Source organism: Pseudochaenichthys georgianus, chromosome 16, assembly GCF_902827115.2.
Source record: "Pseudochaenichthys georgianus chromosome 16, fPseGeo1.2, whole genome shotgun sequence".
In the NCBI taxonomy this organism is placed as follows: Eukaryota; Metazoa; Chordata; class Actinopteri; order Perciformes; family Channichthyidae; genus Pseudochaenichthys; species Pseudochaenichthys georgianus.
The window spans coordinates 40,481,543-40,625,721 of NC_047518.2; the positions used below are offsets into that span (position 1 = coordinate 40,481,543).

The 144,179-nt window shown below is 42.2% G+C and overlaps 8 protein-coding genes, 1 long non-coding RNA gene and 4 other non-coding genes across 22 annotated transcripts in view; 2 read left to right on the forward strand and 11 right to left on the reverse strand.

The window, feature by feature from the left end:
- ddr1 (discoidin domain receptor tyrosine kinase 1) overlaps positions 1-22,227 on the reverse strand; it is a 61,672-nt gene extending 39,445 nt beyond the window's left edge. Inside the window, exons 1-4 of the mRNA XM_071205970.1 lie at positions 21,889-22,227; positions 20,290-20,411; positions 7,559-7,710; positions 1,493-1,595 (exon numbers count right to left, since the gene is read on the reverse strand). Of these exons, the coding sequence (XP_071062071.1) occupies positions 1,493-1,595; positions 7,559-7,710; positions 20,290-20,291 (257 nt within the window). The 5' untranslated portion in view covers positions 20,292-20,411; positions 21,889-22,227. The remainder of the gene's footprint in view (positions 1-1,492; positions 1,596-7,558; positions 7,711-20,289; positions 20,412-21,888) is intronic.
- Positions 22,228-41,567: 19,340 nt separating this feature from the next.
- On the reverse strand, positions 41,568-68,665 carry gnl1 (guanine nucleotide binding protein-like 1). Its single transcript, XM_034101554.2, has 12 exons — positions 68,456-68,665; positions 67,543-67,687; positions 66,337-66,473; positions 66,055-66,206; positions 64,213-64,284; positions 58,100-58,292; positions 54,101-54,199; positions 48,769-48,951; positions 47,664-47,842; positions 45,929-46,115; positions 44,821-44,961; positions 41,568-43,894 (listed from the first exon to the last, which is right to left on the reverse strand). Exons 1-12 carry the CDS (start codon positions 68,526-68,528, stop codon positions 43,626-43,628), a joined length of 1,830 nt encoding a protein of 609 aa, XP_033957445.1. The 5' UTR covers positions 68,529-68,665; the 3' UTR covers positions 41,568-43,625.
- LOC139435516 (uncharacterized) lies at positions 58,774-63,820 on the reverse strand. 3 transcript variants are annotated; one of them, XR_011644766.1, is made up of 4 exons: positions 62,581-63,820; positions 61,833-61,911; positions 61,627-61,735; positions 58,774-59,897 (listed from the first exon to the last, which is right to left on the reverse strand). It is a non-coding gene; the product is annotated as an uncharacterized lncRNA (long non-coding RNA). The 3 variants fall into 3 exon arrangements; XR_011644765.1 differs by lacking the exon at positions 58,774-59,897 and having other exon boundaries at positions 61,171-61,738; positions 62,581-63,815; XR_011644764.1 differs by lacking the exon at positions 58,774-59,897 and having other exon boundaries at positions 61,171-61,735; positions 62,581-63,813.
- Positions 68,666-69,364: 699 nt separating the features above from the next.
- On the reverse strand, positions 69,365-79,797 carry znf384b (zinc finger protein 384 b). 8 transcript variants are annotated; one of them, XM_034101557.2, is made up of 12 exons: positions 79,546-79,797; positions 78,833-78,877; positions 77,833-77,900; positions 77,475-77,697; positions 75,832-75,945; positions 73,956-74,161; positions 73,790-73,881; positions 72,851-73,075; positions 71,716-71,883; positions 71,516-71,594; positions 71,272-71,430; positions 69,365-70,542 (listed from the first exon to the last, which is right to left on the reverse strand). In XM_034101557.2, the coding sequence occupies exons 3-12, from the start codon at positions 77,896-77,898 to the stop codon at positions 70,195-70,197; spliced, it is 1,680 nt and encodes a 559-aa protein (XP_033957448.1). In that variant the 5' UTR covers positions 77,899-77,900; positions 78,833-78,877; positions 79,546-79,797; the 3' UTR covers positions 69,365-70,194. The 8 variants fall into 8 exon arrangements, with proteins under 8 accessions (XP_033957448.1, XP_033957452.1, XP_033957446.1 ...); XM_034101561.2 differs by having other exon boundaries at positions 78,771-78,877; XM_034101555.2 differs by having other exon boundaries at positions 78,833-78,880.
- A 6,448-nt stretch (positions 79,798-86,245) lies between these two features.
- Positions 86,246-99,523, reverse strand: lpcat3 (lysophosphatidylcholine acyltransferase 3). Its single transcript, XM_034102892.2, has 10 exons — positions 99,304-99,523; positions 96,382-96,489; positions 95,095-95,201; positions 92,803-92,896; positions 92,568-92,605; positions 89,920-90,098; positions 89,675-89,783; positions 88,982-89,068; positions 88,555-88,718; positions 86,246-86,618 (listed from the first exon to the last, which is right to left on the reverse strand). The coding sequence occupies exons 1-10, from the start codon at positions 99,386-99,388 to the stop codon at positions 86,258-86,260; spliced, it is 1,332 nt and encodes a 443-aa protein (XP_033958783.1). The 5' UTR covers positions 99,389-99,523; the 3' UTR covers positions 86,246-86,257.
- A 777-nt stretch (positions 99,524-100,300) lies between these two features.
- Positions 100,301-100,358, reverse strand: LOC117461613 (U7 small nuclear RNA). The gene has a single exon (XR_004553728.1). It is a non-coding gene; the product is annotated as a U7 small nuclear RNA (small nuclear RNA).
- Positions 100,359-101,291: 933 nt separating this feature from the next.
- On the reverse strand, positions 101,292-101,349 carry LOC117461614 (U7 small nuclear RNA). Its single transcript, XR_004553729.1, has one exon. It is a non-coding gene; the product is annotated as a U7 small nuclear RNA (small nuclear RNA).
- A 674-nt stretch (positions 101,350-102,023) lies between these two features.
- On the reverse strand, positions 102,024-102,080 carry LOC117461615 (U7 small nuclear RNA). The gene has a single exon (XR_004553730.1). It is a non-coding gene; the product is annotated as a U7 small nuclear RNA (small nuclear RNA).
- Positions 102,081-102,745: 665 nt separating this feature from the next.
- LOC117461612 (U7 small nuclear RNA) lies at positions 102,746-102,802 on the reverse strand. Its single transcript, XR_004553727.1, has one exon. It is a non-coding gene; the product is annotated as a U7 small nuclear RNA (small nuclear RNA).
- Positions 102,803-106,983: 4,181 nt separating this feature from the next.
- On the forward strand, positions 106,984-111,461 carry tpi1b (triosephosphate isomerase 1b). The gene is made up of 7 exons (XM_034103120.2): positions 106,984-107,193; positions 109,427-109,550; positions 109,812-109,896; positions 110,199-110,331; positions 110,468-110,553; positions 110,641-110,728; positions 110,811-111,461. The coding sequence occupies exons 1-7, from the start codon at positions 107,085-107,087 to the stop codon at positions 110,927-110,929; spliced, it is 744 nt and encodes a 247-aa protein (XP_033959011.1). The 5' UTR covers positions 106,984-107,084; the 3' UTR covers positions 110,930-111,461.
- Positions 111,462-114,370: 2,909 nt separating this feature from the next.
- On the forward strand, positions 114,371-115,564 carry LOC117461372 (zinc finger protein 468-like). Its single transcript, XM_034103201.2, has 2 exons — positions 114,371-114,631; positions 114,723-115,564. The coding sequence occupies exons 1-2, from the start codon at positions 114,469-114,471 to the stop codon at positions 115,337-115,339; spliced, it is 780 nt and encodes a 259-aa protein (XP_033959092.1). The 5' UTR covers positions 114,371-114,468; the 3' UTR covers positions 115,340-115,564.
- A 9,108-nt stretch (positions 115,565-124,672) lies between these two features.
- Positions 124,673-138,920, reverse strand: atn1 (atrophin 1). Its single transcript, XM_034103067.2, is given in 11 exon segments — positions 124,673-125,338; positions 126,569-126,749; positions 126,929-127,096; positions 128,594-129,115; positions 129,118-130,147; positions 131,390-131,606; positions 132,179-134,880; positions 135,023-135,142; positions 135,915-136,016; positions 136,843-136,973; positions 138,685-138,920. Coding segments are annotated over 10 exon segments (5,103 nt in total). The 5' UTR covers positions 136,870-136,973; positions 138,685-138,920; the 3' UTR covers positions 124,673-125,304.
- Positions 138,921-141,314: 2,394 nt separating this feature from the next.
- Positions 141,315-144,179, reverse strand: part of LOC117461306 (gamma-enolase-like) — a 3,014-nt gene continuing 149 nt past the window's right edge. The window contains exons 2-5 of the mRNA XM_071206079.1: positions 143,466-143,601; positions 142,692-142,800; positions 142,020-142,078; positions 141,315-141,876 (exon numbers count right to left, since the gene is read on the reverse strand). Of these exons, the coding sequence (XP_071062180.1) occupies positions 141,807-141,876; positions 142,020-142,078; positions 142,692-142,800; positions 143,466-143,601 (374 nt within the window). The 3' untranslated portion in view covers positions 141,315-141,806. The remainder of the gene's footprint in view (positions 141,877-142,019; positions 142,079-142,691; positions 142,801-143,465; positions 143,602-144,179) is intronic.

Sequence of the window (144,179 nt, forward strand, 5' to 3'; positions counted from 1 at the left end):
CAGATAGAGCCATAAGAAATGACTCTGCAGATAGAGCCATAAGAAATGAATGCAACTGATTATTTAATGTTGTTTTTATAGGCAATCATGTAAGCTTTGTTAGTTCCAGGTTTAATATGTGCAATGAGTTCATTTCAATACGTTCTGCAATAAACATTGAACCAGTCCGGCCCTCCACTAGTACCCATTTTTTTTTTTTGGCCCACCGTGTATTTGAGTTTGACACCGGCTTAAAGGATACATGCCAGAGGAGGTTTTTGCTCACATATTTAAGTCAATTTACTAATAACAACAAACACTTTACAACACAGCTAATAACTTGAAGAGAACCTGAAAATTAGCATACGTCCTTTTTAACAAAACATGATTATTAGACGTTTTTATGTAGTTTAAAGCAACTGTTTTCCGAATGGTATTTCATCAATTATCCCTCTCTTGTAACTCACTGGAGTTGTGTAATCCATCACAGTAAGCATCACGTCTAAATGAGTTTATGTCTGTCATGCTATTGCATGTTTTATTGAAACTAATCTGAAAAGTCTGCACTGCATTATCTCACAACAAACAAATGACTGCCAGGAATACAACAATGCCATTTTCCTTTAAATAAAATAAATGGTTGAAAGCTGGGCTAGGCTGTCAGTGTTTGGCTTCACTTGGCAAATAATATTAACCTTTCAGCATATTGTCAAAGTCAAATGTTCTGGGAAACCTACACTGTCCAGCTCACCTTGGCTCTGAAGCCTGGGCTTCAGGAAATGCAGCCTGTGATGGGAAACGTTGGCCAATCACAGGTCAGAGAGGGCGTTCCTATTGGCTGCTGTACAAATCCAAAACACATTCCCTTCGTTGAAAACATGGTTTAACAAAAATATCCTACAAGAAAAGTTGCTATTACATCGTCACCCAACCACCACCTTCACTGGAAAGCAACCCAGAACAGGAGTCCAGACGCCACATGGAGTCTGGCAATAAGCATACCGTCTATGTGTTAGGACTGTAACCACACCAGAGAGATATCGCGCGCGTGTGGTTACACACACAGACAGATATTGGAAGAGGCCATTCAGTATTTTCCCATCAGAGTAACACATGATAACAAAGGTATCCCAACTGTAGCCGAGTACATGACAGGATGCTTGATTGCCTAGAAGAGCATCAGGACTGTTTGAGGCAGATGATAGCTCTGTGATTAACATGATGATTCAGCCTCTATGGAGATAGACATATGACAAGCATGCTCATTTCTGACGTGGAGCTAATCTGAAGTAAACTGTGAAGACTGCTTTCTACTCCTCCATCTTGTGACTGTGTAACTCCCTCTCTTGGATATCAGCATGTGAAGGACACTGCTCAGGAACTAGCTGATGCTCTGTATGTGACGACTCCTTCCATTCTGGAGAGGATCACAGACACATGGATCCTGATGTTGAAGCTCAAGCCGGTGACGAGTGAGAACACACACACAAACAGACACACACACACTTCCTACCTTCCGTGTTTGGCCTCCGTGGAGTCGGACCAGGCGCTGGAGGCGGTGATGTCAGAGTCTGGGATGGTGCCATCCTCCATCCCCAGGGCGTAACGGCACTGAGCTGCAGGGGGAGATCGGGGAGAAGCGAGATTCAGATAAAGTGCGAGAGAGACATGGAGCACATGTCCGAGAGACACTTAATATTTCCATCAGAGTGTCAGCAGCCATCATTGGTCACGGAGCATAATGTTGTTATGTCATCTCTGGGAAAACTTCCGGACTTCATGCTTCATAACTCAGAGAGAGAGCGAGGAGAAACTCTGCAGATAATTGTTCCTGCCCACTCCGATTTCTTTTACAGGATCTCTGGAGGTACAGCCCGTGCTACAGCCCGTGCTACAGCCCGTGCTACAGCCCGTGCTACAGCCCGTGCTACAGCCCGTGCTACAGCCCGTGCTACAGCCCGTGCTAATGAGGGTGTGCGTTACGTAATCGCAGGGTTTGGCATCACTTATTCCTGAGCTTTGCTCGGTCAAAAAGGACAACATGATTCAAATGGATCTGAAAACGTAGTGTACCAAGTGCCCTTAGGAGTCAGACATTCTTAAAATGGACTCACAGCGTGTATCTAAAATGATCCAAAGTTGTGATTTTCTTTACTTTCTCTTGAAAATATGGACGGTAAAAGAAAAGATCTGTTGCTTCGCAGGAAGGACAGAGGTCTTTATCAATGGGACCCAGTCCATCAACACATTCTTCTTCTATTGGAAACACTTCTTCACAGGTAATTATGCAAATAGAAAAATACAAGGCAAGGCAAGTTCATTTATTTAGCACCTTTCAACACAAGGCAGTTCAAAGTGCTTTACAAACCATGAAAGACATTAAGAAAATGGTATTTAAAACCAGTCATTAAAAATAAAAGATAATAAAATAAACATTAAAAGAAAAAATATATGAATAGTTCAATTAAAGGCAGCGACAAAAAGAAAAGTCTTCAGCCTGGATTTAAAAGTAGTCAGAGTTGGAGCGGACCTGCAGGTTTCTGGGAGTATTCTGATTCTGACTGTGATGCTAACGAGGCTAACATCAATCAAACATCATCACTTCACAATCTGTATTTACCGCAAGTTAAATGACAGCGAATGTTTTCACCCAATAAGAGGCGCGGCAGTGACCTAAAGGGAAGTACCCGGATGGATTGCTCTCATCTATATTTCTATCTTGCACATAAGTATATATTGTCATCTTGTGCAACACCATAGCACATAAGCAATAGTGTTGCACAAGATATTCGTTACAGTCTGTTTTGCTTGTTGTTGTTGTTGTTTACCAGGGGCCGGGGTGGATGTTCAGTCTGACCGCCGCACGAGTCAGAATCAAGTTCACTGCCAGGTACGTTTACACATACAAGGACTTGGCTTTGGTATCTGGTGGTGCGAACATAAACAATCTAAAGAAATAAGTTCTAAAGACAAGTATTTACACCAACTTTAAATGTAACTATACAAATAATCTTAAAAGCTAAAGAAAACTAAAACACTGAGTATATACGGCAAACTACACTGTATTATATGGACCTGCAGTATCTCCACAGTAAACACCTTTCCTGTCTTTTCTTGTGTGTCTCGTCTCGTCTTTCTCGCCCTCTGTCCCACACAAAGCCCAGCGTTCCTGCCCCCGTTCCAGTTACCGCAGCCCAGGGATTTTCAGCAGGAGAACAAAAGGCCGAGAGAAACCGCAGAGCGACTGAAAGAACGCAGACGGGTCTCAGATCTCTGCCACCACTGCAGTCCAGCATTATCAAATGATCCAGATAGTGCGGTCCGGGCAGGGATTACCCAACGCCACAGCTATCTGCTGTGAAGTCAGTCAAGAGGAGGGGATGGGGGAGAGGGGGGAGGCTGAGGGAGGGTTTGGGGAGTGATAAAGTGGAAAGGGGTCCTGACAGGGATACGGAGGAGAGGCTGAGGGTGACAGAAAGAGGCGGGTGGGCTGGGCGTCTAGCTCACTTTCTGTCATCGAGTCAGTGGACAGGAATGCTGGGCTGAATGACAAACCCCTAAAACCCCAACGACACACACAGTTTATCCACGCCCTGTGAGCAGGTGCCCATTTTATTACATCATCATCATCATCATCATCATCATCATCATCATCACACATCGCCAGTCAACACCCCGCCATCTGTAATCTTCTCACCTCTCCGCCTCTCCCTCTGTGTCCTCTACTCTCACTTTCCTTTTTCGTCACACTTACTTAAACCTTCCCGCCCACGGTGGCTTTAGATGTATTCTTCTGGACAAACTGTTTGTCTGCGTTGTATCGTAGTCTGGTTATCCATCTCCAAATCTAGACTTTACTTCAATCTACTGTAGCTACAAATCCTAGACTCATTGTGTGCGGGCATAATTAGTTGATAATCCCATTATTTGTTCAGCATTGCCATCACAAGAGCTACGCTGTGTCTACACATGTGATTATCAAATGAGTGCAGATCAGACTTGTATCAATTAGATTTAATTAATTGATCAGAGATTGTGAAATAGTTTGTTCTCGTTAACAAGGAAAGGCATGAATAAAACACTAAACCTATGAACAGTAGAAGTAATACAGCTATAGAGTATATCTATCAAATACACACTATGCAGTATGCAGAAAAGTGTGACTAAACTATAACAAACCATGCTACAGCTAATTACTCCATATCGACTGATGGATTCAACTCTTATAAAAGCATTTAAAACGCGATATATCGAAAGAAACGATGGATTTCTCCAATGTGTTGAAAGACTAAGTGATGCATCAAAAAAACAACAAAATCATCACAACATTAAGATAATAAGCAATATGTTCAGACTCAGTCTCACTCCGGGTCCGCCTGCTGCAGTCTGAAGGTCGGCTCTGCTCTGGTTTCACCTGGTCGGCTCTCTAAGCCTCGTGCACTCCCTTCCCCGACATTCTGACTGACACTTTCAAGAGCTGCCTGTGCATTAGCGGGCTTGACGAGCCAGAGGAGGGTTGGAGGGTTGTCTCATTCTCTTATTACACTCGACTGGCTGGCAGACAGGGGGGACACAGGATAGCCTGTTGATAGCGGCCGGAGAATGAGCCTTACTGATCTGAGAATGTGAGGAGAATGTCGGAGCGGCAGGACGTACGATGGCCGACACAAAGAGGACAGCGAGGGCTTTAAAACGGGCAATCATGAGCTTGTGGGATTTCATTTAACTGCCACTGTTTTTTAAAGTGGCAGCTTTTTAGGACAGAAACACAAGAAAAAAGAAACAGAAATTGGGCGACAATTTATCCATCACTTGTCATCTCTTTTGTTTATTTGTATTGTCTCTAAATTCATTTCATGGCATGTTTTTTTTTTGTCTTAAATGTTTTTGTAAAGTCTCTGTAAGTAGATAGATGGATAAATACTTTATTACGCCCAATGTGGGAAGTTACTTTGTTACAGAAGAAGCACCAGTGTGTTCAGACGTAAAATACAAATACTTAAAATGTGGAATAGAGAATTAACAACTAAAATAAAATACACTAAGTACTAAGACATGTGCTTTATAAATTAAATGTGTGATGAATAGTAGTAGTAGTAGAAGTAGTAGTAGTAGTAGTAGTAGTAGTAGTAGTAGTAGTAGTAGTAGTAGTAGTAGTAGTAGTAGTAGTAGTAGTAGTAGTAGTGGTAGAAGTAGTAGTAGTAGTAGTAGAAGTAGTAGTAGTAGTAGTAGTAGTAGTAGTAGTAGTAGTAGTAGTTGTAGAAGTAGAAGTAGTAGTTGTAGAAGTAGTAGTAGTTGTAGTAGTAGTAGAAGTAGTAGTAGTAGTAGTAGTGGTAGTAGTAGTAGTTGTAGAAGTAGTAGTTGTAGTAGTTGTAGAAGTAGTAGTAGTAGTAGTAATAGTAGTAGAAGTAGTTGTAGAAGTAGTAGTAGTAGTGGTGTAGTGGTAGTAGTGGTAGTAGTAGTAGTAGTAGTAGTAGTAGTAGTTGAAGTAGTAATAGTATAGTAGTAGTAGTAGTAGTTGAAGTAGTAATAGTAATAGTAGTAGTAGTAGTAGAAGTTGTAATAGTAGTAGTAGTAGTAGTAGTAGTAGTAGTAGTAGTAGTAGTAGTAGTAGTAGTAGTAGTAGTAGTAGTAGTAGTAGTAGTAGTAGTTGTAGAAGTATTACGATCACTATGTTAGTGATAGCTGTTCTATATATTAATATGTTGTGATGCGAGACTAGATATCTACTGTATGTCTTCAAGGTATCTGGTTATATATATATATTAGGGCTGTCAAACGATTACAATTTTTAATCAGATTAATCACAGCTTAAAAATTAATTAATCATGATTAATCACCATTCGAACTATGTCCAAAATATGCCATTTATTTATGTATATTGTTGTGGGAATGGAAAGATAAATGAAAGAAGGCGGATATATCCATTTAACATACAGTATCTATGTTTATTATAAAAATGTTCTGCGTGTCAAAATGAAAGACAACCCACACACCTATCAATCATCAAACCGTAGGGTCTTAATTCATTACGTGTTGATTTCTATCAACGGGGGAGTACTTCAGGAAACTCGACAGAGGGGGGGGGGGGGCTAGTGGAGTACTTCATGACCAAAGAGTGTGAACGTTGTGATCAGCTGTTTTAGCGCAGTTCTCCAGAGAGGGGGGGAGTCTCCCTCCGCAGCCGGTTGGCGTAGTTTTGGCACAGTTCCGTCGTACAGACCGACGTTAACAGCAGCCTGTCTGTGCACACGGAGACCGACTCTGTCGTCCGGTGATCTAACCGCCTTCTGGAAAAGCTTCACAAGTACGTCGGTACGCAAATGCGCTGTGACACAAGTGACGGTACGCATTTCAGATTACGCACATAACCTGCGTACCAGTTATGTGCACCCCTGCCCTGTACCAGAGCCATATTATTACTATTATACGGCTCTGCCCTGTACTACAGCAAGAGTATTCTCCATTTCTCCGTCGGGACTTCCTGCAACAACACCACGCCGTTATCAAAGATGTTCTATTGAGAAGACGATCACTACGTGACAAAAGTTTTCAAAACCGTGGCTACTGAAATCAATCTTACTAACTGCTGTCTGTGCAATTTACTCCGCGCGAGTTGGCAGACTTTATTTTGCTTACTTTAACATCATTTTTCATGGTGGGGCTAAGCCATTTCTTGGTATGGGTGTAGCCTACCCCAGCGCTGCCACTGGTGGCACGTATGGGGCGGGCCATTCTGCACATGCGTTAAATATTTTAACGCAATTAATTCAAAAAATTAATTACCGCCGTTAACGCGATAATTTTGACAGCACTAATATATATATATATATATATATATATAGAACTTTATTTGTCATTGTACAAGTACAACGAAATGATAACAGACTCAAGGTGCCAACACGCAACAACAAGACAATATAAAAACAACAAGACACTTGTGGCATAGGTGTTGAGTTCTCCAGGGTTTTAAGCGCTGCATTGAAGAACTTGATGATGACCTTTACATGTTATTATTTGTCTTGACGCGAGTCATCATCAGGCTTGTGGAGTAAGGGAATACATGTAAAGGGATTACATTTAGGATACAAGAAAAGGTAACCAAGTAATCCCATAGTTAGATTATGATCAGAATACAGGTGGAGGGAATAAGTATTTGATCCCTTGCTGATTTTGTAAGTTTGCCCACTTACAAAGAAATTAACAGTCTTTATTTTTTTTATATTAAAAAAAAAAATTGATTTGCATTTAACTATGGGAAATAAGTATTTGATCCCCTTGCAACCAACACAATCTCTGGCTCCCACAGAGCGGTTACATAAATCCATTTCCTTTCAAATAAAGTACTCATAATATCAACTTTGTTCCCTGTATAAAAGACGCCTTTCCACAGAACCATGGGCAAGTCTAAAGAGCCGTCTAAAGACTTCAGAGACAAGATTGTAGACCTGCACGAGTGATCAAATACTTATTTCCTCCGCTGTAATGTCCCTTTTCAAATAAAGTGAACTACAAGCAGGGTTAAAATGTTACAATACGTTTTCAAATAACAAAATGAAGATTAAGAAATCCATCCTACCTGGGTTAAAGTGCCACTCATGGTCTCCTGAAGACGACACCAGCGCCACCAGGAGAGCGAACACAGCGACAGGAAGCAGCTGCAGGGTTGCCATGACAGCAGCAACACACCTGGTTACCTGTGAGGGGCCACACTGATGCCCACAGGCATACCTGTTGGAGAAAAAAAGAGATATTCAGATTTACATCGACTTTAGGATTATGCTTGTTGAAACTGCATTAACCAGAAATGATTGTATTAAACGCCCTTTTCACACATGCACATACAGCTCCATAAAGAGGCAGCAGAGCTCACGATCACCGTCCATTTCTCAACTCCCTCGATCAAAAAAAGCACGTTGCATGTCTCAGTTATTTGTCTCTCTACGCTTTGCATGCCGAGCTCAGAAATCGTCCAAATGCCAGAGGAGCGAGCTCAAAGCCATATAACAAAGGCCACTTTCACACACGACATTTGTTTTTCTCTCTGGCAGCAGAACGCAGAGGTACAATAATACTTCTCTGCCTGTAGAAAGGGTGCAAGCCTATTGGTAATTGAAGAATGTATAATTAGCCGGCCCAAGTATTCGCAAAACTGAATTCAAACCCACGTTCTCCGTAATAGGGGGGAGCTTAATTGGAGCTAACGGTCGGAGAAGTTTGGAGTAAATAACAAACCGATGAAGCTGTCACTTTTGGAGATGGGAAAAAATGAGAATAAATGCGTGAGAGAGAAGGTCAGATGTTAAAGTAATTTAAAATAATAGGGATCAAAACATGTCTGAGTTAGGTTAGTGCAAATGTAATGATATGCTCAAAACGCCCAACCACAGACATTAAGCATTTGTTGTTCTTAAAAGCTTAAAAATCACAATCAGGCCCACACTGAGCTGCAAGTTTAATAGGTCAGCTACACTTAGTGAAAACGAATGCAGTCTAATACAAAAGTGCTGCTATAAATCTCCCTTCGTGAAGGTTAAAATGTTCAGATGTTGGTGAGACTGTTGCCGGGAGGTGCTGATTAAAATGTATGATCCTTTTGGAGGCTGTAGTTCTGGTGTTGTGAGAGGTTTGTCCTATAGTAAGTTTATCCTCATTAATATTAATGGGGTGGACAAAATATTAGGATCGTTTCTAAATGATGAGTTATTCACAAGAAGCTTATGAGTATATCTCTGGTAGAAAAGACACTAAAAGCGGTGCTTGGGCGTGAAACTCTATCAACTAATCATTTAATGTGTGAACTGACTAAGAATGGATTTTCATATAGGTTTTAGTGCATGTAAATGGTCTGCAAAGCTAACATTTCTAAAGTTTTCTCTCCAACACTCACACAACAGGACCTTTAGCGTAAATGTTCAACTAACAGGGAGTCCCATTGACTTGCATAGAGCTCCCTGGTTAGTAATAGACGAGTTGGGATGGCGGAGAAATGCTCGCAGACCCGTTCTCACAGCGTTATAAACCTTTTGCTTACTCAATATTAAGCCACACTAATTGTTTTTACTTCGGCTGTGAGTGTTTGTGTGCTCAGGATGAGTTTCGCGCTGTCTCGCTGTATCGCCGGGGGGGGGGAGCTCCAACAAGCCGTTTAGGACAGAGAGTGAATACACATACTATACAGAGATGCTGTGAGAAACCAATGTGAGTTTGGAAAATTGCACAATATAAATATATTCTAGTAGAGCTGAACAATGGAATTATGATCAGAAGAAATGGCCATGACGTGGGACCTTCAAGGAGAAACTATCAACAAATCATTTAACGTGTGAACTGAGTATATCACATAAACTCATGGTCAGAATTGTACAAGTTTTAGTCAGTTAAGATTTCTAGGGGGAGACTTTTTTTGAGCCACAGTATGTTTTACCTACAGTAAAACACTGGCAACAAAGTGGAGATCTACAGTGTTTTCAAAATGTCAGAGTTAAAGTGAATCACACAAAGAAAACAAGCACATTTTATTGCTCCATCCCCCTCCAAGACTACTTTGGAGACATGTTTGGGAAAGATTTCCAGTGGTGATGCTAGAGAGAGGAAAGGAACTTCATGATATGTGGAAGTCCGAAGTGGGAGTGACAGCTGGGGGAGACAAGAGAGGGCGGGCTGTCTTCCCTGTAGACCTTCTGTGTTTCGGCTTCATCTAGACTAGACTGGGACAGGCCGACAGCTGACACACAGCTGTAGTGACAGAAGATCGGAGGGGAGGGGAGGAACGAGGGGGGGGGGGAATGTATGGAAACGGAGCGAATAGTGGAGTTAGCCGAGGCACAACAGGGCGGAGACGCTGAAACAAGAGCAGCGATGACATGGGTACATGTGTGTGTGTTTGGCAGGAGGGAGGCGGTGGAGAGAGGGTGACTTATGGCCTGCTGGTGTAAGTATGCACGGGTTTGTCGGGCGCGTATGTGGGCACAGAGGAGATTTCAGGGAGAGCCAGTCAGTGCAGCTGTCCGGAACGGGAGACACAACGCAACCGATACATGTGTGCCAAGTGGGGAGAGAAAGAAGGGCTGAACTATTTCATTTTCCCTTTGCAGAAAAACTGTGTGTGTGTGTGTGTGTGTGTGTGTGTGTGACTGTGTGTGTGTGTGTGTGTGTGTGTGTGTGTGTGTGTGTGTGTGTGTGTGTGTGTGTGTGTGTGTGTGTGTGCGTGTGTGTGTGTGTGTGTGTGTGTGTGTGTGTGTGTGTGTGTGTGTGTGTGTGTGTGTGTGTGTGTGTGTGTGTGTGTGTGTGTGTGTGTGGTGTGTGGTGTGTGTGTGTGTGTGTGTGTGTGTGTGTGTGTGTGTGTGTATGTGTGTGTGTGTGTGTGTGTGTGTGTGTGTGTGTGTGAGTGTGTGTGTGTGTGTGTGTGTGTGTGTGTGTGTGTGTGTGTGTGTGTGTGTGTGTGTGTGTGTGTGTGTGTGTGTGTGTGTGTGTGTGTGTGTGTGTGTGTGTGTGTGTGTGTGTGTGTCAGATGACAACATGCTGGTAAGGGGACTTAAAAGCAGAGCCTCTGAGGAATGGGGCCACAAATCTGTGGCACTCACCATAACAACGAACCATGGTGATCAACAAAACACTATCCTAGACAACGCATTTTTCAATGAAAGGAGGAAACTGCAACTTTTTTTATCCGACACACCACAGATAAATGAAGGGCTGAAGTATTTATGTTTTCCTTTGCAGAAAGACAAATATGTGTGTGTGAGTTCCAGATGACAACATGATGAAATGTGGGGCTTACGCGAGCTAAGAATCTGAGGAATGGGGCCACAAATCGGAGGCAATCTCCATAACTGTGAACCACGGTTACATCAACAAAACGCTATCCACGAAACAGTTTCATCACAGTTTGGCCCATGGACGGGGGAAAGATGTTATGAACAAGGGAAGAAAAGTCACTGTGACAAATGCTTTGGCGAGCAGGAACAAAAGTAGCCACAGCCACCGGAGAACATTGTTGTCAGAGAAGTCAAGTGGTGTTGAACAGCTGTGCGCTCAGCGGGAGGAGGCAGCGCAGAGTGGAGCCCAATCTACACCCTCACATTTTGTCTCAGCTAATCCATACGCAGGACTAATGAATACTTATGAGCAGCTGCTGGTTCTGAACACACAACTGACAAAAGAGACACACGAGTAGAGAGGCTCACACAGAGAAAAATGTACTTAGTTAGAAGTCCTTGCATCATTACAGATAGTTTCTATAATTAGATTACTGGCACGACTGCTTTGGCACTGGTTAGCGTCTTTTCTAGTGAGCCCCTCGAGCTGGAACCATAGCATTCGCTATTCTTTCCAGTTTTATAATGAAGCCGGTCCAAATGTCAGTGGCAACCTAAAGGATTGTTCAGGTTGTCTTGCATTGCTCATTACCTACCAGTCGTGTATGTTTTATCACTGCTGAGAATATCATAACCATCGGCTTTCTGTGATTAAGTACATTCGAGACGGCCGTAAGTTTAGGACTCGTGGGTACAGGGTAATACAAACTTTAAACATGAGGTAATCAATAACAGACATTAAAGCACAATCATTCTTTAGTCCACGTTTCTTTTTTTCGCAACATAATCAATAACTAAGACTCTGCTCAGCTGCTGAACAGTAATGCTGTTACAAGCCAAACAAATAGCCTATGCTTTTAACAATGATTAGTTTGGAAAGAATAATTTGAACGTTATGATTTGTAGCAGCAGGCGAACTGACTAATTGGCTAAGATTTGTTGGAAAATAAGCAGTCAACATCTTGTCCAGACTGAAATATCAACAATAGCCTCAACTATGATTATGTTTCAATAATCAGCATGTTAGCCTTGTGTGCTATCGATAGCATTTACCCTTTTACTGTACAGCCACTTACATCGTTAGTCTTGTTCAAACAAACCCTACTGTTTCACTGTAAATATTTGCAAGATTGCATCAAATGTTTCTAAATTGTAATTTATGATTTAGAAAATGGCCAGCAGTTATATAAAATGATTTGCAGTTAAAATGTTAAAAGTGTAAGCCTCGTCTCTTTACTGTAATGTCTTTCTTTTCCACACACAGACCAATCACAGCAAGACGGAGAAACACGCTGCCTCGGTTAGACATGACTAATGGCCGCTGGGAGACAGAGCAAAGTGAGCTTTTGTTTTGGGTTTTCCGACAGAGTGCGAGGACGCCGGTGAGGTCGAACGCAACACCCCCCTCTGAGTCCGGGATTGAAGGAAACACAAATGAATCTTCAAGCTTCACTTCACTTTGAAGGTTGAGAGGGGCACTGTGCAAGTCGCAGAAACAAGGTCACTGAATGGCTTTCCTGTAAATAGTTGTGTTTCTTTGAGACTCAGGGACGGTGTGAATGAATCCCTGCGGGGAAACGGCTTCCTTGTTTTTAAGGCAGGCCCATTCGGAGGGCACAAATATGTCCATGGAGTTATTTTGGAAGAATTACCTTCAGCTTACTTTGTTGAATATGAAAACACCAGCCAGTTCTTCACTTGAAGCAGGGACACAACACATCTGAGTCAGTGGGGGTGGAAACATTTGCTGTTAAAACTGAAAATACAGACGATGCACTTCTAATAATTACCTACACTGACATCAACAATATGTCTGAGGTTTGTCCTCCTATTGGTCATCGAATTGTCCAGTTATGTGTCATAATATTCCTCTATAGAAGGAAGTGCAAGTCATTGCTGGGAAATGTGGACTTCCTGAGTTTCGGCTGAGGAAGCAGCAGGGGTGAATGGATGAGTCACTTTAACAAGGTAATGAGAGCTGAAGGAGATGGCAGCAACGGTGGTCGAGTCATAAAAACAAATTAAGCAGCAGCAACAAGAAAAGAGAAAGTGAAGCGTTGCATTAGAGGATGAGTAAAGGAGGGGGTGAATCACCAAAGGAAGCATGGTAAGAGGATTGTAAAATAAAAACCAGCAGTTGAGATGTGCTGAACATCGGGTTACTCATTTAGACAGCTGAGCAACAACTCACCTCACATCCAAGTCTCAAACGAAACCCAGAATCAGTTTAGCCCGAGCGCTCATGACCCAAGTCTTGAGGCTAATGCGAACACAGTGACAAATGAATGTAATAAAGTCGGGTTCATGCGGCTACACACAGCTGATATCAATCATAATTAAAGAGGCACACTTCCATCTTGTCCGTTTCCACAGCCTGCTTTGTACTTGGACGCAGGTCCTCTTGGCCCCATGGCTGCAGAATATCAGCATGGTGGACAGAGACAAATGATGAGTGATTACCACAGGTTGTCTGGCAAATGAAGAATGCCTTCATCCACAGCAGCCGCACAAACCCATTTGTAAGTGAAGGGACAGAGCTTTATGACAAGCTAGCCAAGCGTGGCGTTTGTGTTTTGGATGCTTTTCTGTTGGGCGTTAAAATGGTCGAGAAACATTATGGAAGGAAGCTGATTCGTCTGACTGGCGTACGCACATCTAAACAACCTAAAACACAGCTAAAATCTACATAATATATATTGAAAATTCACATATATGCAAGACAACAATGCCTTCAAAAGCACGTGGTAGCAAAACACAAAGAAACGGTTTAAAAAGCTGGTTATTTAAGAGTCTGATTTGTCATATTGTACTGGTTTGTTGTAGACCATTCAATTGTTCCTGGTCGAGCTATTGCTGATATACAAGTAATACAGAAAAGGTGTGCCAAAGATGAGCTCTTAATAACTTAGACACCGTGTTTTCATTATCCAGATCATCAGAAAGGACTGACAACGTTTCTTTGTATTTTACTGTGATCACAAATATTTACCAGACGAGTACTGACCTACGCCGTTTCTGTAAGCGAAACGGAATGCGTGTATTCGGACTGTGATTCATTTCCCAAAAGGTCTAAGTTCTTCCAAAGCCCATGCTACCTACACCCTTTCAGTTTCAGGAAGTTCAAGGCAGTAGTTTTAACATTACCCTGATGAAAACACAACAACCTTGGCTTAATAATAAAGGCATATAAGAAAGGGATCTTAAAAATGTCTTTAGATGATGAAACTATTACAAACTACTGTCCAATCTGTTTTATGTAAAAATATATTTTTTTAGAACCTCTTCTGAAGTGTGTAAGTGTGTACTTGACATGGTTCTGAGGTGAAAGTAATGTTGCTTGTTTTTGTTCTGCTACCGTTCACTTTTATCAAATCGTGAGCAACACATCCGGGTAGATCCTCCATCTACACGCCTGCAGTACAAACAATAATTAGTCTGGATGAGGTTTCTTTTTAATTATAGCTACATCGTGCTCCGATAGTATTGCATCAGCAAAGGAAATAAGCTTGATCAGACAGATACCAAAGTAAGAAGGGGGGGGGGGGTGCCTTAACGAATGCACGAGTATAAATCAAAAGAAGATGTTCTGTGAAAGCTGAAATGTGACAAAGAACAGTGAGCGTGTCTCCACAAAGAAATCCCACCAATCAAAGTTCTGGTTAGCACCTCTGGCATCAGCGGGATCCACTGTTCATTAGCTGCATCGTGGGAATCAAAGAGAAGTCTCGTTTACACGCAAAGGAAAAACCTAAGAAGTTATTTTAAAAACTGGTTTCCAACTGACAGTAACTGGAACACTGTTTTCGTTCAGAGGGCTTGAAGCTTCATTCGTGTCGGTACATGTACTTTAGCAGTTCTCAGCTCTTGTTTCGCTGTATAATGCATCTGGAATGAAAGGAGAGGCATTTCACTGTTGCTCGTGAAAGGGACTTAATGAAAGCCCTTTCTCACCTCATATACTGAAGGTTAGAAGTTAGTTGCATGCTTCTGTATGAAAACAAGCCGTCACCGCTGCAGCTCGGGAGAATTAGTTCTGAGTTCGGCCTTAAAGTGTGGGTGTGAAAGGTATAATGAGAATCTAGCAGATATGTGGCATAGCATGTTAATTTGACAGCAGAGTGTATAGGGCTGGTTCTCATTTGACACCGAGGCTGTCACCGAGGTCGTTTTAGGGCTGAAGTGTGACGGCAAGCCGCAGTCCAATTCCCAAAATTGAATTTGCACAGTCTCTCTGCCACCTGTCAGAGAACAAGTGAGAAGCAGGAGGGAAGGAGAACGGAGAGGCATGTGACAGCAGAGTGCTACTCTCACATTGGGCCGAGAGAAAACGGCCTGCAGACGGAGATACAGGAAGACAGACAGACGAATGACATGGTGGAGTTAAAGTCCCTCCAGCAACCGACTGAAGAGTGTCTCATGACAGAGCAGGCGTGGGACAAAAGCAACTCTTTGCCCGCAGGAGGAAGGGAAGTATTCCTCCAGTGAGCAGCGATTGCAACATAAAGAGGGAACAGGAGAAGGGGGGAGGGATGGCCTGGAGAGAAACAGCAATGCAGAAGAAAGGGAAACTAGGTCTGACAGGAATGAGTTCAGCGAGACTCAGCATTCTGAGTCAAAGTGAGAAGAAACAGTCAGATTCAAACCCTGCCCTCCTCAACCACACCTTCTCATTTCTAATGAAGGACAGCTGAGGAGGGGAGAACATATTTCAGACGTCTCTTAGCTACTGCAGAGGGCACACACAAAATACCCCCAACTAAAAGTACTGTGACCTGATTCATAGAAAATCTGGGCTTTGCTAAGACTTCACACACACACAGGGATTTTGGGCCCCATGAAAAGATATCATATTGGTTACTTAAACATTTTTTTTCTTAATGTTCTAAAAACAGGCCCTTAGAATTCACACACACACACACACACACACACACACACACACACACACACACACACACACACACACACACACACACACACACACACACACACACACACACACACACACACACACACACACACACACACACACAATATCACTTCAGGGGACATTACATTGACTTATATGCATTTCCTGGAGACTTATCCTAACCTTAACACATGCCTAACCCTAACCAAGTCTTCACCCTAAAATGTATGATTCCCCTCATGACATGAGGACCTCCAATTTGTCCCCATAAGGGCGGCGAGTCCCCACACGTGACTATGTAAACAGATTTAGGTCCCCACAAGTATAGTAATACTAGGACACACACACACACCTGAGGCAGATAACTATCACACTGAAGTCCTCCTCCTCCTCCTCCCTTTCAGCAGCAAGGAGCTAAATTACACATCACACAACAGTTTCCCGATGCTAATATGCCCTGCAAGCCCCAGGGAGGGAAGCACAGATCAGTCGGCCCTACTCAGCGCGGACGTATTCAAATACCTCAGGCGAAAAAATATTCACCTTTGATGTTGAACACAATTTTCTCCTATGGGTTTCAAAAGCACTTACTTTGCCGGGAGCCATTAGTAATTACTAGTGAAAGACTGAGAGGCAGGGTGGGTGCTAGCAACCGGAGATGAAAACAGCACCACAGTGTGAGGATTTGAACAGAGATGAAGAAAAAAACGGAGAGAACAGAACTGGCTTTCAAGTTTGAAGGAGTTTCCATCTTCATAGGTCGAGTTAGTCGAGTTTTTCCAGAAGCGATAAACTCCGTTTGGGAGCGATTCACAGTTGGATTCAGCATCAGCAACCGTTACCCATTAGATCAGGGGTGCCCAACCAGTCGATCGCGATCGACCGGTCGATCGCGGGGAGATTCCCAGTCGATCGCGAGATGTGTCTAAAAATAGAACAACAATATTCTGTTTTATCGTTAATGTCCTATAACATAATCTTCCTGTGCCAGAATAATGCACTTGAACGCATCAAAGATTTGTGATTGGCCGGCGTGACCCCATGTGTCGGGGCGTGGCTGGTGGGCAGTGGGCAGTGCACTAGTTCGCTAACGTTGTCCGTGTCAACAGGAGTGACAGTCCGCACACACACAAGACCGCAATCATGGCAGAAGCAAACCATATATAATTTTCACTCCGAGTGGGAGGATGATTATTTGTGTATCTATTCCAATTCAAAGTCCATCTGTCTCATCTGCAATGCGAGCGTGGCTTTATCGAAGAAGGGTAATTTAGGAGCGGCATTTCAAAACAGTGCATAAACGCTACGAGACGGAATTCCCTCCTAATTCTGTCCTACGCTCCAAAAGGGGAGGGGCCTGAAAGGACAGCTAAATGCACAGCAGTCCATTTTCACCAGGCCAACAACAAGAGCAAGGCTGCTACCATAGCATCATATCGTGCCAGTCACGTTCTTGCGAAACACATGAAGTCTTTCAAAGACGGCGAAGTTGTGAAAGAAGCATTCCTGGAGGCTGCCGATGCGTAATAAAAATAACAGTTGCATTTCAACAGGTTTTTGATATAATAAAAACTCAAGTTAGATACCGTTATTAATCAGCTGTGAGTTTGAGTTTGTTTGAACTTATTCATTATAATTATTGTACAAAATTGTATAAGAATGCAAACTTAAATTGATTATAGTCTATTATCAATTCAGGTTATGAAACTAGTGTTGCTTGCATCCGATTTTAAAGGCATTTCTTTTTATAATCTACTAAAATGCTACAAAAAAAGGGTTTGATTCTATTAATTTTGTCTTTTTTATTACACTTTGGCAGCAGATTCCTGTGTAGCTTCAGATCTGAGTTGTCTTATTAGTAAGCCCAATTCATACTTTTGTAGCAACACTATTTTTATATAATGGCAAAGAAAGGGTTCAGAGTATTTTCTTTTTTTCCTGTGTCATATGTGGCAGCACTGTTCAATGTTTCTTGAAAACATTACCCACTGTAGTGACGTGTGAATACACTCCAACTCGGTATCAACAATACTGTTGTGTAAATTCAGTAAAATACTACTTATGTAGATTAGAAAGAGGTAAGATAAAGGATCTGCAGTATTTTATGAAGTAAATCGTACAAAGGTCAGTTGTATACAAGTAGAAGTGTGTATTTACCTGGTAGTAGGCTGTCAGTAATGGCTACGCCTCTCTATTTGGACTGGTAGATCTCGGCAGACTGGCAACTTTAAAAGTAGCTCTCGGTTCAAAAAAGGTTGGGCACCCCTGCATTAGATCATCAACTTGACATCATGTGATTTAAAGGGGAATTCCTCCAAATGTACACATCAAAGCTAGGGCTGCTCGATTATGGCAAAAATCATTATCTCGATTATTTGGGTCAATAATTGATATCACGATTATTAAAAATGATTATCCATTTACTTTGAAAACATCCATTTATTTAAAGAAATGTGAGCAGTATGTTTTTAACAGTTTATTACCCTGAACTTTAATATAATTCAACTTAAAAACCAATAAAAAAAAAAAATTAAATAATTGTTTTATTTCGGTTATGTTGTTTTCATAATCGTTGCAAGCCAAAATCATAATCGCGATTAAAATACGATTAATTGAGCAGCCCTAATCAAAGTGTGTCGACGGGTTCAGGACAAACCGCTCCAAGGGAACACTAATCCTCATCAATGCTTGAGGCCACATTCAGAGCTACTGGCTTAACACACCCAAATCTCTTGGCAAACCTTTCATGGTCTAGTTGCATTGTGGGTAATGTTGTTGCCTGGCAAATGCATGGTATTAAAAAGGACAATTTTTAGTGCTTCAATTTGTTTAAAAACTGTCTAAAAAGTATTAAGGGGGGCTGATGCTTAATGAGGAGCACTCTTACATTTACTATTTAGGAGTCTTAAAACATGTAATAAAGTTGAGAAATTGCCCGTTAGGGAGGTGTTACTTTGCAAGTTATACATTTGTTATACTTTAATCTTAATGAAATATATCATGCATTAGCACCTCCAACACAGCCCTCTTAAGGACATGCAGAGGAATTTCTGCGGGTTCCTGAGTGGTTAAAGGGCACCGTGCCAAGGTCTTCCTAAGACACATTGATAGGATAGTGACACTCTTTGAAGAAACCCCCTGAAGCCAAAACAGGCTATACCCCCAGTTTGCTTACATCTAAGAAGGACCAACATTGTTATCTTAGCAGGGCACCTTCGCCGAGCAGAGCAAACAGATCAATGAGCAGCATCACAGGGGCGACGGGAGAAGGGAGGCTGAGGGTGAGATGGATGAGCAGGGGGAGGGGGATACATGAAACATCTAGCGCTGCTTCAAAGGGAACGGAGAGATAGAAGTTGAAGAGGGAGAATGTGTGCTCCACGTTAGATGTAAAGAGAGACAGATTGCCTGAATGATCAATTACAGGATCAAAGGTATGGTGGAAGTCAGGGTGGGAGGGAGGTCTGCTCTGAGAGAAGGACTCTGGAGGTTCGATCGGGATTTGAGATTTTTACTGACAACTACTGAACACCCCGGATCTGGCTTTGAAGTGTCACCACTCCACTATTCAATGAATTGTTTCCCTGGCAGTCTTTGCTCTGCATGTGACCACACGTCCAGCAAAAGCAATTGAACAATCCAGCTGTCTAGACTTGAGGGAAATCAGGTTAGAGTGGACAGTTTGAGTCCTGCCTTCAATTGGTGACATGTCCCATTTGCAGGGGACTGCGGAGGCGAGAAACCGTGTCGGGAAATTAAATAAAATCTGTCACTGGCCTTCCTGTTAGGTCTGTCGGGAGACGATTACGAGCAAGCACAGAATCTCATGGAGCTCCTGCCTAATAAAACATGGCATGGGAAGAAGTGGCCTAAAAGGAAAAACACCATTATCATCATTGTTCGCTTTCATGTGGTTACAACATCGCCATTAAGATCAGACAACTGTGCAACACAAGCTATTCAGTTTTGAATGTGTATCCACCTACAACAACCAGAAACCAGAAACACAAACAATGGCTGTCAGCCAAACAATGAGGCAGATGACGGACAACAGACTGAGGTCAATGATCAACCAGACCCCACAAAGCAGGGCTCCCTCTGAGGAGAGAGAGAGAGAGAGAGAGAGAGAGAGAGAGAGAGAGAGAGAGAGAGAGAGAGAGAGAGAGAGAGAGAGAGAGAGAGAGAGAGAGAGAGAGAGAGAGAGAGAGAGAGAGAGAGAGAGAGAGAGAGAGAGAGAGGGTGTGTGTGTGTGTGTGTGTGTGTGTGTGTGTGTGTGTGTGTGTGTGTTCTTGCACAACGGCATGCATGTGGGCTGTTCTCAGTCACTGAACGGCAGCACTAATGCGAAACTAAAAGATACATCTTAGTAATTCGTCTTCTACATAAAAGCATCTTACTGACACTTTATAGTTGCAACGTCTTAAAACGTCTAAAGAAAATGTTCCCAAAGACAAATTACTTTTCTGCGTGCATAATTCCTCACAAATCACGTTGAGCAATTAACGTCATTTTCTCCTAAGCCAGCCAGGACAAATCAGTAAAAAGTAATGTTCCCCAAGTGAGTGCATGTACAATTATACTCACATAACAGGTATATCCAGCTACTTCATATATTCTCCTCTGCTGGACTGCACAGCTGATGGAAGGCAGCTCTGCTGGGGAGCCTCAGCAGCAGACGCCCATTAGACCGGCAGCAGCCCTGTTTACTGAGAGAGTGTACATGCTCAGAGCTCCGCCTCACTTTATGCCCTGCTTTCACAGAGGCAGAGAGGCAGAGAGGGAGGGATGGGGAGGAATTGCCTTGTATTGCCTCTATCTATTGGCAATAGCATGGGCTCCCAAACCTCCTCCTCCCAGTAGAGAAACAAAGCTACACCTCTTCTGCTGCATGCTCCTGGCCATCAAACTACCCACATGTGCAGATGTCACATGGTGGGAAAGGTGACGGCGCACACACTAAAGCCCATTGTAAGCCCTCCATCAGGCAGGCCACCTTCACCTCTCTGCAAACACTAAGGTAACAAGCCTTCAACAGAAACACGCCATTCCTCCCACATGTTCACCCGTCTCTTTCTGCCGAACACAAACAAATCGAGGCGGAAAATCTGCAGTTCCATGAGCATAACTTTTACTTGATGCTGCTCCAGCCATTTCACAGAGAAGATGGGAATCATTTATTTACCACATGATTGATTTACTCTCCCCAACGCTGTTTTCTGGCTCATAAAAAAACAAAATCTGTATTCAGTTCAAAGTCCAAACTTTTCTGGCAGCTCGTCTCAAGAAGTTGAAAATGGTGTTTCTGTATCAACACACTCTCCTCTGCAGCATCCAGCCATGGTTTCAGGTTTGGTTGTGCTGACTGATTAGCTCCCCACAGGAAAAGCATCAGGGCCAGAGGTGAGAGAAACCAGAGCAGATAGTCTAATTTGAGGTCACCTGCCGTGCTGAGAGGTCAAAGGGTTAATGATGGGTGTGATGATGACCACCACCTGGACGCATGGAGGTCCAAACATGACACATTTCACTGACCCATTCATCACGGCGGCTGCAGTTTTAAAGCCAAGGGGAACTACTTTTGTTTGACTTGTGAGGTTTCTGTGTGTGTTGGTGAATGAGGTGCAATGTAAAGAATGAGTTCAGCAGACTGGAAAGAAAAGCATGACTGGTGACAACTTAAGCAAACCCATATTATTGTGAAAGGCAGTGGGAACAAACTGGAATTGATGACAGGCAGGATGGAGGAAATAAAAGTCTATTTTGAAGATAAACGTGTGAAAGCAATAGCCTTGGCACAGACCAGGACTCTGAATGATGTCTTCCCTGCTGCCAAGAACCCACATTTAGCAAGATGTTTGAGCTGAGAGTAGATCATGATGTACACTGTGGCAGTATTTCAGCTACGCAGTCGGTTAATACCAATATGCATCTTCCACGAAAAAACGTGTGGAGACCGCGGGGCAAAACGTACACCTCATAGGCGCTTCCCAGCAGCCCGTGGCCGGCGTCCAGAGCTCCGTGCCCGCCTTGAACCGAGACTTTTAGACGCCAAGCCACACACGCACACACACACAGTACACACACAGGCAGGCAGACAGCTGGAAATATCCGCTACAATATTATTATAGCCGCTTATTATGGAGTAAAGTGCGCGTTTTTTTAAAGGAGTTTGTCACCACTTACCTAAAAAGACACGGAGAAGTGTGCGTTGACAGCAGTCCAAACTTTCAAATGAAGTCTTTGTTAGTGGTAGTAAAGCTGTGTTTTGTCCCGAACAACACACGTCCACTTAATAATCCACACGGAACAGTTGTTGCGCTCAGTGAACGACCTCTGTGTGGGAGGAAAACTCGGAAAACAAGAAAATATCCGAAAACTGCGACTGGAAATTAACACTGAGCTTGTCTGTTACTTCACGCTTTTGGAAAAAATGTTTTGAAAACTTGTCGACAATGAGGGAGAATCTAAAGAATGAAAGCGAGACACGGACCGGGGTTCCCTGCTCCTCTCGGCCGCCTTTCTGGATCTGATCCCCCGCAGCAGCAGCAGCCTCACCACCAGGTGCTCATTAACATAACTGCACCGGCTGTGTCCAATCACAGCGCAGAGCAAGGTGTCTGATTGAATATTCCAGCAGAGCCATCGTCCAATCAGAGTTCTCGGTGGGCGGGAGCTGTGACCCTAACAACACTGTATGAAGAAATCCAGCCTTCAGGGGCGAGGGGGGAGTCTTTGTTACTGTGATTTGGGGAATATGACATATGATACAGCAGCATGCGGACTGCTTTCACCTTGTTAACCCTTTACATGTTTGAAATAAGCCACTCAGATGTTTTAAAAGGGATTCTTTGATAATGTAAACTTGTAAACTGGCAGTTATGCCTCTCAGAATCTGGCCTAGGCCGTTTAATGTGGACCTGCAACACTCCTGCATTGGTATTTACCTCTAAAGGAAACTTTATTACAGAGTATTGGCGGTGTAACTGTATACCATTACTGCCCCGGGGCTATAATGACTCAGATTGAAGGGTTTGCAGTAAAGCACTGCAATGGAGCTGGAACCAGCAGAGTTGTTGATATGGGACCCGGAGGCAAAGCAGCCGGGAAATGGGAATTCATGTTTGAAAAGAGCCATATGTGTGTTAATGCTGACTGAGTTATATCAAAGTTGAGCAAGTCACACACACACACACACACACACACACACACACACACACACACACACACACACACACACACACACACACACACACACACACACGCACGCACACACACACACACACACACACACACACACACGCACGCACTGACACGTAAAGGCTGTGCAGGAGTTCTAGTATGCGTTGGTACTTGTCTTGCTGAGAGGAGGAAAACCTCTGAGAGGCAGTTCCGTCAGAAAGTTAAATATGCTTGACTGAAATAAAGTCAGCAAAGTGATTTATTTAATGATATGCCGTGGTGAAAAGACTATTGTGCTGCATTTCAGAGGAACGGGAACGTTTCACTGCTCGACATTTTACAACTGTAGGCAGCAGATATTCTGCACGCTGAGTTCTTGCACACGTTACCCTTTAAGTACGTGTGTTTGCTAACATTTCTGTAACTTTAACTTGAGTTTGATTTTGAATTCAGGACTTTTACTTGTAATGGAACATGTTGTTACTTTTAAGTCAATTATTTGAATACAACTTCCTCTACTGATTCCATGTGTTACATATAAGATGCTATTTAAACTACAGTTGTTTGTTCATTTGATGTGTGTTTTTATCCTATATTCACTGTAATGATATACAAGGGGTGTACTTAATTAGTCAGAAATAGTACTATAATAATACAAAATGTTACTGAGCTGCATGTACAGGCACACAAATATAATGCTAATGATCAATTTCTTCTTATTCTTCTTATTTCCACTCTAAATCTTGACTTTTTATACTATTTTCTGCTGTCGTCAGGCCACCCTTCCTCCCTCCTCACCCCTCCTCCCCCCTTCTCCCTCTTGTGTCTTTGTGTTTATAAAGACTGGACTTTCATCTGGCCTGGCCTCATTCTCTCTGCATATCATTACCATTCACAACTTTTCAATTCAGAGCTGCACCAAACCCGAGCGCTCTCTCTCTCTCTCTCTCTCTCTCTCTCTCTCTCTCTCTCTCTCTCTCTCTCTCTCTCTCTCTCTCTCTCTCGGGGTGTAATACTTAAGCTGCCTGCTTCAATCCTTTGCATAAAACTAATCTTGCAGGCAGAGTTTTTTCTGTTTAGCCGATTTGTTAATGTTTTCGGTTTCTCTGGAGTCCCTATTTTTTTTTTAAAGAATGTGATAAACAAGTAACTATCTATCTTAAAAAAATAAATAAACAGACGAAGAAGAAATCTTTATGGGTGTTGTGAGAGTTACTATCCAGGATGCTCATTCTGATTCCCAGAAATGATGTTGCTAATGACCGCTGTAATTCTCAGCTCTCTTTCTCCTTTCCCTTTTCTTTCCCAGCCTTTTCAGTCGAGCACATCGTCAAACAGGCTCTGCTTTTGTTCGTTGTCCGAGCAACTGCAAATCCCTTGGCAGAAATTATGACCTTTTTCATTATTATTACCAAACACTCTGCACCTCCTCGCTCCGAGTCCTTGTGTATCTCACTTACTCTCTGCCCAGAACTTTTTTTAACTTATCTTATCTTAAAATGTACCAGAATAGAGTTCTAGTTTCTTGTCTCTTCACCCCCTTTGTCAACCCCCTTCTCAACTCATTCTCCCTTTAAGTGAAAACCAGCGGAGCATAAAAGGCAGGTCTGATCCTGCGAGGAATTCACTCTGAGAGGCAGAGGGGGAAAAATAACTGAGAGGGAAAGAGAGAGAAGTTCAAGTTGTATAATGTTATGAGTCAGCAAGGACAAGAAAGCACTTGAGTTTCCAAAAACATCAATAGTCTGTCAAGTAGAAGAAATTAGCTTTTCGAAAGAGATAGAAGATTGTTAAAAGTTATAGAACGTCTTAGCTTAAAATAAGAAAAAAAAAAGTCATTGCATTCAGCAGAAAATTACCATTTTCATCTGCAGCTTCTATTCAAGAGGGATGACGGATGATTGAATGTATCACCTCTCTTACTTCACTTTAGTCACAAAAAACACAAACATCTGAATTGGAAATGGAAGTGTTCAACTCAAAGACATGTTTCAACACACACACACACACACACACACACACACACACACACACACACACACACACACACACACACACACACACACACACACACACACACACACACACACACACACACACACACACACACTGTCCACCCCCTGTCTGACAGCTGTGCGGGCTGCAGGGTTCAGACAACACAGATCAGTTGCAGAATGTGAAGCTTGCAGTACGTTGAACCGGCGTAAAACCACATACCAGGAATACTACTCTCTGAAACTTCTCCACCCGTGTCCTTTTCACTGGGAATACCCAAAAAACAATAAATGCCTCTGATTTGCGATGGTCAACGAAACCTCCACATGAAATACCTTCTTATTTCACGTGCATGTGTGACTTCAGGCTCGGGTTTGGTTTAAACATACATGCATTTATGTGTGAGAGTGTGCAGCTCATGCACCCTGTGTTCAGAGGTGGGAAGTAGTGGAGTACAAATACAATACTTTGTTAATGTACTTAAGTACATTTTTCTGGTATCAGTACTTTACTCCACTACTTATTTTTCTGAAAACTTTTTACTTTGACTTCTTACATTTTAAACTCAAATACCTGTACTTTCTACTTCTTACATGTTGAACTCAAATACCTGCACTTTCTACTTCTTACATGTTTAACACAAATACCTGTACTTTCTACTTCTTACATGTTGAACCCAAATACCTGTACTTTCTACTTCTTACATGTTGAACCCAAATACCTGTACTATTCTACTTCTTACATGTTGAACTCAAATACCTGCACTTTCTACTTCTTACATGTTTAACACAAATACCTGTACTTTCTACTTCTTACATGTTGAACCCAAATACCTGTACTTTTCTACTTCTTACATGTTGAACTCAAATACCTGTACTTTCTACTTCTTACATCTTGAACACAAATACCTGTACTTTCTACTTCTCACATGTTGAACCCAAATACCTGTACTTTCTACTTCTTACATGTTGAACACAAATACCTGCACTTTCTACTTCTTACATGTTGAACTCAAATACCTGTACTTTCTACTTCTTACATGTTGAACCCAAATACCTGTACTTTCTACTTCTCACATGTTGAACCAAATACCTGTACTTTCTACTTCTTACATGTTGAACTCAAATACCTGTACTTTCTACTTCTCACATGTTGAACCCAAATACCTGTACTTTCTACTTCTTACATGTTGAACTCAAATACCTGTACTTTCTACTTCTTACATCTTGAACACAAATACCTGTACTTTCTACTTCTCACATGTTGAACCCAAATACCTGTACTTTCTACTTCTTACATGTTGAACACAAATACCTGCACTTTCTACTTCTTACATGTTGAACTCAAATACCTGTACTTTCTACTTCTCACATGTTGAACCCAAATACCTGTACTTTCTACTTCTTACATGTTGAACTCAAATACCTGTACTTTCTACTTCTCACATGTTGAACCCAAATACCTGTACTTTCTACTTCTTACATGTTGAACTCAAATACCTGTACTTTCTACTTCTCACATGTTGAACCCAAATACCTGTACTTTCTACTTCTTACATGTTGATCTCAAATACCTGCACTTTCTACTTCTTACATGTTTAACACAAATACCTGTACTTTCTACTTCTTACATGTTGAACCCAAATACCTGTACTTTCTACTTCTTACATGTTGAACTCAAATACCTGTACTTTCTACTTCTTACATCTTGAACACAAATACCTGTACTTTCTACTTCTCACATGTTGAACCCAAATACCTGTACTTTCTACTTCTTACATGTTGAACTCAAATACCTGTACTTTCTACTTCTCACATGTTGAACCCAAATACCTGTACTTTCTACTTCTTACATGTTGAACTCAAATACCTGTACTTTCTACTTCTTACATGTTGAACCCAAATACCTGCACTTTCTACTTCTCACATGTTGAACCCAAATACCTGTACTTTCTACTTCTTACATGTTGAACTCAAATACCTGTACTTTCTACTTCTCACATGTTGAACCCAAATACCTGTACTTTCTACTTCTTACATGTTCAACTCAAATACCTGTACTTTCTACTTCTTACATGTTCAACTCAAATACCTGTACTTTCTACTTCTTACATGTTGAACTCAAATACCTGTACTTTCTACTTCTTACATCTTGAACACAAATACCTGTACTTTCTACTTCTCACATGTTGAACCCAAATACCTGTACTTTCTACTTCTTACATGTTGAACACAAATACCTGCACTTTCTACTTCTTACATGTTGAACTCAAATACCTGTACTTTCTACTTCTCACATGTTGAACCCAAATACCTGTACTTTCTACTTCTTACATGTTGAACTCAAATACCTGTACTTTCTACTTCTCACATGTTGAACCCAAATACCTGTACTTTCTACTTCTTACATGTTGAACTCAAATACCTGTACTTTCTACTTCTCACATGTTGAACCCAAATACCTGTACTTTCTACTTCTTACATGTTGAACTCAAATACCTGTACTTTCTACTTCTTACATCTTGAACACAAATACCTGTACTTTCTACTTCTCACATGTTGAACCCAAATACCTGTACTTTCTACTTCTTACATGTTGAACACAAATACCTGCACTTTCTACTTCTTACATGTTGAACTCAAATACCTGTACTTTCTACTTCTCACATGTTGAACCCAAATACCTGTACTTTCTACTTCTTACATGTTGAACTCAAATACCTGTACTTTCTACTTCTCACATGTTGAACCCAAATACCTGTACTTTCTACTTCTTACATGTTGAACTCAAATACCTGTACTTTCTACTTCTCACATGTTGAACCCAAATACCTGTACTTTCTACTTCTTACATGTTGAACACAAATACCTGCACTTTCTACCTCTCACATGTTGAACACAAATACCTGTACTTTCTACTTCTCACATGTTGAACACAAATACCTGTACTTTCTACTTCTTACATGTTGAACACAAATACCTGTACTTTCTACTTCTTACATGTTGAACCCAAATACCTGTACTTTCTACTTCTCACATGTTGAACTCAAATACCTGTACTTTCTACTTCTTACATGTTGAACTCAAATACCTGTACTTTCTACTTCTTACATGTTGAACACAAATACCTGTACTTTCTACTTCTTACATGATGAACTCAAATACCTGTACTTTCTACTTCTTACATGTTGAACTCAAATACCTGTACTTTCTACTTCTCACATGTCGAACTCAAATACCTGTCACTTTCTACTTCTCTCATTTCCCAAACAGCTGGTTCCTTTAGTCTGAATGTGTGTTTGGTGCGTGGTCATTATTCTTTAGAGTCATTGCGTGCCTATTGGTTGGATCACGATCCGTGTATCCATCACTTCCTGGTCTTCTCTAAAGAAGAGGGACCAATGGAAACGTTGTCATGTTGCCGTTGTTCAGCATGGAAACATTCATTAGCTAACAAAGACATTATTGTTCTATTAATATAAAGGGAGGTCGGGTACTCTTTAAAACAGCTGCTAGTTATGGGTACTTTTTACTGAAGTACACTTCAAAGCCTCTTTACTTTCACTTGAGTAAAGAAGTTTAGTCAGTACTTCTACTTTCACCAGAGTATTTTTAAACACGAGTATCTGTACTTCTACTTGAGTAAAGGATGTGTTTACTTTAGCCATCTCTGCCTGTGTTCCCCTCATGTCTGTTTACTGAGACTTGTCTCGGCTCCGTCAGTATCCGTGTCCCAGGCCCCGGGCAGGTTATATGTGATTGGCCCCCGGAGAGGATCTGTGAGCGGTGTAGGTGTCAGGGGTCACGGGGTCAGCGTCTTCCCCAGGCGGGAGGGTCCTGGGTGGGGGTCAGGGTCCTCTAGTTCTCTATTTAGGTGTTCGGAAAGAGGGAAACGGTCCTGTCGGCTCCTCTCACTTTCCACAGAGCTCTCTGACTTGTTCAGTCGTCTCCGTTTTCTTCCTGTTGTTGTTGTTCTATTTTTGGCTTGTTGATTTTTTTTGTACACAAGATTAAGAGTGTATGCTAGCAGCTGTGTGACGCATTTCTCTGGCACTGCTCTTCTTTGAGCCGAAAGTCTGGGGATCTGAAAAGTTATTAGGTTTCATCGTCTGGGAACCAAATGTTTGTCGAAAAACGTTGTGGCAACACGTGCACTCAACATTTATTTTGTTCTGGTAGTGCAGAGATGCTATCAAACATTAAGTCCTAAACAATTCCGTACTTGCCAGACGTTTCTCTTGCTAACTAGCCGTACTGCTGTCAAGCTACTAATTGCCTGTGGATGGAAAGCTCCTTATTCTCTCGATATACAAAGATGGCCTCCACACTTGCAAAACAAATGCTTCTTCTACTTCTGTTTTGTTCCATGGCCGTTTGTGACTTCTACTTTATGTGTGCTAGTAATCCAACCCTTAATTATAATCATTTTAACTTTGAATAATGATTGCCTTTTTTGGTCGCAAAGGCTTAAGGGATATGTGGCCCATTTAATAGATGTTTTCGAGTTTTAAAGTGTTGATTATTCAGACAAAAAGGGACCAATTAATACACAATTAGTGAGTATGTGTTTTTAATGATCCCGCCAGAGGAAATGACTTTATTTCCCAGCATTATCACCACTCTTTGGAACACAGGAAATAACTTCAACAGATTCACTTTACCGTGCACTCAAGGATACTCTGTCATCTCCTGAAATAAATAAAGTGTCCCTTGTGATCACGCAGCTGGTGAAGTGTGTGAAGTTTGTAATCCATTACAAACATATGCATTGCACACTTCATGTAAATAATATCCTACTTTTAAAATGTTCTTTTGGTCCTTCAACATGTATACATTTGACTTTTTGTTTATTTCCTACTCTTCTTATTTTCACATTATGTTCAATGCTTTGGCGAAAACATTTCCAAATGTGGGATCAATAAAGGGACCAATCATTGCTCGTACACGCAGCACATGTCTTTGAAACTCAACAGATTCATTTCACCATGCACACTCACTCAAGGAGACTCTGTTATCTCCTGAAATAAATCCGGTGAGTGTCCCGGTGACCACGCAGCTGGAAGGAGTGTGTGAAGTGCGATGAGCTCAGTGTTGTCAGGGGAATGTTGGGAGGTGGGAGGGAGGTAGAGGGGAGGTGGGAGATGTCGAGTGTAAGGGGGGGGGGTGGAGTATGAGATGACCCCTCACACAGTCTGGAGTCCCTGGAGACCCTCTCAGCTGTAGCAGCGCTTGTGTCTCCTCTTCCTCTGACTCATTTTAGGAGTCAGGTTTCCTGCCCCCCCCCCTCTCCAGAAACCCCCTCTGTACACATGGACACACACATCTGACAGAGGAGCGGAGGCATGGCATTTGGGAGGCTCCTCTCCAACTGTCGCTCTCGCTTCGCATGTGCCCCTCGAGCATTTTACTTCCCCTTTTCCCTCACCCCTTCCCTAACGTCCTGATCACCTATATCTCATTACATGTAATCCATTACAAACGTATGCATTGCACACTTCATGTAAATAATATCCTGTATTAGGTTAGTTGAAGACAATAATATTAAGTTGAACCTATTATGTTATTTATTTAAACTTGATATTATGCTTTCTTCTAACCTAATACAGTTATGTGAAATGTGTTGACACAATACATTTAATTAAAGTCAACGTTTCAGTTTGTTCAGTGCTCCCTCCACACCAGGCTTAGATAACATAAGATATACTTTATTGATCCTACATTTGGAGACATTTCACAGCAGCATACTAAAACGAGGCATTGCCCATATTGTGAAAATAAACAAACGAAGATCCATATATTTTATGTAGACTGCCTTGATTTTCTTTTTGGTTTCCATTTAGACCACTTTTATTCTTCTTTTCTTAAATGGAGTAGCTGGACACCCGAATTTGTAATTAATGTATTAAACTAAACCAGCATTTGTAAACTATACTACACACATACACACATATTGTTCTGCTGTCTTATATAATACACTTAAAGGTCACCTATCATGTTATTTTTAGGCAATAGCATAGGTCTCAGATATATACAAATATATTAAATACATGTCTATGAAGTGTTTTGCTCAAAATACCAAACAGATCATTCATTCTAGCCATACCTCATATCCCTCTATTTCAGTTCCTGTTTCAAAAGTGCTGATTTTGGGTATAAAGTTTAAAAAAAAAATTGAAAAAAAAGGAGGGGTCTGAGCTCATGCGGGACCCGGCAGCTACTGGCCGTTTCTCAATCTCGAGGATACTCGTTTCCAAGCCAATATTTCAAGGATGCTACGTCATCGAGTGCCGCCGAAGGACTGTTCCAATCTCCAGCATACTTGGAATTCCACTGAGGCCGCGTCCTTGGTTTGGGGGAAATTTCGAGGCTGCACATGGGTAGACTTCACATCCTTAAAATCCCCACAATGCTTTGCGCACGGACCAATTTCAAAAACCCTTGCGGAGAATGGCTGAACCGACGCAGCACACATTTAAATGTAAGTATGTAGTGGCGTAGAACATGTGTTGGTAAATATGTTGTTACATTTGTTTGTTATCACCAAAAATGTGTTCCGTGAAAGTAAAGCAAATTCATAATTAGATAGACATCGTGAGGTATTTATTTTCGGTACAGTTCATGTTGAAACCGTTAGAGAGTGGCACACTTGTTAGCCTATTCCATTCTTCTTCGTTTTTTTCGAAGCCGTGGCTTGGAAGTATACTTGCTTCGTTTCTGAAGGAAGTGACTTGGAAGTACGTGACTACCAAGCCAGCATCCTCGCGATTGAGAAACACCCACTGTCTAAACTAAATGCTGCCGTGATGAAACGCCATATCATGGATTATCAAGGATCTGAAACAGTCTGGAGCTCAAAGGCTTTCTCTCTTTTCGGTTATACCACAAGGTGAGTTCCTTTTTACTTCCTGCTTCTTCACACACATGCTCTCCAGTACAGGTTAGCTCTGAGTGTTAGCGATGCTAATGTAAACACCGACCATATTACGTCCAAAACAGTCGGGCATTGTTTCTGATAGCAACTTTTCTGATTGGGCCGTGGGTCCACATTTCAGATATGACGTCATATCGGACGCAAATCTGGATCAGCTCCGTTGTTCCCCGTTTTTAGAGATGTGGGTACGGAGGAAAAGAGAGAGGGTTTTATTTTCTGACACTGCGTGAGTTCCCCGACGCACCGGGGACACATATTTATAAAAGACATCAAAAAGTGCATTTTGCATGATAGGTCCCCTTTAAGTAAAAGCCATGTTGCCCTCCCATCCCTCTGCCCACTGCCTCCCTCTCTTCCTCAATCTCTCTGCGCTGCTAACAATAGAGCTTTGGGAGTTGTTCTCTGTAACTACCATCGGATGTGCTCTCTGATCTTTTGTCTGTTCCTCCACCCTACTGTCTTTACCAATTACACGTTTAGCCTCTCCACACCCGGGTCTTTAGTTCAGACAGCAGTTTAACTTCGCTCAGCAGAGCCATGACAATTTGCCAGAGTCTCTGGTGTGTGTGTGTGTGTGTGTGTGTGTGTGTGTGTGTGTGTGTGTGTGTGTGTGTGTGTGTGTGTGTGTGTGTGTGTGTGTGTGTGTGTGTGTGTGTGTGTGTGTGTGTGTGTGTGTGTGTGTGTGTGTGTGTGTGTGTGTGTGTGTGTGTGTGTGTGTGTGTGTGTGTGTGTCAAATGATCACTACCAAATACCAAAAAATAATCTGTTGCAAGTAAAAGTAAGTTCTGCATTCAAGTAAAAATAACAGAAGTGTTATCAGAACCAGAAATCCTTAATTCCTCTCACAAGGAGAAATGTAAATAGCAAATGTACAGTGCAGATAAAAGAGTACACTCATATATTTATATATTGTATTTTTTGTATAATTACATTTGCACAGATTCAGTTGGGGGTCTCTGAATCTGAATATATAAAAAATTAAAAATTACTGTACTACTTACATTTTACACTAACATATTAAATACAGAGGCAAGCACACAATAACATGTTGAGTACACATCCATGGTAAAAATAAGTAGCAGCACAATAAAAAAGCAAGTGAATACAAGAATTTAAGAAGTATCCAGTTATTATATTACCATAACATTATAGTTTAAGTACCAAAAGTACTTCTTAATCTAACTATTATTATTCAATTGCTGGATATTGATTATTAATGCTGCTGTATATCTTTTTCTATAATTACATTTCGATATGTTTATTTATGAGTTGCATTTCATTTGGGATTAGCTAATAATCTGAATCTAAGAATTAATTAATTGTCAAATAAATGTGAAAAGAGTAAAAAGTACAATAATGTCTCCTTAAATGTAGTCAAGTATACATTTAAAGTAGTATAAAATAAGAATACTAAAACGATACTAACGTACAGTACTTCATTACATTCCTCTGTTTATGTGTGTGTGTGTGTGTGTGTGTGTGTGTGTGTGTGTGTGTGTGTGTGTGTGTGTGTGTGTGTGTGTGTGTGTGTGTGTGTGTGTGTGTGTGTGTGTGTGTGTGTGTGTGTGTGTGTGTGTGTGTGTGTGTGTGTGTGTGTGTGTGTGTGTGTGTGTGTGTGTGTGTAGTAAGACACATAATTATAGCTATCCTTTAATTATTTTAATTAATATTTAAATTGGACAAAGTCCAGTGGGATAAACAAAACTCTGACGCTCACACACACTGGGGCGGTTCTGAGAGCTTTGCCCATGGGCCTTATCGCCATGGAAACACACAGAGTCTGATCTGCCCCCCCAAACCCTCCCTCGTCTCCACGTCTGGATCTCAAACTCCCTCGAAACCCTTTCAGGCGGAGGAGGAGACACTGTGGGGGGGGGGGGGTTAGAGTGCCATTGCAATCCAGTGAGAGGTGGCGCTAAAAATACCTGCTGACACATGGACTCCAACTCACAAACAGGTCACAGACAAACACAGGAGCACTGACCAAGAGCTCTCATTCATTCAGCTCACATACACACCAATGTAACAACTCCATGACACATACTGTATGATACGAAACCATACCATACCTAGTATAATACGATATAATACAACACGGTACGATGTGGTAAAATACTATACGGTAAAATACGATAAGGTAAAATATGATACGATATGTTACGAAGATAAAATACGGTAAGATACGATACGATAAGATACGGTGCGGTAAGACACGATACGGTAAGATAGGATAAGATAAGATAAGATACGAGACCAGACAGCAAGGTACGGTACTATACAATACCATACCAAACCATACGGTAACGATACAACTCGAAACGATGCGATATGACATGATATGATGACATACGATATGATACAGTAAGATACGATACGGTAAGATAGGAAAAGATACGATACGAGACGAGACAACAAGGTACGGTGCGATACCATACCATACAATACGATACGGTGCGATACGATACATTTCGGTACGGTACGGTGCAGTAGAATACGATACAATAATATCGACATGATACAAAGTTATTGTCAGATCAAGTCTGATTTTGTTCTTGCATCACGGCAGCTCTATTTGCAACAAGGACAGATATTAAAGGGGCCCTAATATGCTAATTTTCAGGTTTCATATTTGCATGTTGTGCCTCTACTTTGACATATTGATGACACATTATAATTATTTTCTAGAAATCAAATTCAAAAAGGAAAATAAATACATTTAAATATGTAAAGCTGACTCTATTAAGGGATAAGGTCAGTTTATTTATTTAGCACATTTAAAGGCAAACGCATTAACACACAGATCAATGAAACAAAATTAGAAAATCAAGTTTTGAAATACAGTACACTGTACAAGAACCGCACAATATATTAATTAAATGTCTATATATTACATCATAACTGAAGATTAAAATAGGAGTTAGTATTGGCCGTGCTTTGTGTTTTGGAGAGCTTTCACCAAACAGAGAGCGGCCCTTTCCCCCCTCTCAGCTCTGAACCAACAGACCCCGATGAGACTCTGCAGGAGGAAGCCGCTCCGTGTCCAACGCTCGCTGAGGAAAATATTGTTCCTCAGTTTATTGCACGATGCCATGCTGCTGGGAAGTGTCGATCATCTGCTTTTCTTCCTTGCCTAATTTACAAAGCCATTAGCACCAGATATGTGTGGTGTTCACCTGTGGAGACAACATCTCATCCGACAGAGACAGGTTTGACCTGAAAAGACCTTTGCCAACTCAACATGTTTTAGAGCCTGTGGCCTTGATCCATTAGCAGTGGTTGGAGAATAACTCAGATTGCTTTTTACTCAGGTAAACTAAGTAACAATAAAACAATCTTAATTTACACCATCACAAGTAATAAAAAAAAAAGCTGATCCGTCGTTCCACGACCAGGACGGAATCCGCATTGTTCCTCCTCAATCTGAGGTTCGACAATCGGCCTGACCCTCCTTTCGAGTACCTTGGAGTAAACTTTCCCGGGGAGGCTGAGTAGTGTGATGCCTCTGTAATTGGCACACACCCCCTGATCCCCCTTTTTGAAAAGGGGGACCACCACCCCGGTCTGCCACTCCTTCGGTACTGTTTCCGACTTCCACGCAACGTTGATGAGACGTGTCAACCATGACAGTCCCTCAACACCCAGAGCCTTCAGCATTTCCGGGCGGATCTCATCCACCCCCGGGGCGTTGCCACTGTGGAGTTGTTTGACGACCTCAGTGACCTCCCCCCGGGAGATTGGTGTTGATCCCCCGTCATACTCCAGCTCTGCCTCTAACATAGAGGGCGGAGTTGTCGGGTCCAGGAGTTCCTCAAAGTGTTCCTTCCAACGCCCGAACACTCCATCAGTTGAGGTCAACAACGTCCCATCCTTACTGTACACAGCTTGGATGGTTCCCTGCTTCCCCCTCCTGAGGTGTCGGACAGTTTTTCAGAACAACTTTGGTGCCGCCCGAAAGTCCTTCTCCATGTCTTCTCCGAACTTCTCCCACACCCGCTGCTTTGCCTCGGCCACGGCTGAGGCTGCTGCCCTTCGGGCCTGTCGGTACCTTGCAACTGCCTCGGGAGTCCCCCGGGATAACAAATCCCTGAAGGCCTCCTTCTTCAGTCGGACGGCTTCCCTGACCACCGGTGTCCACCAGGAGGTTCGAGGGTTACCGCCCCTTGAGGCACCTAAGACCTTGAGACCACAGCTCCCCGCCGCGGCTTCGGCAATAGAGGCTTTGAACACCGACCACTCTGGTTCAATGTCCCCAACCTCCACAGGAATGCCCGAAAAGCTCCGCCGGAGGTGTGAGTTGAAGGCCTCCTGAACTTGGGCCTCCTCCAGACGTTCCCAGTTCACCCGAACTACACGTTTGGGCTTACCAGGTCTATCCAGAGGCTTCCCCCGCCACTCGACCCAACTCACCACCAGATGATCAGTTGACAACTCCGCCCCTCTCTTTACCCGAGTGTCCAAAACATACGGCCTCAGGTCCGATGATACGATAACGAAATCAATCATGGACCTTCTGCCTAGGGTGCTCTGGTACCACGTACACTTATGAGCATCCTTATGCTCGAACATGGTGTTTGTTATGGCCAATCCATGACTAGCACAGAAGTCCAGTAACAAACCACCACTCCGGTTCAGATCAGGGGGGCCGTTCCTCCCAATCACGCCCCTCCAAGTGTCTCCATCATTGCCCACATGTGCGTTGAAGTCTCCCAGCAAGACTAAAGAGTCCCCTTCAGGAGCCCCATACAGGACTCTTTCCAGGGTCTCCAAGAAGGCCGTATACTCTGAACTGCTGTTGGGTGCATAAGCACACACAACAGTCAGAGTTTCCCCTCCCATAACCCGCAGGCGTAGGGAGGCGACCCTCTCGTCCACTGGGGTAAACTCCAACAACGAAGCACCTAACCGGGGACTTGTGAGTATCCCCACACCCGCCCGGCGCCTCACATCTTGAGCAACTCCGGAGAAGAATAGAGTCCAACCCCTATCCAGAAGTAAGGTTCCAGAGCCGACGCTGTGCGTAGAGGTGAGCCCAACCAGATCCAACTGGTACCGCTCCACCTCCCGCACAAGCTCCGGCTCCTTCCCCCCCAGAGAGGTGACGTTCCACGTCCCCAAAGCCAGCTTCTGACGCCCGGGTCTGGTCCGTGGAGACCCTCCGCTTTCACTGCCACCCTTCTGGCAGCGCACCCGACCCCATCGCTGTTTCCCGTAGGTGGTGGGCCCAAGAAATGATTTGGACTTTTCTGCAATCTTTTTATATCATGAAAATGATGGATCATTTTACCTCACTACGTATTTAGGCGACATATTAATATTTCCCAACCAGATTTATTTGTTGTTGAAGGAAGCCAAATGACTTTGAGAGACAGTTTAATCTTTTACAATTTGTCTTCTTTTATAAACTCGTGACACCTTAGGTGCAATCTTAATCTGAGAAGTAACATGTTAAGTATAAAGATAAGATACATATAAGGAATAAAATATATGTATTTCAGACTGAAATATATAGAAAATAAAGGAATTACAAGTCAAGTAAAAGTACTAATGTTTTGCACTTGAGGAAATGTATTTCGTTTCCACGGTTGCAGGTGATCAACATGAGAAGAAGCCGAGGAGGCAGGAAAGGCAACTGCCCAAGTTGTAAATCTGTGTGTGTGTGTGTGTGTGTGTGTGTGTGTGTGTGTGTGTGTGTGTGTGTGTGTGTGTGTGTGTGTGTGTGTGTGTGTGTGTGTGTGTGTGTGTGTGTGTGTGTGTGTGTGTGTGTGTGTGTGTGTGTGTGTGTGTGTGGTCAAAATTGAAAACTGATCCGTCATCTGTCAAAGCGACAGAAGGCCTGATCAGTGGTGGAAACTGACCGGGTATCGTAACTCAAACACAGAGACCACTACCACATAACTACACGTTTAGGGTATTTTTGACACTTCAAACTTCTGCCCCACTACATTTCAGAGGGAGATGTTGTACTTCTTAATCCAATAAATACAATATAATGTATTATTAAAGAATAAACCAACCATGTTAAACCAACCATGTTACTGCTGCTGCAACAATTAATCAATTCATTGACATTATTGAAAACATGTATTTTCTCTTTTTTTTAATTTACATTAAACCTTATATCTTTGGATTTTGGACTAACAACATAGGATATTTAAAAACGTTCCCTTGGATTTACAGATATAAGAAGGTCATCACACTATTTATGATAATTAATAGACCAAACGATTAATTAATATATCAAATAATTGTTAGTTGCAGCCCTTAAAATGTCTATAATCTGTCAGCAGTTCCACAAAAAGGGCGATTTAACTCTGAACGTCTCTAAATGTATATTGTGACTCTTTGGAGCGTTTCAACCCCTCGATGGGAACCACAGGACCTGCCTGTACATAACATTACATTACATGTTACTTGTTAGACGCTTTTATCCAAAGCGACTTACATACTCAATACTGTGGACAATCACCACAAGAGCAATTTGGGGTCTCAGGGACACACCGACATGCTGACAGCAGTGGGGTTTGAACCTGATCCGAATGACAACGCACAACCCACTGCGCCACACGCCTCCTGTACATAACGCAATGAGCTCCACCTCGTCCAGCTGCAACACTAAAATGCTGCGTATGCATCGTTACAGTAATGCTAACAATCCAATAATGAAATATGCAATAAGTCACAGGGGACATCTTAGCAACAAACGAGCCCTAGATGTATCTGATTACCCTGCTATTACTTTTCCTGGAGTAAAACATTTGAATACTTCATCCTCTGCTGACCCTCTGGATAATCTGTGACCCACCTTTACTGATGGTGATAAAAAGGAAGGTGCTATCAGGTAACACGTACTGCACATTCATTTTAATAACTCAATCAGCTGGGTGCACCTGACTATTAACTGCAGCACAGAGAGCCCAGGCTGGCTTTGATAGCCCTCTAGTGACCACAGAGGTGTAGCTGCCAGCTGAAGAGTGGAACTGTAACGTATTATAATGAGACTTTCTGCAGTCTGGTTGTTTTTGTAAAGCCAGCTGGGACGTTTCATTGTAGTTTTTCTCTTTAAAGGAAACACCAACACACCAGAGGCTGTTATTGCTCTTGACAATGATGTTTTCTACAAATTCCCACACACTCCCATACGTCACCTGCAGGTGTGTGTGTGTGTGTGTGTGTGTGTGTGTGTGTGTGTGTGTGTGTGTGTGTGTGTGTGTGTGTGTGTGTGTGTGTGTGTGTGTGTGGTGTGTGTGTGTGTGTGTGTGTGTGTGTGTGTGTGTGTGTGTGTGTGTGTGTGTGTGTGTGTGTGTGTGAAGCGCCAGGGGACCCTAATAAAGCAGAGTAATGATTTCGTCTGCTCTGCTTATGCTCAAACTCTCTTATAAAGCCAATTCCTTACACTTTGGTCTCGCCCAAATGTTAGCCGGGGTCAAATACGGAGCAAAAGCAGGGCAAATAAGAGTGTGTGGGGGGGAGGTCAGAGACCCCACAACAACACTACGTCATGTGAAAGCTTTCCCAAGAATGGAAATAAAACATTGGAACCACATGGGCATGTTAGGCGTGACCACTGCTGGCAGTTCATACATTTAACACAGCAGATTTTAATTAACACTTCTGAGATGTATGGTGTCGTGCTCTATTAAATCTGGGGTCTTTGTCTAGCTGTAATGACTGCCATGCAGGTTTGAGGGCAACAACATATAGTTCGAGCTCTAGCTGGGGAAATTAAGCAGCTCATGGCTCCGGCTGCAAAACAAAAAGGGAAATCATTCCAGATGATTCCTCTCTTCCCCCCTCGGAGTTTATCTAGTCAGCAAAACGCATCCGGGAGTATACAAGTTGGCATTGAATCCAAATGATGCGAGATAAAGCGGGGGATTTCCAACCACTTCCATCCAGTCAATAATGATTGTGGCAATCCTCAGTGGTGATTATCATCCCACTCGCTCATGCACGGTGCCCATTGGGTCACGATAAACATAATTGGATAATAGCTGCAGCCAGATTGACTCTGACAGGAGGATTGGAGAGGCGTCAGGAGTGTGAAGAACTTGACAGACGCTGTCAAAACATCATCCCGTATAGCGGCTTTATATGCAGACTTCTCACACGAGACGTAAATCACAGGGGTATGTTTCACATTTTTAACACATGACGATGGAAATCCTTCTATTAGTTGGAAGAGGTGATAATTTATTCCATATGTTTCAGGGAGTATATTATAAAAGCAGTTCTGTGTTTGAGCACATTTCTTCCTCTAATCCCCAATTTCCATTTGCTAATCCATCAAATGGAAATTGTAAGTGCTTTGATAAACAAAAGTTTTTAATTAAAGCAATCTCGTTTTTGTCCCACTGCAGCATCTTTTTCTCCTGTTTACTCGTCTTATAAAACATCATTTGAAATAACCATTTTCAACATGATGCACACTGGCCAGTAGTGGATGAAGTACTCAGTTCATATACTTCATTAATACGGCAATATGGCATGCTATGATCTGTTGTTCGAGCCAACACTTCAGAGACATGTTTGTATGAGAGCTAAAATATTATGTTGAAAATGAGTATAATAATGAACATGTAAGCTTTCTAATTAAATAAGTTATGATGATTTTGTGTGGGTACATTTTAATGTAGCTAACTGGTTAAAATATCACCCAACTGGAAATGTACCACGAAAAAAGGAAGAAAAAAAGACTTTAATAAGGTCTCAGTATGTTGCCGTATTATCAGCGGATCTCATCGCAGTAATTATCTGTCTTTAGAGAAAGGGAGTCTCTTTACTAATTACAAGACAGCACGAACATCTCTATGAGAATACATTCATTACTGTCTGATCGGCATTCAGGAAAACTGCAGTGAGTCAGTCTGACAAAGGTCCTCAAAACAAGCCGTGCACTTTGATCACAATCGCTCACATTTAGTCAAAACATTTACAGGGAACGTCGACAATGTCATATGTTGCCAGTTCAATTGTTCACATTTGATCAGAGGTGGGAAGTAACTAAATACAGATTACACAATACAATTTTGAGATACTTGTACTTTACTTGAGTATTTTTGTTTGCTATTTTGAACTTCTTCTCACATTTCAGAGGTTTAATCGTGTACTTTTACTCCACTACATATTTAATACCTTTAGTTACTTTGCAGATTTGGATGAATGATGTGAAATATAATCAGCTCTTAAATCAGACTTTAGTTCCACCTGGAGTAAATCCACCAGCTACCCTGCAGAATACAAAGTCATTCAAACCAGCTGCACCTTTACCAGCTTTGAGAACACTTTCATGATCTATCATTATAAAACATATCAGATATATTATTCTGAAATGGACCAGTCTGCACAACGACTACTTTTACTGTTGCTACTTTAACTATATTTGGATGATAATACTTTTCTACTTTTACTTGAGTAACATTTTGAATGCAGGACTTGTACTTGTAACAGAGTATTCCTACACTCTGGTGCTTCTACTTTTACTACAAGATCTGAGTACTTCTACTTTTACTCAAGTACAAGATCCGAGTACTTCTACTTTTATTAAGTACAAGATCTGACTACTTCTCCCACTTTTGAGTTGTTATATTGAGCGTCGTTTTTTTTTTAAATAACTCAATAAAGTAAGAAAGGGTTTGTCATTAAAAGATATTTCGCTAACATATTTAAAGATCTACCTGCATTATCTGACAAAATTCATGAGAAAATATCTTAAAAGATGTCTTCAAATCAAAGACAAAGACACTCAGACACGAGGGCGTAGAGGAATACTTCATTTATTGCAGAAAGCAGTCCAGTCATCAGGAATGAAATGAGGAATGCAGCAAACAGCCTGAAATCACCTCAAGCCTTCACACTACTCTCTAGACTCTTTCAGTTTTAATGTTTCAACAAAAAAACGAATTCACATCACCAAAAACAGTCTGCTGTCTTTCTGGATCAGCGTGGTAGTGCGGAGTATCTGCTTGACATTGTACCAAAGGCAGAATGACTGCTGCAGTGTGATGCATTACACAGTAACACAGCACGGCGCTGAAGAGCCCCCTCAGTGAAAGCATGGAGAGGAACCACAGCACGATATCATACAGCACTCAGGATTGTAGCGGGGTTATCACACGGGAGTAAGAGACAAAGACGAAAACAAAACGGTTTCAAGGGAAACAAGATGAAAACATGGCGTTGATGGACATTGAGAATTGTCTGCAGCAGCTTTAAAAGATCGGACTTTGAAATTGATCACGGCGTCATAGTTATAGTTCATAAAACAGATGGAGTGTGTGATATTTACAATGACGGACAGGTGGAAGCTAAGATGGTCGGACTGGCTTTCTGCTTTGTTTCTGCTTTCGTAGAGTTAGGTGAGAAGATCCATACAACTCTTACATCAGCACGGTCAATATGTAAGCAACAAAACAGACTTATTAACGCATGTCTTGTTTGTTTAATCCATACAAAGAAACACCACAACATTCGTGTTTCTTGGCCATAGGGGATGTTACTTCCTGGGGTCCTAAACCACATTTCACTTTGGTTTATGTACGGCTTAAAAAAACAAGATAATTAAGACATTAGTAGGGATTTTATTTTGTAGGGGTGAATAATTAATCAAAATGTGATCAAAACCACAAAATGGACTGGAAAGATATTTGTTAAATCGCCAAAAATGTCCCCAAACAATTTTTTTGTTCATTCAAATAACCCCCATGACCATTTTTTTTTCAATTAAATGACAATACAGATGTAAAAAGTATCATCCTCTCCAATGTCGGGAATCATATAGAAATCGCAAAATCAGTCCAAATAAAAACAATTACATATTTTTTTCCCAATCATTCAACCCAACGCGTCTCAAACTCAAGATACAAGAGAGGCATTCTTCTTCTCGCCTGACTCTCAGAAAGTACGTGAATATTTGCGTGTCGACCGGTTCCTGTGACAGACTGCTGAGCTTCTCTCCGTTGGATCCGACCCACTGTACTGCTATAATTAAATTAACTTGCTGAAGAAGTGTAGACAAAATCCCACACTTAACTCTGTAGATCTCCATCTAAGGATAATGTTTGTAGTAGTTAAAACACTACAAGCTAAATTCCTGAAACACCCCCCCCCCCCCCCCCAACCCCAAAACATTGTCTGTTTCCTGCTGACTGTGTGAAACCACACCAAATAAAATATCACTCGCAGATTCAGCATTTTCTAACCCTAGTTCAGAAAAATAAACTTCTAACGGAACCATCACTCTGGTAACTGTATGTAAAATGTTGGTTTTAGTCATTCCACTTTTATGGCCCCATATCTCCCCGACGCCCTTTAACCAACGCTTTGACGAACTACGGTCCATAAAGGAGATTTACAGTCGAGCTCTTAAATCTCCAGCTGCTCCAGTGAATGACCTCATATGGACATTTTGTTTTATCATCCTTTTGCTGAACTTTGGCATCTCAGCTGCAAAGTCACTTATCGATGAGGAGATTGAAAACCAGTTTGATTGATTATTCCAGACTGAGGGGAAATGACTTTGTTCATTTAGGCTTCTGAGAACTACATGCAAGAGACAAAAGGAAATATCAAACCAAACCCTAGAAGCAACACGAAGGAACATGTGTGTGTTTGTGGATGAAGAAGCAGAGGCACAGCATGAACACATGAATATGCTCTGTGTATTACAGGAAGGAACTCATCAGATTAGATCATGTTATCGTACAGAGAAGGATGCCATGAGGAGCGGAGCTGCAAAATAAAAAAGAGGGGAATGCAGATTTCGGAGGAGGGAAAAATACACAACGGGGAAAAGGAACCACTTCTGTCTTTTTGCTCATCACTCGCACTCATTTTCCCGCAGGACATTGAACATGTTGACCGTGAAGCCAGATGGCTTTTCTTCCTTGGGTTTTGGATGTGCAAACCCCTCGTCTTCATCATCCCCGTCCTCATCGTCATCGGCGTCCCGGTCCCTCTCGTCCTCCGGCTCCGTGCTGGACTCTCCGTCCTCTTCGTCATCTCTCTCGCCCATTCCCTCCTCCTTCGTGGTGGTCCTCCCCTGCAGAGCGATGATCTCCGGCAGGTCTGGGTGGCTCTCCCAGTGCTCTGTGGACCACAAATGACCAACATATTAATTCCACCCACCTGCTGTTTTCACCTTCCAAACACACTATACCGAATAGAGTCCCCATGATAACAAAGGTATCCCAACTGTAGCCGAGTACATGACAGGATGCTTGATTACCGAGAAGAGCATCAGGACTGTTTGAGGCACATGATAGCTATGTGATGAACATGATGCTTCAGCCTCTATGGAGATAGACATATGACAAGCATGCTCATTTCTGACGTGGAGCTAATCTGAACTAAACTGTGAAGACTGCTTTCTACTCCTCCATCTTGTGACTGTGTGACTCCCTCTCTTGGATATCAGCATGTGAAGGACACTGCTCAGGAACTGCTGATGCTCTGTATGTGATGACTCCTTCCATTCTGGAGAGGATCACAGATACATGGATCCTGATGTTGAAGCTCAAGCCGGTGACGAGGGATTATTAACATTTTTAAGTATTCAGAAAAGTCAGAATTTTGAGAAAAAGTCAGAATTTTGAAACAAAGTCAGAATTTTGAAAGAAAGTCAGAATTTTGAGGAAAAGTCAGTTTTTTTTTGATTTTGAGGAAACTTCAGAATTTGAGATTTTGAGAAAAAGTCAGGATTTGGAGAAAAAGTCCGGATTTTGAGGAAAAAGTCAAAAAAAAATTGAGAAAAAGTCAGAATTTTCAGATTTTCAGAAAAAAGGCAATATTTTGAGAGAAAAACTCAGTATTTCGTACATGGCAGGATGTATGACTCTTGTATGTGAAGGACACTGTTCAGGAACTAGTTGATGCTCTGTATGTGTTGACTACTTCCATTCTGGAGAGGATCACAAATACATGGATCCTGATATTGAAGCTCGAGCCGGGGACGAGGGATATTTTTCCAAACGAAGCTGAAAAGATGAGTCATGCGAGAGCTTTTGTATGTTTACCCCTCAGGCAGCTGTAGCCCGGAGGCCTCAGGCAGAGACACAACCTGCCGTCGATGGCTAACCGCAGGAGGCTGTTTGCTGCTCGATAAACATCCAGGCGAGCAGCTTTGGCCGTTTTATAGCCTCTCCTCTCTGCCCACGCTGGGAAATACAAAAGCAGATGGAAGGGGGACACATGATAGGGATTAGTGACAGTAAAAAAACATCTGGATATTCATAACATTGCAGATTGTTGTGCTTTTATTTATGTCTTAATGTGTCTGTTGATTGTATATATATATTTTTTTATAAATATTTTTTATATATATATTTGTATTTATGTATTCGGGATTGTGGGAAACGGTTTTTCGATCCGTCTGTCTGTACACACAAACTGAAAGATTGACAATAAAGTTGACTTTGACTAATGTAATGCCAAACCTTTCTAAGTGGTACGTACAGAACATATAGATATGTTCTACGTTCTGCCGTCCTGATATCAAGAGGGAGCTTGTTCCACCATTTTGTATCCTAAATAGCAAACAGTGGGTGTTTCTCAATGTCTAGGAAGGCTGCTCCAGAGCCACTATTTCAAGCATACTATGTCATCGAGTGCCGCCGAAGGACTGTTCCAATGTTCAGCATACTTGGAATTCTACCGAGTCCGGCGTACTTCGTTTGGAGAAATTTCGGGGCTGCACATGTGTAGACTCCGCAGTCTTAAAATCCCCACAATGCTTTGCGCACGGACCAATTTCCCCAAATCTGTGGCGGAAAATGTAAGGCGGGGCCTCTCATATGACGCACACCTGCTCGCCTGTTCCACTCTTCGTTTTCCGAATGCCAGGAAATATTCTTGCCTCGGAAGACATGTGCTACCAAGCAAGCGTACTCGCGATTGAGAAACACCCAGAGTGTTTTTGCCAAGAGGTACCCGAGTCCCACCGACAGTGACTCGCCCTAATTAAAGGAAGTCTTTTTTAGGTGTAAATGGTAATAATGATTCTGCTCTTGTTTTGATAATGCCTCTCAATATTTGTAATGATTGAGGCAGTGGTGAGGAGGCGTGTCGCTGTGCACATATGAGTCACAATCTCTTAGAAACGTCAACAAATACGACACGACTTACCCTCACACACATCCCAGGCGGTCCAGTTCATGTCCTCGGACCCCTGGATTCCAAGGTGGGGTTTGCTGTCCACCAGACTGGGATGTTTGAGCTTCAGCACCGAGTAGGTGGGAGTCCTTTCACACAGATAACCCACCGAGCTGTAGGGCTCCTGCAGCTGGGACACTGGGTAGATGCCCGCCAGAATCTACAGAGAATAAACAAGAAGGAGAAAGATCAATAAGACGAATCAAAGTGCTCCAAAACTCTTGAAACTGCCATCAAGATAGTTTCAAAAAGAAGTGAGCATTTGAAAGATAACAAGAAATGTATGAAATCAATAATACATTTTCCCAGAGGTGAGTGTGCTCTTTAACAGGATTACGTTTCTTTGAAGCCCAAAACTTTAAAGTAAACTCCCACTCAGAGGTCGCGTTATATCTGAAAGCTGTCCTTCATTTTGACGGATTAGAACAAACTCAGAACAGTGCCAGTTTCCCTGCAGCGAGGCTCCGGTGTTCTGCCGTGTTCTGCACGCCCGCCCAAAAGGAAATGATACCGTTTCCAAACGTTTCTTTGCCGAACGGATCGTTGAAATGTCTGTGAGTATTTGCTTTACGCTGTGCGCGCTCCCGCGAGGTGCAGTGGACATGCATAACACGGCGCTAACAGTCCCCTGTTGACAGTTCACGAGCGTGCTCTCTCCACCCCCCCCCCCCCCCCCCGGGCAGAGTTGTGTACAGGCCGACCGACGGGTAATAATGGATTTTGACGGAAATTTTACGATCCTGCCCTGCCCCTACTTTTTAACGCCATTTTATTTCTATTTCATAAATATTTTTGGACTGTTTATTTCTTGTGTCTTAATTTTAATGCTGTCAAAATTATCGCGTTAACGGCGGTAATTTTTTTTATTTATTAATTGCATTCAAATATTTAACGCATGCGCAGAATGGTCCGCCCCATACATCCCACCAGTGGCGGCGTCAGGGTATGGCTGGGGTAGGCTACAGCCATACCAAGAAATGGCTTGGCCCCACCATGAAAAATGATGTTAAAGTAAAATAAAAGTCCGCCAACTCGCCCGGAGTAAATTGCACAGACAGCAGTTAGTAAGATTGATTTCAGAAGCCACTTGTCTGGAAATGCCGAAGACTAGAAACGGTTTTGAAAACTTTTGTCACGTAGTGATCGTCTTCTCAATAGAACAACTTTCATAATGTCTTCTGGCCAATCAGAATCAAGATAACGGCGTGGTGTTGTTGCAGGAAGTCCCAATACATCGATACAACATTCCGTGTTGATAGAAATCAACACGTAATGAAATAAGACCCCACGGTTTGAAGATTGATAGCTGTGTGGGCTGTCTTTCATTTTGACACACAGAACAATGTTATATATACATACATATATTAACATACATAGGCTACTGTATGTTAAATGGATATATCCGCCTTCTTTCATTTATCTTTCCATTCCCACAACAATATACATAAAGTAATGGCATATTTTGGACATAGTTCGAATGGTGATTAATTAAGTTTTAAGCTGTGATTAATCTGATTAAAAATGTAATCGTTTTGACAGCCCTACTTAATTTCTCTTATGTACATTGCCTTGTTTTTAATGCTGCTGCAACGCAAACATTTCCCAAATTGGGATCAAGAAAGTACCCACCTACCCATCCATCCACCTACCTACCTACCTATCCATCAATCTATCATTTGGTTTCAAATACACAATAGTGAGGTTGTACCTGCAACTGTTTATCCACAATGGAGGGGAAAACCAGTCCGGGACAGTCGCAGAGCTTCACTGTGGGGGTGAGGTAGTACGTCTGGAAGTATTTGGTGTGGCCTGGGGTCCGGGACACGCTCACCACCTTCCTTGCCACCAGGCTGTTAATAACCGACGACTTGCCAACATTCGGAAAGCCTGTGAGGGGGGGGGGGGAAATGGGTTTAAGATTTATAATCTAGAAAGGACTTCCTTACTTTGGTTTGCTGATGCTAGCTTTGAGTTGTGCGGTGGATTGAAGAGAACTGTGTCGTGGCTTCCTTCCTTGCTTGCATTTCTTTCAAGCCACCAGACGCCTTAAACAGACATTTCTAACTCGTTTTCTTTACATTACTTACAGTTGAAGAGTTGCTTGGCCTCCGATGGTTAGATGATGTTATGCGATGTGTTTGTTCAAAACTCAAATAAAATAAAAACAACTTAGGTATGCTTTCTTTCTTGATAAGGCTTATATAGCTTCATAACTTAAAGGGTGACTGGACGGTTCAAAACTGTGTCTCGACGGCGTCTTTCTAGCAGGTCGCCCATCTGTCACTTTAGAGCAGGCGCCGTGGGAATTGTAGTCTTTTATAGTGTGTTGACTACAGACGGCACATTTAGGTGGCCTTTCTTTTAAAACAAAAATACTGGCTCTAACAAACAGTGTTTTGTTTTGTTTGACAAGGTAAGAAAAACAACAACTGGTAAGCTCTAAAAAAAAAATGCAAGTTGAGAACTTTCTTGGAAACTGCTTTTCGTTGCTAATCTCATTTAAAATGTTAGATTAGATATACTTTATAAATCCCATATAAGGAAATTGTTTTGTTACAGAAGCATGGGAATTAGGCAATGCAAAAGACCTATCCACAAATAATGTGAGTTTTGAGTGCTTTTTTGAATGTGGTGAGGGAGGAAGTGTCTCTGATGGGGTAGTGAAATAATAAGAAAATAAAGTGGTAAAAATACAAAGATACAATACACACACTAGGAGTTTCTCCAATAGGATGTCACGTTGCATGGCCCCATCTTTTGGCACCAAGAAACTCTGATTGGATCTGTCTGCATAGTTATACTTTTCAGTGTACCTATGCAGCCTATCGTGAGAACGCCGTCTTTGTACAGCTCCTGTGACGGGCTGTTCATCTCCATGGCGATGTCAGTTTGATGCTCCACCAACACCGTCTCTAATCCGTCATCGAGCCGCTCTCCGTCCATCTGCTCGGCGCCGGCATCTCGCCTGATCTTCTGCTCCCAGCTGGAGAGGTCAACTTTGGAAACAAGAGGTCAAAGGTCAACACAAATGTAAATATGCAATGAGTCAAGTTCAGAGTGAGGGACAGTTTCATCCCACTGGCCATAAGACTGCTAAACACCTGAACTTTTGGAAGAACATCCATAACATCCGTTTGCAACTTATATAATAATAATAATAATAATAATAATAATGCATTTTATTTATATAGCGCTTTTCACAACTCAAAGACGCTTCACAGTATGAGGGAGGGTAGACAAACATATATATATACCAATATTCCAATTACTGTATAGACCAGGGGTTTTCAAAGTGTGGGAAGGTGAGCCTTCCCCCCAGAGAACATAAGAACAGCCACACCCCCCCCCCTCCCCATTATTATTGCCATGCAGGGGCCTTCAATTGCATTTCAAAGCGGTCCAGTGAGAGAAAATGTCATTAAATGCTCCGTCTACCTTTCTCTTTTTTGAGCACGCCATTTGAAATGACTCCGACTGTTTCTCTCTTCTTGTCTCGTCTCTGTGTTTGGATCTATCGTGCTGACTCACTGACAGCACCGATTTCATTGGCTGAGTAGCGTCACCTCCTTAGAACATTAAATAATAACTTTTTTAAACCTTTTTATCTTTATGTTTTAAACTTCTTTTTTTAAACATTTTCAACATCGTGGATAAATCCTTATATGCTCCCGGCAACACACTGAACTTTGCCTCCTCCTTAAACTCACCCCTACTTTAGTGGGAACAATGAGTCTGCGTCTTTGATGCGCACAGGCGGATGATGCGGGATGACAGGAATAAACGCAGATCATCCTCTGGCTGCAGCCTTGACCGCTACTTGCTTTTGATCAAAGTCAATGTGGAAAACCCGCACTCCCACAGGTAGGTGGAGAGGCAGGGGCGGACTGGGAGTATAAATCAGCCCTGGAATCTCACCCAGCCCACACAAATTAGTAGAGCACGCTAGTGAACTGTCAACGGGGGGGGGGGGGGGGGGGGGGGGGGGGTGCAAGTGACACTTTACTCATCTCACGCTGCGCCTCCCCTGAAGCTCTCTGGCGCCCCCCAGGGAGGCACGCCTCACACTTTCAAAACCGCTGATATAGACTATTCTGCACTGTTTCTATTATATTCTATTTTATTTGATTTACCTGTACTATTTTATCTGTTTTATTGTGTTGCACTGTTGGAGGAGCCTGTGACCTAAGCATTTCACGGTCATAATTACACTGTAGCTATACACACATGACAATAAAAGCCTTGAACCTTGAAACCAGAGTGGACAAATGACTTTTTTTTTTGAGTATACAAGATTAGAAGATTTACATAAATAGTTATCACCGGAATAAACCGTATTTAATTGTGTCTTAACGTACATTATTTAAATGTCATATTCTGTTCTTGTACATATCATATTCTATTGACATGTATATAGACTTCTTGCACTATTTTTTAATGTTTATATTTTTATTATATATGTTGCATTGTTGGAGGAGCTCAGGTCAGAATAATTTCATTGCCATTTCTACACTGTACCTAATTATGCATATGACAATAACATCTTTGAATTGAATCGAAGTTTGGATTTTTTTTATTACTTTGGTACATGTTCATGTCCCCAGCTTAAAAAAACAAATAATCAGCACAAAAGAAAATCAATGTATTTCTGTGGACAGGGGCAGCATCAACACATAGTTCAGCCACCTTAAAAGAACAATACTGGTGCATGTGTTCTAGGGTGGTCCTTCAAATTGAAAGTCGGAAAGTCAAAGCTCCAACACCCAGAAGAGTTTTCTTGACTAATAGAATGAATTCTGGGGGTTGGAGCTTATGGCGCATTTCCACTGCAGCACGGTTTAAGCGTGCCGTGCCAAACCCGGCCCGTTTTTTGTTGCGTTTCCACTAGGGGTAGTTCCGGTTAACGGGTTTTTTTTCACAGTTTTTCTGGCTCTCCAAAATCCAGGTTCTTTCTGGGCAAACAACCGGACTGATGCTAAACTAGTGAGAGAATCGCTGGCAACTACAACAACATTAACATATTTGACCGTGATTTAATTGTAATACAGGTTTCAAAATGATGCCGAAGTAACAACAAACTGATACCGGTTAGTAAAAACCATGAATTAATGCTTTGACAAGTCTGCAGACAGACGGCAGAGAAACACCTTTTAAAATGCATGTTTTCTGAATGGAGATCGGCTAAGCTAACGCAGTATCTGCTCCGACCGTCCACACTCACAACAACGGCCTCCAGACATAAATAAACCAGCGACTGTATTCTCCATGACACAGGCAGTCTGTGGTTTGAACTTGTTTAACTTTTGTCTAGTTTCTGAACAGATTCTTTCACACACAGTGACGTCACGAGCTCCCCACAATGCAACACGCGGCATATATATATATTAGGGTTGCCAGAAACTGACCATGATCAAAATCGATTATTCGACCGACCCCCCCCCCCACGGGAGAGGGGGTCGAATAATAATAATATATATATATAATATATATATGCCGCGTGTTGCATTGTGGGGGAAACTAGACAAAAGTTAAACAAGTGCAAGCAAACCACAGACTGCCTGTGTACTGTAACATGTTTAACAGCACAAACAACAAACAAGCATGTCATCACAACGACGTGGCCTTGAAGTGAAGTTGGTAATGGCCGGCTGTGCTGCGTCTTTCTCTGTAACCTCTTTGGCGTGCTTCGCACTCAAATGCGAACGCATTGTTGAGGTTGAGCTGTGATAGACCAACGTCTTTTCACAGAGCTTGCATTTAACTTCCTTTGGACTTGTAAGTTCGAAGTAGTTCCACGAGGAACTCTTTTTACCTGCCGCTTTGTTCATCTTTAGTCGCACGTGTGAGGGAGAGGGGGGGAGCGGGCGGGGTCGGTGTGTAGCGTGCTGCAGCAGCAGTCTGCTCTGCACGCAGGCTTCCTCCAAGTTTACAGTAAAACAAACTGGTGGTGTGACCAATGGCCATTTACAATTATTAATACTATTACTATTATTAGCATATATATATTTTGGTTGAAACTAAGCCAGAAAAAAAAAAAAAACATAAAAAAACATATATATATATAAATAAAATCGATTTTTAAAAATAATATTCGATTATGGAGACTGTAGCGAATATTCGAATAATCGCTGGCATCCCTAATATATATATATATAAATACGCCATTTTCCTGGAGGTGCAAATATCCTGGAGGTGCTAATATAAACAGCTAGCTAACGTAGCCAGGCAGAGCGCACTAGGTTTTTTTTCTGAATTAACGAACGAAGAAATCGCTGCATGTCTTCGGATTACATCTCTGGACTTGAGGGGTGTGCTCGAGGTCGTTACCAGCGTAAACTAGAGCTGTGTGGGTTGTCGGATCGCCCTTACAGACGGCCTGCAGATGTATGGAAAAACGACCCTCGAAAGTGGCCTTCGTCGATTTTGGCTGCATCTACATCTAATTTCTGGAAACACCAGGTGAATACCCCACTTGTCACAATAATATTATCATGCCATACCATATGTGGTATTTTAGAGTTGACTAGATATTGATTAAGGCAATAGACTATGATATTCAGTACAGGAAGCTTAGCAACACCTAGACGGTGTACGGCTAAACCATCGGCCTGCTTGCACCTCGCGTAAAACGGCAGATACCGGAAGTACGGTGTCGCCCTCGGCCCAATACCCGTATGTGTGTGTGAAAGAATATGAGGAACTGTGAGCTCTGAGTGCTAACAGCTAACGGCTGATGTTGGTTTTGTGGTTCGCATAGAGTGGCGAAGTCACGCCCATCTACTTCCGGTCCATGGGACCTTATTTCGGAAAATCTTTCGATCCCGTTTGAATTGTGCCATGAATTACACATATGATGTTTGTCAATCTTAAACAATAATTTCCATGTCAAAAAAGTCACAGTTTGTCGTAAAACTGTTGAAATATAAGACTATGAAAAACTAAACTGTAATGGAAACGCAGCATAAAGTGAGCCTGCCCTACCAAGGCCTAACTATACCGTACTAAGCCGTGCGAGGCCCTGCAGTGGAAAAGCGCCCTTAACCTTTCCGACTTTCAATTTTAAGGACCACCCTACGTGAGGCTAAACTTCAAGGTTGATGAGGGAGGGGTAAATGTTGTTGGAATTTGAATAAAATTCACCAGGAGAGTTTTCTTGACTAGTATAACGAATTCCGGTTGGAGCTTAAGTTAAATGAATTAAAAAAATGTACCTCTCACGAAGAACCACCCTAATGTGTTCGCTATATTTAGAATATATTCACCTTGCAGTCAGACCTTCTCTGACAGGAACTGAAGCCGTTATCTGTGCTCTCTTTAAAGCCAGACTCAGAGCCTTTGAAGAGGGCACAGATAACCGCTTCTGTTCCTCGTCGTAAAGGGCGCTCTGACTGCATGATAAAGTGCTGAAAATATTCTAAATATAGCGTTCGCTTAAACTAGTATTGATTTTTTTTATGTAGCTAAAATAAATGATGCTGCTGCCCCTGTTCCAGTGCCCATACACCTCTTTGCTGCCATGTTCTGTAATGTAGGTAATACTATGGAACATCTGAAACCGTTTATTTGTCCCACAGCGGGGACAGTGCAAAGTCATCATTAAAAACTCACCTGTTCACCATGGCCTTTGACCCCTAACCCATCACAGTCCCCCTGCTTCCACTCCTACTGCTATTTATTAAATGTTTTACTTTATTATTTGCCCTTTTTGTTTGTTTGTTTGTTTGTGTGTTTGTTCACCATGTAAAGCGGCCTTGGGTCCCTTGAAAGGCGCTATACAAATTTCATCCATTATTATTATTATTATTAATAATAATTAAGACAAACTGAAAGAGATTAGCATGTTAAATACAGAGGCAAGCACACGTTAATTAAATACAAATCTAATAATTAGACATGGGTGAAGATAGGTAGCAGCCTAGTAAGTGAACATATGAAAAAGTCATAAAGTAACAGCCATTTATAGCAGTAGTAAATAGTTAGAAGTATATTTTTGCACGCTGTAAAATAGCTGCTCATAGTGCTAGGAGGGGTTAATGTACTGTATGTGTGTGTGGAGGGCTACTAAACACACAACGATGGATAATGAATAAGTACCTCATACATATACTTCAATACAAACTATCCCTTTTATGCAGGACAGACACCCACCTTTCCCCGCTGTGATCTCCTGGCAGGCCTTCAGGATATCTAAAGGTCCTCCAGCGTGACTCCAGTCAGCCTTCTTCCTCATCCGCTTCTTCTGGAGCACTACAGATCAGCAGACAGACGGGCAGACAGACTGTTATTTTAATCGCAACCAGAGCCGGTCGGGTTATTCTGGTGGCATTACACTCAAATTAAAAGTCCCTGAGTGGCAGGTTTATTTAAATTACAAAGCTCGCTGATGTTATCTTTTCATGTGTGTCCCTCAGTCCTCTTTCTATCCCGCCATGTTCTCCCCCTCCCCCTCCCCCCTCCTCCATAGCTTCTCTTGGACTTAACATCTCACTGTACATTTATACATTCAGTTTTGTAAGGGAAACTTCTGTGTAGCAGCAATGCAGCGGGAGTCACCGACTCAGGAAGGAGACACGGGAAGAGCAGGAGCTTTGATGTCAAACACTGATGGTTTATTTGGAGCTTCGCCCGGAGAATTCCCATCACAAGTCACACAGTCACGGTCTGACTGCACGGGAGAGTTGCCACGTCGATGTTGGAGCGCCTCTCTCTCGTTAGCCCATTTAACTGGTTTCACAGAGCAATCAACATATTTTGATAAGATAGCCTAAACAGTTGGGCACACCGAGTTACTTGCGTCTGACACTTATGGCCTCGAAGATTTCATACCCACAAACAACAAAGAAGGAAGTGTCCCAGTGCACCCACAACAACAGACCATCTGTGACCTAGGGTTGCCCGGTCACAGAATGGGAACAATAAAATTATGGCTGAAGCAGCCTATCTCCTTAAAGGAGATGGCAGACGTCAGGGTTGGTCCTGCACGTCATATCTAGGAGTCTAGGACAATTATTTCCCTAACAAGTTTCATATTTAATATTCCATCCCTCACATACTTATGTATACATAGCCGTGGGAACATGTTTCAAATGGGGGGTGCTGTGGGGATGACACCAGGGCCGGTTCTGACCAATTTGCTGCCCGAGGCAAGATTTGAGCTGGCAATGAAAAACCTCTACAAAAGACCAATACACTACAAACAGAGAAACGTATGGACATGGTGGACAGCTTATATAAAAAGGCTTCAAATGCATTCAGTGTTTTAATTGGGGGGTGGACGTCAACTCCTCTAGGGGGGTCTGTGGGTATGCCCCCCGGAAAGATATGTTGTAACATTTTAAAGTAAAATGCTTCAATCTGGTGCACTTACTAGAGACTAGAGATGGCAAATCCGGATCAGTCTTCTGAGTCAATCATTGAAGAGATCCGGATCATACGAGTCATTTGAGTCATTTGAGTCATATGAGTCAGCATGACCAAGACCGTAGAAATCCTACCGGTGAAACCGAAAAGTTGTTGCATTTAACCAGCATATTAAACTAACGTTACATTAACCTCCGCTACACAGTGTCTTTTGCTTTAATAAAACATGTGTGTGTGTGTGCCTTTTAAAAAATAAGTGTTTTGCATTATATGTATATAGTTATTTTAATATGTTCCTGTACTTAAGCTAATTTTGCACAATTGTGTTTTCATTTAATAATAATAATTGTATAATTACATTTTATATATTCTAACTGTTTTGAAATGTTCTATAATTTGTTTCTTTTTGTGTGCCATGTTCAAAATAAACGAGTTTCCAAGTAAGATCCGATTCCTTATTGGAAATGCAGCTATTATTACAGGAGAGTCTCCTGTAATAATAGCTGCATTTCCTGAGGAGACTGTTGCACAACATGACCATTTTGTTAGAAGTCTACACTGAAACTTAATTTAGAGCCGGAAAAATCGCGGGATCCGTGAATCCAGGTCAATGATCGAGAGAGACCAGTAGCCTACGAGGACTCAGAGCCGTAACATATAGCAGGCAGCAGATCCAGAGATCCAGCAGACTCGTCCCCATGCACGAATCTACAGCAGACTCAGCCCCTCCTCCGGCTCGCACGGCTCCCGCGAGTCCCACGGCTCCCTCGACGAGTCGCAGCAGACTCACTCACGGCTCACGGCTCACTCACGGCTCACTCACGGCTCCCGCGAGTCCCACGGCTCCCGCGAGTCCCAGCAGACTCAGAGATTTGCGGACTCACGGCTCACTCACGGCTCCCGCGAGTCCAACGACTCACGGCTCACGGGACTCTCGCGGGAGCCGGAGGAGGGGCTGAATTTGCTGTTGATTCGTGCATGGCGACGAGTCTGCTGGATCTCTGGATACAACAACGTTGTAATGTGATTGTACACGTTATAAAGAGAGTAAAGAGTGACGCAATTTATAGTTTTAATTGTTACGTCACATCAGGTGTAGGACTCAAAGGACTCGGGTTAATCGAGAGGGAGACTCGTCACGACCGGCTCATTACTAGGATCCGGGTTAATGATCCGGATGAATCATGACTCGCCCATCTCTACTAGAGACCTGATCTAAGGGGGTACAACTTTTAAACACCCATATGAAAAAGATCGGTTTGCATTTTATTAATCAAATAAGTATGTGAACATAACCAACAATCTACCATTGCCAATAACAAATGAATGTAACTTATTTTATTTTTGTTGTTCATTTATATCTTATTTTACCTCTTAAAGGTGGGGTAGGTAAGTTTCAGAAACCGGCTCGAGATACACTTGTTATATTCCATGGAATGCTCTGAACATCCCGATAGCAATGAATATCTGAAGTGCTTTGACAAAAAATACACAAAAATGTCATCAGTGGAAGCCGTGGCGCTGTAAAAAGCACGACCAATCATCTGAGCCAGCCCGGCTAAAGTAACTGGATGGCCTACCTGCCTGTCAGCCTTCCATCTGTGCACACACTTATCTCGTGCCCTCATTGGTCATGTGCGCGTTCGTGTGTGTTGGGGGAGGGGCTCTGTGAGGAAGTGGCAGATTTGTTCCGGCTGTGTATTTTCATATTCTAGCGCACTCGAGCTGGTTTCTCCAAAATTACCTACCCCACCTTTAACATTTATGCATATTTTTTAATCTCTCCAAGATAAAACGATATTTTTGGTTTACTGTCCTATAGCATACATTGGAATGATTTCAAACCTGTTGTTATTTATCCTAATAATTATAAAAGGTGTGCCTTGGAAATATTTGTTTACATATAAATTGTGATCAAACCGTTTGAGACCCACTGAGATAACTTGGAATAAAGTGAACTATCTGAACCCTCAGAGTCCTTTACCTCACTGAGCCTCTCAGTCTGACTGGAGAGGGCTCTCCTCCACATTATTTCTCTCTCTCTCAGCTGCGGGCGCCTGATAAGCCAACACCCCCCACTTTCACCACTTACAGCGCCCATCGTACAGGGCAAATTGAAAATGTAACCGGGGTGAAAAGGGCGCTACATTTACTTAATTATGAATGTTGTTACATCAAGGCTGAACATTCTTGTATTATATTTCCAATTAATCTTGTGGACGTGCAGATTCCCTGTCCTCCATCAGGTGGTGCTGCAGCACCCTCAGCACCCCTACTTCCCACGGCCATGTATGTATGTATGTATGTATGTATGTATGTATATATAATAACTAGCTTTATATTTGGTCTTTTTAATTTGTATTGTACAATGCCATGTCTTTTATGCTGCTGCCACACAAACATTTCCCAAATTGGGAGTACTATCTTATCTCGTTGCACTTTTGCTTGTACATGTGATGTTTTGGTGTCGTTTTGTTTATTTCCGTTAACTGTTAAGTGGGAACTAAGTCTTTTTTGTAGTAAGTTTTTGTGTTTCTCTTATTTTCCTACGATACCGTTATGATTGGCTGTGAATAAGAAAGTATGAAGGACAGACCATCTATTTCTATTTATTTAGTTTTTTTAGAAAGGGGCGGTAATATAAGATTATTTTCTTCTACCTGCTCCTTTTCGGTCAATGGTGTGTTTACAGAGACATGTTTTGTAAACAATTGTTATACATTAAGTTGTGCATACCACGAACGGAACACATACCAAACAAAATGAAGTCTTATCTTATCTCCTCACCTGTGCTGTAGGCCTCTCCTGGGTGGGAGGTGAAGCAGACGATCTGCAGGTGGGGGAACTGGGAGGTCATGTAGTGTTTCCAGGCGATGACCAGCGGGGGAGGACACAGGTCGGCTTTGTTCAGCACCAGGATCACCTGCTTCCCCAGCTCTCCTGTGATGTAGTTGTACAGGGACGGAGGGAACTGCAGCACCTGGATGGTTGAAGTAAGGATACCCATGATTAGAAAAGTAATTATGGCCTAGTCAACGAGTAAAGGACTAGATCTTATCCTTATTAAAAAGGGAGTAGACGAGTTGTGCTGTTTTTAACTTTACATTAATACTGGATGATGGCTGCCGTGTCTTTTGCCCCTCTCCAGCGCTGCCTTTTTATCGCTATATTTCAGTGTTTGTTTACTTGTTTCGTTGTGTGCTTTTAACTTTGTCTGCAAAATGTGAGATTTTGTATTTTAGTATACATGCTGCTCTGTTGGAGGAGCTCAGGTCGGAAGAATTTCATAGCCATTTCTACACAGTAAACTTTGTGCATATGACAATAAAACCTTTGAATCTAACTATATGTGATTTGAAAGTATACGTTTGTCGGCAGCAGATGTCTGATAATCAAGAATTTAATTTTAAAATAAAAGTACCTTAAAGAGCTTACGAAATGAAGGACAATACTGTTCTTATTACGATAATATATATACTATTATTAATGGGAAATCATGTCATTCATGACAATATGCCCGCAGTATTTATAAATCGTGGTTTATTACAACTTTCCATGCTCACTTCCGATGTTACACGACCGCTCAGAACAAAACAGCTTTCGCCGGTTAGTGACGTCACGCACGTCACGAGTAGAACACCTGTTGAATAATACACTACCTCTGTGGCTGATGTCGGACTCTGGAGACAGAATCGAGTGACAGACAAGACTCATTTGGCGGAGATCCGATGCGGCAACAGAACACAGACTGGTATACATTTGACTTTAATTCAGAGATTCTCAATAAATAGTAAATCAATAATAATACATCGTAATGTAGCAGGCAAACTTGGCTCAGGCAACAGAACAGAGACTGGTATATACATTTGACTAAAATTCAGAGATTCTCAAAAAATAGTAAATAAATAATAATGACTGCTGAAATAACCAGTTTAGATACATATAGCTGGTCAGGCTGTTGTAAATTGACCAGCCAGTATATATTAGGCTGGAATGGTTGGCTGGTTTCGAGGGGTTTTGGACACTTCAGCTGGCCAGGATGGCTGGTTTATCCATCTATCACCAGCTTATGTTTAATAATAGTATTGAATATACCCTGCTGGGAGCTTACCAGGATTCCAGGTGACCAGCATACATTAAATACTGGTATGATTATTTAAACAAGAGAACATAAATATATTACAAAGATTCACTGTGTCATGTATTCTGGTATCTACAAAATAAAGACATTGTATAGTGTTCATAATAGTATTTTAATTTAATAAATAGCTAGTTAATATAATAAAATACACAGTAACAATACAATAATTATACAAATAACAACCAACCTGCAAATCAACCTACACATCAAAATAAATATATTATCTAAAACCGGTGCATTTGATTTAAAATAAAAGTAATACATAGAATTCAATATTTAAATGGTAACAAAAACCGTAACACTATGTATGATAAGAACAAGGCAACAAAGAAAGTGTTTGTTGTTTTTCCTTGTTCATGTCTATAATGTTTCCCGTTGTGTAGCGTCCAGCCTTTCCCAATCTGGCCTGCACTTCTGTCTGTTGAAGCCACTTCTTGAAGCAAACTGAAAAGAAATGTACAGATATAAGTACATTGTAAAAAGAAAACTTAATATTTACGTTAACATTTGGGCTGCTGTGGTTGCCAGAACCGTTAAAGTATAATACATTACAAATTACAGTTGGTTGGCATAGAGTCTAGACGTTACAGTCAACAATTGCTTATGGTGAATTACAATGGCAAAAACAAAGAGCTAGTGTACACGGTGCAGCTGTATTATCTGGGAAATAGAATAATCGGATCAGGATTCGGTATTGGCAGACAATCAATATCAAATGAATCGGATCATTATTAGCATCTGATCACCTTTGTCGACTTGCAGCCTAAATACAAAGATAACTCCACTCCTCTCCTACCACTCTTACCTCTAATAAGCCTTGGTAGAACTAGTGTCCTCGGCAGTAAGTCGGACCCATTTCCGGTGAGGGTTGGCCTCCGCCAGGGCTGCGCTTTGTCACCAATCCTGTTTGTAATATACATGGATCGGATTTCGAGGCGTAGTCGTGGGGGGGGGGGGGGGTCTGCAGTTCGGTGGACTAAGGATTGCACCACTGCTTTTTGCAGATGATGTGGTTCTGATGGCTTCATCGGTCTGCGACCTTCAGCACTCACTGGATCGGTTCGCAACCGAGTGTGAAGCGGCTGGGATGAGGATCAGCACCTCCAAATCTGAGGCCATGGTTCTCAGCAGGAAACCGATGGACTGTTCACTCCAAGTAGGGAATGAGTCCTTACCCCAAGTGAAGGAGTTCAAGTATCTCGGGGTCTTGTTCTCGAGTGAGGGAACAATGGAGCGTGAGATGGGCCGGAGAATCGGAGCAGCGGGAGCGGTACTGCAGTCGCTTTACCGCACCGTTGTGACGAAAAGGGAGCTGAGCCAGAAGGCAAAGCTCTCTGTCTACCGGGTCATTTTCGTTCCTACCCTTACCTATGGTCATGAAGGATGGGTCATGACCGAAAGAACGAGATCGCGGATACAAGCGGCCGAGATGGGTTTCCTCCGCCGGGTGGCTGGTGTCTCCCTTAGAGATAAGGTGAGAAGTTCAGTCATCAGGGAGGGACTCGGAGTTGAGCCGCTCCTCCTTCGCGTCGAAAGAAGCCAGTTGAGGTGGTTCGGGCACCTAGTTAGGATGCCACCTGGGCGCCTCCCTAGGGAGGTGTTCCAGGCACGTCCAGCTGGGAAGAGACCAAGGGGTAGACCTAGGACCAGGTGGAGGGATTATATCTCTTCGCTGGCCTGGGAGCGCCTTGGGATCCCCCAGTCAGAGCTGGTTGATGTGGCCAGGGAAAAGAAAGTTTGGGGCTCTCTGCTGGAACTGCTACCCCCGCGACCCGACCACGGATAAGCGGGAGAAGATGGATGGATGGATGGATGAATGGAGAACTAGTGTCCGAGTCATAGGGTCCAGAGGCCTGTACTACGAAGCCGGTTCAACCTAACCTGGATATGTTTGAGTTAGCCGGTTGGCCTAATCCAAAACATACGTGCTCTCGCTAAACGGTCCTACGACGCGGGTTATCAAGTGGATCGCTCAAGCCAGCCGTGTCCTATCTAGTTAAGTGCGCGTTCACATGAAAGGGGTGGTATCTGGAGCATTCGACCAATCACAAACATGGAGAAGCGCACTGACAGTGCAGCGTCATACTTTCTGAATGAAAAGTTCGGAAAATGACCTTCCAAAGGCTAAATTCAAACTCAATACCATAAATAACTGGGTACCAAAGTGCTTTACCTGATAGAACACGCTCCACACGGAGCAGCAACCATCCGGCTCGGCCTTTTGCTGCATATCATCTCCTCCCTCTATCTCTCTCTCTCTGGTGTTAGGTTCCAGTAGATCTCTACTATCCAATAAAACAGAAATTCCCCAAAAAAATCATATTAAAAAAGTTAAAAACAATGACTGGCTGTTGGCATTGAAATGGATTAGAATCTCACCTTTTTCCTGGATGTCAGGAAGGCCATGGAGTCGTTCCCTTCAAGTCCGCAACCAGTCATAGGAGTTCAAATGCAAAGCCTGAATGATGACAAGAGCAAGAGACATACATTTTATAATTATATTTTTAATTCATACCAGAGCAGTGTGTACAGGCCCTGTACGACATGCAAAGAACAGATCAAATCCCCTGACAGACTCACACACTTTGGTGATGTCCTCATCTGATAATGTTTCATTTTTTAGCAGCATAGTAACATTACTCAAAGTATATCTCAGACCCAACTCATTTACAGTATGTTTTGCATCTCCTCAACAATGGTCTGTATAGTTGAGTAGAAAAAAACTGTCCCTACAATTTCAGGTAGATTAACACACATTTGTAAGAAAAGTTTACAATGAAGCACAAAATCCCTCTTTGTATTAAGCGAGCTGCCACAGAAAGTGCAGCTTAACATGCTAACCTTTGGTGAGCTACAGTAAAGCTAACTTCATGCTCAACACAAAACCTTTAACGTGCATTACATTGACGATTTTAAACACAACTTAACTTTCTCTACTTGTAAGATAACGTTTAGTTAACTTACCCTTAAATAACTACATCACGTTTTTCAGTGGAAACACAAACTGCAGAAAAAGTTAGCTGCTAACTGTTGTTAGCTAAGACAGCTAGCTCTTAAGGGAAGTAACATAGCCTCATGGCAAACGTAAGGTTGAGTTAACGTAACGTTGTAAGAAAGCAAAACGAACCTTCGAGAAAGCGTTTACTCTCTCTCCTTAGCGGGCATTGTTGATTGTTCGAAACACGATCTCTTGATGTGCTGCCCCACACATCGTCGGTTTCATCGACCCCGGGTTACCTGGTCTAGCAAACGTCCGCCTCGTACGACGCACTTGTTTTGTCCATATACGCACCATTTGATCATTTTTTGGCCACAAAAACATCCCATAACCAGATGTTGAGACGGCCCCACATCCCCATACAACATATCGCTTGCCAATTATTCTTGGCGTCTTATTGCTGTGCATCCTTTGTCGTAATAATTGGCCCTTCAATGCATTCAAACGGGACTGAGCTCAGCTGTGTTCCACTCATGACGTCACCGCCGGAAATGGCCGAAGTTGATGTTTCCGGCGCAACGAACGATTGTTACTAACTGACAACTTTTGTATGCTGTTATAATCGTGATTTATTAAAAATAGATCAATAATAAAAAAATCATATGGCACATTCCACAATACAAATGCAACCTCTATCATATACTAAGCCCACTAACAGGTGCTAACAGCATTTCGTAAGCTCTTTAAATGCAACTTCTTCCCCCCATTTCTTTTACAAAACTATTGTAAAATTGTAAAATTAAGATTTGACGAATACGGAAATAAATTGGTCAATGTGAAAAATTGGAAGACATTGATTAACTGAAATGCTGAACTCAGGGTCAAATTGATCCGAATACTGAACAGGACTATTGAATTAGTCATCAATCAATCAATCAATGGGGCCCAGAAACCTGAGTTTAATTAAAGACAATAGTAGACCTAGTATTATTATTAGTGTTTGTGAATTAGAAGTATCAGATGGGATAGTAAAATCATTTTCACTGCGTCCTAATCTTTATCTATGTTCATTTATAACTCATTAAATGTTTTCATCTTGTCAATATTAATTTGTTGTTGTTTGACCCTTTCCTGAATACAGCAATATACATGTATACAAATAAAAACATCTTGTGATTTGAAAGAATAATTAGAATGATGTGGTAAAACATAATGAACACCACGTCAGATCTTCAGATGGATGTTGACTGTGTCTCCATCTAGTGTGGAGACACAGATGTCTCCTCGTCACGCTGCCTCCCTGAAGGCTCCCACAGGATTGTAGCTGACATCCTCGTGGATTCATCTTCTTATTACAGACACATGCATTTCCTAACATTCGGTCTATATGCTGTCAAATGTATTATCTCTTCGATGTACACACGGCATCTACTGCACGTCTGTCCGTCCTGGGAGAGGGATCCCTCCTCTGCTGCTCTCCCTGAGGTTTCTCCCATGTTCCCTTTAAACTGTGGGTTTTCTCTGGAAGTTTTTCCTTGTACGATGTGAGGGTCTAAGGACAGAGGGTCTAAGGACAGAGGGTCTGAGGACAGAGGGTCTGAGGACAGAGGGTCTGAGGACAGAGGGTGTTGATTTTCTCATACTGATATTCTGAACAATCTGTGCTGTTGTATTTGCTGTAAAGTGTCTCTACTGTAGGCTATTGTTATTATATGTACAGCACTTTGGCTCCACCAGAAATCGTTTATAAATGTGCTCTATAAATAAAACTTGATTTGGTCAGATTATTTCCTACAGGCTGTCGTTTGAGAGATCACCTACCGGGTGCCTGATGTCCACGATTAGCAGGATGACGTCTGACATCTCCAACACTCGCCACAACTGCCTCCATGTCTGAAAGACAGAGAATAGAAGTGGGATGTAACAGGAGGTTTGATATTATTATCACATTTATGTTCCTATTTAGCATGATGGCTTATTAGGAAGGAGGTATATTAGGATTTTCTTATAAATACTTTGTTGTACTGTACTGCTCCCTTTTAGAAGTTTACAAATGATATCCAGTGAAACATAATTTTATTCCTCAGCTCCACTTAAAAATCCATCACCTCTAGATTACCGAGAGTCACTCATTACACCCCCAGCTGCTCAAGCTTCTGCCTCCTGAGCTCAGCCCACGCTCTGAAATTAAAATGATCGGCAGGATTTTTAACTCACAGCAAAACTGAGATATATCACACCAGTCAAGGTACAATGGGTCTCCTCGGGGAGTACAAGGGAATTAACAGGCATGTAACACACTTCCTACAGATCCCCACATGATCCCACTTTAGAACAATGACATATTAAACGTATGGTACGTCCTGCAGTTAAAAGCTGGAGAACAGCTTCAACAATTATGTCTCTTATGATGAAATTGGCAAAGCGAGTGTGCTGGGTAACGAGCAGTTCAAATTAAACACATTCATTTAAGTCTGAATGGCTTTTAACAGGATTCAGACATAACTTCGATCTCTCAGAGAACAGAAACAGTCAGAGCGTTCAAAACCTAGATCGAGATAGAAAATCAGGGAGCCGAGCTCGGCCCTTTATTGTGAGTGATTTAATACAAAGAATGGAGTGCATTTTGACCGTTTGGACGACATGAGAACTAGGTCCTTTAATTTATTCTAGTGTCTGTTAATTACTCTAACATTATATTGGTTATTGTTGTAATTTTGAGGCTTGCCCGCACAATGCTAATTATTTTTATTTTGCTTTAGACCCCATTTACACGGGAGCGCAAACGGACCGAATTCGTTATCAAAAAGTCTTCCGTTCACACGAGACCACTGGAGACGCTGAGGTACAGTGTTTCAAAGTGGGGGCGCCCGGGGGCTCACGCACAGTTTGAGGGAAACAGGATTTATTTTTATTTTTAAAGTTAAGTTAAGTTTTTTTAGATGTTATTAATAACTGCATATCTATCAATCTATGTGTTTTTGTTTTTGAATCACACGACTGCCCTTCAAGCCAATCAGAATCGAGCTGCCGCTACTGAGAGTGAAACGGAGTATCTGCTCAGCTTTTGGAGCAAGTGAGAGCGAGTGAATGTTTCGCTCTGCAGCTGGATGAGAGCACGGATGTAGCAAATGTCGCATAATTGTTTGCATACATCAGATTTATTTCAGAAGATAACTTTGTGGAGGAAATATTATTTTGCAAAGCACTGGAAGGTAGGACCACATGAAGAGACATTTTCCAAGTTTTAGATGAGTACATCATCTCAAATGGGCTTGACTGGTCTCGTTGTGTGGGTGTGTGTTCACACGGGGCAGTGGGCTATGACAGCATGCTCCATCGCGAGGCACTTGTACACATCATTTAAACAAAACAAACAGGGGGGTCCCCGCCAGAGGATAATGCTATATGGGGGTCCTTGGCATGGCAATGTTTGGGAACCCCTGCTGTAGTACATATGCCGGGCCTGTACGTGGCGCTGTACTTCCGCACGAGACCTCTCAAAACAAACTGTAGATACACTAATAAAGAACAGAAAATGAGTTTCTGGCACTTTGATGGACACAAAGGCTTCAACAGTGTGTCAGTAAGGTAAGAGAAGACGAGATAAGAAGTACTTTATTGATCCCAAGTTGGGAAATGTGTGTGTTGTGTGTAACTTACCTCCAGGTTGTGCTCAAAGTGGCTGAGAGAGCCCTCGGGGTTTCTGGAGTGCAAGTCATCCAGGTGCTCTCGGTACGACTTCTCCTCTCTCTTCAGCAGGTTCTCTCGTGTCATCTCATAACTCCAGGGCGGTCGTCGTGGGAAACCAAGACCTGGTAGTGAATAATTTAATTTCAGCGTGTCAAGCAGCAGTGACCCACTCCATTAACCTACTCTGCTTATCCGTCTGAGTTATTTTGAGACTGTCATGTGAAAAGCATAAAAAAAAAAAACAAGTCAGACCTTTCTCTGGAGGGAAGACGTCGTCGATGCTGATCTCATCCTCTTTCCCTAAGAGTGGCTTCAGCACCTTCTCCCTGGCCACCTTTTTCCTCTTTTCCACTTCTTCTTTACTCTCTTTCTCAAAGTGCAGTCGGAACCTGGAGAGAGGATGAGGGCGTCAAAAGGTTTGCCTAACATTGGGCTGATATATCCAGGAGTGCACATAATTGGTACGCAGGTACGCATGTGCGACAAAAATCTGAAATGCGTATCGCCACCTGTGTCACAAAGTGCATTTGCGTACCGACGACGTACTTGCGAAGCTTTTCCAGAAGGTGGTTAGATCACCGGACGACAGAGTTGGTCTCCGTGTGCACAGACGGGGCTGCTGTTAACGTCGGTCTGTACAACGGAATTGTGCCAAAACTACGCCAACCGGTTGCGGAGGGAGACTCCCCCCCCCCCCCCCCCCCCCCCGTCTGTGCTGGAGAACTGCGCAAAAACGTTCACGCTCTGTGGTCACGGAGTACACCAGCACTAGCTCCCCCTACCCCCCCCCATCTACGTCGACGTTCGCGATACTTTGAGTGGAGCCAGAAGAACCAACCACTGACTCCAGGTACTCATCGGAGTACCTCACTGAGAACGTTATGTGCACCCCTGGGTATATCTACATTTTAAATCACACAAACTTGAGAAAAAGATGTCTCAGTTAGTTGAAGAAACTGACATCCTATATTCCTCGAGCCATCAGACTGCACAAGTGGCAGCTTAATCAGAACAGGTCTCTTAGCTATTTTACTTATTCATTGCTCAATGTTGTGATCTTGTTGTGTCTGTTTATCTAATGTTTTTACTGAAGACTCAACACTGCCACAGTCCTAATTTCTGGACATACATTAAAAGACCTCTCAATTGTACATGAACACAGGAAACAATTATAAGATCAATCAAATACAAATCAAATATCAAATAAAGTACCTAAAATATGTTTAATATACCTCATGCAATCTTTGATATATAGCTCCGGTAATTATGCGATCACTTAGTTACCAATTAAAACATCCTACTGCTGTTCGCACCGATGCATTTTAGGTACGAGCAGCTATGAAGAAAAACAAGACGCCTTTGTGTATTAATCCCAGCAGGATCTTTAAAGGGAAAGAATACCATTCTTCTATGAAAGTTAAAGGGATTGTTAGTATGGATACTGTCGCTACAAATCACCTGTTGGGGTCATATCTGCCTTCCCTGGCGAAGGGCTGCTGATTTATTTTCCTCACATCAGTGGTTTCGCTGTCCGAGGTGTCTGACTGTCGCTCTCCTCGCTCCAGACTGGCATTGCGGCTGCTCGGCCCTGAACCTGTGTCACCTGGAAGTCAAAGATCAGGGACCACAGTTAAGCACAGACATACATCCAATACCAACTATATATAATGTTGACACTCATGCTAGCTGTCATGGATGCCCTGTGACAATTAATTCACGCTTTTCTTCCTTGATTCAAAAGCCAAAACTGCTTTTATAAAATCCTCTGTCATCAATGGAAATATTTGGTTTCATTGCAATTGATTTTAAATGTATTAATATCTTCCTCACAAGTGTTGGAATATGCAAACTCAGGAAAACCAGACATTTTCAAAGTGTGTGTATGCTATAATATTGTTTCATGTTTCAAAAAAAGGTCAGAAATTCCACAGCTTTGACAGTCACAAATGATGTCCTTTTCTTGAATATATAAAGCACATGGGAATATATGAGCCAACATGCGGTTACTGTAAAGGGCTGTTTTGAAATTGCTCTCTACACTACCACATGACCTTTACCAATGTAGTCATATTTTGGGTTAATGAGCTCATAGAATGTAATGATTGACACATTTTAACACCTCTTTTACAATACTACTTACACTGGTCAAGGTAAGTTACTAATGTCACATTGCTTGTTATTGCGGCTAGCATTAGCCTACAGAAGACATATTTGTTATCTAGGCTAAATTATAGTTTAAGGCTCTAATTGAAAATAGTCAACCCAACAAAGACACACAGACACACATTTTGCTGCTTAATCACAATAATCTGTGGAGTCAGAACCGTTAGGTAGCAGCTAACGCTAGCATTGCTATGCTAACGGCACATACCTCTCTTTCTCTCCCGTTTGCCTTGTAGCTGTTTCTTCTTCTGTTTGGTGCTAAATGGCTTTTTCCGGGGCATATTTATAAAGTAAGCTGGTAAATAAATAAGGCTATGTACTGCGAATTGCTATCTACAGCGTGTCACACAGCTTTCTTCTTGACGTTATTTACATGGATGAAGTTTCTCGACTCCTACACTTTTCAGTGACGCCATATCCACTGCAGACCGCAGAGGATTTTGGACGAGACCACATTTCAGCGTTTCAAAACTGCCCGAGTTTTGATCATTTTTTAGATTGTACTATTTAGATGTAACTTAACGCCGAGTATATAGGTTCATTCCGTGTACCATTACACACAGGTACTACGTGTGTGGTGCCTTAGCTGACATTAAACCACCCTGCTATGTAATGGTACAGTCCACTTTTGTAAACACCTCACACATTCCATAGGAGCAGAAATGCTTAGAACAATATACTTGGATGCACAGTAGCATCTATTAATACTTTTATGCATAACACATGAAGCATAGTGTTTGCCTCTCTGTTTATCAGGTTTTAAATGTTTCCTATATCATGGCAATAGTTTCTTGACAAAAACAAAAACAACTATTCAATTTGTCAATTCAATAGTTAGCCTACTCAATCTACAACAAAGTATCCAATTTAAAATCCAATTAATTTGTCTAATCCAGAAGATCTTTGTAGCCTCTTAAATGTTATTGCGTTTTTGAATTGCAATCTAAAAGGAAAACTTTACCTTCATAAAATTGTTTCAGTCTTTTCTGATGTTGGTTAGACCAAAAGAAAGACAAATTAACTGAGAGAATATTTACATTATTTTAGGAGTGGCCCTAAATCAATACCCTTGCATATAAACACTTTAGCACATAAGGGAATAATGCCAATAATGAGAAACATTTCAGAGGGTTTATTGAATTTTTAAGCCTGAAAAAAAGAGACAAAATTCAGATGTGTCAGTATATCTAAAAGGAAGTATTATAAACATTGTTATCAGGGAAGTGTAACAGCAAGAACATATTTGGATAACAATAATTTTAGGACACACACAAATAAGTACAATAGGATTACATGAAACGGCTCATCACTTCCTCAAAGGTTATGTGACAGCCTACGAATGGGACTAAATAGGTTATATGGATTATCACAGCCTTTAAACACACAATCATACTTTATAAACTGGTAGTATATATATATATCTATATATACTTGATCATTTCTCTTTCCTGAAAAGGAAATAACCTCTCGTCCCTTTTCAGGTAAAAAAAGTAAAACACAGTAGAGTGATGTAAAAACTGTCAGTCCCTGTATGAAAGTATAAAAAATTACCTTCTCAGTCAACTATCAGCTTCATCTACAGAGACCATACATTGCTATGGCCAGAACTGTATGTGTATGGAAGCGCAGGAGGTGATAAAACAATGATGAGTAGAATCACATCCTATCATAAAGCCATCACTGTGATGGACTGAAACATACTTTATTGCAGCCTTTACATGCAGCTTCCAGTCAGACAGATAAACAACAGAAACAACAGACCAAACAGGGCAGAGAGAAAAACAAGAGAGACAAACTAATACAAAAATAAAACTAAATTAGTCTTCAGTATACTTTCACCCATATAGTTTGTCCCGTCTGTTTCAAACAAAAGTTCAGGCACAGTCTTGTTCCAAAGTTCGTCGTAGTATTGCTTGTATCCTCCATCTTCACGTTCACCTCTCTCCTCTAAGAGTTGAGGTGCTCCACTCGGATGGTGGATGCCGACACAGTGAGGCAGAGGTCTTTGTGGGAAGTGAGGTCCGCTACGGTGACTGGTTTGTACTGGATGTCACTGGCGGACACAGTCTTATACTGGTGCAGGTCAAAGGGACAGGACATGGCGTCTGTCTGGTAGCTGCTCTGTCCCTGCTGTCCTCCGTCTGCTCGGCTCGATCCTCCGTCTGCTCCGTCGTCTCGGCTCTGAGCGGACACCTGGCTTTGGTTCTGGTTCTGGTTCTGTTGTCTCGCCTGATCTGCGTTTGCGTTCAGCTGCTCGGGGTTGTGTTTCTCCATGTGTTTCACCAGATACGTCTCCTGAGATGAGGGGAAACAGTGGACACATGACTACACTGCTAAAAAAAAAAGCTGCCCGGTGGCAGTGAGGCGATTCACAGCGTTTCACGTAGAAGTGATTTTCAGAAAAAGCCAAGTAATACCTTTTAAATGTACAACCTTTGAAGTGTATAGTATGCACGTTCGATAGCTGAAACCAGACCCTCGCACATATAAAAACATGGATTTATTTTACCTTTTTGTACCTTGGAAATATCCCTAAAAGTCATAATTAGTGTTAAATACCTTTTGAGCAATAGAATACTAAATTAATTAACTATTATTATACTCCAAAAAGATACATATGGGGAAAACTTGGATTGTTATAAACTTCAAGGATGTTAAAAATGTCTTATTTTTGGTCTGACCTTGTTCACACACACACACACACACACACACACACACACACACACACACACACACACACACACACACACACACACACACACACACACACACACACACACACACACACACACACACACACACACACACACACCACACACACACACACACACACACACACACACACACACACACACACACACACACACACACACACACGTTTATATGGTTGGTACATATAAACCATTATTTTGGAGTGGACAATACTCCCCTATTTCATGTGTTATTTCGTTTAATCTTGTACTTGAATATTATTCGCACACATATGATATAGGAGGTAAAGGAAGGAAATATGAGTTGACTCACTGAGGTATAAGTGCGGTTGCAGAGCCCACAGGAGTAGATCCTGGCGTGCTTCACGGTGTGTGTGGACATGTGCACCTCCAGGCTCGCTGCGTCTACGTATCCTTTGTTGCAGTTGCTGCACTTGTACGGCTTGTCCTTGTTGTGTTGGCGCCGGTGAGACTGTCGGGGGGGAAACGGTTATTGACACTGGTAAAACACACATTTTATGCACTCACTTTTGGAGAGGCACTCAATGCTTTCTCACCTGTAGATTTGAGAGTTGCGTGAAGGATTTCTCACAGCCTGGATGGATACACTTGTACGGCCGATCTCCGGTGTGAATCCTGAATACAAACCCAAAAGCACACAAGGTGTCTTACACGGACTGCGATCACTTTCGTGGTGATCGACCCAAAGAAAGACACTTATGCAGAGGAGACACCTGACACTAAGGGACTCTCTTACCTGTTGTGCTGCTGGAGGTGGCTGAGCTGTCTGAAGCTCTTTTGGCAGAAGGGGCAGGAGTAGGGTTTCACTCCGGTGTGGATGCGGACATGTTGGGCCAGGTAGCTGGAGTTGGCAAATGACTTGGTGCAATGTGGACACTTGTGAGGCTTTGACTCTGTGTGGTTCCTGACGGGGGGGGAAGAGAAGGGGGTTTTAAAAAAGGTAGATTCGAGGAAAAAACTGTGATTGACACATACTGAAAAATGAAAAGTAGTATCATTCTTAATTTAATGGCTCAATGGATGTTAGCTGTGTATTGCTTTATTTTAAATTGTGTTTATACAAGCATTGCATCATTATTTCTGACTATATCATTTTTACACATATCCGTCTGCCAGTGTTCTACATATAACACTGACAACGCCTTCATTCAGATTGACGGTCCTCTATAAATGACATGTAAAGTGATTCAATGACAGCCGAAAACATTCAAATTAAGCTGAGAAACAGAAAGCAGGGCACGACAGCAAAGGATTTCTATCGCACGTCACACTGTTCAATGGATAATGTATGGATGGGTTACATGGGGAAGCATAATGGAAGTAAGTCTGTCTTTAAATCTTCATTCCAACATGTGTCTGTGTACATGTGTGTGTGTTTCTGTTGAGGAAGCAGGAGAAAGGACAGAACATGCAGACAACAGAAACATGAAGAGTGGGAAAAAGCGATGCAAACGAATACAGAGAGAAGCAAGTATTGCGCACACACACACACACACACACACACACACACACACACACACACACGACAAAAAGGTTAAATCTTATCAAGAACAAAGCTCCATGCATTTCAAATGGCCTTTCTAAATTATGGAAGATCTTATGGACAAAGCCCAAACTCTAAAAGTCGTAATCTGAATGCTAATGATCTGGAAAAGGTCACTTCTGGATGGAACTGGTATAGCATGCAAGCCAACATCTACATGGCAGTGTTCATATGCATCTGCACACCAATCTCTTCCCCAGGAGGAGGAAGAGGAAGAAGACGAAGAGTCTGGGCTTTCAAAAAAAGGGGGGACTTGGGCAGGACACGTTAAAGAGGACAGGGGAATATGGCGCGTGGTCGGTAGCGGGGGAGGAGGGGTCTGCAGTACCGTGTGTGCTGCTGTAAGTGACTGAGCTGCCTGAAAGATTTCTGGCAGTAGGAGCAGGTGTAAGGCTTGGCCCCGCTGTGGATGCGGATGTGCTGGGCCAGGTAGCTGGAGTTGGCGAATGACTTGGCGCAGTGAGGACACTTGTGAGGTTTGGCCTCTGTGTGCGACTTGGAGTGGATCTGCATGTCAGACTTACTGAGGAAGGTCGCCGCACACATCCGGCACCTACAGGCGGAGAGACACAGAAATGGGAGGAAGAATGGAGGAGGAGGAGGAGGAGGAGGAGGAGGAGGAGGAGGAGGAGGAGGAGGAGGAGGAGGAGGAGGAGGAGGAGGAGGAAGAAGAAAAAGAGACACCAGATGATGGAGGAAGAAAGAAGTGGAGACCGGGGGAAATGAAGCCCACAGAAATAAACAAGATGTGATAGAAAAATGAAACGCATAATAAATAGGAAAATATAAGATAAATCAATGATGACAGAAAGGGAAGGAGGGGTACACACAAGGAAAGGTGCCAAGGGAGAAATCAGGGATAGGTACGTAGATACTATAAAAAGCAGAAGAGTGCTTTACAACTAGAGAGCATGCTATTTAAAGACAAAGAGGACAGTGGAGGGCAGGCAGAGATTCATGCCTCGTGTGTGCAGAGGCAGAAAGAAAGCACTGGCGTGTTTGTGTCTCAAGTCGGAGGAATCAACAGTCCACTATAAAGCAGGCGTGATCTGCCACATCATGCAGTGAAGTGTGTTCAGAAGCGGCGTGTGTGTGTGTGTGTGTGTGTGTGTGTGTGTGTGTGTGTGTGAGATGCTTATGCAGCAGCGCCTTGTTATCTACGAACACGTCTCTACTTTGATTTGGACAGAAGAACAGGTGTGTTTGCATTCCACAGCTACAGCGAGCAGAAAAACGGCAGGTGTGTTTGTTTTGTTTTGCCGCCTACCTGTAAGTCTTGGTGCTGTCTTTCAGCCCGTGTTCCTCCTCTTCATTTTTCAGGTCGTAAGGGTCGACAGTGTGATGCTGCAAAGATGCCACCTGTCACAAGAAACACAACGTTATTTGATCATGTTTTCGTTATCTATTTTTTAGATAACATTTCTCCTGCTCACCTGTCCGCCTGCGGTCAGGTGAGCCAGTATTAGAGTTTCGTTTCCCCCCAAACCGACTCTGGACAGCGTCGTCGTCGTCTTCTTCTTTCTGCCTCGCTTGGAGGGCGCCGGCATCACAACAACATGGGGAGCACCGTCCCCTTCTTTTTTCTCTGCCACAGGATCCACAGCGCCGGGTTGAAAGCAGAAATACTCTTTAAGATTTTCTGTGGGTATATTGGCATAAAGTCGAACATCAAAGAATGCAGCAGGAGATCTCGTGTTTTAAATTGGGCATCTTCTTTCAGTCGTAGTTCGAATGGTTTAGGAAATCATGGCATGATCAAGCCCTAAGGATCATGTCCATAACTGTACTTATATAGCGCTTTATCCAGTCTTTAAGACCCCTCAAAGCGCTTTACATACGATGGACTACATACTACATGTCATGTACACCCATTCATACAGAGCCGTGTACCTTACTCTAGGACAGGGGTGTCAAACTCAATTTCATCGCGGGCCACATTCGCATAAAAGTTGCACTTAAAAGGACCGGTTGTAACTTTAAGACTATATAAAAATACATATATAAATATATAATATATATATAAAATAATGTATTACATTATTGCCTCTGAATTGTATTATTATCGGATACGATAATAACTTAGTAATTAACTACGTCTGAAAGCAGAAGTCCAGTGCAAATAATTGCAAGTCTCTTCAGTGCATGTCACAAAACGAGATGCATTGTGGGACATGTAGTTTATGGGCAACCTGCTTCTCTAAAGTGGCATGTAACCCTATAATAAACGTATTATATTCTTTGCAAGCTCTTGCGGGGCCGCATAAAATGAAGTCACGGGCCGGATTTGGCCCCCGGGCCTTGAGTTTGAGACCCTTGCTCTTGGACCTAACATTCACACATCATTGGCCATCAGGAGCAACTCAGGGCTAAGTATCTCTCCCAAGGATACATCGACATGTTAACTGCACGGGCTGGGATCGAACCCTCAACCTTCTGGTTGAAAAACGACCGCACTCCCTCGCAGCCACAGTCGCCACAGCTTTTAAATCAATAAAACAGCACAAGTACACCAACAGTTTGTAAGCAATCTCCTCGAAATGTCTTTAGTAAAAAGCGTGATTCACACGTCGAATCAAATCAAATCAAGTTTTATTTATAGAGCACATTTATAAACGAGTTTTGGTGGAGCCAAAGTGCTGTACATATAATAAAAATAGCCTACAGTCGAGACACTTTACAGCAAATACAAAAACACAGATTGTTCAGAATATCAGTGTGAGAAAAACGACACCCTCTGTCCTTAGACCCTCTGTCCTCAGACCCTCACATCGTACAAGGAAACACTTCCAGAGAAAACCCACAGTTTAGAAGTACAAGGTAAGCTTGAGTAAGAAATGAAAAACCATGAGGTTGTTTCTGTGTCATGCTTTGTAACTCTTGCGATCAATCTGTGCTTTGAGGAGAAGTGTTGGTTTATAATGTGGAGGTATCGTTCGGTGCAAACTGAACAGAATCTGCTTTTATTCTCTCTCGTAACGTAATCAGGACTCGAACTGCAGCCAACAGGTCTGATCATGTTCCTAATCGCTAAAACAACATTAAGTGTTGCATAATATGATTCAAAACAAATATTGTGTCCTGAGTTAAGTTGACTTCAAAAACTATTCGTTATTTGCTCTGCTGATTCCTTTAGCCTCACAAGGTTAAGCCAAAGCAAAAATACAATCACAAGTAAGCGTAGCTAGTGAAAAGGCTGGTTTCAGTCAGGGTATCATTTTCTTAAGATGTTTAATAAATGTACTTTCTATTCAAGTTATAATTGATCACAGGAAATGCATGATATCCAAGGTGTCTTTCTGTGTGCTTCACCTGCAGAATGAAGTGCTGAAACGATCATGGTCGTGGCCTGATGACCGGAGACAAACGATTGAGACGAGGTGGGAGAGACGAGCGTTCCCTGAGGAGTCGTGATGACCAGACCCGCTTCACAGAGAAGAGGAGACAACAAGAAGAAATAACAACACATTACAGAAGTTTGAAATGCATTAAAGTTGATGATTGTGCATGAGAACAGTCGGTCCTTATAATTTCCCTAGGATCCCCTGGCAGTCAGTTGAAGAAATAAAGTTTTAACCGACAGTTCTGTGTAGCATATACCTAACACTGAAGATTGTGACAGCTCAGCGCTCCTGTTCCATATTTCGAAAGAAAGCCCTGAGGCGGGAACAGAGACGCACAGGTGTTCATTTTACCTGCTGGCAAAGTGTGCTCACAGCCCACAGTGCTGCTCGGAGCTAACTGGAATATCAATTTGTTCTCATCATATAAATCATTTAATGTATCACTTAGGAGAAGTAAACTTAAAGAAAACTCTACTTCTAACCCCAAACGGATGGTTTTTAAATCAAGTTCTTACCCTGTTTTACCTCTTGAATAACGGAAGGGGAAACTTGCATGCCGACACGTTGGACAAAGATTTCAAATGCTGAGAAAAGTTGTGATGATTAGAAGTAAATAAGGGCCTAGGGCAGAGGTGTCAAACTCAAATACACAGTGGGCCAACATTTAAAAATGGGTACTAGTGGAGGGCCGGACTGGTTCAATGTTTATAGCAGAACTTATTGAAATGAACTTATTGCACATTTTAAACCTGGAACTAACAAAGCTTAAATTATTGCCTATAAAACAACATTAAATAATCAGATGCATTCATTTCTTATGGCTCGATCTGCAGAGTCATTTCTTATGGCTCTATCTGCAGAGTCATTTCTTATGGCTCTATCTGCAGAGTCATTTCTTATGAGTACATTTTTCCACAGGCCAACAACAGCTTCAACAAAACTATTCCCCTCAAAGAACAAACCAAACATGCCCTGTTGTCGTGAGAGAAAGTGCAGAAGGAAACATCCATTAAACCTCAGGACGGAGTGAAGGTGTGCGTGCAATATACCGGCGCGCCAGATCTAATAGTAATTAGAAATTATCCTGCAGGCCGAAATTAAATCCACCAAGGGCCTGATTTGGCCCCCGGGCCTTGGGTTTGACACATGTGGTCGAGGGTCTCCTATAACCTTACTATTCAAAACAGTTCAGCATTGACACTACTCATCTGCGCCAACACTGTTTATGCGTTTAAGTGTTTTTAAAAAGTGAGGTTTTAGAGAAAATTTGTTTTTAAAGCTAGTGAACAAACAGTATGTATGGGTCAAGGACGCTGGGATTCTCCTGCACAAGTCGTGTGAGAGGCTCCCTTTTACATCAGATCATCCAAAACAACTTTCTGTTCCTGATGAGTTGCTCAATGTGGAGGCATGCGGGGGAAAAAATACATTTTCTTTAAGAATTCAAGCAACAACAGGGTGAGTTATTGATATAAAAAAAGTCATTTTGGGGGTCAACTGTTCCTTCTATCCAGCCTCAACCTTAGGCATACCTCTGATTTTAAGTTTCTTTATGTCATATATCGTGCAGTACACACGATTAGTGTCTGACTGAGAGGGCTCCAGACTCACCTGCTGTCATGATGCCGGTGGAGGGGACAGACAGCATGTTCTGGGTGCTGTGAGCCTGGTGGAGGTGAGTCCCTCCGCCACCCTGCCCTCCACCATCTGTCTTTATCCCAGGGTTTGGGATGGTGAGCAGAGCCGTTTGGTAGTGGGATGCAGAGGACTGAGAGAAGGTTGCATTCTTCTCCTGCTGCTCCTTCATCTTGTTCAGAAACATGGCATTCTCAATCTGTCAGGAGAGGGGAGATGTTCATTATATTAACCAGACGTTACTCGCTGAAATCCTCTGGTTGCAGTCACAAATCACTCCTCCTTCTTCTTCATCAGTCTTAAAGAAAAGACATATTCTTCTTTCCAGACTCACCTGTGCTGGTACAGATGGGATGGGAGACCAGAAGTACGATGAATTAAAATGAGAGTCTTCCATCATTTCTGCAATAACACAAAAGCAAAAACCATGAATTACTGCGATACCCTACTCAGGTTACTTTGCAGTAAAGCATATTAAATGCAAGAAAAAACAACAACTGTGATAAACCTCAACATTTATAAGGAAGTCAAACCTGTTATCATTCCTAACTTGACTGGCAGGTCTTTAAAAAAAGGAACGAACACCAGGAAGTTATTTACCTTTACCAGCCAGGCAGGAATCAGATTATCAAGAGATCAACGAGACAGCTATTTATCAACCTAACTTTATTTGGTGTGAGTTGCAAAGTGTTGGCTTGTCTGTGTTTTCTCAAATAATGTAATACAATGGAACACGAGGGTACGCTTGTGTTGCTAAAAGTACCAAGAAATACATTTGAAAAACTCAACAGCACTGCCTATTTCCTGAATGCATGACCTAATTACTCCTGATAATCCACAGACTGTTTTTGTTAACAGTTTCAGATATAGGAACTAGTTTCTTTCTACCAAACATCACCTGCCAACAAGTGAGCGTGAGCAGCATGCTTCCTTCTGCACAAATATACCCGTTGAAGGTTTTATGAAAGTGTTTTTCTTTTGGCAATTTTACACCATGAGCCCTCTAGTTTCTTTACATATCTACGGCTATAGCTCAAATATCACACCAAAACAATCTAAAGTGATACATGTTGTTAAAAGATGTATTTGAGTTTACTGTCCCTTGAATAACACTTTAAATTAATACTGCATATACCGCATGGATAGTGCATTTTCTCAGACAAAATTCCAAAAAATGTAAGTTGTATTTATTTAGCTGTTTCAGTTTCAAGTTCTTGATTTTGTGCCGGCTGGCTGTGACTCAGTTCCCTCTATCATATCAGAATATTTTACCACAAACGTATTGCCACACAGTGAATCTGGGGGTTTGAGGGCTCTTGGGGGCCGATGCTCACTTTGCCTGGTTGGTCATGCAGCCTTGAACACAGCCTGGATGGATCCTACTGTCAAAGATCCAATAAAGAAACAAGTATAAACAAAATGTTTAAGGAATTAACAGATTTATTTGGTGGGAAGACATGCATGTGGGGGAATCAAAAATAGCATACGTGTGTCTCAGAGATTAATATCTTTGGATCAATACAGTGGCAACTAGATAATGCTCCAACAATAGGTTATAAAACATGCAACTATCTATACTTGACTTCAGCTAGCAGGTGTGCATTTATCATGTTTTAACACCAACACATAATATCTGACCTCAATAGGCTTTGTGCAGCAGATTCAACTTGTTAGCTAGAAGTTGGCTCAACAGCAGACCCACAGCACTACAAAACACCTAGCTAACTTTTATAAAAAGCCTCACATTGTTTACAATAAGCCGTAGCTGAACACAACGACTCCATTTCGGCTGCTTGCATCTTGTAGTTAATGAGGCCGCCGTGCTGATTAACATGCAGTTAGCTAGCAGACAGCAGTGTGTGTCCTGCAGCTGCAAGAGGGGTAAAAATAACAAGCAAAGCTAAAAAAAAAAAAAACCTAAGGGATAAAAAAAAAAAAACAGAAAAAAACCTATAGACCATCCTCACAGACTTCCGGCTGAGGACGAGTGGAGAGAGCAGACTCATGCAAATCTACACACAAATGCATGGAGAAGAGTGGCGTTTACCGGTAACGACGACTCCGTCTGCCTCCGCGGGACTGCCGTAGTTTGGGAATATTTTTCTCAAAATCTGTGCATATTCCTGCAAAGCGGAGAGAAGTTTTTTTTATTTTTTGCCTCTTCGCTTTTTTTTTTTTTTTTTTGACGCTTTTTTTCCCTCCGGTGAAGCAGCTGCCTGTGAAAGCTTCACTTCCTCCGGATAAAGTCGTCAGACAAAAGGAGTGTGTTTGTGTTGATGTCACTTCCTGTAACTGAGGTGCATTACAAAAAGAAAGTCTAAAATCTAACATGCACTTGGTAAGATGTGTTTTTGTATCCATTAAATGGCAGTTAAAGGGTAAATAAACAACAACCTTTAACCAATTGTTTCGGTTTACTTTGTTACATTCGAGTTTCTGGCTGTGAGGCGTTCACTGACTGTCGGAAGTAATACAACGCTTTAAGTGTCAGGGTGATGAGGAACTTTTTATAAATCGTTACTCAAAATGACACATTCAATATTCATATTACTACATCGTGTCCTTCATAGTTACACATCGCATTGGGAAGAATGGATACCATACCTTTATTACATTTAACCCAGCTTTTTTATTTAATCTTTATTTTATTTATGGTGTAACTAAAATAAAAAATCATACCGTTTAAATGTGAAGGAAATCAATAAATTAAAAGTTTAGTGTGTAGATAACAAGGTGTCTTTAGTCCAGTCTTTCCCAAAAATCTCTTTAACTGTTTTTGTTTCAAATGTTTTCTTTTTTACTTATTCGTTTCTTTCAAAGTTTGGGCCTATATATTTGCAAAAAAATACAAAAAATAAACTATGAGGAAAAAAGTGAGTACTTTTGGAAATAATCTAATTTAAAAGCAACTATACTTCCCTACACGTTAGTAACGTATACATATTTGCTTACATATATAACAATGTGTTTGTGCTTTAAACAGTATACCTGGCTGCTACATCTTCAGAACTGTTACAGGATGTGTATTTTGGAAATTGTGTAATTTTAATATTTGTTTTAATGCATGCTACTTAGATTAAGAAGAAGAAGATGGACCTTTATTCATTTATTAATTAAGAAATGCAGTTTCAATTCTGTCATACACACACGTGTTGTTATACAGGTACAGGTTTATACACACAGTACACACTTTTTACATCATGCACTATATACAAATACACACACAGTTATATGCACACATGCACATGCAGTTGAGAGGTCAGAGCGGAGGCAGCCAGTCTAGCCGGCGCCAGTGAGCAGTTGGGGGTTTGCTCAAGGGCACTTCAGCAGTGGCCCAGGAGGTGAACTGGCTCCCCTCCAGTACCAGTCCACACTCCGTATAGTTTGGTCTGACCGGGACGTGAACCGGCGACCTTTCGGTTCAAAGTACAATCCCCTACAGACTGAACCACTGCCGCCATCAAGCTGTCTTTGGCTCTTTTCTGTTCTAACAATGTAAATGACCCCTAGAGAAAAAATTGAATACTTTTGGAAATAGTCTCATTTAAAAACAACTATACTTCCCTACACTTTAGTAATGTATACATATTTGCTATATAACAATGTGGTTGTGCTTTAAACAGTATACCTGGCTGCTACATCAGAACTGTAACAGGATGTGTATTTTGTAAATTGTATAATTTTAATATGTGTTTTAATGCATGCTTCTTAGTTAACATTAAGCTGTCTTTGGCTCTTTTCTGCTCTAACAATGTAAATGACCCCTCTGTGGGACTAATGAAGGTATTCTGATTCTGATTCTGTTTCTGATTGCATTTAAAGTACTCAAATAATGATCCACCTTAAATCTGTAAGTCCTTGTCACAGTATACTCACATCTATAGTTTTTAACCCAAGGAGTCTACAGAGGCCTGGGGGTCTGGATGGATCTTAAATAGCAGTCTGCATATATGTGTGCTTTCATATCTAATAAGTGTTCTCATGGAATTACTTATTCGTGAAGTTAGAACCTATATATTTCCAAAACTATACAAATAATAAACATAGAAATACGTTTGGAAATAGTCTCAGTAAAGAAGACAATCATTTCCTACAGTTTAGTAATGTATACATATTTGCTTCCATATTTAATGATGTTTGCTCTGAAATTACATGCCTCAAACTGTTCAATTTAAATTACTCAAATAATTATCCACCTTAACTCTGTAAGTCCTAGTATACTCACATCTAAAGTGTGTTACCTAAGGAGTCTACACAGAGGGTCTGGATGGAGCTGAGATTCCTGCCAGGAGACCCCAGCTCTCTCACACCTCTTCAGGCCTTTTGCTACCGGAGGGTTTGAGGCCCCGGGCCGTTCCCACACAGCCCTGAGTCTGAGGGATCAGGGACTCGATTCAGAGCCAGAAAGAAAAGTTTCCAACCTTTTTGTCTTGTGATACTTTATATCACAAGACGCTTTACCTCAGCCACGTCATAGACTCTATGCATTACATTAATGAAGAAGATGAAGATTCAACGCATTTTCATTATGTAACAAAAGGGATTCTCTGCAGTTGACCCATCCTAGTGTTAGGAGCGGTGGACTGCCATTATGTACGGTGACTGGGGAGCAGTGTAGGGAACGGTGCCTTGCTCAGGGACACCTCGGTAGCACTTGGTCTTTCCAGGACTTGAACTGGTGACCTTCCAGTTGCCAAGCCAAGCCAAGTCCCTATCGACTTCGCCACCACCGCCAACAATGTTCAACAATTCTTTTTTTATTACTGCTGATTTCAATCCATATTTTATTCCATTCCACACCATGTAAATACTGTTATATTTTACTATATGTTTTATAATTTTTTATATTTTTCTAGTTCTCTATCTGTGTTTTACATTTTTGTTTTACTTTAAGTATGCACCACGACACCAAGTCAAATTCCTCGTACGTGTCAAGTGTCAACCTACCTCTGATCATCTTGATACTAGTGACTGACTACAGCTTCAAATTAAGGAGAATGTATTGTCATATTATATTGCAACACAGGGTTGCACAACAATTGATTTACAGAACATTTATTGACAGCTTATCATTTAGTCATTAAACCCATTTGTTTTAAATAATGCAACACAATTATTTGGCCCATCAAATGTAACAACTAATTGATGTCCTGTAATGGAGTAAATTGAATATTGCTCGGTTGTGTTTTTGGTTCACTTTTGGTTTAAATCTTTGAATAAGGTCCCTCCATATCTGCACAGTGAAAGTACCATACAGTGCAACTACATCCCCCTACAATGTAACAGCCGACATCCAATATTCTCCTGCACTATTTCTTGCAAAGAGTGGACGTTTAGACGCTGCCTTATCAACAATTATTCAAATTAAATTAAAGTAAGCAGTTTATGTATGAATTGAATGACACATTTAATTTGTTATGAAATATTTCAGAACTGCAAACAGTTGTTGATGTTCATTTGTCAGCCAAAGTAAATTCGTTTTTATCTAATAAAAGATTGAAGATGAATGGCTTCCCTTAAACACCCTTTCTTCTTAAAGAACTTGCTGATTAATAAGCAAAAATGCATACTTGTTGGTTTTTTATTATCTTAATCCTATTTACGATTTGGGAGTCTCAAAAATACGAGCTGATGGAGTAGCACTTGAAGGCAGCACAGTGTCAGGTTATAGCGTCCATTTAAACGTCTTCAGTTAAACTATTTTGTTTTGCAACTTCATATAACTCATAACACTAAATACAACCACTTATGCTCTAACCCCAGTGGTTCCCAACGTGGGGGGCGCCAAAGATCGCAAGGGGGGCGCCAGGCCTTGAGGCCAAATATCATATTTAGACTTTTTTTGTTTTTTTACATATAATTGTAAGGCAATACATAATTGTCACTAAAAGCCTTGTCTCTACAATAAAATATAAAAAATAATTGACTAATTAATTTTAATAAAAATTCAAGTTAGTATTAAAGACAGAAATGTATAATTCCTTCTTTAATATAAATGTTTCTTCTGCCCATAAAGTGTCCAAACCAGGCTTGTCTGAATAAACGCATTTTTAAAACATAGTCATTGTCCATGCCGGGTTCAGTTGGATTATTTGTCACAGTTGCTCCGATCAGATCGGTCTCCTCCATTTTATAGATTATTTACGATTTTTGAATCCACATAAACACATCGGCAAAATCCGGTTTACTTTGAGCATGTGTTTTAAACAGTTTAATCCCTTTGTGAATTGTTTCCACTTGCGCCGTCCTTTCATTTCTTCATACAGCGGGAATCCAAATGAATTAATCCTGAGTCCAATAACCATCAAAGTCACTCCAATAGTGCTCCTTAATTACGCTTTCATCCTCCTTTAACAACATACTTCACATTCATCCAGTTTGTGACATAGTTGTAGCATTTTTGAGACTTTTAAACTTTAATTACCGCTGTTGGAAGTTGCGCCCCCCCCCCCCCCCCACACACACACAAGGGGGGGGGGGGGGGCGCAACTTCCAACAGGAGTCATTTGGGGGGGGCTCTTGGGAAAAAAGGTTGGGAACCACTGCTCTAACCAGTACCCTTGAATGGTAAATCTATTATTTACTTATATTTAATTGTAACTGTTTTCATTGCATTTCTCTAGTTGTCCACGTGGTGTCGCTGTAAGGACAGTTATACACTCCTCGTGATCGTCAACATCCGGCGACACGTCTCCCCAACACACACCGAGCCGTCTGATACATTGAGATGTATTTAAACCTCTGCAGACTTTTCCTTTAAAAGGCAATGCTTTGACACTTTTGTGACAAACAGAAAGTCAGAGAAAAGGTTTTAAGATAGCTTTGAAGCTTTAGACGAGCTCCAGATGGGGGAGGTGAGGAAGCTGCAGAAGAAACTGAGACAGATTGGGAGTCTGGAAATAAAAATCAGTCTTTCCCCAGAGGAGAGATTCAAGGTACAGAAACACTTCAACTGCATTTTCGTCCCAGTGTTAACTGTGTGTGTGATCTTTGAGCAACATCCTGAATGTATTTCCCTCAGGTGTAACAGCAGGGTTATAACTGCAGACTTTACTACAGCACAGACACAGACTCAGTCAAACATAAAAGGCATTGCAACACATATCCATGTTCAGCAGCTGAAACAGGATGAAGACAAGTCCGTAGAGTCCAGCTGCATATCCATACACCATGAAATATTACAGTACTTTAGACGTGGCACAATTACATGTAGGATCTTGTGGTGTAAAGTAACAAAGTACATTTACAATCTCAGTAAAATGTTGAGGAACTTGTACTTTACTTGAGTATTTCCATTGTATGTACATTGCACTTCTACTCCACTCCAGAGGTAAATATTGTAATTATTCTCCGCTACGTTCATGTAATAGCTTTTAGTTACTATGAAGATGAAAAACAAAATGATCAACTCTTAAATCAGACTTAGCTGCACCTTTACCAGCTTTGATAAACACATCAATAATAGTAATAATAATCAAAACATAATATATATATATATGACTGTGAAATGGGCCAATCTGTACAACATTACATTACATGTTACTTGTTAGACGCTTTTATCCAAAGCGACTTACTGACAATACTGTGGGCAATTGGGGTGAAGTGTCTTGCCCAGGTACAAAGAGTACATTTACTTTTAGTACTTTAAGTATGTTTAGATAATAATACCTTTGTACTTTTACCTGAGTAACATTTTGAATGCAGGACTTTTACTGTAACAGAGTATTCATACACTGTGTCCATACCACGTCATGGCCATTTCCACTGATCATAATTCCATTGTTCAGGTCGACTAGAATAGATTTAAATTGTGCAATGTTCCAAACTCACATTGGTTTCTCACAGCATCTCTGTGACGTATGTGTATTCACTCATAGCCTAAACGGCTTGTTGGAGCTCCTGCCCCCCCCCCCTCCCCTCCCTGTGAGCCCAGTGTGCTCTGATTGGTCGGGACGTTGCGAGGCTCGCTGCTCAGTGAGCTGGCTTACTGGTGTGGTTTCCGGGTCGGCGATACAGCGAGACAGCGCGAAACTCATCCTGAGCACACACACACTCACAGCCGAAGTAAAAACAATAAGTGTGGCTTGATATTGAGTAAAAAAAATGTTTCTAACGCTGTGAGAACGGGTCTGAGAGCATTTCTCCGCCACCCCAACTCGTCTATTACCAGCGTTCAGGGAGCTCTATGCAAGTCAATGGGACTCCCTGTTAGTTGAAAATATACGCTGAACTATTTATATTTTAGACTGCACTGTAACTTTTATCCATGTATTTTTTTCTTAATGTTTATTTGATTAGCTTTTCTTTTTTAATGCTTAATGTCTTTCATTTTTTTGTTTTTTTTTGTTTTGTAAAGCACTTTGAATTACCTTGCGTTGAAATAAACTTGCCTTGCCTTGCCTAAAGCTCCCCCACTGCGTTTGATAGTGACGCCAAGGGGTCCTGCCTGGTGTGTGAGGAGAAATGTCCAACGAGGCGTTCTGGGGCAGCACAGACAGGTCTTCTCTGTGTGAGAGTTGTACTCGCTACAGGGTGCACTTTGAGGGCTGTGACTCTGCAGACCGTTCACATGTAGAGAGAGAGAGAGAGAGAGAGACAGAGAGAGAGAGAGACAGACAGACAGAGAGAGAGAGAGAGAGAGAGAGAGAGAGAGAGAGAGACAGAGAGAGACAGAGACAGAGACAGAGAGAGAGAGAGAGAGAGTTATAGTAATACAATAAAACAAGTTATAATAAACTGATGCCAAATTGTGACAGAAGTCAATATTTAATCACATGTTGTTCAGCAGTGAAAAGCACTTCATCCATTTTGTTTACGCCATCTAATAACAAGAGACTGTCTCTCGTAAAGAATCGGTCTGCAAACAGTTCAACAACAAATCCACAACCTAGTAGGAAAACAAAACCCAGATGATTTGAGATCCTGCACATATGGATCCTGAGGAGCTCCCTGCACCTGCTCAGTGCGTGTACCTGTCTCTCCACGGTGATGATGAAGAACTCCATGGAGAAGCACAGCAGGTATCCGGAGTGAAGGCCGTGCCAAACGGTGAGAAAGAGGAGCGTGGTCACATGAGACAGGGTCTTATTGCCCAGGAACTTCAACCTCTTGAAGACGTGTCTACAAACAGAGAAGAGGAAGAAAGAGTTATGGTTTGTTTCTCCGACTTCAATCCAGATGAGGGCAGTCAGGAAGCTTCGTGCATCACTGCCCACAAGTTAAGCACTCGCTCACCTGAAAGTTGTTGTTGCATAGCAACTGAGGTTATATTAAAACATCTCAACAACTTTCAATCCCATCATCTTCAAGGGTACTCATGTATTCAATGCTTGCCAGTGTTGAGGGTCTTTACACACAGAAAGCTTGGAAACTGTGTTTCTCACACACGGCATGGGCACGCCGTGTTGTCAAGAGCGGGTCAGACAAAGTGCATGAAGCACCGCGGCTGACATCTTTGCTTCAGTATGCAAAGTGCTCGTCTGATATTAAACAACATAAGACATAACCTTTCTGATGTCCTTAATGGGGGGGATCATTTGAACTTCTGGTGTAAGGTGTCTTTGATGCCCCTCTATAGCAGCTGACTTCTATGAAGCCATTTGGAACAGCTATAAAAAAGGCGTTTCAAACGGCACTTAATTGGAAGTAGCTTGTTTGAGGCACACTGACCCCTCGAGGAGCTTCTCCTATCAGACTGCGTCCTCCTCTCCTCGTACTAATTAGTCATGCCTCTGATTCGCACTGGCTTCTTCCCAACTGCATGCTGGATGAATTTGAAAGCCGTACAGAAATCATGCGCGTTCTTTAAATTGCATTTCAGAGGAAGGAGGTTCAATACAAAACGTAGCCCATTTTACATTAAACTGCTTAAGAAGTGGCTATAAATAGACTTCTCTCTGTAGGTCAAACAATGATGTCTGTATCTTATCTGCCAAGGTCATGAAGGCTCTTTATCAACAAGCTTTAGCGTACAACGTTCTGATCGAGGGGCTGCACTGAATAGTTCCATGTTCATTCTTTCAGCACGTTTAATTTATTCTGTGTACGGCGGCGCTAGTATGCCAATTGTTACTCTTTATTGTTCTCATACTGCCTGTGCTGCAGCACCTCTGTTCACCCTCTGTCTGAAACCAGAGCCCAGTCTGCTCTGATTGGTTAGCTGGCCGGCTCTGTTGTGATTGGTCAACCGCTTAGAGATGTCCCGCCCCTTAGCCTATCACGGACAATGTGTTGGAGCGCTAGCCAATAGAGTTAAATAGAGATGGCACTATGTTACAGAAGTAAACAAAGGAGTCAAAATAGAGGCGTTTCAGGTGGGGGGGGGGGGATTTGACCCCCCCCAATGCAGGAAAGAGACAACCCCAAAAAGCAGAACAACACTAGGCTAAACTGATATTAGCATGTTACTCTTTGCAGGGATCTGGGATCTTTGCTTTCGATTGTTGTTGAGCTCAGAAGTCAAAATGTATTAAGATCTAAAACAGACGTGCAGCCACCTGTATTAATAAAACATTCCAGCAGCACAATAAAGTCCATTTATACAACCAAAACAACAACATCTATTTCTCTGTCTTTTAGGGTAATGACGTAGAACAGAAGTCCCATTATAAAAGCCACTTGGTGGAGCTCTGCTTGCTGAGAGGAGTGGATCTCCACTGCAGAGAGACGCCTCTCCTCATGGTGTGCGTGACGCGTCTGAAATGGACCATGTAATAAACTGTCTGTTCAATAAATTGCTTTGCTCAGTGTGGTCGTATGTTTAAAACGGTTTATGCACGAGGCTCCTGCTTGATATCAAACTGTAACCCCCTCCTCAGATGCGTCTCCCCTCCCTGTGACGACTCCTCTGTGTGAGAACAAAGTGTGAAGCGAGGCTGCAGCAGCATGTGATGCCAGGCTTCTACTGTGAAGCACTGCCACATATGCAGATTGGAGTGAACTGTAATACCCCTCTACTTTACTGCCATCATCTAAGTCAATATTTAACTTCTACAATCACGGTTTGAACACAAAGTGAGATAGCGCCTGAACAGATTTCTCCGGGCTCGGCACTGACCTGGCCACCCAGGCGTTTGTGTTGATGTTGAAGGAAGAGATGGTTCCTCCAAAGAGAGGCGTGGTTTCAAAGACCCACACCTTCATGTTGGCACAGGCGTCCCATCTGTGCTCACCATCCACCACACCGTTGTAGCCTAGCCCCGATAATATACATACGCCTTCCTGCAACAAAGCAAGATCGCACCATAAACCACGAGAACCTGATCAACTGGGAATATTCACATGGGCTGATCAGGGCGAGACAAAAAAAGGATCTAACCATGTGTGAGTGTGTGCAAAGGTATGTCAAGGGTGGCGTTTTACTCCTAATGCCCTCTATAGTTAAAATCAGTCTGTAGCTACAGCTTTAAACAAGTTATTCTAGGAAACAAATCAGTAGGCTGCTTTGTTCAAACTCATTTCATGCGAATCAAGAGGTTACTTACCGCGATAACCCAACAGCTGACATATTTATACAAGATGACTTTAGCCCAAATCAGAACAAACACACAGCGATACCAGAAGGGCTGGGCCTGTGGAAAACACAACGTTTCATATTTTAGACAAACTACCTTTTTTGTTCTGACAAACTTTAAGCAACAAAAATAGATGAACATTATCAATATCTAACATTGGAAAATAGTTTATAGGTAAAGTAGCACGTTAACCAGGCATGGCCTAGGAGCAGCAAATACACCTTAAAGGGCCCATGTCATGCTCGTCTGGCTGTTACCCGTCCCCTTGTGTTATGAAGGTGTTTCTGCATGTGAACGGTCTGCAGTCACAAACCCTCAAAGTGCACCCTGGAGCTCCAACAAGGCGTGGAGGAGTGAATACACATGCTATACAGAGATGCTGTGAGAAACCAATGTGAGTTTGGAACATTGCACAATATAAATGTATTCTACCTCAACAATGGAATTATGATCAGTAGAAACAGCCATGACATGGGACCTTTAAATATGCACATCAACAGAAGATCAAAGAGGTATATATATTTATAAAATATCTATAGAAAAACAAAGTACTAGAGTGTTAAAAGCTTTCCTTTGTTTCTTTTGTATGGCAAGAGGTAAAGAGATGTGCATATTCAGCATGGTTATTGAATAATTTATGTTTTTAAATATTGTCGTTCTCACCTCATACTCATCTGTTAAGAAGTAGCTGTCTGGGTAATAGGGACTAAATATTGTATATATCGTCAGGCAGAGAAAACCCAGAGCAAACCTCTTCATAGCCGGTGTAACGCTGGAGGAGAAAGACGGACGAGAGGACGATGGGAGATTAGCGGTGGATATTACAAACTGCAGGGATCTGATACGGCACAGTTGGTTTATTGTACAGATGGCACTTTTCATCACTGGTGATTGTGTCCCTCTTGTACCTGTTGGGAGGCTTTCCGGGGCTGTCGGTGAGCTCCCCGGCCAGCAGCTTCTGGTAGCTGCGCAGCGTGAACTGGGGCCCCACCAGGAAGCCTCCGTAGAAATAGGAGAAGCCGCACACCTCGAGGAGGGAGGGCACCGAGGGGAGGGCGGCCTTCTTCTGCTCTTCACTCAGCTGGGACTGGAGGTTAAGGACATGAGAAGACATATATTAAAGAGGGCAGAAGGAAGGAGGAAGAGAGGAGAAGAAGGGAGCCGAGAAGGGCCGATAAGCCCTTTTAACAGCATGTTAGAAGACATGCTTATAAGACTGTTAAACACCTGAACTTTTGAAAGAACATTCATCTGTTTGCAACTTATTTATCTAATATATCATATTCCAATTACTTGTATATAGGCCCTCCTTGCACTATTTATATCCTATTTTATTTATATTTACTTGCACTATTGTATCTGTTGTATCACTGTTGGAGGGGCCTGTGACCTAAGATTTTCATTGATATATCTACACTGTAGCTAGATGTGTGTATCCTGTTGATACAGGAAATATCTAGTTACAAAAGGATGCCTTTAGAAACAATATTGACTGACCACAAACTCAATATCGCTGCACTGAATACTTATAACTGGCGTTTAACTGCAGGCTGTACACTGTGTACTTTACATTGATAATATTACCCAGACGGAGCAGATGTGTACATTTTGACACAGATACAACAGAATTAATAAGCACAGCGTAAACACTCATTAGAATACAAATCAAATAAAGCAACAGAAGGGGGAAATAACAGCTGTCAGAGACAGGAGGGAGGAACCAAGCTCACTGAAGACGAGTGAAAGAACAGGAAAAGGGAAGGGCTGCTCAAAAGATAGTTTTTGAAAGGAAATGAGGGTGAGGGAATGATATGATGATTCCCTCTACTGGAGTAGCTATCTCTTTGGGTTGCGTCATTGTGATTAATATCGCATCAATGTGATAAAGGAATTTGGAGTATTCCAGTGTGTTAGTCACACTTCCTGTATGTGGTTTAAATCAATTGAGTTTCAGTAAAAATGTGTCATCTAAAGGCGCATTTCAGCGCGGTTTAAGCGTGCGGTGCCGGGCACTAATAAAATGTTAATTAAACTTAAAAAATACCCCAGGAGTGATTTTGATTAAAAAGAAAAAATAAGAACGATTCTATTCTAGGATAAGAAGAAAAATAAGGAGGACATTGGTTTTTATATGATTCCACGAAGGAGGCCTATAAATTACATATACACCACACAATTTCTGCCTCATCATCACACGCCCTCTGCTGATATTTCTCTCCCCTTTATTGTGTCCCGTTTCTCCCCCTCTACTCTAGCGTCTTGTCTTTTTCTCCACAGAGCCTTTAGTAGGCAAATAGAGCGCGTCTGACTGCAGCTACGTATAAAGGAGGGAAGGCTGAGGGGTCAGAGCAGCTCCTCACAGGCACAAAGCCCCTTTGTTATGTTGCAGTTATCTTAATACCGCTCTGGGTTGGTGGTAGTCATGCTTTAAGGTTTCTGTCACTATAGAGGCGAAGCCCCTCCCTTTCCTCCATGGGACCTTATTACGGAAAAAGTATGCATTGAAGTCAATGGGGAGAGAAAGATTATCTCTCGATCCCGTTTGAATTGTGCCACGAGTTACACATATGATGTTTGTCAATTTAAAAGATAATTTTGCAAGTTAAAAAAAATACAAATGTGTCGTAAAACTGTGAAGTAACACTTTGTGTGTGAAACCGCTCAATGAACTACATCTCCCGTCTCGCTCCACACACCAAGACGGCCGTCACGTTGGAACATTTCACTTCTTTCTTTCAGAACGAGGCGGAAAGTATTAAAAGAGGTGAAAATCATTCCAAGTCAGGGCACGTTGAGAGCTGTGCACACACAAGGGGAGTTAGTCGTTCCAGAGCCAGCATGCGGGACGGGACTCTGGGATTTGTAGTCTTTCCAGTTGCGTATTTTTCGTAGTCTTATATTTCAACAGTTTTACGACAAGCTGTGACTTTTTTGACATGGAAATTATTTTTTAAATTGACAAACATGTGTGTAACTCGTGGCACAATTCAAACGGGATCGAAAGATAATCTTTCTCTCTCCATTGACTTCAATACATAATTTTTCAGAAATAAGATCCCATGGGGCGGAAGTAGATGGGCGGGACTTCGCCTCTATAGACTCATTTCAGCCTCTCCATTTTGAATATTTGAATATTTGTTTACATGATAGGAAATCTTTGAGTTTTGAGCTGAACATTTAGAGTTTTTGAAATACAATTTGTAGGCTGGGATATTTCTGCAGCTCCACACTACTTAACAATGTGGTTTTAAAAGGTCTCACCATTTAATAAATATTGTGCTTTCTGTGAATGGAATAATGAACTAGCCCATTTTGCAATTTTGAATAAATCTGTATGTTTTCACATCGTGATCGTCTGCTTGTTTTTGGTGAAAACAATCAGATATCCTGCAACAACTCATCTGCCTTTTCTTCCACACGACAGAATGACACAAATAAATGACAATTACAGGAACTAACAGACAACAAACAAAACTCAAACGAAGGACATTCCAAGACAGACCACATGAACGAGGAACGAGGAAGCAGGCAAAAGCAAAGAGATCAACAAACTCACTGGTTCCTTCCCGCCGTCATAGTAATCAAATGACAAACCTGTAATCAGAAAATGCATCTGGTGTCAGACACTATGGTGACTAGTGCTTGATGCCATTATCATTTTGATGAACACTGTTAAAGCATGCAAAGGCCATGTCATCAGTGTGTTAATCACTCACTGGAGAACAACGACGGCAACAGGAAGATATGAAATGGGAAACCATCTGCAAGGAGAGCAAAGAGAGTCAACTCACCAACAAGTTTGAGTGTGAGGACACAATGAGGCATGGTCCACTTGATGTCATACTCCTCTGTCGCTGTGTAGTAATACCCTGCCAGCAGGTACACCTGCAGGAGGAGAGAGGGAGAGGACGACATGACAAAGCAGATGTTTATCAGAGCTCTACAAAATCAGAATTCCTTTATCCGTCCCACGGAGGGGAAATGTACATTGTTACAGCAGTATAGATAGAGACGGGGGGAAAAGAACACACTATTAGATCAAAAAGGCATGCACATAAAACTAGCAGGAAGTATTTATCAAATAAAATAAGTGTAACATTGTAGAATACTGTGTGGTAGTGGGTAGATTGCAGGGAAAGCAAAATGTAATTCTATATTTACATAATAACATACAGATGCTGGTTGGAATGAACTACCTAAGACCCCATTTACACGGGAACGCAAACAAGCCGGGACACGCTGGAGTACATGGAGAAAAGTAGCGGATACAACCCGTTTCGCTCTCGTGTGAACAGCACCTAAGAAGTAGCAGCCAGTAGTAGCGTAAGCTAGGAGCGTATTGCACATAAGTGTTGTTGCCACAAGAACGAACAGAAAGGGGAAATTCACTAAAAACCAATGACAGGAAGTGTGGTGCTGAATGCAAAGGAAATCTAACATGAGCACATTCTGTGTAAAACAATGTGGTTTCCATTATCATGCTCCTATAAAAGGGTTGAGCAGTAAACGCAAAAGCATGCAAAAACACCGGAACCAGCAATCCCCAAGGAAGGATGTGACCACACCATGAGATTATTGGTTATAGAGTGGACTGGGATGAGTCCTAAAACCTGGTCAGCATTGTGCCACTTCTGGTTCTCTCGTCTCAAAGTCAACGGTTTGTTTATGGTTAGAGGGCTGAAATAAAGTCTGTGGTTAAACAAGCGGAAGAGATTTTAACTCTTTGGTTTCCGTCATAAAATAAGTCAGTTAATAATCCACTTGTTAATATCCAAAGCTTCTATGTGTCATAAAAATGTCGGTTTCCAACAAGTGACTAACTTGTCTACTAAACATCATCATGCAGATGATTAGCCAGCCATGTGACCAGGATGTATTTACTTTATAGCTTAACGTTAGCTCTTACTTCTGGCGAGTGCATTTACTCTTAAAAAAAAAGAAGTGCTGTTAATATGTGGAAACTATCCTGCTGAACACATGTAGGTATTAAAAAGGTGTTTGTCACTGTTTTTATTTTCTGCTATACAGTAAACCGATATCCAATAGAAAATAGTAATACCCTTGCTTTTTGTGGAAGGACTCTCTGCGATGCTAACGTCCCGATCGGCCTACTAAAGTACGTCATCAATGCACCACTCTATAGGTGGCCCTTATGGCGCAGGGCCTCGTGCGGCTTAGAACGGTATAGTTAGGACTTGGAAGGCCAGGCTCACTTTATGCTGCGTTTCCATTACAGTGTAATAGCTGGGGCAGTAACTATAGTAACGCAGTGTAGGCGGAGCCGTGACATCATATTCAATGCGAAACACAAAACCAACATCAGCCGTTAGCTCTTAGCCCTCAGAGCTCACAGCTCCTCATATCTGTTCAGAAACTAGACAAAAGTTAAACAAGTTCAAACCACAGACTGCCTGTGTCATGGAGAATACAGTCGCTGGGTTATTTATGTCTGGAGGCCGTTGTTGTGAGTGTGGACGGTCGGAGCAGATACTGCGTTAGCTTAGCCGATCTCCATTCAGAAAACACGCATTTTAAAAAGGTGTTTGGCCTGCCGTCTGTCTGCAGACTTGTCAAAGCATTAATTCATGGTTTCTACTAACCGGTATCAGTATGTTGTTACTTCATCATTTGGAAACGTGTATTACAATTAAATCACGGTCAAATATGTTCATCTTGTTGTAGTTGCCAGCGATTCTCTCACTAGTTTAGCATCAGTCCGGTTGTTGGCCGGAAAGAACCTCGATTTTGGAGAGCCAGAAAACTGTAAAAAGATACCCGTTAACCGGAACTACGCCAAGTGGAAACGCAACCAACAACGGGCCGGGCCCGGGCACACGCTGTAGTGGAAATGCGCCGTAATAGTACAGGTGGAAAACAGTGTGGCATTAACAGGGCAATTAAAGGAAATTGCAGAATGCTGATATCAGACTGTGCAGACAAACGGAAGAAAGAACAAACACCAGAGCCACTGCAGTAACAGTCTGACAGGGGACCAAAGGGAGATAACGCTATAAAAAAAATAAGCCTGGATGAATTGGATAAAAAGGGGAGAGGAAATAAAAAGACACAGGGGGACGTCTCACCATTTGAAAGGTAAAGCTGCTCAGGACAGTTGTTATCGTCCTCCCCATGAGCCTCATCATCAGGAACTGGACGAGGACGCATACTGCAGAGTGATAGATCTGAGGGCCTGGGAAAAAAAGAGGGCGGGGGGGGGGGGGTGAGTGTAGTCAAGTGTGACCTGTAGGACTGGACATGACAACGGCATGTTTTCCCTCCACACTTCAATACTGGCACAGATGGAAAAAGAACAACACGGCATATCCAGCATACACACTTCCCTTTCCCAAGAGTGTTGGAAGGGAAAAGTATTCCATGAGGATACATATAAAGCAACACACCTGCTGTAACACCCAAGTGCAGCCACAAAACAGAATAAAGAAAGATGGATGTCAGCAGTTTATGTTTTACTATGGCATGCTAGTCTTATCTCTGAAGACGCTTCATTCATTTATGTTTTTATCTTATTTGGAGAAGCACTTCCTACCTTTAAATGTCACTTAGGCAATTTAGAAATATAAGGATTGACCAAAACTCAACGATAATCAGTTTTTTATTATACATGACGTGAAAGCATCAAATATTACACATTTTAGACGCTGGGTCGAGCTAATGTTTGACACATTTGTTATGAATTTTAAGAACGGTTGATGAATAATTTGCTGCGGCTTTACTCGTGAATTTGTCAGTGCCAGTTTAAATTAGAAATCTTTGTGGTTTGAACTGTTGGACAAGCAATTTGAAACCTGACCAAACAATATTTTACATATGAAGACATCTTAAGCAATTAGGTTTTAAACGTAAAAAGTCAAGAGTGCTTTCTGTTCAAGTTCAGTCTTTCCTCTGTCACATTATATGTAACCTGTGGAGTTTTTGGAGCATCACATCGGGCAAACCAGCTGTATGTTCAATAAAAGAGCTTGATTTTGCCAGCGACGGGCACAAATTTGCTATCATACATTTCTAAAAACATTATGACGTACATTGAGGGTGCGTAATTGCCCTAAAGGATGATTTTGCAGCTAATTTAGTAGGTCCATCTTGCTCAATAATTGGCCAATTTAGAAGATTGTTGTTCCTTTTAGTCAGTTGAAAGCAAAAGCATAGGGAACTTGGGTCCTGGTTGAACACAAGACGTTTGCTAAGGTTCAAGGACACGGGTTTATTGTTCCTTTGAAATTAATTTAAACATGACTCTTGGTGTGTTTACAAGAAAATAAAAAGTGCAGTTTTAAAAAAAATAAAATAAAATCTGAACCACCTCAAAGAATAGGAGCTCGACAACAAAATCTTTAAAACCTTCATCTCACCAAAGTTGAATGCAGCTAGAGCCAGTCCAGATATCGCGTGGAACAAGTTTATAACGGTGGCTGTCTGGTAGAACAAATACTTCCGGTACACCAGAGCACAGGGATACCCTACAGGAGAGAGAGAACAAAGGTTAAACACAATGTCGACCCCCCCAGATATCAACAACACTGACCTTGTGGTAAAAAAACCTCATGGCACATACTCAGCAGCACATTAGTACCATTTGTGTGTATTTGTGTATGTATGTATGTAAAAGTCCCTACACCCATTTTCCTCCCTGGGGTTATCAAATAGTTACAATTTGTGGGAATATTACATTTCCTTTCATGAGCTGATCCTTTTATCCAAAGAGACGTACAATAAGTGCAACAGACCTTGAAAATACAAGACATTGCACCAGCTCATATTTAAATGTGCTTCATTCGAGTAGTTCTTAATGTAACATTGAAGCAACACATTTCCATCTGCCTCAACTGGGTTACTTTTAAAAAGAGGGCAATTATCTTTAATTGTTTCTAATTGTCAACAAATCCAATGAAGCGACTAAAAGCAACAATGTCGTGTCGGTGCGGTTAAAGGCTAATGTATTCCTCTTTCACCTAGATTGTGGTCGAAACACACCGTTGCACATGATCCTTAATGACGATGAAGAGCAGGGGGCACAGGTTTATTTTAAGTCAACCGCACATGAACCGCAGTGTTGCCATATACACACACTGGACCGGTGCATATTAATACTCATGTATTTATATCCAGACCAAGTTGTTCCTATTTGAATGTTAGTTTGCAGTGACCTGGAGTCAAAGTAAACTTTCAAATAGAACGATTACAGTAAAAATATTAACAAAAAACAATAACATCTTTTAAAATAATTAAACCATAGTTTCTACACTTAAAAAAAGTCGTAGGGAAGACAACGAAATTATTGAAAGGCGTGTCTGTTTTTATGGGATTTATAGAAACTAAGAACATCTTGATAAAACGCACGCAGTCCAATATGTCAAGTGTGGAGCTGCTATAGGGAATTAGTTATCTGAACCATGTATGCAAAGTGTTTCTAACATCACAGTGCATTAGTATACATCAGCTCTTGCAAAGTAGTTGGATTACATCCGCCTATGTTTAGAAGACAATACCTTCTGTTATTTCATGCACCATGGCAGCAATATTATGCAAGCCACATTGAGCAACACAGGGACAAGGATCATGCAACTTAAGTTTCTTTCAGGCATTAACCAACCAAAGTCTGATCTGCAAGGCCATGTTCAGTGTATTGTATTGCCGGTATGAGGCGACACGGAGAGAAATATACGTGTCCATGTGTCAGAGCAAAGTTCAGAGAGGACAGCATGGAGGACACCCTGTCCCAATCCAGACCTCTGTTACACCCTGTCATTTAAAAGTACTGCAACACATGCTATAACGAAACTGCAGATACTACATTTATGAAAAGGCTCACTCCAACCTTTTAACCCCCTCACAACGGTCTCCCCTCTACTCAACCAAGTGGAAAAATGGAGGGTAGGGGGCACATTTTGGCAGCCTGAGCACACTCTCCTTGACAAACAATTCCCTCCCCCAACAACATTGGGACTATTATTTTCACCAAGACCAGTCTCGATCAATTATGCAAAACCCACCGCACACAAACAATGTTACTTTGGTTTTCTGAATCATTTGAAAATTGTCCAGCTAGGTTGACATAATTGTGTAAAGTCTCTAAGCTAGTTCAACAATTGGCAAGCTTAGTACAATATTTCACACACACAACTATCATGACAGTGGCAAGATGGTACCTTTTTGAATGATTTAACATTTAGTAAGAATACGATTTATTTAAAAGGGTTACTGGAGATATACATTCAATTTCTCAGGATACAATAGTTAATTAGCTAACAAAGCAGCAGTCCAACACAACTTTCAGCTAATTCAACAATAAGGAAATTCAACAACATATTACACAGGAAACTAGCAAACACTACTTTCATGTCAGTTATAAATTAGCCATTAGAATCAGTTTAGTTAGTGTGTTATGTTTGTAAAGGCTAACTATATATTTGGTTTCTCTGGATGTGTATTTACCTAGCTAACACAGAATAGTCCAGCACAACTGGTTCGGTTGCTAGTTCAACAATAAGGTATTGAAACTAAATATTTGTACACGAAACTAGCAAACACCACTATCATATCAGTTACAAGTTAGCCGTTGGTATTATTGTTTGGAATGAGATAACGTTGAGTTGGTGTGGTGTTTATTTTAAGGCTAACACGAGATATATTTAGTTTATCGGGATATTTATGTACCTAGCGTACACAGTAGTAGTTCAATACAACGGGTTTGGTTGCTATTGCATCAATAAGGGAATTAAACGACATATTACGAAACTAGCAAACACCACTTTCATGCCAGTTATAAGTTAGCCGTTGGTGATGTTTTTTTATCAGTTTAGTTAGTGTGCTATGTATGTAAAGGCTAACTATAGATACATTTCGTTTCTCGGGATATTTATCTACCCATCTTAAAACAGTAGTAGTCCAACACAACTGTTTGGTTGCTAGTTCAAGACATTTAAAAACCATATTTTACACGACACTAGCAAACACCACTATCATGTCAGTAACAAGTTAGCCATTGGTGATGATGTTTTGAATGAGTTAACGTTTAGTTAGTGAGCCTTTTTGTGTAAAGGCTAACTAGATATATGTCTTTTAGCTCAATTTTTGTTTACGGACACTCCATATGTATCCAGCTAACACAGACCATCTGATTTGTAGCTATGTGTCAATGAGTACCTGGCTGAGCGTTATGTTAGCAGTGAGTGTAACAGTCACACAGAGCACTTAAACCTGCCCGCTGATGGATGCCATTCCGGCTAGCTACACCACAACAACCCGTAAGTGATTCGTGAGGCGACACTCACCGATTAAAATAGATAACATTAGTCGAACTGCTGGCTCCGGGGAACCTAAGGACTCCGAAAGATTCGCCAGCAAGGGAGCCGCCATCTTTCTTGTGGGCGGAAACGTCTCTTCGCGACGGTTCAGTGAACTCTACTGACTCACGGCAGACATCCACACAAACACACGCTCTTTAAAGGCCCTTCAACCTGCTTCAAAGTTACACTGTGGGATTCTCCTCCTACTTCTCCTCCCCTCCGGTCTATCTATACCACTCTTTTATTGTTTTAACAGTTTTAGATTGGAGTTATGGGCTGACAGGTCGGCTATGTGTAGAAGCACAGCTCTAATGTAGCAAATCTGTTAACTAGTGCATGCAAAGTGTGTGAAAATTAACCCCCCGATTAGACACACAAGTGATATAATAAATCTGAGTGTGCCCTCTTGTGTAGACATGCAGGAACAACACCAATAAAAGATCCACGTAAAACTGTTACATGCATGTTTTAAAACCCCATGGGATGGCAAATTCATAATTGGCTCTTAATTACGTAATTTGGGTTTAATTTGCTTATAGTAAACACCATATGAAAGCACATCAAATTGCCAAAGTCTATTTGCCCTCCCCATTATTGATTTGCAGTAAGGCCAAACTACATGTAAACATTTACAATACACTTCCAAAAGTCTTAAAACTGAGATGGTTTACATAAAAAAAAAAAGTCAGTTACCATGGTTTTTTAAATGTTAATCTATCCAAAAATATTTAACTGTGATATTTTCCTTTGAGTGAAAGGCTTTGTCATGGTATTCTATTGTGACTGGTGTGTTTAAGCTTGCTAAAGTTGACTTTGAACAGCCTTTGAAAGAATGATAAAAATAACCTACAGGAAAACACTATTTACAGATATTTTTGAGTCAGTGTTACTAAATGAGTATTACGTAGGCTTAAATCAGGTCATCTTAATCTGGTTAAATTCATCCATATTTATATGGTGGTAATTTCCTTTGACAACATGTGGGGGCTTCTCATTAAGAGAAACCTGCTAGAGAAATATCTAAAAAGCTTTAAATTCCTGCTATTACTATGGACGTCTGACGGTACTGGGACAACAAATCTACACCTTCTTGTTATGGTGTGGTGTTGTAACCACTCACTGTATACAACAAACACAACATCACAATGTACTGTATGTATATTTCTTCAAACTCCTCAAAAGTCAACAGTTAAAAACAGAAAGGGAATTAGTCGAATGCAAAACTTCCATGTGCAAATATTTCTTTATTTTGATAAAGTTGTACGACTGGACACACGAGGTCTCCCACTGAAACTTGAGTATTTCCATATTCTGCTACTTTGTACTACTACTCCACTACAATTCAGAGGTACATCGTGTACTTTTACTCCACTATATTTATTTAATACATTTACTTTAAAGATTTTGATTAATGATGTGAAATGTACATTTTGAATACAGGACTACTTGTAACAGAGTATTCCTACACTTTGGTAATTCTATTTTACTCGAGTACAAAATATAAGTACTTCTCCCACCTCTGCTTTTAGTACATATGTAGCTGATAATACTTCTGCACTTCATGTTATTCTAAAATAATAAAGTCCATGCTGCAGGTTGAGTCGTTTTATTTTTGACAATATGTGGAGGTTTCTCTTTTGTCTGACAATGGTTTGTATCCAAAAAAGAAGTTCAGTTAACATTTTCAACTTTTTTTAAATGCTAATTTATTTTTAACTGTGATATTTTCCTTTGAATGCAAGTATTTTTCATGGTATTCTTTTGTGATATGTTTAAGCTTGCTAAAGTTGACTATTTAACAACCTTTGAAATAATTGTAAAAATAACATACAATTAAATACGACTTACTGTACAGATATTTTGCATCAGTTCTACTAAACTAGCATTACATGTACAAAGCTTAAATCAAGCTATAATGATCTAGTGAAGTTATTCCTTACTCATAGATTGGTTATTTTCCTTTGACAACATGTGGGGGCTTCTCTTTAAGAGAAACCTGCTAGAGAAATATCTAAAAAGCTTTAAATTCCTGCTCTTGCTAAGGACGTCTGACGGTACTGGGACAACAAATCTACACCTTCTTGTTATGGTGTGGTGTTGTAACCACTCACTGTAACACAACAAACAACAACACATCACACAATGTACTGTATGTATATCACTTCAAACTCCTACATGTGCAAATACTTCTTGATACATGTGTACTACTGGACACACAACGTCGCCCACTTAAACACAGAGGTGGGAAGTAACTAAGTACAATTTTGAGGTACTTGTACTTTACTTGAGTATTTCAATGTTATGACTTTGTACTTCTACTCCAGTACAACTCAGGTAAACCGTGTACTTTGACTCCATTACATTCGTTTTGTATGTTTAATTACTTTGCACATTTCTCATTAAAACTAGCTGCAACTTTACCAGTTTTGAAAAAACTGTAATGCATCAATAATTATAAAACATATCATATATATTATTTTGAAATGGGTCAATCTGCAGAATGACTACTTTTGGTACTTTAATTATATTTTTGATGCTAATACTTGTGTGTACGCTTACTTGAGTAACATTTTACTACTACTTTTCAAGATCATGTGAGTACTTTCATACCCCACGTCTGCTTTTGGTATATAGTCAAGTGTTGATGTTTAAGGTTCTTCTTAAATATCGAACATTATGATGACGTTTTATTTTTGACAACATGTGGGGGCTTCTCTTTACGAGAAACCTACTAGAGAAATATCTAAAGAGCAAAGATTCCTGCCCAACAAACGGTCGGCTGTCACTATCACTACATTGAAAACACACCCTCTTGTTATGGTGTGGTGTTGTAACCACTCACTGTAACACAACAAACAACAACACATCACAAAATGTACTGTATGTATATTTCTTCAAACTCCTACATGTGCAAATACTTCTTGATACATTTGTACTACTGGACACACAACGTCGCCCACTTAAACACAGAGGTGGGAAGTAACTAAGTACAAATTTGAGGTACTTGTACTTTACTTGAGTATTTCAATGTTATGCTACTTTGTACTTCTACTCCAGAACAATTCAGAGGTAAACCGTGTACTTTGACTCCATTACATTCGTTTTGTATGTTTAATTACTTTGCCGATTTCTCATTAAAACTAGCTGCAACTTTACCGGTTTTGAAAAAACTGTAATGCATCAATAATTATAAAACATATCCTATATATTATTCTGAAATGGGTCAATCTGCAGAATTACTACTTTTGGTACTTTAATTATATTTTTGATGCTAATACTTGTGTGTACGCTTACTTGAGTCACATTTTACTACTACTTTTCAAGATCATGTGAGTACTTTCATACCCCACGTCTGCTTTTGGTATATAGTCAAGTGTTGATGTTTAAGGTTCTTTTCTGATGTGAAGTTTTATTTTAGACAACATGTGGGGGCTTCTCTTTACGAGAAACCTGCTAGACAAATATCTAAAGAGCAAAGATTCCTGCCCTACAAACGGTCGGCTGTCACTATGGCTACATTGAAAACACACCCTTCTGTTATGGTGTCATGTTTCATCCACTCATTGTAACACACAAACAAAAAGAAACTACACACATAATATAAAACATGGAAATATGAAAATGTCCTCTTCAACTTTCCAACAATTCGCATGTAGATAAGTTACAAAGATATGTTTTACCGCAGTGCAGGCTGGGTATGCAAAACTGAGCCGAAGATCCTCCAATCAGAGAGCGTTAACCAGGCGGGGGAAATGGGCGGGACTTCCGTTTTCTGAGCCAATCAAACGGTGAATCGTCCCGGATCTTCCCTCTCACCAACTGATCATATTTATTTGTGGATAATAATAACGTGATAATGTTGCTGTTTTTGCTGTTATTGCAATTTAAAAGGTTTATATCGCAGATATTACAGCTGAAATCATACTTTTACAACTTATACTTATATAACAACATACATAACATTCATCTGGCTGCTACTTAGAAATTATTTATTTAGCTAATATATCATATCACTTGTATTATAGACTCTTATTTCACTATTTCACTTTTTTACTATTTTTCTTTTGTATTACTATTTACTTGCACTATTTTATCTGTTGTATTGTGTTGCACTGTTGGAGGAGCCTGTGACCTAAGATGTTCATGATCATAACCAGAGCCCGAGAGATACTATCTCTCTAGGGCTCTGGTCATAACTACACTCTATGCACCACGTATGACCAATAAAAGCCTTGAACCTTGAACCTTATACTTGTATCAAACTGTTGTCATATTAATTTCCTTCAGTTTAAGTACAATTGTATTATCACATCAATGGATGTTAATGAACAAAAGTCACTTTTTGTCATTATTATGTAGAATCTACCCATGTCAGCGCGAGGTCAGTGAGAGCACAGCACAAAAAACAAAACAATATGTGTCATGTATTCTGCAACAGGTTTGTCATTTTAATCAAACTGTGTTCTCGTCGAGCTGAAAACAAATGCAGAAAAATAGCTAACGCTGGTCCAAAAATGCTTAAAGCTGTGGGGCAAGATGTAGTCAGAGCGTTTAAATAAAAGTAGCATTATGAACTAATTAGGAAGGGATCCCTAATATATTTTCTATATATTTCTATATATTATCTACATTTTTACCGGCAGTGGCTCAGTCAGTATAGGGCTTGGACTGTGAGCTTGGTCGCCGGTTCAAGTCCCCGACCAGACCTAAAATATGGAGAGTGGACTGCTACTTGGAGAGGTCCCAGTTCACCTCCTGCCCTGTCGTGGTGCCCTTGAGCAAGGCATAGGACACCCCCCTCACTCCCATTGCTCCCCGGGCGATGTACAATAGCTGCCCACTGCTCCTAGTACTAGACTCCAGCTGGCACTAGGATGGGTTAAAAGCAGAGAACAATTGTCACTGTGTGCTGTGTGCTCTGCATGTGAGACTGACCATTAAAGAGGGTTTCATCCCTCCGATTATATTCTATTATCTAATGTGATTATACATGTATACCCATTCCTGCCTTTTACTTGCACCCTTGCCTTATTCGACTTGCACTTTATTTATGTTCATATTATAGAATATACACTAGGATTAAAGATTTGCATTACCAATGACTACGCTGTAACTTTAATGAAAATAAAACCTTTTGAATCTTAAAAAACTATTGAAAACATCTATCAATAATGTGCACAAATCATCTTATTATTTTATAGATGTATTGTACTCAGGCCCGGTTCCAGAACAAAATGACTAAGGGTGCATCTGAGATTAGAGAGGGTGCAGTGGTAAAGTGCTATTTTTATAAGTGAGGAGTGTACCTAACACCCTCTAGGGGGGTCCTCACCTCCTCTAGGGGGGACCTCACCTCCTCTAGGGGGGACCTCACCTCCTCTGGGGGGTCCGGGGGCATGCTCCCCCGGGAAGATTTTTTTTTTAAATATTGAAGTTAAAACCATCAATCTGATGCACTTTGAGAGCAACGTTAAGAGATCTATGGATCTATGTGCTCTTTGCTTGATTATGCCTTCCCAGTCCCTTATCACGTAGCCCATAAGAGCATGGCGCCAGTTGTTGTAGCCAGTTGTGGTGAAGGCATCTGACTTACTTGAACCGAAATGTCGACATGCATAGCAGAAGATGGCATCTTTTTACATGAATATTCCAGCCAATCTCTGTTTTGAAACCATGAGCTGCAAAATGAGCGCCTCACCCCACTGTACGGGCGAGTTGGGTACTTTTTTAAATATACCTGGGCAGGCTCTGTTCTCTCAGAGGTCCTCTGGCACTTGCGGGCCGCCGAGGGGTGGCGGTGTTTGGGGTAACGAAGACGGCTGTGGCTGCTCCGCCTCTGTGGGCGAGGCGGGCAAAGCCGGCGAGTCGGGCAGGAGGACGTTCGTGTTCACGACAGTGGCCGCGGGTAACGTAATGTCCCCATGATCTGAACTGTTATACCTGCAGTAGATGCAGTGTATGCTGGCGATAAGGGCTGGTTGTTTTAACCATTTTCTGATCCATCACTGACTGCTGTGTAAGCACCTTGCAGATGATGAATGTGCAGCGGCACAGGTCACGCGCACCTGACATAATAACGTTACTTACCGTTTAAATTGATCAAATAAATGCAGCAGACAATGTTATTCAACCACAATTACAATTTATTTTATTTCAACTATATTCTTCTTCTCATTATTATTACTACTATTGTTAGTAATAGTAGGCTAAATGTAATATTTTTCACTTTTAATTTTTTTCACTTTTAATTTTTTTTTTTTTTACTTTTCATTTGTCAAATGAGGGTGCATAACGACTCAACTGAGGGTGCAATGCACCCTTATGCACCCCCGTAGAACCGGGCCTGATTGTACTATTTGTGTAATTGCCAACTAAACTTAAAAGGTACCAGAATATTATCAAGGTACATTTTTACCTCTTATTCTGACCTAAGGGCCCCGATGGTTGTTTATTTTTTTACAAACCATCAAGGCTCATTGTAACAGTCAAGAATGTAACTTATGGGTGCCCAACCTTTTTTGAACCGAGAGCTACTTTTAAAGTTGCCAGTCTGCCGAGATCTACCAGTCCAAATAGAGAGGCGTAGCCATTACTGACAGCCTACTGCCAGGTACTTGTATACAACTGACCTTTGTACGATTAATACTTCATAAAATACTGCAGATCCTTTATCTTACCTCTTTCTAATCTACACACATACAAGTATTTAACTGAAGTTACACAACAGTGTTGTTGATACAGAGTTGGAGTTTATTCACACGTCACATACTACAGTGGGTAATGTTTTCAAGAAACATTGAACAGTGCTGCCACATATGCGTAGGGCAGAATTAGGAGGGAATTCCGTCTCGTAGCGTTTGTGCACTGTTTTGAAATGCCGCTCTTAAATTACCCTTCTTCGATAAAACCACGCTCGCATTGCAGATGAGACAGATGGACTTTGAATTGGAATAGATACACAAATAATCATCCTCCCACTCGGAGTGAAAATGATATATGTTTTGCTTCTGCCATAATTGCGGTCTTGTGTGTGTGCGGACTGTCACTCCTGTTGACACGGACAACGTTAGCGAACTAGTGCACTGCCCACTGCCCACCAGCCACGCCCCGACACATGGGGTCACGCCGGCCAATCACAACGCTTTGATGCGTTCAAGTGCATTATTCTGGCACAGGAAGATTATGTTATAGGACATTAACGATAAAACAGAATATTGTTGTTCTATTTTTAGACACATCTCGCGATCGACTGGGAATCTCCCCGCGATCGACTGGTTGGGCACCCCTAGTGCAAACATATACAACATACAGCAAACACAAAATTTAAATAAAATGTTTTTGGTCCTATTCAAGCAACATAAATACGTCTCCGGGCGTTTTTTTCCGTCATGTATTTGGGGCGATTTTGAATTCATTCTTCCATCTGTTGATATGTGGTTTGACTTTCAAATATTTACATTTGTGAATAAAATGTTTACTCAGGGCCCCGATGTAACAGGTAGATCCTTGTGTGTGGACGTTTTTACGCACAGCACTTGATGCAGCATGACATATCGCTCTTCCCTTTCCTCAAATGGGAAGACGCGTTTACGGGCGTTCCGTGATAAACCAATGGAGCTGGCTGAGAGGAGGGGTTAACTTTTCCATCTTCATAAATAATCTGAGCCCCTCTCTCACACTCGCTTTTTACTCCAGAGAAGGTCAAACTTCAGTAAGCTTTTACTACCCTTTAAATCTCTAGCAAACACACAGAAAAACCCGCAATCATGAGCAGGAAATTCTTCGTCGGTGGAAACTGGAAGTTGAATGGAGACAAGAAGAGTCTCGGGGAGCTCATGGACACCATGAACGCAGCCAAGGTGGACCCCAATGTCGGTATGTGTGTTTTAAACAACTATAATGCCAAATGTATCTTTGTATATCCTTAATTGTAACCACTTGTTTTCTAATTATCACGACTTAAATAACAGTTGTTCATATGCACGCTTCCTCGTTTAATGTCACAAAGGACTGATCCAGACAAAATGGCTCGGTTATTGAATACATCAGTGACACCATTATCGTCATCCCTCCTCTATTCCAGGCCCTTATAAAGAGACATTCAGTGTTAACTGTTAACTCTGCATTTCCTGTTTCTTTTTCTTTTCAAACCGAGATTGCCCTAAACAGCAGACGGGGGGGGGGGGGGGATGACAGATGTTGGCATGGGATTTTCAATAATGTCGGTGGTGGGTGTGCGTTTGCAGCAGCACGTAGTCCAGCCTCTGCTGTGAGAGTGCATGGTGCATTCAAGTGAGTCTGCTCGTTAAAAATGCCGCTCCTCTTTCATGTGCAAACTCATTAAATACTGTCGTCTATTGTGAGCTTTAATTTCATGTTTGTTGAGGCAGTTCAAACGAGGAGATGAAGGACAGATAACGCCATAGCCGAAGCAGATACATGTACTTTTTTAGTTGGATAACGATTTTTCCTGCATGACCTGAAAGCAGCAGCCATTCGCCCTGTTGCTGTCTGCTTCCTGTAGACTTGCTGCTGCAGCCGTTTTTTTGTCTTTGGCTACTTCGGTGTAAATGAATGAATGAATGCAGGGAGAGGTTGAATGTTTCCAGGCCTGTTTTCCACTGTCGTTTCCTCCTGTAAAGTTGCATGTTTTTTTGTATTCTAGATGGGCGCAAACTGTCACTCTATTAAACTATCCGTGGACCTTGCCCCATTGAATAAATCCACCCCCTTACAGCAACAGGGTGAAATACAAGCAGAGTTGTCCCACTGGCCTCTCTCGCTTTACAGTTCAGCTGTTTCCTCCACATGGAGACGAGAATATTTAAACTCTTCTTCTCTGATTTGACCTCTTGTGACCTCTGCAGAATGCGACCTTTAGGAGGCTGAACTCAGACCTTTAATGCAGAGAGGTCTGACCGTGGCAGGAGATTAATGACCTTTACCAGCCCAATAGTAACAGGTTTAATTTAGACTCCCTTAACCCCAAGATATAGTTTCATTTTGAATGTCAGTGTCTTTGCTCTGCTGTACTCGGTTTGACCCGTGCAGACCTTTGCTGCCGCTGCTGCTGAATCTTGTTTGCACAGAAAGGGCAAACCTTTGGAGTTTGCATGCAGTTTGATATGCATGAATCAGTTACACCATGTATTGGTAGTTTCAACATACAAGTGGATGTTGAGTAGTTGTAGTAATACACACTGAGATAAGATAAGACTTTATTGATCCACAGGGGGAAATGCAGGTGTTGCATCAGCACAAAGACAAGAAGGAAGTACTGATAAATAGGGAACAATTAAATAATAAATAATCCGTGTACAAGTAAAGAATATATACAATAACTAAGTAGGCATGAACTAAAACAATCAAAGTTACTAGAGTATGTTGACTTAGTGCTGCTCAGTACAAGCAATACTGATGTAAACAAATACTTTTAACGGCACCTGGAAACACAAATAAGTTCTTTGTTTAAATTGTCGTCCATTTTAGATCTGCCAATCACTTTGAGGGCTCTCATTTGACAGTTCTGTGTTTCTTTTTATTTGATTTTTTGTGATTATTGACCCTTTTTGTTATGCAATGAGGTATGGATTGTGCCTTTTTTAAACATCATGATTGAATAAAGTGAACTGGATTTGTCCTTTTTTAATCCCCATGGTGTTGAAATACTGTGTGAATGAGTGCATATGAAGTCATGTACTTGGTGGGAGTTCAGGGTGATTGTACAGACTTGTGTTCAAGGCCACATTTTGTCTCACTGTTTGAGAGTCTATGGAGGGCCTTGAAGCTGAACATGCCTTCTCTCATTCATAGAAATTCATCAAAGAGACGAAACATGTAGAATATGCATTAAACAGTGTTAAGTGATATTTGGGCATGGTCTGGATACTGTTATCATACATGCAGTTATATGGTACAATTATTTCAAATGAGCCATCCCCATTTTTAATGACTGCAGTTTCCCTGAATTATTTTTGATTGGTTAATATCTTCTAACAGACCAAATATGAATCCCTACTGTCACCTCATCATCTTTGGTCTCTCAATACCAATAGATGTGCTATACAAAAAACAGTTAGTTAATGTCGTCTTCTTCTTCTGCTCACAGAGGTCGTGTGCGGCGCTCCTTCCATCTACCTGGACTTCGTCAGGTCCAAACTGGACGCTAAGTTCGGAGTTGCTGCTCAGAACTGCTACAAAGTCGCCAAGGGAGCCTTCACTGGGGAGATCAGGTACGTCACGTGTCCATCGGAGTAGAAGAAACGGGGTTGGTAAATACAAATTAAAGATGTATGGATGCAGGGAACAAAATAAGCACCATATAGCAGCTAAACGTGGGTAATATGTAACTGTGTAACTAGCCATTTGGCCAAGCAGGATACATTCTCCACACTTCATTCAGAATCCTCTGGGTCACAAAGTATTTCACATCACTGTTTGAAACCCATTTGTGTTGCTTATCTTGTGTTAACTGTATGAACATGTGTCTCCAGCCCTGTGATGATCAAGGACTGTGGAGTGAACTGGGTTATCCTGGGACACTCTGAGAGACGCCACGTCTTCGGAGAGAGTGATGAGGTAATGATTATTTTATCTTCTTTAATCACTCTGCGCTATCTTCATAGTTTGCTGTTATGATGCGGAGTGCTAAAGTGTAATCCTTTAGTTTCTAATTTGAGTCTATTTATTTATGCCGTGGTTGTGTACCGATTATTTTTTAAATACTAGCCTACTTTTATTGTTGCCTTTTTTCTTCACTGTCACTTTCTCTAACGTGTATTTCCCTGCAGTCGGTTGAACGAGGGATATCTTTACTTGAGTAGGATACACACCTTTCCTCCCGAGTACACTTTGTGATTACATGCTTGTGTGTGTTTTAGCTCATTGGTCAGAAGACCGCCCACGCTCTGGAGAGTGGTCTCAGTGTGATCGCCTGCATCGGTGAGAAGCTGGACGAGAGGGAGGGTGGCATCACCGAGAAGGTCGTCTTCGCTCAGACCAAGGTCATCGCAGGTAAGCAATCCCAAATGTAGAGTTTTACAAGCACTAAATGATGCATTAGGGAATGTTTATGCAAACTAGAGACGGGTGGAAACCAGAAAACGTGTGAAAATATGAATCCAAGTCTTATCTTGCATCTTTTTCTCAGACAACGTAAAGGACTGGAGCAAGGTGGTGCTTGCTTATGAGCCCGTGTGGGCCATCGGCACCGGGAAGACCGCCTCCCCACAGCAGGTCAATATAAGTAACCAGTGAAAATGACTTCTGCAGTTTATCCCCATTACTCGTCCTGATGTGTCTGCTTCCTGTTTGATATGTCAGGCTCAGGAAGTTCACGACAAGCTGAGGGGGTGGCTGAAGGCCAACGTGTCCGAGGCCGTAGCCAGCTCCGTGAGGATCATCTATGGAGGTCAGTCGGTGACAACATGGTGCTTTTTGTGATATTCTAGTTAGTTTTTCCAACATTAATCTCTAAATATGACTCTCTTCAGGCTCTGTGACTGGCGCTACCTGCAAAGAGCTCGCCTCTCAGAAGGACGTTGACGGTTTCCTCGTGGGCGGAGCCTCCCTGAAGCCCGAAATCATCGAAATCATCAACGCAAAGTTATAAAAACTCCGGCAGCTGCAATGTGCCGAGTCCAGATCAGAGGCCAGAGTCATCCAGACATCCAGTTACATCATCCCTCACTTAGTCCTCTTCCCCTTTTATTCAAACGTATTGGTGTAATTATGTCATTCCTTCCTTTTTCCTTTATTCTTTTGCTATATTTTGTCATAAAGAGAAGGGACAGGCTGCACTGTGCTGCACTGAAAAAAGTGAAATCTACTGAGAAAAGTCTGTGTGCTTACTAACTTCCACCAAGCTGCAAAGACCGACATCGACACCTCCTTTGGACAGCTAGTCCACGCCTTTACTTGAAAAGTTTACCAAGTTCCAGTGTCACAGCTCTCAATTAATATTGATGTCTCTTTTGTTGTGGTTATGATGTTCTGTGGCTCCCCCCGTAGACGTGCATGATCCGCTCTCTTTGGCTGTTTGCCAAGAGAAGAGCGTCCATTACATGTTAATCATACTGTGTCATGGCCGATGGGAAGAAGGGTGGCAAGGCTGTAAGGAAACATAATAAACCGTTTAGAGACTGTTTTAAGTGCTGCGTTTTCTTTTTGCTTGTTTTCTTGATAGTGTTTATCCCATGACTTCCTAAAGACACTTTCATAGTTGTTTCTATTTTACTTGTGTACAAAAGGGTTCATAAACAGCTGTGTGTTCATTTCCAGACGGTGGAAATCCCAGAGATGTTCTCGGGATGGCAGGCAGACGATATCTTATTACAGAAATGACCTCCAGTTAAGACAATGCCATGCAGAGAAGCATTTAGTTGCTATTTTTATCCTGGCACTGGACTAAATCAGACACACGGCAGGAGTAAAAGACTCGAGTAACATGGGATGAAATTCTAGCTCTGCAAAACACAATCTTGCATACAGAAAATAAATATTGATCAATCTGTAAAATAGAAACCTGAGCATTGAGAAATGTTCTCAAATTAATTAGTAAAAATCATTATGCTGCTATTACTAATTAATTTGAGAACATTTATTCTAATGACTTGCCTAATCTTGTTTTTCTCATGTACACTGAACAAAAATATAAATGCATCACTTTTGTTTTTACTCCCATTTTTCATGAGATGAACTCAAAGATCTAAAACATTTTCTATATACACAAAATAACCATTTCTCTCATTGTTCACAAATCTGAAAAAATCTGTGATAGTGAGCACTTCTCCTTTGCTGAGATAATCCATCCCACCTCACAGGTGTGGCATATCAAGATGCTGATTAGACAGCATGATTATTGCATAGGTGTGCCTTAGGCTGGCCACAATAAAAGGCCACTCTGAAACGTGCATTTTTGCTTTATTGGGGGTGTCCGAAAACCAGTCAGTATCTGCTGTGAGGGGTATGGTTAGGGTTAGGGTAATGTTGTGAATCGAGTGGCCCATGGTGGTTATGGACGACGAACACAGGCCACTCGATTCACAACATTACCCTAACCCTAACCCGTTGTGACGAAAAGGGAGCTGAGCCAGAAGGCACAGCTCTCTGTCTACCGGGCCATTGTCGTTCCTACCCTCACCTATGGTCATGAAGGATGGGTCGTGACCGAAAGAACGAGATCGCGGATACAAGCGGCCGAGATGGGTTTTCTCCGCAGGGTGGCTGGTGTCTCCCTTAGGGATAAGGTGAGAAGTTCGGTCATCAGGGAGGGACTCGGAGTTGAGCCGCTCCTCCTTCGCGTCGAAAGGAGCCAGTTGAGGTGGTTCGGGCACCTAGTTAGGATGCCACCTGGGCGCCTCCCTAGGGAGGTGTTCCAGGCACGTCCAGCTGGGAAGAGACCAAGGGGTAGACCTAGGACCAGGTGGAGGGATTATATCTCTTCGCTGGCCTGGGAGCGCCTTGGGATCCCCCAGTCAGAGCTGGTTGATGTCGCCAGGGAAAAGGAAGTTTGGGGCTCTCTGCTGGAACTGCTACCCCCGCGACCCGACCACGGATAAGCGGGAGAAGATGGATGGATGGGTATTTTGTGTATATAGAAAATGTTTTAGATCTTTGAGTTCATCTCATGAAAAATGGGAGCAAAAACAAAAGTGTTGCGTTTATATTTTTGTTCAAGGCAAGGCAAGTTTATTTATATAGCACTTTTCAACACAAGGCAATTCAAAGTGCTTTACAAAAAATGAAAGACATTAAGCATTAAAAAAGAAAAGCTAATAAAATAAACATTAAATGTGTACTTTCAAATTGAATTATACAGAAATGGGCTTTCATATAAATTAGCTTATATACTGAGCTTTATACAACATAGTGCTTGTGCAACATAGCAACATGCAACATAGCAGTGGTGGCTGGTACATCTTTCTCCAGGGGGGGGCTCTACCAAAATGTGAGCAAACGTATACAAAGTAAAAATATGTCATATTACAAGGCAGGGTTAGCTCAAAGGCACTAGCTCTTAGAACTTGATACAGGGTGTTTCTCAAGGTCGAGGACGCTTCCTTGGTAGGACATGTCCCTCCGAGTCAGGTCTTTCAGAAGCGAGGCAAGAATCCTTCCTAGCCTCGGAAAACGAAGAATGGTGGAACAGGCTAACAGGCGTGCGTCATATGCGAGGCCCGCCTTAAATGGAGCGCGATTTCCGCCAAAGATTTGGGAAATTGGTCCGTGCGCAAAGCATTGTGGGGATTTTAAGACCGCAGAGGATACACATGTGCAGCCTCGAAATTTCCCGCAACGAAGGACGCCGGCCTCGGTAGAATTCTAAGCATCCTGGACATTGGAACAGTCCTTCGATGACATAGTATGCTTGAAATAGTGGCTCTGGAGCGGCCTTCCTCGACATTGAGAAACACCCACAGTCTATTATTTTAGAAAGGATGTGCCTGTTTTTGTCAACCTCCGTATGCTTACAGATCCCTATCCCGTAGCCTTCATTGAGTTGGACAGCTCTGTTTACTTTCCCAAACATGGCTTGTCCATGTTCATGCTTTTGAGTTTTTTCTGATATGTGCTTTAAGTCACTCACACCTGTCTGGATCCATGCTGGGTCTGGTCCACATAGTAATTAGTTTGCGATACTAAGACACTGCTGTAATTAATTGAATACTAAGCCATTATTTGTGTCCTAAGTAATTATTCTGTTATACAAAGTCAATATTTCTAGATACTTAGTCACGATTTTCAGATATGAAATCATTATTTAGAGATAGTTTAGATTTTCATTGTAGCATATTGTGTGTTCTACTGGCAGGAATTGGCTTCCATAAAAAAAATTGTAATTTTCACCACATGTTTTCATCCGAGAAACCTTGTTTGTATTCAATGGCCCTTTAGTAAATACAACATTTGCAAGACGTATAACATATTATTGTCGAATCAACCAATATGTTGTGTTTTTTCGGTCGTAAATTACTCGTTATGGTTTGTTTTCACCCCGGTGCTGCAGGGGGCGCTGGCTCCCCGCAGTGGAGCCTTTGAGGGTCTCACTCTCCGTGTTTACAAGCGAAGCGTGACGTTCAGGGACCCGCAACAATAAAACGTCTCACAGTGCCACTAAAAGCAAATTATTGTAATTAACAAGCGTCCAAAATGCAGTCACTGAGAGTATTTCTCAGCGAGAGACTGACGGCTGCAGCGGAGGAGATATTTGCAGCTGTGGAAAAGACAATAACCGAGTACAAAGAGGAGATATTTCGTTCAAAAGATCTGGAAATCAGTCGTCTCAGGATGCAGCTGAAGATCCTCATATCAGGTCGGTTGAATGGAACAAAATGTCATGCAGAACTGCGTTATATTACGGATAAATTGCATGATTTTGATGCTTGTATGTGTCTTTTATCTAGAGCCTCGGTTGGACAGATGCATTGGAGCCCAGCTGCAGCAGCTCACACACCAACACCTTCCTCCCCCCTCTCCTCCTCCCCCTCAGCATCACTCAGTCTCTGCAGTGGAGCCTCCTGAGCCCTGTGAGGAAGATGAGGAGCATCCAGAGCCCTCCCAGGTGAAGAAGGAGCACCAGACGAAGAGCCACAGGGATTTCTGGCTGGGTCACGACGAAGAGCAGCTGGAAAGCCTTGAATCAGACATTAAAGACTTCATCTCCTCCCCCTCCAGCCTGAAAAGCAGCCTCCAGGACCCCACCTCGCCCTTCCACACTTTCCACAATAATCACAGCGACGAAGGTAGAGAGAAACCCTACCTCTGCTCGGTGTGTGAGAAGCGCTTCAGTAACTGCTCCCACCTCTCAGCTCACATCAGGACACACACCGGAGAGAGGCCGTACAGATGTGAAATCTGCAGAAAGACTTTCATCACCACCAGCGCTCTGAACAGACACCAGACCATTCACACCGAGGGGAAACACTTTGTGTGCAACTACTGTGGCAAATCCTTCAAATGGATGGAGTCTCTGGGCAGGCACGTACGAAGCGTGCACAAGAGGGAGAATGTGCCTGCATGACTCACATTGAAACATTGAAACACACATTTCAGATAGAGTAGTTTTGTTGTTGCTGTGTGTACTGTATTCATAATTTAACACAAAGAATGTAACGTTTGTGTATGTTAACGTGTGCATGGACCTCATTAAAAGCCTTGTAAGCCTGTGTGCAAATTAATTATAAAAACACTTTAACAAAATAAAGTTAATGTTAATTTATTACTGAAGAATAAAAATTAAATACTCTTTGTTTAGTGTTGTGTTGTGTTTTGCGACCTGCTGCAGTAACATTAGAAAAGGAAGTTGCACAGTACTCCAGTAGATGGCAGTAACTGCATTTCATTCATCATTTTATGTTGGTGTACAGTATGTGGTAGTGTTCAGACTGGTGTCTCGTATGTACTTCGTTTCTGGGAACTGACAGTAAAGTCCTTCTTAAAGTCAATAAATACATAGAGGTCATTCCAAGTGGTGGACTTAAGCAAGTATTTTAAGGAGACTGTTATAGCAGTATATCAAAGCCCATGATTTAGGGATTAGTTGTCAGGAGTCAAAAGTTCTTGTGTCCACAGACTTTTGGCTACGACAGTGTATTTGGTACATGCTATAAAGTTGGGATGTTGCTTTGGTTTTGCAGTGAGTTCTCTTCTCAGGGTGAAATTAGACCGGACTTCCCCTGAGCCCTCTTTACTTGCTATCATTATAAAACCATTACTGATATCCAGGGGTGAACTTGGAAAGCAGGGAACAGTGTGTTACAGAGAGCTTAGTTTTGTGTTGTAAATAATAGATACAGGTCTTTAAAATATACAAGTTTGAGTTAGGAAATACAATAATAATAATACATTGCATTTCGAAGCGCTTTTCCAGGTGCTCAAAGACGCTTTACAGTGGTGATAAAACATGATAAAATAGAAGTTAAAAGTTATTAGAACAAGATAAAATAACATTTAAAAGTGAATACAGAGTTGAATGTGTTTTTGTGGCAAGGTTCAAGGCACCAATACAAACAATACTTAAATCCCCATGTTCATGTGTCAGCTAGCTTGAAATATTGATAGTAACTGTGCTAAGTGGCAAGCGTCTGCATTTCATTCACGTCTCGCAATGCTGCAGAGCATCTTGTTGACCTGGAGTATTATTTTATGATACACTCACTTAATATGGAGCGGTTTCTCTGAGGGCTCTCATGTACGACGTGCAGGTGCTCTGTGCAGTAAACCTCTTACTACAAGTGTGCGGAGTAGGCAATTAAAAATGATGACATAATATCTCTTAGAAATGGAAAACTGGATTATCATAAAGATGAATAATGTGTATAGGCGCTGCTCCAAAGATTTCCCCGCGCTGCAGGTTCAATGGAGAAGTTATAAGACGACACTTCAGTGGAAACGACCCAATCGTATAGTTTTACAGCCCAGTCTGCATCTTCTGTGCTGCTCGGTAGGAAACACCAGAGATGGGTTTCACTGGAACTCCAAAAAGAGCAATGTGCTTCCCATTAACCCCGTTATTCCCCGTGGCCAAAGGGCTTCCTCGCTCTTTGTTTACTATACATGGGAAAACAGAAAGACTGACTCTCGTTTGAAAAAAGTTTAAAATGGTGCTTTTTTAATGTTGTTTTGCAAGTGTCATTTGATCATTTATCCAACAAACAAGAGTGGTAACAACAAACCTGTGTGCTTGATTGTTTTTAACATGCTGTATTAGATACATATACAAAAAAGAGTTAGGGTCCAGTGTTTTTATCACCTCAAAGTGTAATGCAACTCTTATCTTCCTCATAAGAGTTCCCCTGAGCAAGGCACCGTTCCCCACACTGCTCCCCGGGCGCCGTTCAAAATGGCAGCCCACTGCTCCTAACTAGGATGGGTCAAATGCAGAGAAACAATTCCCCCCCGAGGGATTAATAAAAGTCCATCTTAATCTTACACCCAATATCTTTTTCACTAAGTATACTTTTGCTCTGGTCGGCCACTGTTTCCTAAATAATGACTGATCAGGGTTTGTATTGTGTTTTATATGTGTATTTGAGTTGTGCGAGATAAAAAATAAACAATTAGAGACTTGAAGTAAACAAAGACACACATAAGAATATTAGCCTCGCTTCATTTTGACCTCGACGACCAGAGAAAACAAGAAAAGCAGGTGGAAATAAAAGGGAAATGTATGCAAAGTGTGAATATCAACATCAAAAGAAACAGACACAGTGACTCTACATGGCGGTCAATGTGTAGCCAGGATCCTCCTAGACGTATTTAAAAACCTGTTCCCCAACCCACAGTCCATTTCCTATTTTGTTAATCAAATCATGTTTGTTTTCAGGTGTAATTTGAGTTGACAGTGAAAGCTTTCTATTTCCAGCACTAACCGCACCAGTTGTAATCCTGTCGTTGGTGGCTGAGATGTTGAGCATGACCATGTGCTGAGGTGAAGTGGAGAGAGCTCTGGTCTCCAGCAGGTTGTCTACGAACACTTGACGAATGCTCAGCAGGGCTTCAAGAGGATCCTGCGGGGTGAAGAGCAAGCGGTCAGAAGAGGTTAACTGTGCGGGTGAGAGGAGGTGAAGAGGCAACAGACACTTAGAGGCTGAGATGCTCCTGCGAGAGATGTTAGGGATGGTGCTCAAGCAGAGGTTTCATTGGCAAGAGTGAGTATCTCTCCGTGGCATCTCAAACATTCTCTCCATGTGATTGAGAGAAGCGCGTTGATGTTCTTGAACGTAGTCAGGGGGGAATTCAGGGTTTGTTTAAAGGAAATGGAGCAGTTGGGAGGGGCCACAATCACATAGAAATAAAACAGATAATTAAATCACCTATCATGCAAAATCCACTTGTTCATGTCTCTTCGACATCAACATGTGTCCCCTCTTCTCCATGTCTCTTCTACATCAACATGTGTCCCCTCTTCTTCATGTCTCTTCTACATCAACATGTGTCCCCTCTTCTCCATGTCTCTTCTACATCAACATGTGTCCCCTCTTCTTCATGTCTCTTCTACATCAACATGTGTCCCCTCTTCTCCATGTCTCTTCTACATCAACATGTGTCCCCTCTTCTTCATGTCTCTTCTACATCAACATGTGTCCCCTCTTCCCCATGTCTCTTCTACATCAACATGTGTCCCCTCTTCTTCATGTCTCTTCTACATCAACATGTGTCCCCTCTTCTTCATGTCTATTCTACATCAACATGTGTCCCCTCTTCTTCATGTCTCTTCTACATCAACATGTGTCCCCTCTTCTCCATGTCTCTTCTACATCAACATGTGTCCCCTCTTCTCCATGTCTCTTCTACATCAACATGTGTCCCCTCTTCTTCATGTCTCCTCTACATCAACATGTGTCCCCTCTTCTCCATGTCTCTTCTACATCACCATGTGTCCCCTCTTCTTCATGTCTCTTCTACATCAACATGTGTCCCCTCTGTGGAAAGAGACTCTGAAAGTTTCAGGAACAAAGATTCTCTCTCTTTTTGATCCATTTCTATAAAAACCTGTCTGAAAATGAGCTGATCAGATTTTGGCCACTTTGTGATGTCATAACGATGTGTTGTCTTGTGTAACCATTAGCCAATCAGCAACCAAGGTACCCCCCCCCCCCCCCCCCTTATCACCTGAATCTCCTCTAGAGCACCATTGAGTTCTTTGTAACCTAATGTCTCTCAGAGGGGCGTGGGGAGGGGCTCCTTACTTTCATCTAAAGTAACAGACAGAGAATCAGCACTTTGGAAACAGGGCTGAAACAGAGGGGATTATGGGTAATGCTGCAATGATCTGTTTGGGGTTTGGAGCCAAACACTTCAGAGACATGTTTTGTATAAATCTGAGAGCTATAATATATTCACGAAAAGCAGTATACTAGGAGACCTTTAACTTAAAATAGCACAGCCGCTGAGGCGCTAGTTAGCGGATCTTACGCAGGGCAATGATCCAGGTACAGACAAGAATCTCCATTTGTGCATTTCTTATATATTCCAATAACAAAGAACAACCAACAGGTTTCCAATATTTCCTTCCTTAAGCCTTTCTATGGCTTTCCTTTCTTCCATGTGCCTACTAATGCTCTACTCCAATATACACATTTACACCAGGTGCTCCAATCACCCAGTGCCCAAACATGCATTCAAAATAAAAGCATAGACAGTTACTAAATCAGCCTACTATCACCTAAAGAACATATCTAGGATTAAAAGACTAATGTCACAGCAGGATTTGGAAAAACTTGTCCATGCTTTTATCTTCAGTAGACTCGACTACTGCAATGGTGTCTTCACAGGTCTCACTAAAAAATCTATTAGGAAGCTGCAGCTGATTCAGAACGCCGCTGCTCGAGTCCTCACTAACACTAAGAAAGTGGATCACTCCTGTTCTGAAGTCTGTACACTGGCTTCCTGCGTGTCAAAGAATAGATTTCAAAATACTGCTGCTGGTTTATAAAGCACTGAATGGTTTAGGCCCAAAATACATTTCTGACCTCCTGCTAAATGATGAACCATCCAGATCTCTCAGGTCTTCAGGGACTGGTCAGCTTTCTGTCCCCAGAGTCAGAACTAAACATGGTAAAGCAGCGTTCAGTTATTATGCTCCAAACATCTGGAACTAACTCCCAGAAACCTGCAGGTCCGCTGCAACTCTGACTACTTTTAAATCCAGGCTGAAGACTTTTCTTTTTGTCGCTGCTTTTAATTGAACTATTCACATCTTAAACTGCACTGTAACTTGTATCCATGTATGTGTTCTTTTAATGTCTATTTTATTATCTTTTCTTTTTAATGACTGATTTTAAATGCCTTTGTCTGAATGTCTTTCGTTTTTTGTAAAGCACTTTGAATTGCCTTGTGTTGAAAGGTGCTATATAAATAAACTTGCCTTGCCTTACTTAACAATAACTAAGAATACATTCACTATAAACAATAACAGTAGGAAAATAAATGTTTAACTATTAAATCATATGAAGTGATATATAGAGCTCCAACAGGGCCCTTTTTTCCATGCAAGAAACCCCATGCATCCATTTAGACTCGCCCCTGTTCCACGTAGCATGACCGCACCGAGAGAAGCAGAGGAGCAGTCAGAAGTCAGACAAAGGGACAGTAGACAGCCGCTGTAAAAAGGTCATTGGGGGTCATCGTATAAACTTTATGAAGTATGACAGCTGCTGCAGGAGACAAAAGATGGTTGTGGAGTTAATGCTGGATGGAAAATGCATCAAAGTGTGTTAAAACTGTCAAAACAGAGTGTGATTAAAAAGTGAAAGGATGTTTCTCTAATCATATGGACCAATACTCTGTGTATCCTTTATTGTTCGCCCATGTCAATGTGAACTTGCTGTATTCCTGCTACTTGTGATGTGAGGTATTTATTTGACTATTTTTATTGTATTTATGATTTTTATTATTAATATGTATCTGTGGACATGACCTAATGGGGTAGGGGATGGGTATTTGTCTCTCCTTTTACAGACATATTGTTCTCTACTTTGCTTAAAGGTCACCTATCATGCTATGTTTAGGCAATAGCGTAGGTCTCAGATATACAAATATATAAAAAACATGTCTATGAAGTGTTTTGCTCAAAACACCAAACAGATCATTCATTCTAGCCATGCCTCATATCCCTCTATTTCACTTCCTGTTTCTAAAGTGCTGATTTGGGGGATAAAGCTTTAAAATAAAAGAGGAGGGGGCTGAGCTCATGTGGGACCCGGCAGCTACCGTCTAAACTAAATGCTGCCGTGATGAAACGCCATATCATGGATTATCAAGGATCTGAAACAGTCTGGAGCTCAAAGGCTTTCTCTCTTGCCGGTTATACCACAAGGTGAGTTCCTTTCTACTTCCTGCTTCTTCACACACATGCTCTCCAGTACAGGTTAGCTCTGAGTGTTAGCGATGCTAATGTAAACACCGACCATATTACGTCCAAAACAGTCGGGCATTGTTTCTGATAGCAACTTTCTGATTGGGCCGTCGGTCCACATTTCTGATATTACACACATGCATTTCCAAACATCTGGACTACCTATGTTGCAAATGTATTATCTTTTCAATTTACACACGGCATCTATTGCACGTCTGTCCGTCCTGGGAGAGGGATCCCTCCTCTGTTGCTCTCCCTGAGGTTTCTCCCATTTTCCCCTTTAAACTGGGTTTTCTTCGGAAGTTTTTCCTTGTACGATGTGAGGGTCTAAGGACAGAGGGTGTCGTATTGTCATACTGATATTCTGTTACAGACCACTGTTACAGATGTAACATTTGTGATATTGGGCTATATAAATAAACATTGATTGATTGATTGATTGATTGATATTACGTCATATCGGACGCAAATCTGGATCAGCTCTGTTGTTCCCCGTTTTTAGAGATTTGGGTACGGAGGAAAAGAGAGAGGGTTTTATTTTCTGACGCTGCGTGAGTTCCCCGACACACCGGGGACACATATTTATAAAAGACATCAAAAAGTGCATTTTGCATGATAGGTCCCCTTTAATGTGTGGAAAGTGCCATGTCTGCAAAACAAAAAATGAAAAGATTTTGAATGAAAAGAGAAAGGATGGAGGGGAAGTTATTTCTGCTGGAGGGAGCTTGTGATGGGAATTACGGCTCTTTGAAGGGAGCCGGATCTTATGGCTCCGTTCCTTTCCCAAAAGTGCCGGTTTCTTTTAAATGGCGGTGGAGATTATTTGTTGACCACGCATTAAATGATATTTTGGCTTCACATGTTGCACTCCGCTTTATCATTGACTAGGTTTTTGTTGAAGTGCATCCAAATGCTGCTGCGTTTTCGGCTCATTTTTGCACCCGAAAAACACGTCGTCTACCTGTACCGCTGAAGAACGGCTCTCACCAAGTACGACTCGGTTCCCTTCGTTCGTACCAAAGAGCCGTTCAAAGAATCGGATCGTTCGTGAACATAACATCGCTTGAACTGTGGGACAAACCAAGTGAGTCTTAAGCATCAAACCCAAAAACAAGATCTATGACCGTGTAGCTTGACAAATTCTGTGATAACATTTTCAAGTTTTTTGTCTTTGAGTCAATGCTTTCTTCTGATAATGGCACAGGGAATACGAATAGAAGATTATGCAGCTTCCTACAGTGTGGTACAAATGTGAGGGTGTCTTTATTTCTCGATTAATTCTTAACAACTTGGTTATTTGCGTGTTAAACCAACGCGGAACATTTGAGAGTTCATTCGGCGTGCATTCCCTTCTTCACTTGAGCAATACAAACCCTTACACACTTTACTGCTTATAATTACATAAGAGTGCGTGACTTTAATCATCATAATGTGGCTGTTTGTTAAATTCTCACAAATTGACATCACATGTAGAGTCATAAGTGCCCGTAAATCATGTGTAGTATTTACAGTCTTGCTAACACATCGGGGTCTATCATCAGTGATGTACAAATAATTAAAGATAATTTCATAAACCACGGGGTGCATTCAGAAGAGATTTAACGTTCACCTGACACTGTGCATTATCCTATTGCACCGAACCATACACATGTGGAGCTAAAAGTAGGCCAATATGAAAGAATACGAAATATTTGTCCTAGATTTGAACAAACGCTGCTAATAATAACATTTATTTTACATTCAAAGTGGCAAAAAAAGCTGGAGTGATAATATAAAATGCCTGTCTCTCATCCACACCTTTCCCAGCATCCTTACCCTGAGAGAGGAAGTGCTGACAATATCCGCAGATGTGATGTCACCAGAGGAGAAAATCAGATTTGTCCTGCTAGAGGATACTTTACATTATGTTGACACACTTATTCAAGGTGACTTTTAATGACACACGACCCACATACCAACTCACAAGCCTGCCCTATACTATATATTTATATATATCCAATATCATCCTCCTGACTGCAATGGCTCTCGCTGATAAGGCTATTCATCAATGTCACATCAGTATGAGGAGCTTTTAGTGCATAAAAGGGTAAAGGGATGCAGATTTTAGCATCTAGAAAACCATTTAAGACCATTTAAATGGCCAGAATGCATCATGAGCAGACTCTGGAGTAATGGATTACATATTCAGGATACAAAAGAAGGTACCTGTATTCCCTTGTTTTCCACAGTTACATAAAAACAGATGTTATTAGATTACTGGTACATAAAAAAAGGGAATACGAGCAGGATTATAAACACATTTTAAAGTAAAAAATCATTTATAGTATAGGTTGAGGTACTGCCTGAACTATCTTTTGGTTTTCATTTAGGCTACTTTCATTCGTCCTTATTTTAAAGAGGCCCTATTATGCTTTTTAAGGTTTTCCCTTTCTTGTATTGTATTATAGGTTTTATAGGTATGTCTCCCACACACACCCCTAGCACTCCTACACATTGTACCTGATAGGCTAAGGGGCGGGACATCTCTAAGCGGTTGTCCAATCACAACAGAGCCGGCCAGCTAACCAATCAGAGCAGACTGGGCTCTGGTTTCAGACAGAGGGTGAACAGAGGTGCTGCAGCACAGACAGTATGAGAAAAATAAAGAGCTTTGTGAACATTAAAGCATGGAGACATGTCCCCGGCACAATATAGAAATATGAGAATGAGATAGGACCCCTCTAAGAGGACACATTTGATTTCTTCTTTTCCACGGTAACATTGATTTTTTTTTTTACATACAACACTTAAAACCCATCTTATTGATATTTCTATTCTCTTGTATTTATCTGCATTGCATCCAAAAATAAGGGAAAGTAATCAGGTTACATTACTTTTATATCGTGATACTCAGGTTAGGTTACAGATTACATTTTCTTACACGTACCTAGTAACTGTAACAGGATACATTCTTAAAGTCACCCTGACCATGATGACACAAATCATATTGTGAAGTTTGTTTACACAGATCTGCCAGCAGTGATTCTGTGTTTCAGCACGAAGGCCGTCTCCAGTGATCCGTGTCCGTTTGAAGGAGAGTCCTGCAGCCGGACACGGTGAGAACACCGCCCTGAGCCTCCAGCACTAAATCACATCTCAGCTCCCCCTTTTCATTTTTCTCCCTTTTCAATTTTTTTTTACTGTGCAGTAAGGAATGCTCTCTACAGGGTGGCTGGTGTTCACTGGAGCGCCTCAACTCCCATGTCTCACACTCATCCCATGTGTCTCCTATTAGCTACACACAACCAAGAGAGGGAGGGACGCAGAGAAAGAGGGGGGAGTCAGAAAGAGAGAGAGAGGGAGAGTAAGGGGGGAGGGGGAGACAAGAGGAATTTGATATGCTTTGTGCATGAGTGACTTGTATAAAACAAAGACGGGGCAAATTATCTGAATGTATGTGAGAGAAAACAGGGGGGAGAAAACAGTGCACGCATGAATACGCAAGAGACTAGCAAAAAAAGATTATAATTTATTTCCAGATTTGTTTGCCTTCATTTGCATCTTGTTTCACAAGGTAAATCGAAAATAAAAAATAAAAACCGACTGCCGTACCATGAAAATGTAAAAAAATAATACAAATAATATGTACTGTATATATAATTATATCATTATCAACAAACAGACGACATTAATCATAATAACAATACTGTTGATCATTAACGTAACACTAAATTGCTGGTCTCATGCATATAGGACGCCCCTCAGGTACAAAGGAGGGGGTAATTACTAAAAATAGAAACAGAAGTCCCACCAGTTCAGAATAAAGCGCCTAGCTACATGCAATGACATAAAAGAGACTCATGTACACATTCCTTCTGGCATCAAGTATTATACTGTACTGCACTATTGCTGCCCCCATCTAATATACTGTACAGAGCACGATACAAAACAGGACGGGAGTTGGAGGAAGGTTTGCAGGGGAGCGCTGGAGTCGTCGTGGTGCAGCAGGGACGTGTGCCACGCTTTAGTGAAACCCTTTAAATTCCTCCTCAGTCCATTAGTCCAGCTTTTTCTTTGTTCCTTCATTGTTTTCAGTGCACACATTCTCCCTCGTGTTTCTCCATGCTGCTCTCCGTCGTGCCCCTCCCTCACAGGGTCTTGTCACTCTCTTTCTTCAGGTGACTGAAAGGTCAAAGGGAAAACTGTGTTAAGAGTGCAGGGTAACGTTAAAGGTCACAGCTGAGGTTCGGTTTCATCTCGTTTGGGGAGCTTTAACTGCTAAAGTAACAGCTGTTTTAAGATGTATTGTTAAAGATTTATTCGACTGGATTCAAATATGTACAGAGGGCGCATACATTTTTCCTCTTAAGGGTAGGGAACCCCCCTCCTCTGTGCCACAGAGCCAAGCCGACTTTTACAGCTGAGATGCATCAACATTTTGTCAGCTTTCCAACTACTTTTTTCTTTGTTAGGCCGGCCAATTGAAACAAACTCAACGCCAGTTTGTGCTCAGGCCCAAAGCTGCCAAATGTCAGGATGACTAACCTTGGGCTTACATCTAAAAAACAACAATAGGAGTGTTTTTATTTGTGTTGTTTGTAGGCTCTGCCACCTATTAAGGCTTGTTTAAAAATGATCAAAAAGTATAAACGAGAAATGTAGATTTCTGCTGCCTTAAGAATTGGATCTTGTTTCACATTCAGGCCATTTTGTTGATTTTCAGGTCTAGTTTGTAGTTGGAGGACATTTCTCTTCTATCAATGCGAGTCATTTGCTTTAGGTACATTCATATTGCCCAATGGGTGGAGGGGATTGTTGAAGCCAATGTATTGCCTGAACCTGGTGAGCTAACTGGAAGTAAGTGGTGAAAAATATATATTTAAAAAATAAATCTTTGTGTCTCGGGTCAGGGTTTGGGCTCGGCCTTCAAATCGTAATCTAAGGACAGTGAATAACTCACGGCAGTTGTACGCAAATATCATATAAGTATAGTTTTGTTAAGTGTCTGAAATTGAATCTGAAAATGGATGATTAGTCCAAGAAAATAATCTGCAGCTATTTTGATGATTTTTGTAGCAAACAATAAAATCATGTTCTGATTCTCAAATATTCTCAGCATGATGTTCTGCAGTTCCTGCTCTTAAAGTTTAAGATGGTTTATTATCAGCCTTCTGGTTAAACTAGAAAAGCCATTTTGGAAACAACAGTGTGGGCCTTAGGAAGTTACTGACACGCAAGAACACAAATATCAAAGGAGGAAACACACATTTAATCTCTGATAGGTAGGTAGGTAGGTAGGTAGGTAGGTAGGTAGGTAGGTAGGTAGGTAGGTAGGTAGGTAGGTAGGTAGGTAGCTAGCTAGCATTAATGACAAAACCACAATACAAAAACACAAAATATAAAAGGCCTTACCTGTAATACTCGTCCTGGGTGAGGGAGTGGTGGTGATGGTGGTGGATCCACTGCTGTTCGAGGGCCAGTCTCTGGATCTGCAGCTCCGCGCTCTGGGCCTGCTGCATGGCCTGGAGCTGATGGGCTGCCGACATGGGACCAGTGAGGGAGGACGGCTGGGGCAGGTCACGGAAAGGAGCACCTGGGGGGTGGGGGGAACGAAAGAAGGAAGCAGAAAGAGGAGGAGCAGGTGGGGATAAAAGAGGAAATAAAGGAAGCAAAAAGGTCATCAAGGTCAATCATCGTCATCAGATTCACAAAATCTCTTTTTAAAGTTTTAGCACTGTTGGAGTTTTTTAGAGAGAAAAACTGAACAAGTACATGGACGAGGAGCCTTCTCCTCACCGAACAGCTGTTGGCGGAGCACCTCGCTGTCAGTGAGGGGGTGAGCCAGGATGGGGGTGCCTAGTGTGGCTCCTGGGTAAGGGAGGCGTGTCAAAGGAGACCCCGACGCCAGCGGGTCCATCAGGGGGTGTACCCCGCCCGTCGCTGGATGCCAGTGATGTAATAGGAAATACAGGAGATATTTAATGAAAGTCAAATTATGAATATCAAAACAAAGATAATGCACACAGCATGGAAATACATTATTGCTGCTTTTGAGATATTTCTTGGTAAAACATGAGCAGAGAAATCTAGATGCAACTGTAAGGCAGTTAACATGATGGCTTCTGCTATTGCAAATATGAATATCCATCCATTAACTGTAAGTGCTAATCTTTAAGAGGTTTCTCGGGGGCTGGACATTGGGCGAGAGGCGGGGTACACCCTGGACACATTGCAAGCAAAACACGCGGCAACACATGGGGTGCGTTCCATTTGTACAAGGAAGTCGGAAATTGAAATGACGTGAAAACCGGTTATAGCCAGGTTAGCTTTGTTAGCTATAACAGGTGATACTGTTCAGGCTGTAATTTACACAAACAAACAACATAGCAACATGTCCTCAGAGAGAAGGTAGATGGTACTGTGTGCACTGCAGGCCTTGATTTAATGCTAATAAGCAGTTTATTACTACAGCTTTCACGCTGCTGAGGCGAGGAGAAGCCATGTTGGATTTTGAGATTGGAGTTGGTAAGGTTTACGACAAATGGAATGAACCAACCATTCAAGCTTTCATTCACACTAACAGGCAATTAAGAATCACTAATTCACCCAATTAACCAGAGAAAACTCATGCTGCAATGGGGAGAACATGCACACTTCAAACAGAAGGCCCCCCCGCAGTGAGAAACCATGCAATCACAGTGACATCCCAACTGTAATATGCACATTTTGACTTTCGACATGAATTGTTCCAAAAGACAAAAGGCTTCTCTTGCTTGTCTTACATTGTCTGCTGATTGGTGTTACTGTGAGTGAACTACTTTGAACTCTAAAACGTTGAACGAATGAGTCAGATGTCTCAGGGAAAGCTACGACCCCGATATCGCTCAAAATCAAACACAAACTGAGTTCAATGGTGAACGTTTACAGGCTGGCTTTGTTCTAACAATTAACATGAACATATCAAAACAGTCAGTGTGTTAATCTGTCTCTTAAGACCTACTGCACTTCGGGCTATGTGTTCCTATTGTAGATGAAAACTGAAGTTTAAAATCTTTAAAACTGGCTCATAAATACACGTTGTTTTGAAGGCCCAGTAATCGCCTAAAACAGCTTTGAAGTTTTTAGCAAAAACGAAGAGTAAGTCATATTTTGGGACTATTTTGAAACCTACAAACTAAGGCACATTGCAGCATGGTTTTCTGAGAAACTACAGTTCCCAAAGCTAGTCTTGGATTTGTTTGTTTTTTGGACAATCATTGATGTCTTTTGTGTTAAATTATCACAAGTCTTACCCTCGACTTTTGAAGTACGCAAATCTTGCACATGCAACCTTTAGAAACACATTTGTTTCTGAATGTTTTTTTCGAGTAACACGTCGGTGTAATTTCAAGGCAGGAACACGGATAACTGGAGCATCAGTAGCAGAAGGGTTAGTACCTGTGTCTTGCTGGTGCAGGTGCAGATGTGAGTGGATGTGTGAATGCTGGTGATGATGAGGCGTCACGTTTAACATCTGAAGACGCCCCAGATTCTCTCCGTTCCCATTTCCGTTTCCACCTGTTCCTCCTCCATTCCCCCCTGTTCCTCCTCCTCCTCCTCCGTTTCCTCCGTTTCCACCACTTCCTCCCCTTTCTCTCTCCCTTTCTCTTTCTCGCTCTCTGTCCCCAAAGGCCGGCAAAGCTGCTCTGTCTCTCTCCCTCTCTCTCTCTCTCTCCCTCTCCCTTTCTCCACTCCTGTCTCGCTCAAAGGAGGCGGGAGAGCGAGTGGGAGTCGGGTAGTTTTCGGGGGGAGCGGCCGGAGCAGCGGCTGGTGGCAGGTGAGAGGACAGGGAGCTGGGAAAAGACGAATGGGGGAGTGGGTGATGAAGTGAGGAGGCGTTGGTGGTCGGTGGAGCAGGTGCGGGAGGAGCGGGCGGGGGAGCAGGAGGTGCTGCTGTGGCCGGGGGGGCAGCCGGGGGGCAGATGATGGGTGAGAGGGTAGGGAAGGTGTGAGGGTCGATGACGGGGGTGGATTGGGCAGGGACTGAGGGACAGGAGGGTTGGGAGGTCGAGTTAATGGCGGCATGGACGGGTTCTGGAGGTGCTGGGGAGGAGGCTGAGGCTGAGGAGAGGGAGTGCCGTAAAGCGACACCTCATTGGCTGCACCTCCCCCGAGTAGCAGGGAGTGTGCATGAGCATGTGCGTGGGCATTGGCGTGTGCGTGTGCATGAGCGTGAGCGTGAGAGTGAGAGTGAGCGTGCGCGTGAGCGAGGGCCAGGTGATCGTGAATGGATCCTGGAGGGTAACCCCGCTCGTCGCTCTTGAATTCAAACCCTTGCTTCATTCGCTCTCGATGTGCGGCGATTGCGTGAGGAAAGCCGACTCCTCCGAACCCGGCGCCCCCCATCCCTCCGTGTATCGGCCCGCCTGCCATCCCTACGTGGCCCCCGACGCCCGGACCCCCTTCGAGGCTGCCGCCGTACAGGAAGCCCAGGATGGCTGCAGCAGTGGCGGCGTCGGTAGGCATGTGATGCGGGTGTCCGAGAGCGTGATTCTGAAACTGGGGGAGGAAGAACGAGGGGTGGACGTGGGGATGGCTGTGGCCGTGCATCTGTGCGTGGTGCGCCTGGGCCCGATTGGCTGCGCTGAGGGGCGACATAGCGTGAGGGCGGGCGTACTCGCTCAGGGTCCTCAGCGCCGGGGTGTCCGGGCCCAGATAAGGACCTCCCATACCTATTCCCAGGGATCCCTGCGGGCCGACCACCGTCTGCGCCCCGCCCATGGACGGCATGAGGAGGGAGTGGGGGATCGAGTGGGCGAGGCTGTGGTGGTGTGCTTGAGCCAGGTGAGCCAGGTGAGCATGGGGGTGTGAGGGATGATGCTGCTGGTGAGGGTGGGAGACGGAGTTGCCGGAGGAAGAGGACGAAGGGTCGAGGTTGATGGAAGAAGAGGAGGGGAAGAAGAGGGAGGAGCCTTGGCGACTTCCTGCAGCGGCGTTCACGTCTTTCTGCTGCTGCAGAGACAAACAGGAAAACACAGTAAATCACATCTGCTTTACCCTTTACCCTTTTCCCTTTACCCTTTACCCTTTCCCCTTTACGCTTTACCCTTTACCCTTTACCCTTTACGCTTTACCCTTTACCCTTTACCCTTTACGCTTTACCCTTTACGCTTTACCCTTTACCCTTTACCCTTTACGCTTTACCCTTTACCCTTTACGCTTTACCCTTTACCCTTTACCCTTTACACTTTACCCTTTACCCTTTACGCTTTACCCTTTACCCTTTACGCTTTACCCTTTACCCTTTACGCTTTACCCTTTACCCTTTACCCTTTACCCTTTACCCTTTACGCTTTACCCTTTACCCTTTACCCTTTACCCTTTACGCTTTACCCTTTACGCTTTACCCTTTACCCTTTACCCTTTACCCTTTACCCTTTACGCTTTACCCTTTACCCTTTACCCTTTACCCTTTACCCTTTACCCTTTACCCTTTACCCTTTACGCTTTACCCTTTACCCTTTACGCTTTACCCTTTACCCTTTACGCTTTACCCTTTACCCTTTACCCTTTACCCTTTACCCTTTACGCTTTACGCTTTACCCTTTACCCTTTACCCTTTACGCTTTACGCTTTACGCTTTACCCTTTACGCTTTACCCTTTACCCTTTACTCTTTACTCTTTACCCTTTACCCTTTACGCTTTACCCTTTACGCTTTACCCTTTACGCTTTACCCTTTACGCTTTACCCTTTACGCTTTACGCTTTACCCTTTACCCTTTACCCTTTACGCTTTACCCTTTACCCTTTACCCTTTACTCTTTACCCTTTACCCTTTACGCTTTACCCTTTACGCTTTACCCTTTACCCTTTACCCTTTACCCTTTACGCTTTACCCTTTACGCTTTACCCTTTACCCTTTACCCTTTACGCTTTACCCTTTACCCTTTACCCTTTACCCTTTCTTAAAAGGACCAATGCAATCTACATCAGGTCAAAACCAGCCTGTCAGAGGGTATAACTTTTGTTCCCACTTTTGTTTGTATGGTGGTGAGTGTCAGTTCAAGCGGTCAGGATTACTACCCAGATACAAAGATTAATGTAAATGACATCGTACATAAAGTTCCAGATAACTGTGACTAAATGTTTTGCCTCTTTGTAAATACAGTGGCTCCCGAACTAAACGGAGTTTGCCACCCCTTATCTACATCAAGACCATTACATCTGACATGCAACATAATTATCACGCCCACCTGTAGTTGTCGGTCCAGTTCCCTTTCACGCTCTCGCTCCCTCTCTCGCTCCCTCTCTTTCTCTCGGATGTCTCTCGCCCGCTGCTCCACCTCCCTACGAGCTCTTTCGATCACTTCGTTCCTCTTCTTCCACAGCTTGGAGCCGTCCAACGGGACGAAGAGGACATCACTGCGAGCGCAGGAGTTCGCAGTGCCACGATCAAGGACTTTGTGAAACCTGGAGATATAAATCATCTCAACAATCACCAAAAATCTGTTCAGAGGTGGGAGAAGTACTCAGATCTTGTACTTGAGTAAAAGTAGAAGTACTAGAGTGTAGGAATACTCTGTTACAAATACAAGTCCGGCACTCAAAATGTTACTCAAGTAAAAGTATGAGCATCGAAATATACTCAGAGTACCAAAAGTGAAAGTAGTCATTGTGCAGACTGGTCCATTTCAGAATAATATATATGATGTGTTTTATAATTATTGATGCATCAAAGCTGGTAAAGGTGCAGCTAGTTTGAATTCACATTATTATTCCAAATCTGGAAAGAAACTAAAGGTATCAAATAAATGTAGTGGAGTCAAAGTACACCATTTACCTCTGAATTTTAGTGGAGTACAAAGTAGCAACACATTGATACTTGAATACATTGAATACTCAAGACAAGTCCCTCAAAATTGTACTTAAGTACAGTACTTGAGTAAAGGTACTTAGTTACTTCACACCAATGCATCTGATCACATTAAGAGGGACTGATACATTGGGCGATCTCTAATAGGACGATAATGTGATTGACTTACCGTGCTGATTGGCTGGCGTGGATGGGAATGTCCACCGGTTTGGGTTCAGGCGAGGGGCTTCTCAACACAGGTGGTGGGCTTTCACTCTCCTCCCTTTCTTCTATTGGTTCCTCTTTGATAACAGGTGTAGGGGGAGGGCCCGGATCCAAATGTCCGTCTCCCCCGGGGGCTGAAGAGCTGGAGGACGGTGCGGAGATGCTGTTGTTGGCTGCTTGGTTACTAAGAGGTGGAGGTCCCTTTGAGACATTTGAAGGCGAGAGTGATTGCGAGTTGGTATTGCTGCTATTGGACGCGCTACTATTGCTGTTGGCCATGTTTCCACCACCACTGTTCCCATTGGAGTGGTACGTTCCAGTGAAGGGAGGGTGGCTGTTCAAAGTGCCATGGAAGGGGGAGGGGCGGCATCCGGGGGAACAGCTGGACGACACACCTGGACCAGTAAGTGGCATGTTGGGTCCAGATGAGGAGCCGGGGGGAAACGAAGAGAAGCCACCCATTGGATTAGTGGACGGGCTTGGTAACGGAGATAAGGGTGTTGGAGGAGTCTGAGCGGTGGACTGGTAGTGTGGGGGACGTACATTGGGTGCAGAGGGTGGCTGGGTGTGGGTGGTTTGAGGTGGGGGTATAGGAGGCTGAGTTGGGGGAGGGGGGTACGGAGCATTGGGAGGGTGTCCATGATGACTGGAGGAGGAGGACGGAGAAAGTGCCGGAGGCTGATTCGGACCTCCTCCTCGGTTTTGGTACAAAGCAGACTCTCGCAGGTTTGAGTCTCTTTCTCTGGACTGGTAGTGGGGGTGAGGTGGGTGAGGGTGATGAGTTCCCCCTGAATACTCTCGTCCCAGGTTTGGAGTCACCCTGGGGGGGCTGAGGTACTCTCGATTTGTGCCGGTGGAAGGAGGCGCCCCAGCAGGAAAGTCTTTTCCTCCAGTGGGTGGATAATCTCTGTGAAAGTGGTCCGATCCAGAGGAAGGGGTTTGTGCCTGGTCCATGGGAGGGGGGAAGTCTCGGCTGGATGAGTTTGGGGGATGAGGGTGGGGGTGTGGGGGCAGGGAGGAGTGTGGAGGGTGAGTTGGGGTGTTTTGGGGTGATGCAGGTGGGTCTCGGTTCAGCATTGGCGCGGCAGGGAGTCCACTGGTTGAACTCGGCAGGTTTCCGGACGGGATGGAGTTGTTGTTTGGGTTACTGTTGCCTACAGCCTCTCTTGTCGGACCCCCAAACTCCCCCCATCTGCCTCCATCTTTGTCTCTCGGATGCCCCCCACCAGTCCCGTTGGGGCCGAAGTCTCTACTCTGGTTTTGGTTTGGCGGAGGAAACTCCCTCCCTCCGTCCCGTTCCCTCTCTCGCTCCCGGTCTCTGAAAGCTGGACCAAAGTCTCTCCTTTCAGAACCCAAGTTAGGTCCGTCTCTCCCAGGACCAGTAAACTCCCGGTTCTGACCAGCAAACTCTCTACTTTGGACGCTGTTGGACCCACTATTACTCCCACTATTACTCCCAGTGCTATTGCTGCTGCTGTTACCAATGGGCGCGGAGAACTCTCTGCCGATCTCCCTCCCCCCGCACTCCCCCCGCACTCCCCTCTCCCTCTCTCCTGCAGCCGCCCCCCTCTCTCTGTCCCCTCCGGCGTACCTGGGAAGGTACTCCCTGTGGGGGTGGGCTTGAGGATGGGGGAGGAAAGAGGAGTGGCGGGTGGACGGTGGGTTGTAGACAGAGGGAAGCTGCTGCTGCTGCACCGGCGGCTGGTGCTGTGGGTGGTGGTTTCCCGGGTAACGGGTGTAGCCCCAGCTCCCTTGGCAACCGGTCGCGGTGCCACCCTGCCAGCCGGTGGGGGTGTAGGGGTGAGGATGGGAGGAGGGCTGGGTCTGAGGCAACAGAGAGGGAGGAGTGGACTGAGTCTTGTCCAGGAGTTTGTCCGGCTTTTCTATTTTGTCTCTTTCTATCTTTACGTCAGTGGGAAGGTTTTGTCCCCCGAGCTCCAGGGGCTTCAGAGCAGGTGGAGGAGGGAGAGGAGGGGGAGGCAAAGAGTGGGGAATGTTGGGGCTGTTGTGGGAGAAATCTCCTCCCGGTATGGCCGTCTTGGTCCCACACTGCGAGCCGGCTTTGGAGTTCATTCTGCCGCCTTCAACGCCCGTCGGACCACCGTGCTCCACTTTACACATTAGTTTGGAGTCCATGGAGAAATAAGACTTCCTCCCACTATTGCTGTCATTTGAAGAATCTCCCACTCCACGGTGGGAGGGAGTCACAGGAGTGGAGGGAGGCTTAAGAGATGGACAGTCTTCGATTCGTGTATCCATCTCCCGCTTTTCTCCATCTCCGCAGGACTCCTCCCCTCTCGCCTCTCGAAGCGCCCTCCTATCCTCTCCCGACACCTTCCCTCCCTCCTTGCCTTTCTCCCGTTCCCTCTCTCCTTGCTTTGGTGAGTCTGGGCCATCGGAGTCAGAGTCCAGGCTGCCCAGAGGGGAAGCTGAGAGGCTTGGGGACGAGGAACGATTGTCCTGGTCTATATCCCGCCCACTGCTCAGGCTACTGCTGCTATTGGCCAGGCTCCCCACCACTGAACTCCTACTGCCCTGGGATTGGCCGTCTTCATTGTCACTCTCACGGGATTGGCTGGCCACCAAGGTTGGAGGCGGGACAGTGGAAGGAGCCGAGCTGTCAATCGTGTGTGTTGATGTTGGAGGGTTCGGGGTAGAGACCGAATCCTGACGAAAAAAAGATAATTTGTGAATGAGGTAAAGAAAAAAGACTCTAACCCGCTTAGACGGTGCCTTTGTTGATATATTAGCTGAATCAAAGCTTTGGAATTGGTCTTTATATAACAGGTTGATATAATGTAAGACAAACCTGAACTTTCTGCCTCTTTGGAGGAGACACAAGTTCCTCCCCCTCACTCTCTGATGAATCATGCCCTTGTGATCTGCGACTGAAGCGATTTCCAGCCAATTCCTCACCAGCACCTCTTTGCTAAAACAACACAGGACTTTTAATTCAGCAGTGATGCTTTTGAATCCCTAATAAGCCTATGACTGTTTTTAGAACAAAGCCACACTTGCGCACACACACACACACACACACACACACACACACACACACACACACACACACACACACACACACACACACACACACACACACACACACACACACACACACACACACACACACACACACACACACACACACACACACACACACACACACACACACACACACACACACACACACACACAGCATCAATGTCAAACAGGAAACATCAAAGATCTCAAAGCGATGCTACGTTGTAAAACACACTATTGAACAATCCTGACACTGCAAGGGTATGTCGGTGGCAATCTTACTGATGACTCATGCACTGACACACACACACACACACACACAGATACACACACAGAATTCAATACATAGTGACAGTTCGTTATTGCTCATGACTCCTGCACTTGCATGCACAATATCCAATAATATCCTACTTTTACATTTTGTTAGCTGTAATGTGGCCGCTCACAGTGCTTATTTGACACATAGTCTACAGATTTGTATCTTCCGACGGTCCACTTTTATATATTTTAACCTTTTTATTTTCTATTTTGAGATGTTTTACATTTTGTGTTTGCTTATCTTCTACTCCCAGTATGTGCAATGCCTTGTTTTAACATGCTGCTGTGACGAAAATCCCAATTTGGGATCGATAAAATATATCTTATCTTAATATATAAACGTAAAAGACAATTGCTCTGACCGTCTGTCTATCGTTGCGTTCAGGGCGAGTGGGGCTGGTGTGCGGACGTCTTCCCCGCCGTTCCTCACTCGCCCCCCGCCGGCGCCCACTGCGCATCGGCATCTGAAAACCCCCAAAAAGTCCAGCAAAGGAGGAAGAAATGGACGAAAGGGAATAATGTCAGATTCAGAATCAGGATCAAGGTACACGTACGAGGAATTTGCTTTGGTGTATTATTGTGCAAACATATACATAAACATAAACTAATACATTTTAAGAGAAGGTTCAAATGATATGTTAACCTTCTCTTACAACGTATTAGGTTTGAATAACATCAAAAATATGTTTTAAAAGAAAATACATTATATATATATATAAAAATAGTAAAGACAAGTATTTAAACCAAATTTAAATATACAAAGAAACAAAAAAACTCAGTACAATGAATATATGACAATACAGTATATGACAAACTGCAGTGTGTTATTTCAAAGTGAAGGGCTGTGCAGAAATGTGCAGAGAGAGATGAACATGTTAAAACAATGTTGAGTTACAATAATTAGGGTTAGGGTTATAGATAGAAAGAAACAATGGGATGTGTTGATTGTAGTGGAAATAGAGTTGATAAAAGCCAAAGAAAGTCGAGTTTGTTCAAGGTGGAATGTAGAAAGGGTAAACAGGCAACAACAAGAGAAGAATAAAAATGTGAGGGAGGTGGAAAGAAGAACAGGCCATAAGAGAGAGAAGGCCACGGAGGCGAGGGGAGACATTGTAAGCAGAGGAAATATAAACGTGGAATCATACAACCAAATCAATAATTTACATCTTAGCCATCCTTTGAAAATACGATTACATGTTGAACTAATTCTAATGTAGCCTCGCTCCCAAATGTAGAGCATTCGGCAGGTACGCAATCCCTGCCCTGATTGTGAAAAATATAGGTTCATACCGATTCTTTGTGTGTCCGTGTTTTCATTATGTCTTCTTTAAAACATCCATTTTACAACACAAGCCATTGCAGGGGCTGAACTGCGTCCTGTTGCTGACTGACTGGGCTGTGTGTGTTCCAGCTAGCAAGACCTGCAAACAAGCATAAACAAAGAAGGCATTATTCAGTATTTATCTGCATGCAAACCCTGCAGAGAATGAAAGGTTCTGCATAGGTGAAGATACACAATGTGTGTGTGCTTTCTGCAGCAAGTGTGGAGTACAATAATGTGTGACATTATGAACACATCTGTGTTAGAAAACTGCAAATGCACTGTTGCAACATTTAAATACCCAGCATGCTTCACACTATATTGGCATGACTCGTTTTCACTCACGTTCCTCTTTGCTTTCTCTCTTCACCATAGCAGCAAAGGCACACTAGGTTAAAACACTCACACTAATGCACTGGTCTGGTTATTGTATAATTCGGTGCACTAACACCGAAACAGATGATAAGAGCAGAGCAGAAAGGTTCTGATTGGTTGACTGCATTTTGGATAGCGGCCTGCAGAAGACTCCAGCAAACATGTTGGGAATATGGGACCACACCCCCCTCCTTCCACCTTCACCACAACAGCCAAAACCCACATCCACTTGTGGTTAACCCACATGGCCTGGTTATGGTCGGCAGAATCAGATTTATATTTATCCATCCAGCCATTAAGGGAAATGAACAATGCCGGGATCCTCTATCCATTTGGGTGTGCCTGTCAACATGGGTAGACTTTGCAAGGGCTCGTTTAATCCATTCATTCATGTACCACTATGACGAAATAAAAATGGCTCATGTATTTTGAATGAGGATATAAATAGTCCACGCCGCTGGATGTAAAAAGAAAGATATATTTGGCCGAACAGTAAGCTGTACTCTCCAGTAGATATCGTAGCCATCACTGATTTGTGTGTTTGATTCCTGTAAACCCTGCTCCACTACACATGGCTATGCATTCATTATTAGTGCATGCTGCAGTGACTGATCCAATCAGATCGTAATACCTGTCACTGTTCACACTCCATACACATCATATAAAACACATGTGTTTTATAGGCAATGCAGTGTATGTACAGTCAGGCTAATTACCATACATATGACTAAGTTTATCACAGTGACAGGAAGCAGTCGGTGCACAGTGACTGTATACATAATGCATCTCAGTTACAGGTGGCAGACACTGTCCACTGCCAGGTCCTTAGCCATGGTCAGTAAACAACACACACATCCCTAACACACACCATTCCCCTTTGCATGCACACAGCACATGCATTCATCAACACATTGGCCACTGCATGCGATGCAAAGCAGCAGCGTGCAGTTTGCTCTGCTTACATCACCAGCACTGCAACGACTCTTTCTTCCTTTCTCTCCTGCGAATGTTATTGATACACATGCAGCAGAGGAAACCGGCCCTGAGACTAAAACCCGGCGGAGAACAGTGCACCTCCGCCGGGGAGAGGGTCGTGTTCAGTAGCACATACATGTTCACAGAATGGATGCCTGTGCACCACACGCTGCACATCTTAAAAAAGGGAAACATGATAGGGAATGGCGAATCATGGCATTTTTTTTTTAACACCGGCTCTCCCTTCTTCTCCCTTTTCCTCGCAGGAATGTGGCCGCGCGTCGTGCACTCTATTACCATTAATTCACCGGGACATCATTTAGCCAGGACAGGAGTATGATGATAATTAACGCACAAAGGAAAAAAAGAATGGAGAGGGAAAGGACAAACGTGGCCAGAAGGAATAGCTCCAAATATCCAGTATAAGCATCCATTTTTCCCCCTTTTTTTGTTGTACTTACCTATAATATCCAGCGATGCGTGCTCTCACTCTCACTCTCCCTTTCCTTTCTCACCCTCTGTTTTGTCGTTTTATGTTGCACGCTGACACGCACAGTCTGTCAACACAGGCTTCATATTGCAACGCGCTCCGATAATAACAATAATGCAGAAGAAATCTCTTTCTATTCGTTGCAGGAAGAAGAAAAAAACCAGGGGTGCCAACTGAAGACTACAAATTGATGCGTATACCCTCGCCTCTTCCCCACCCCCTTTCTCCCCCTTTTTCTTTTTGTGCCCCCCCTTTCTCCCACCCTACCTACTCCCCCTTCTTCCTCTAAGACGACTTGCACTTTTTTTTTTATATATATCCCCTCTCCGGTCTTACAGTCACAATTTTTTAGGGATAGAGAGAGGGATGCACGTCGGGTGAGAGAAAGGGAGAGAGAAGAGGGCGTGATTTGCATGAGGAGAGAGGGGGAGGAGGAAGAGAGGCGCAGAGAGAGGGCCAAAAACTCTGAAGAGGGAGGGGATCAAGAGGGAGGGTCTCTCTCTGTTGCCTAGTCCCTCCAGAGTCACCTTTACTGTAAGAGCTCGGCTGTATCTCAACATGAACCCTGAAGAGGAGGACGAGTCTGTCCAGCAGCTCTTTGTTCCTGCAGGACTCACGTAATCCGATGCAAAACCAGCTGTAAATGTTGATTTAACAGAAAATACATGTGTGCATTTTACAGATTATGCCGGGGGTTTTAACAAAGAGAGCTGCAACTCGTCAGGAATAATTGCAATCATAAGGAATAACCATATAAAGGTGTATGCTTTCTGTCTGTCTGTGTTTCTGTCTGTCTGTCTGGAGGAAGCTTGCAGCGGTGTGTCCAGTCAAGCGGCTCTGCAGACCTCCCCCCTCCTCCTCTTCCTCACCCCCCTCCTCCTCTTCTTCCTCAGTCACCCCCCCTCCTCTTCTTCACTCCCTCCTCTTCCTCACCCCCTCCCTCCGCTCCGCTGCTGTCTCTCGCTCTCTCTCTCTCTCTCTCTCCCCTTCACGCAGCCCCCTGTCCCGTCTCCTATTGTATGGTGACCATGGAAACCGGGATCGGAGACTGTACGCGGTGCGCATGCGCGGCTGCAGCCTTCCTTCATCATCAGCAGCAGCAGCAGCAGCAGCCCGGCACGACAAGCAGGAGAAATACAAAAAAGGGGGGAAGAGGGGGGGGAGAGACAGAGAGGCCTCGTGGAGCTCCCTCTGCTGCTCAGTGAATGAAACAAACCTCAGACTGGAGGAAATAACAATTAAGCGCGTGCTGCAGCTGGTAATTGATAATTTCTGCCGCGTGCCGACACAATGGAGCCACAGCAACTGAAGTGTTGTTATCAGGAGGGAGCTCGAGGTGCCATATGTGAAGGAAGTGAAAAATGATTAGATATATTCCCACTAAAATTATCTATCTATATCATGTGTTATCCCTTAATGTATATTGTATTTTATTATATATTATTTAATTACTGTAAAGCCTTCACATCAGTCTATATTTGTTACATTAAAGCACCTCTTTTTGCATTATTATCTTTGTACACTGCATATTCTTTATACAATAAACCTTTGCACAGAAGAAGGCTATGTGCAAAAATACAGTTTTTAAAGCATACAGGAAAAACTGCAGAAGATTCCTCGTAAGTTGTTGGATTCCTTTAAGATTCTGTCATAACCTCTCAGGTTTTCACTCAGATGTTTGCAGCAGGAATGACCTTCACCTTTTTCTGCAAGATTTCTGTACTTCTTTTTTGTAAGTGATGTCCAAACACCTGCTGTGACATCAATATTTAATGTGAGCAGAAGTGGAACATGGTTGAATGTTTCTACTAGAGAGAAGTGCATAAGGTTTTCTTGCTTTAAGCCATATTTAATTCAGTGATTATTCATCTTTTAAAGAGGCCTCATTATGCTTATTTGTGTTTTCACTATATAACACTCATTCTTCTGTTGGCTAGCGCTTCAACAAATTGTACGTGATAGGGTAAGGGATGGGACATCTCTAAGCGTATATGAACAATCGCAACAGAGCCTGCCAGCTAACCAATCAGAGCAGACTGGGCTCTGGTTTCAGACAGAGGGTGAAAAGAGGTGCTGCAGCACAGGCAGTATGAGAAAGGAAAAGATCTCTTTGAATATTAAAGGTGGGGTAGGTAATTCACTTCAGAAACACTTTTTGTTATATTCCATGGAATGCTCTTAACATCCCGATAGCAATGAATATCTGAAATGCTTTTTAAATACATTAAAAAATGTCATCTGTGGAAGCCGTGGCGCTGTAAAAAGCACGACCAATCATCTGAGCCGGCCCGGCTAAAGTAACTGGATGGCCTACCTGCCTGTCAGCCTTCCATCGGGGCACAAACTTATCTCGTGCCCTCATTGGTCATGTGCGCGTTCATGTGTGTTGGGGGAGGGGCTCTGAGAGGAAGGGGCAGATTTATTCCGGCTGCGTACTTTCAAATTCTAGCGCACTCGAGCTGGTTTCTCCATTCTTACCTAGCCTACCTTTAAATCGTGGAAACATAGAATAATAATAATTAGCATAATAGGGCCCCTTTAAGTAAGAAGAACAAATGACACAGCAGAGCCTCCACTTTAATAAACAATCGCACAAACATCTTTGGTTCAAATGATTATGTTTCCATTTCTTTATTGGGTACAACCAGACAAAGTGAGATACAATTGTGTAGCAAGCTGCTGAAGGTTGAGGAACAGGGAGAGGAAACATCAGGGCACAAAAGATCAAACACATCGGCAGTGACGTGAGTGAAAAGGAGACAGAGAGAAAGAAGCTAACGAGTGCATCGGGGAAAGTGCTCGCTGCCAGGAGGTGAAACACTGATTTCTCTCCTCCGGGCTTTGTTCAGGATTTGCTGCAACTGGCTGCAGTCAATTAAAGTCAATCACTTGCTGAAGCGTATGGTCAATAGCTACAGTGCATTTCAGTTATTTGAAAATGATTAGTCCTAATGCTTTTAATCGTGTCTTAGTGAAGTTAAAGCTCTGCGGAAACAATTGTGATCATTTCATTACTATGTGCCCGTCAGGGAAATAAAGCGTGATTGATATGTTGAGCGTGCTAATTAGCTTGTGTGCTAACGCTAATGGCTCTTAAAGGGCAGTGGGGTTGCGAAAGTTGTGCCCAGCAAAGCGAGCCTGGTCACCCAACTGTTCCTCAATCCTGAGAGGAGGAAGAAAGAGAAGGAAAGGGAGATAAATTAAGAGCAGGCAGAAGACTGTGAAGGAGAAGAATATAGACACAACGTGAAAAGGAAGAAGAAGAGAGATGTTAAAGTGGCATGAAGCTAATAATTGAATATTCACCTCATGAGCTGATTGTATTTGGCCAGACGCTCTGATCGACAGGGAGCTCCAGTCTTGATCTGGAGGTAGAAACAAATATCAAGAACACACATTACAAACCCTCGGTATTTGGAAAGCAAGAAACACTCGTTTTAACCATCAAGTGATATTTCCACAGCTTTTAAATAAATCACGGATGTAAAATGTCAAAAATAATGGCAGCTATTTCTAAAATGTCACATTAACATTTCTAGACCAAAAGTATTCACTGTAAATAGAGAAGCAGCCTTTTCTAGTGCCAGCATTTTGTAGATGTAATCAGCGAATGTTTGGTTTGTTTTTCTTAAGATCCGATTGACAATATTGAATGTTGGTGTTCTGTGGACTTACTTCAGTCATTTCAGAATTACAGTGCATGGTTATTGTGTGATATAGCTTAAATTGCTAAAAAGGCAATGTCATCATTCCATTTATTTTTTATTCCATTTCGTTTTTATTAATCACTTTAGCATTCTTGCACAAGTCGTCTGTTTTTTTTGTGTTGTCTTGTTTTCCAAACTGTGCTGTTGCATTGTTTCGTTTTATATTGTGTCATTAACGTAATGTGACGAAGACTAAATAATGAAATGAAATGCAATGAAACAGTGTGTGTGTGTGTGTGTGTGTGTGTGTGTGTGTGTGTGTGTGTGTTACCTGTCCAGTGCAGAGACCGACCACCAGGTCAGCTATGAAGGTGTCCTCTGTTTCTCCGGAGCGATGACTCACCATCACTCCCCAGCCGTTCTCCTGAGCCAGCTTACACCTGAGAGGCAGAATAAATACACACAAATATGTGATGCATGCTCTCTAGTGGCAGGCATCTTCACGGACATGTTTGCATACTTGTTTATATAAGGTTATAGTAAATTGTATTTTGATATATTCATTTATTATAGCATATAAGAGTTCCTTTCATGTTCTTTTAATTGTGTGGTATTGCAATATTATTATTTCAGCCCCTGTTCATGGCTTTGTTAAAGTGTTACTTTGAGACTTATCTGACATAAAGTTTGTACTTATTTCACCATAAGATTTGATGTTTTTGACCAATAACTCATAGTTTTTCTGACCTCGCATTTCATCTAACCTTGTTTTCTTGTACCTTGGCTATATGGATTAATATTTAATCAAATCAAATCAAATAAAAAATGTAGCATAGCCCCATCACAAGAAATGCCTCAAGGGGCTGTACAAAGCAAACAAAAACAAGATACAAACGTCATAGCGTAAGAATGATAAGAACATCATACAATATGTGTCTTTGTCTATGCATCACACACACACACACACACACACACACACACACACACACACACACACACACACACACACACACACACACACACACACACACACACACACACACACACACACACACACACACACACACACACACACACACACACACACACACGCACACACACTCACGCCTTGATGGCCTCGGTGACAGAGCCGATCTGGTTGACTTTGAGCAGCAGGCAGTTGCAGGCCTTGTCGTCGACGGCTCTCTGGATCCTGCGGGGGTTGGTGACGGTCAGATCGTCTCCCACCACCTGCACGGTTTATAAAAACACAGTCACCGACAGATTAAAGTGCACGTTGCTCCTCACAGTGTCAGGTCCACGCTGCCCAGGAAGTCTGTTGTCGGCCTACGTGTGTAAATCCAGGTCATCTGTATATTTCTGGTTTATTTCTATTCCTATTTTGAGATGTTTATATTATAGAATTGTTTATTTCTACTCTTTTAATTTGTTATTATGTGCAATGTCTGGTTTTGTTTTATGCTGCTGCAACACATTTTTTTGTTAATAATTAAGAAAGTACATCTCATTTGATCTTAGTTACTAATTCACCCCCAGATAAAAAGTAAAACGTTTTTTTCTCATGGCATTTTCTTAAACTGATGTTTAACTTTATTAAACCTAACCTTTTTAGTGTCTTCCTTGCTGCTGTAAAGCAGGGGGTCTTCATCGTTTTTCAGGAAAAGGACCCCTTAGCTGGAAGGTCCCGCGTCATGGCCATTTCTACTGATCATAATTCCATTGTTGAGGTCTACTAGAATAGATTTACATTGTGCTATTTTCCAAACTCACATTGGTTTCTCACAGCATCTCTGTGAAGTATGTGTATTCACTCTCTGTC

Bases quoted from the DNA above. Each gene is read 5' to 3' on its own strand.
- LOC117461372 (XM_034103201.2), top strand. From the start codon at position 114,469: ATGCAGTCACTGAGAGTATTTCTCAGCGAGAGACTGACGGCTGCAGCG. The intron at 114,632-114,722 runs GTCGGTTGAATG...TCTTTTATCTAG, and splicing joins GCTGAAGATCCTCATATCAG to AGCCTCGGTTGGACAGATGC.
- tpi1b (XM_034103120.2), top strand. From the start codon at position 107,085: ATGAGCAGGAAATTCTTCGTCGGTGGAAACTGGAAGTTGAATGGAGAC. The intron at 109,551-109,811 runs GTACGTCACGTG...ATGTGTCTCCAG, and splicing joins GCCTTCACTGGGGAGATCAG to CCCTGTGATGATCAAGGACT. The intron at 110,332-110,467 runs GTAAGCAATCCC...TCTTTTTCTCAG, and splicing joins TCAGACCAAGGTCATCGCAG to ACAACGTAAAGGACTGGAGC.
- gnl1 (XM_034101554.2), bottom strand. From the start codon at position 68,528: ATGCCCCGGAAAAAGCCATTTAGCACCAAACAGAAGAAGAAACAGCTA. The intron at 58,293-64,212 runs GTAGGTGATCTC...TCAACCATCCAG, and splicing joins TCGTGGACATCAGGCACCCG to GTGCTGCAGTTCCCTCCGTC. The intron at 44,962-45,928 runs GTAAGTCGTGTC...TGTATTTCCCAG, and splicing joins CGCCTGGGATGTGTGTGAGG to CGTGGGCAGAGAGGAGAGGC.
- lpcat3 (XM_034102892.2), bottom strand. From the start codon at position 99,388: ATGGCGGCTCCCTTGCTGGCGAATCTTTCGGAGTCCTTAGGTTCCCCG. The intron at 95,202-96,381 runs GTGAGATGAAGG...TTTTTTTCCCAG, and splicing joins TCTAGCTGCATTCAACTTTG to GCCCTCAGATCTATCACTCT. The intron at 92,606-92,802 runs GTGAGTTGACTC...TTCTGATTACAG, and splicing joins CCTCACACTCAAACTTGTTG to GTTTGTCATTTGATTACTAT.
- znf384b (XM_034101557.2), bottom strand. From the start codon at position 77,898: ATGATGGAAGACTCTCATTTTAATTCATCGTACTTCTGGTCTCCCATC. The intron at 77,698-77,832 runs GTGAGTCTGGAA...CTCTCCTGACAG, and splicing joins TCCCATCTGTACCAGCACAG to ATTGAGAATGCCATGTTTCT. The intron at 75,946-77,474 runs GTGAGTCTGGAG...TTCTCTGTGAAG, and splicing joins CACCGGCATCATGACAGCAG to CGGGTCTGGTCATCACGACT.